The following is a 144,179-nucleotide window of genomic DNA, read 5'->3' on the forward strand; positions in this document are numbered from 1 at the left end:
TCTTCTGATTGTGGCTAACCTGATCAAAATAATTTATACATGCACTTCTATTTGAACCATGTTTTCAATAATAATCTTTAATGAATACATACCCCCCAAAAATGTGGATTTAAAATACTCAATTGGGTAATTGCACATAACTAGGTATTAGTTTTTGTAATAACATGGGATTACTAATTTATAGAATCCTCTTGTTTTAAAATAATAATTTTTTTAATTAATAGCTTTTTTTAAAATTAAGTTTTCTACATATACATTTTCTATAGCAGTTTTCTTTTATGTTGTTGGAATAGGATGTTTTTTTATGTCACACGTGTTAATTTTCTCAGCTTAGTAGTGACATACATGATTTTTTACTAGTATGTACAGGGGCATAGATAGGGGGTTTAGGGGCATTGATCAATTTCACAGCAGTTAATCTAGTGTAGCCTATCAGTTGCGGGAGCCGCACTGCCACTGGGAAAACCACCTGTGTCAGCGACGAGGTTGTCAGGCGTTGTGCCTGCATTGTAACACAACATGTCAGTACTCGGGAGATCTGGTATGAGGTCGGTACTTGGGAGGGAGGGAGGAAGGCACTTCCCATGAGCTTTAGCTACCTATTGGCTGAGAAGGCAGCAGGGGGCGGTGCTGCTGTCTCCACAGCCAATAGGTACACAAAATGCATTGTCCTTCCCTTCAAATTCATCCCACGGGCTTCCTGTCTTGGTGTAGGAAGAAGCAACTCTGATGTGGTGAGACCCATGAACAGAAGCTGCAGAACTGCATGCAATGAATGAACTTCCTGTAGTGATTGAGGAGAGGGAGGAGAAAAGTCACTTTCCCTTTCTCCTTCTACATCAGCATCTTTCACCCCCAGCTTTACTTCCCTTCCCTCTTTGTACTACATGGCTCCACATGTTGTTGGTAAGACCATGCTATAATCAGACACTCACATACCGATCCTCAACCCCCTTTCCAGTTAACTTTCTCCTGTTACTTTCTGCTCTCCAAACACATAAATCTGCACTGAACAAGTCCTGCAGCCTCCAGTCTCAGATGTGGGCATTACACACTAGGAGTCTACACACTGACTGTCTGCCTGGCACCCTTTCCATCCCAGCCTACTTCCAACTGTTCTTCATCATACATACATACAGTGGGGATCGAAAGTTTGGGCACCCTAGGTAAAAATTTGTATTAATGTGCATAAAGAATCCAAGAAAAGATGGAAAATTCTCCAAAAGGCATCCAATTACAGATTAGACATTCTTATAATATGGCAACAAAAGTTAGATTTTATTTCTATTATTTACACTTTCAAAATAACAGAAAACAAAAAAAATGGCCTCTGCAAAAGTTTGGGCACCCTGCAGAGTTAATATCTTGTACTGCCCCCTTTGGCAAGTATCACAGCTTGTAAACGCTTTTTGTAGCCAGCCAAGAGTCTTTCAATTCTTGTTTGAGGTACTTTGCCCATTCTTCCTTACAAAAGTCTTCCAGTTCTTTGAGATTTCTAGGCTGTCTGTCACGCACTGCTCTTTTAAGGTCTATCCATAGATTTTCAATTATGTTGAGGTCAGGAGATTGTGAAGGCCATGGCAAAACCTTCAGTTTACGCCTCTTGATGTAATCCCCCGTGGATTTTGAGGTGTGCTTAGGATCATTATTCATTTGTAGAAGCCATCCTCTCTTTAACTTCAGCTTTTTCACAGATGGCATCAAGTTACCATCCAAACTTTGCTGAAAATTTATTGAATCGATTGTTCCTTCTACTCGCGAGATGTTCCCTGTGCCACTGGCTGCAATACAACCCCAAAGCATGATTGATCCACCCCCATGCTTAACAGTTGGACAGAGGTTTTTTTCATTAAATTCTGTGCCCCTTCTTCTCCAAACGTACCTTTGCTCATTCCGGCTAAAAAGTTTGATTTTTAACCTCATCGGTCCACAGAACTTGTTTCCAAAATGCATCAGGCTTGTCTATATGTTCATTTGCAAAGTTCAAACGCTGATTTTTGTGGTGAGGACGTAGAAGAGGTTTTCTTCTGATGACTCTTCCATGAAGACCATATTTGTACAAGTATCTCTTTATAGTGGAATAGTGTACCACAACTCCAGTGTCTGCCAGATCTTTCTGCAGGGATCGTGCAGTCACACATGGGTTTTGAATTGTTTTTCTCACAATCCTGCGAGCTGTTCTGTCTGATATTTTTCTTGGTCTTCCAGATCTTGCTTTAACTTCCACTGTTCCTGATGACTGACATTTCTTAATTACATTCCAAACAGAGGATATTGACATCTGAAAACGATTTGCTGTCTTCTTATAGCCTTCTCCAGCTTTGTGAGCGTCAACTATTTTCAGTTTCAGTTTTCTAGAGTAGACAACTGCTTAGAAGATTCCATGGTGATGATTGTTGGGGCAAGGTCAGATGAGTCTGGGCATTTAAAACCTTTGAAATTGACATCACCTGGTCTTCCCAGACGATGATTCAGAACAATCCATGATACTGGCAGGTCTCAGCCTTGCAAAGTGCATGCTATAAATTCTGCACGGTGCCCAAACTTTGGCAGACACCATTTTTTTGTTTTCTGTAATTTTGAAAGTGTCAATAATGGAAATAAAATCTAACTTTTGTTGAAATATTATAAGAATGTCTAATCTGTAATTTGATGCCTTTTGGAGATGTTTCCATCTTTCCTTGGCTTCTTTATGCACATTAATACAAATTTTTACCTGGGGTGCCCAAACTTTCGATCCCCACTGTACATCATACTGATAGACTCTTTGCAGTCCTTTAAGGTTCTTTTTTTTTTTCTTCCAGCCAGCAGGCTAGTATAGTACTACAATGAGACACGGGCTGCAGTGTTCGCTATGCTGTTACTACTTTTGACAGCAGTAGTTAAACACTGTCTGCAGCCATGAATGATACAACCACAGATTGAAGCGGGGTGTTATATATACTTTCATAATAGTGCATTTGGGTACTGCAGAATTTTTTTTTCTGTTTTGCTGTGTTCCCTCTGCTGCACACAGTGACAAATGTTACTGGAAAAAAAGTATTATAATTGATGTGATATACCAGTGGCCCCCCAAAACGACAGATTGAAGCGGGGTGTTATATAACAATATACTTTCATAATAGTGTATTTGGGTACTGCAGAAATTTTGCCTCTTTCGCTGCGTTACCTCTGCTACACACAGTGACAAAAGTTACTGGAATTTTTTTTTATAACTGGTGTAATAGACCAGTGGCCCCCCAAAAATGACAGATTGAAGCGGGGTGTTATATACCTTCTTCCACATATACTGCGCTTCTCTAGAGACTTTTGTCACAGGGTCATTTAAAAAATGACAGGCAGAGGAAGAGGCAGGCCCTTCCGCAGGGGTTGTAGGGGTAGGGCAGGAGCACCAGGCCGGAACCAAAGTGGGAAGTTGCAGAAGGTGCGTTCGATTACGTCAAAGGATGCACCAGACTTGGATGAGTGGCTCACTCAGCCTTCCTCTTCTGCACCCTCCTCATCCTCTCTATCTGCACCCTCTTCACTCTCTGCTGTGTGCACCCCCAAAGACACCACCACCAACACCACCACCACCATATACCCTCCGCTTGAGTCACTGGAATTATTTTACAATCCATTACAAGACATTTCCAATGCGCAGCCATTCTTGGCATCGGATCAGGAAGAGGAGGTAGCAACAGCCGCCACTCAGCAGTTTGACAACAGTACCCAGATCAGCCCAAGGAGGTTGGTCCCCGCTGTAGCTGCCTACTCCGAGATCTCTAATGTTAGTGGTGGGGAAGGTGACGTCGATGATGACGTGTCTATGGACGTCAAGTGGGTGCCCACATGAGAGGAAGAGGAGGGGAGTTCAGAGGGAGAGATGGACCAGCAGATAGGGAGGAGAAGCAGGCCGAACTTACATTGCACAGGAGGGACAAACCAGACTGCTAATGTATCAGGAGAGAGCCATCAACCATGTATGGTCACATCTGGCGCTCCCAGGACGCCAGCACATGGCTCTGCAGTGTGGGCTTTTTTTAACGTGTCCGCTGCTGACAATAGTGTTGCCATCTGCAGCCTTTCCAGTCAACGCATAAGTTGCAGTAAGCCCAACACTCACCTAGGGACGACCGCCTTAAGAAGGCACCTGGACTCCTATCACCGTGCCCAGTGGGAGCAACACCGTCAGAACCCACAAAGCCACACTCCAGGCTCTCACCATCCAGCCTCTTCTCCTTCTCCTGTCTCCTCACAATTGTCCTCAACTCCACCTTCCATCATGCTGTCCTAACGTTTTTCTGGAAAAAGGCAGGCTTCCGTGGCCCAAATGTTCGAGCGTAAAAAAATGATGACGCCGGATAACCCTCTTGCCCAACGGTTGACCAATGGCTTGTTGGAACTGATAGCCCGCCAACTACTGCCATATAAACTGGTGGACTCGGAGGCCTTTCGAAAATTTGTGGCCATTGGAACACCACAATGGAAGGTCCCAGGAAGGAAATATTTCTCGCAGAAGAGCATCCCAGAGCGATATGGCCATGTTCAGCGGCAAGTGAATGTGTCTCTGGCACACAGTGTCGGTGCCAAGATACATCTGACCACAGACACGTGGTCTAGCAAACACGGGCAGGGAAGGTATATAACTTTTAATGCCCACTGGGCGAACCTTCTGATGGCCATCAAGCATGTAACCCGTGGCACCCGTGTAGATTTGGTTTTACCGCCACGGATTGCATGCAGGCCTGCCTCTTCTTCTCCTCCTCCTACTCCATCCTCCCTCTCCTCCTCAGCTGACTCCTCCTTTTCCACTGCTACCGTCTCTTCCGCTGCGCTGCCCAAAATCCCCAGAACCTATTCGACATGCCAGGTGAGATGTTGCCATGCTGTGCTGCGTCTGTTGTGCCTGGAAGCCAAGAGCCACACTGGTCCTGCCCTCATATCAGCTTTGTGTTCACAGGCAGATCAGTTGCTAACACCACTCAATTTGACAGTTGGTAAAGTGGTGTGCGACAACGGTGCCAATCTGCTGAGCGCGCTGAAACAGGGCAAAATTACACATGTGCCATGCATGGCACACGTCCTGAACTTGATCATGCAGCGATTCATTGTCAAATACCCTGGGGTCCAGGACATCTTGCAACAGGCCAGGAAAATCTCGGGCCATTTCAGAAGATCTTAGATATCCATCCATATTACTACTAACACCAATAGCGATATTACCGATGATGTTAACATGCAGATTTGCACCTATATACACATAAAAATTAATTATCTAAAAAATGTGTCAATGATGTCACTATCAAAAGACCGCTATCAAAATGCTAGTCAAATGCCACAGATCCCATACTCCAATAGATAAAGTCTAATAATAGCTTAGAAAACAGTTGAGATCAAAATCTATATTGAGTCCATTAGGCGTATGAGCATTAGTCATATAGATCTACTGGGTCTCTTTTTTCGATAGATCCCTAACCCTATTGGATCCTCTCCAGGATGGATATGACATAATCAACGATTTGTCTGTGTTTAAAAAAGGTTCATCTCGGGGGGGCGTGTCCGGCAGCCGTCTGAAGCGGACGTGTGAGAGAAGAGCTCCGCCATACAACTATAGCATCGGCCCCCGTCCTCCGACTACAACCCTCCTGCAGACTCCACAATGCCACTGGGTGCTTCATCTGACCCCCACGAACTGGCCAGACCCTTTTTGGACCGGATAGGACACCGATCGGTGGAGCGCTGCACTTGCGGCCTAGTTGCCGCCTGAAGCTGCGGACTTTCCTGACGGGGAGCGCGATCGTGCATACGGGACCCGGTAATGCCGACGCATCCTGCTGGGGAAGTAAGGCCTACGGTCAATCTCCGGGCATCCCTCACAATTACAGTCGCCCCCTGTTCCCCTCAGGCACTCCACCTACAACCCTGCAATTCCCTATAGGCCGCACCATCCGCCATATTACCAGTACAAGGGGACACAACCCTGCTGCAGGCAGCTCTCTAATCTCTCCCAGGCGCAGCCTCTCCTCCTAAAAGTTATGCTGGACTTACAATCCACACATTATTACAATTACTCAAGTCCTCTAACTAATACTTTTTAATGGACAAATACTCCTTTACTGAAGTGATGCAGCGTTAACTCTTCACTCTCTGGCTCACCAATCAAGCTGCACATAGCAGGATCTTCACATTTACTGTTTGCAACCTACCCTTATTTTCCTCAATATGCCATCTACAAAAAGGAAGGGCCCATCCAAACCGGGTAAAATGACAGACTTTTTCCACAAGCCCCAAAAGTTCCATTTACATGATGATCTTGCAGTCAATCCGGACTCCACGCCCGGCCCCTCCAGAAGCCACAATAATAATGCTTCCTCCAGCAACAACCACTCTCGTTCTCCTCACCCTTCGATGATACTAGATCAAGCGCATCTTCCTCCTCATCCAGCCCAGCTAAATCCAAACCCAAACTTTCTGAGGACACTCACCCGCGATCTTGCGCGAAACTCAGTGCTTCACTGGATCTTACCAGGGAACTGCAAGATTCAATACTGGAATTCCCAACTTCAAATAAACCAGTTATGGATACCATATTGAAGGATATGCTGGTTTCATTGCACACCACAATGCATGCTAACATCCTTTCTTTAGCGCAACAATTTAAATCGGAAGTGGCGGAAATTGATCACAGAGTATCCCGAATTGAGAACAAAATGGGCAAATTCGCTACTACCTTTAATGAGATGGTTGACTCTCACAACGAAAGGGACGACGAAATACACAAAATAAAACTGAAGTTGGCGGATTTGGAAGACAGGTCCAGGCGTAATAATGTCAAGATACGCGGCATACCTGAAATGTGTAAAACCACAGCATTTCAAAGATTTTATGTTCAACATACTGAAAGACGCCGTTCCTGATGCCCCACTGGAGGAATTCGTGGTGGACCGCATCCAACGCCTCCCGAAACCTAACCATGTCCCATAGGAAGCCCCTTGAGATACCATTGCACGCATTCATTTTTACCACATTAAGGAGCCACTCCTGACAGTAGCCAGGAATAAAGATACTATTCCGGACAGTATGGCTGATCTCTCCTTCTTTGCCGATTTATCGGCTTACACCATGCAACAACGCCGCCAATTGGCGACCATTACCAAACCCCTTCTCAATCACCGTATTCCCTACAGGTGGCTCTACCCTGCGAAGCTACTGATAACCTACAATAGTTCTCCTCCTTTTGTGATCTCTACACTGAAAGGAGGTCTCTGCCTGCTCAGGGAGTGGAAAATCCTGGACCCACAGCTGAGATCTCCACCCCAAGCGGCAAGTACTCCTCATTTGCCTCAACGCAACTCTGATGAAGATTCGGGGTTGATCCTGCTGCTCGCATCTTACCTACCTTCTTTTTTCATGTATAGGGCTGGTGAGCCCTGTTTATATGACTCTCTGTAGTCTTATTGCCCCCAGATACAGTAGCGGTTATTGCATCTGACCGCCTGGATTCATTCAGAATCGCCTTTTTTTATGGTACTGGTGACTTACCAGTACGAAATTACCCTTGACCGGGCTATTTGGTTACCTCTCAGGTTGATACTGTTGCCATTCTACTTGTTTTGTGTTGTTTTCATTTTTCTTTCCTACGTTTCTCTAGTGTACCAGATTGCCTACGGACTCTTGGACATCTTCGACATTCGGAGTGCCTGTACATCCAAAGTCGTTGGACTGTTTGATCTATTGGACAATTCCCTCTACATTCCTTTAGTTAGCAACGCTGTACCACTATGTCTTTCCAGGTAACATCTTTCAACGTCAAAGGGCTGAATAGCCCCCACAAGCTTAGCATGACATGGCGTGAGGAAAGGCGCCTTCATTCAGATGTCCTCTGCTTACAGGAGACCCATTTTTCCTCTCTAAACCCTCCTTCCTTTTCTAACCAACATTTTCCACATTTTTTTTCCAACTCAACAAAGAAAAGGAACGGGGTAGCAATTGCAATTAAAGATACGGTCTCCTTTGAACAGAAGGGGGTAATTTGCGATGAAAACGGAAGATATATCATACTCACATGTGTAATCAATAACGTGCTATACACTGTAGTCAATGCATACCTCCCTAATACCCACCAGTTGCGCTTCATACAAAAAATGTGGAAAAAAATATCTAAAGTCCGTTAGGGCCTTTTACTATTATGTGGTGATTTCAACAGTGGTGGCTGGTGCGTGCCCCCTTCAATGCAGTGACCAGCATACATGCCCCCTTCAATGCAGTGACCAGCATACATGCCCCCTTCAATGCAGTGACCAGCGTACATGCCCCCTTCAATGCAGTGACCAGCGTACATGCCCCCTTCAATGCAGAGATCAGCGTGCGTGCCCCCTTACTTACCTGGAGCAGCAGCGGCGCCGGGTGGCTTCTGCTCAGTCCCGGCGGCAGCTTCTCCTCAGTCCTGGCGGCGCGTCTCCTCGAGTCCTTCCGCCTCCTCCTTGGCCAATGGCATGGGGTTTGCCTTGCGGTCAATCAGGAATCAGGTATTAGACCCGCTCCCTGATTGGCCAGGAGGAGGATCCGTGTGACAATAGCGAATTTTCATTCGCTATTGTCACACAATGGGTGGAGTCCACCCTTTGCTGCAACCTATTAGAGCCTCTGGCTCTAATCAGGTGATGCAAAAAAAAAAAAGCCCCATTGAACTACATGCATCTGGCGCCCCTGCATGCAGATTAGGGGGCCAGACGCATGGATAGGGGGGGCGGCGCCCTTGTACCCCCAACACACCGGCCGCCACTGGATTTCAACATTATCCATGATACAGAACTTGACTGTACCACGGCCCATAGTTCAAAGACATCTAGACCTATCCTTCGTACATTTATTTCCCGATCTGACGTATTCGACGTTTGGCGATGTCAGCATGCCTTACAGAGGGATTTCTCTTTCTACTCCCATGTCCATGGAACATATTCCAGAATAGATCTGTTCTTGGTTGACAAATTTTTGCTCCAAAAAATTACTAAATCAGTCATACATGCGATAACCTGGTTAGATCATGCCCCTATCTCAGTGGTGGTGGGGGGGGGGGGTCCAGGGTGGAGACCAGGGCTAACAGATGGAAGAATGATATACATATCTTATCCCACCCGAAATATAAACAGGATATTTCTAATGCCTTACGGAAATTCTTTTACCTCACTTCCCCCTCGGTCTCGGACCCCTTCACTTTATGGAACGCACGTAAGGCTTATATGAGAGGGGTCCTTATACAGCTCAGCTCTCGTGCTAAAAAGCAGCTCCAAATACCTATGGATGACCTCCTTCGGAAAATCACTGATTTAGACGGATGACATTATCCTATCGCTCTCTGACCCTCTCTGCTCCCTAAACCATGTCCAACATATTCTATCTAAATTCCAAGCGATTTCGTTCTATAAAATAAACGAGTCTAAATCCCAAATGATAAGCCTAGGCATTCCCAAGAATGTCAAACACAAAATATCCCAGCAATTTCTGTTTCAATGGGCTCCTGACTATATCGACTATTTAGGGATTTGTCTGACCTCTAACATTACAGACTTATACCGATGCAATTACCACCCCTTGCTCCATGACACTAAACTAGAACTCACAAAATTAAAGACCTACTATCTCTCCTGGTCGGGCCGCTTGGCAGCATTTAAAATGATAATCCTTACCAAAATTCTTTATCTCTTTAGAACTATTCCTATCTCACTACCTAAATAATTTTTCTCTAACATGCAATCTTTACTTTCTAACTTTGTTTGGGTGGGTAAGAAACCTAGGTGTCAAGCTGCCCTACTGATTAAAAGGAAACAGGTGGGAGGAATGTGCCTTCCTTGTTTGAAAGACTATCAAACAGCATCCCCAATAGATCAACTACAGTACTGGTTCCATCCTTCTCAAGACAGACCATGGTTATCCTTGGAAAGGGACGTGATATATCTTAGTTCCCTAAGGAACCTTTTGCTGATTGCTCCACATCTACCCTCACATAAATTTAAAGGCCATCCAACCCTTTCTGCTTCGTTGGAGGCTTGGAGGTCTCTTATCTCCCAACCTACCTCCCCAACAGACTTCCTTTCTATTGCTATTCCCCTCTTATCATTGTCGTACCTCACAGAGGATCTTGAGGTGTCCATTTGGGCCCGCTCTGGGGTTCTGCATGTTAATTAACTGTACCACAGGGGCAAGCTCCTTTCATTTGAAGAATTGTCCCTCTCCTACCCAAAATTGCACAATGAGAAGTTTACATATCTAAGACTTAGTTATCTAGTCCAACATTATCAACCTACCACTTTGGTCGTTGCCTCCCGAATTTGGACCTTTCTGACCACTGACAAGCCCAAACGTAAAGGGTATTTCCTCGATTTATGACTTACTGCAGTCCAAGTCGACTTTCACCAAAGTTCACTACATGGTAAAATGGGAAAGGGACTTGGGCACATCCTTCACGGATGAGCAATGGACCAAAGCTATCTATTGTAACTTCAAATACACTAAATGCGTTACCCATGGGGAAATTGCCCTAAAATTCCGCCAGCGATGGTATTATACCCCTTACTTGCTGGCCAAATTCCCTAATCCGAATGGAACGACATCAGACTGATGTTGGAGAGGCTGTAGCCATGTTGGCACCTTGCTCCACATGGTCTGGTCTTGTCTCCACCTTCGTAGCTTCTGGGCGGCAGTATTTCGCCTGAACTTCAATGTTACAGGTCATCTTTTGAAATCTGATCCAACGTTAGCCATTCTAAGCATAGGAGCCACTACCCTACACTCCTCCCTTGGGCCGACTTGTATGTATATCTTACATGCCTCCAGACTTACCATGATGAGGAATTGGAAAACCACTGAACCCCCCGAGGTTAGAGACGTAATCAGACTTGTACACAAGATACATGCCTTTGAAAAACTGTTGGCGGTCAAGGATGGCCGTGTTTCCCAGTTTTCCCGAGACTGGACACCTTGGAGCTCATATTTTCAACTTGACAAAAAGTTATTGTAAACCCTATCACTTTTTTTGATAATTCTGGTACACTATGTAGGACCTTTTTACTGCTGCCCAGGTCTATTATGTTATATAGACTACTCTTGTTTTGCTTTTGTTTACTCATGTGTTCTGCTTTAGCTTTAATCTTTGTCAGCCTACAACATCCTCTTGCACGCTGTAACGGGGTTGTGTGGGGCTGTTGCCTCCCCGGGCACAGGTTGTTCCCAGTGGGGGTGCTGGGGGAGGTTGTGCAGCTCCTCCGCCTCTATGTATTTCCGCACTTGAGGCCTTCTTTCAGTTCTATATTACTGCAATGATACTCTGTGTATCTGTTATTGGTGTTTTATTATTATTGACAGTATACATTTTTGGTTGTCACTTCCTGTTCATTATCTGTATTTTTCTTGAAAAAATTTCAATAAAAAGAATTAAAAAAAAAAAAAAAAAAGGTTCATCTCCAGCATTGTTAGTATGATGAATAAAGTTCAGGTTGGCACATTGAAGTGTAATTTTTAAATGTAATAGTTTTTTTAATATAAGTCTAACTGCATGTTTTGGTTATGTTTTACCACTAACTGATGTTAGGAATATTTATAATGTAATCTGTTTTGTGTTTCACAGACCAGACATATCTTGTTTGGCCTGTGAGCCAGTTGAACAATTCCGTGCCCTTTGTCTTAGGGAATTAGCATAATATATGTGTATAGATAACACATCCGAATAAATTCTAAGATTGCTGTCTAAAGTGAAGACAAAATAAGTCACAGGGTCCTGATGAGATACACCCAAAATTATTAAAAGAGCTTAGTGGTGAGCTGGCAAAACCATTAACAGATTTATTTAACCAATCATTAGTAACAGGAGTCGTCCCGGAAGATTGGAAATTGGCAAATGTCGTGCCCATTCACAAAAAAGGTAGTAGGGAGGAATCAAGCAACTATAGACCAGTGAGTCTGACATCAATAGTAGGCAAATTAATGGAAACCCTATTAAAGGATAGAATTGTGGAACATCTTAAATCCCATGGATTGCAAGATGAAAAACAACATGGGTTTACTTCAGGGAGATCATGTCAAACAAATCTTATAGATTTTTTTGACTGGGTGACTAAAATAATAGACGGTGGAGGTGCAGTAGACATTGCATATCTAGATTTTAGTAAGGCTTTTGACACTGTCCCACATAGAAGACTTATCAATAAACTACAGTCATTGAACATGGACTCCCATATTGTTGAGTGGATTAGGCAGTGGCTGAGTGACAGACAACAGAGGGTTGTAGTCAATAGAGAACATTCAGAACAAGGTCATGTTACCAGTGGGGTACCTCAGGGATCTGTACTGGGACCAATTTTGTTTAATATCTTCATAAGTGATATTGCAAAAGGCCTCGATGGTAAGGTTTGTCTTTTTGCTGATGACACAAAGATATGTAACAGGGTTGATGTTCCTGGAGGGAAATGCCAAATGGAAAAGGATTTAGGAAAACTAGAAGAATGGTCAGAACTCTGGCAACTGAAATTTAATGTGGATAAGTGCAAGATAATGCACCTGGGGCGTAAAAACCCAAGGGCAGAATATAGAATATTTGACACAGTCCTGACCTCAGTATCTGAGGAAAGGGATTTAGGAGTAATTATTTCAGAAGACTTAAAGGTGGGAGGACAATGTAATAGAGCAGCACGAAATGCCAGCAGAATGCTTGGATGTATAGGGAGAGGTATAAGCAGTAGAAAGAGGGAAGTGCTTATGCCGCTGTACAGAACACTGGTGAGACCTCACTTGGAGTATTGTGCGCAGTACTGGAGGCCATATCTCCAGAAGGATATAGATACTCTAGAGAGAGTTCAGAGAAGAGCTACTAAACTAGTACATGGATTACAGGAAAAAACTTACCAGGAAAGGTTAAAGGACCTTAACATGTATAGCTTGGAAGAAAGAAGAGACAGAGGGGATATGATAGAAACCTTTAAATACATAAAGGGAATCAACTCGGTAAAGGAGGAGAGCATATTTAAAAGAAGAAATACTACCACAAGAGGACACCGTTTTAAACTAGAGGGGCAAAGGTTTAAAAGTAATATGAGGAAGTATTACTTTACTGAGAGAGTAGTGGATGCATGGAATAACCTTCCTGCAGAAGTGGTAGCTGCAAATACAGTGAAGGAGTTTAAGCATGCATGGGATAGGCATAAGGCTATCCTTCATATAAGATAGGGCCAAGGACTATTCATAGGATTCAGATATATTGGGCAGACTAGATGGGCCAAATGGTTCTTATCTGCCGACACATTCTATGTTTCTATGTTTCTATGTTTCTAAATTAAGTAAATCATTCTGGGAAGCCCCATTGTTAACACATATAGGTGCATCGATGCCATAAAGCATATGTCCTGTTTCCAGTAAATGGGAGGGCAAAGGGGCGGACCAGGATGGTTGAGATCTTATTTATGAGTGAGCTTGAAACGCGTGTTCACGCCCTCCGTTGAAGTCCATTGATGAAACGTACGTCAGGGTGTGTGTACACCTCACGATTCAATTCGATTACGATTATTAGGGCAGCGATTCGATACGATTCGATTCCGCGATGCATCACGATTACTGCCCAATGCCCATGCCCAGCCCATAGTGCACTGCAAACATATAGGAGGTCTCCTAATGGATGTGATAAATACATGGTGGTGTATAGAGGTGTCCTCGGGGTTGTGATAAATACATGGCGGTGTATGGAGGTCTCCTCAGGGATATCCGGGATGTGATATATACATGGCGGTGTATGGGGGTCTCCTCAGGGATATCCGGGATGTGATATATACATGGCGGTGTATGGGGGTCTCCTCATGGATATCCGGGATGTGATATATACATGGCGGTGTATGGGGGTCTCCTCAGGGATATTCAGGATGTGATATATACATGACGGTGTATGGGGGTCTCCTCAGGGATGTGATATATACATGGTGGTGTTACACCACCATGTATCGCATCCCTGAGGAGACCTTCATACACCACCATGTATATATCACATCCCTGTGGAGACCCCCATACACAACCATGTATATATCACATTCCTGAGGAGACCCCCATGCACCACCATGTATATATCACATCCCTGATATCCCTGAGGAGACCCCCATACACCGCCATGTATATATCACATCCCTGAGGAGACCTTCATACACCACCATGTATATATCACATCCCTGTGGAGACCCCCATACACAACCATGTATATATCACATCCCTGAGGAGACCCCCATGCACCACCATGTATATATCACATCCCTGATATCCCTGAGGAGACCTCCATACACTGCCATGTATATATCACATCCCTGAGGAGACCTCCATACACTGCCATGTATTTATCACATCCCTGAGGAGACCCCCATACACTGCCATGTATATATCACATCCCTGATATCCCTGAGGAGACCCCCATACACTGGTGTATGGAGGTCTCCTCAGGGATATCAGGGATGTGATGTATATTATATACATGGCATTGGATAGGGGTCTCCTCAGGGATATCCGGGTTGGAGAATCTGCGGTGCTGTGACCTAAACGGACAGTACGGCTCCCCCTCTCCCTCAGTGTGCTCCCCTCACCTGGCTCTGCCACTCCCCCTGGCAGTGTCCTGTTAACAACATTTGTAATAGTATGAAGACTTAGATTAGTACCTGATCACTGATGATGAGAGTCACTGCAGACGCCTGAGCCAAGGAGGACTGGGAGTTGGGGTCCAGGACGCTGACTCGGGGTCTCCCTCTGCCCACAGAGGCCTGTGTGAGGAGGATGGACATGGACACTTGCTGGACGGTCAGGAGTCAGGACAGACACTCGCTGGAGAAGGAGGACGACCAGCACGCATGTGGGAGCGGGGGATGTTTGCTCTGATAGACACTCAAGTCTCCCGCAGCAGACTGAGTGTCAGAGTAGAGATGACTGTCCTCACGTGCCCGATCCCGCCAGGAAGCCGACACTGCACTCCGGTAATCACAGGCAGTGAGACATTTTCCAATCTGTGCAGCTGCTGATCGGGAAGTGTCTCACTGCATGTGATAAGCGGAGTGCAGTGTCAGCTTACTGGAGGGATCAGGCATGTGTAAAGTGTAAACGTGAACACTGCACACCGTAGTCCATCTCATTCTCTCCTCTCCAACAGTCAGGGACACTCGCTCCTCGTGTCTCCTCTTGCAGCGACGCCGGGCGACTGGGGATGATGTCAGTGGGAGGCGGGAAAAGAGGGCGCGGCTACGAATTTTAAAGAGCCATTGCTGTGCGGAGAGGGAGGGGGCGGCACTTCATGACGTCATTAGAACATCGATTAAAGCCGGTCGCAGCATCGATGCAGAATCGCGAAGGGACGAATCGCGATGCATCGATCTTTCGATTATATTCAGCAGCCCTAATATATACATACACATTTATGTTGCTATTCAGCAATTAGGGTGTTAAATTCATAAACTGAGATGAAATCTTCATACAGTGATTCACCTACAGGTATGCCAGAACCCCAAGCACTGACAACTGAGAAGGGCTGTGTATTTAGGAGAAAAGAGTAAATCAGAGCATTGGCAATGTGTTCAAAGAGAATTCCTATGTCCTTATAAACAGAACACAAAGATGTCTTATTTAGGAACGGCTGTACAGAATAGAAAGGTGTTTCCACCTGTCATCACTACAGTGGCCAAGAAATAGACAGCTTGGGTTTATTGTGATTTCAAACAGTTACATAATGAAACAGCTACTTTAGAAACAATGCAACAATGTAGTATTAGTTGATATGGGCATACCATTCATACAAAGGGAAAAGTATTAGCGGGAGTAGTTTAGAAAGCAATCTATTTTATTTTATGTTAGCTATAGTCCCACAGGCACCTAAGCCAATCCAGGTTTTTGACCATATATTCCCTGAGCGTATGTGGCCAAGTCCATCTCTTGCTAGAAAGGACAAACGCTGATTCAAAGCCTTGACTCGTTCTAGCTTAAAGAGTAACTCCACATCTGTTGAGAAAAACCATTCCCCTCTGGGTGATCTCTGTACATGCAAGGATTTTAACAAACTTTGTTTCAGATTCCTACTGTTTGTTATTCTGAAGTAATCCCTGTGTGTTTTCTCTGTGTCCATGTGGTAAGTAAATCTAATGGGAGTGGTTACATAATTATCAATCAGCTGCTGCACCTGCAGGGCTCTAATTTAGAAAATTGTATCCCTTTAGACGTGATTTCCTATTGGGAGTATCTCACCAAAAATGGCATTTTTGTTGCAGAGGATGTCTGATATCTGATTTGTATCTTAGTGCAGACTTCTGGGAAAATCAGTGAGCCAGTCACACAAGCAGGAAATTATATTTCTGGGGGCATTCTGTACACATTCTGTGTACAGAACATCTCCAGGTACCCTTTTTAAAGAAAAAAAAAACAGAGCTGCAGATTAAAAAGGAAAGGTCATTTTTAAAAACATTCAATTACAATATGACTTAAGGTTTTGGGTGATGTCCCTTGGTTTATTTGCAGAGAAAAGAATGCAATTGAGAAGCAGCTCTTATTTAATTGCCCTGCATTCACTGCAGCCAGGGACAATTTCAGGGACCTTTCAAAATAGTAACCATATGTTAAAGCTTAACTCCATCCTTAATTTTACAGTTGTACAGGAATTTGCTTATTCTAATTCCACAGCACACTTTAACCACTTAAGCCCTGGAAGATTTTACCCCCTTCCTGACCAGGGCCTATTTTTCGTTTCGGCACTGCGTGACTTTAACGGACAATTGCGTGGTCGTGCGACGCTGTACCTAAACGAATTTGATGTCCTTTTTTTCCCACAAACAGGGCTTTCTTTTGGTGGTATTTGATCACCTGTTCGATTTTTACTTTTTGCGCTATAAACAAAAAACAGAGTAAATTTTGCAAAAATAACAATATTTTTCAATTTTTTTTTATATGAAATCCCCCCCCCCCCCCCAAAAAGTAAGAATCTAAATTTTTTAACATTTTGGGCCAATTTTATTTTTTTTACTATATGTTTGGTAAAAAAAAAAAAAAAAAAAATCGCAAAAAGCGTATTTTGATTGGTTTGCGCAAAAGTTATTGCGTTTACTAACAAAGGGAAAGATTTTTGTCATTTTTGTTGTTTTTTTTTAACGCGTAATGGCGGCGATCTGCGATTTTTTTTGCGGTACTGCGACATTGCGGTGGACAGATCGGACCCTTGACTGACATTTTTGACACTTTTGGGGTTACCAGTGACATTTCTACAGTAATCAGTGCTATACATATGCACTGTTACTGTAAACTTACACTGGCAGTGAAGGGGTTACATTTTTTTTAGAGGGAGGGGTTATGTGTGTCCCTAGGGGCGTGATTCTAACTGTGATTGGCTGTGGCTTGAGGTGTAGGAACAGTGATCAACGGTCCTCCATAGTAGAACCGTATGATCACCATTCCTACACAGGGGAGAATGACAGGCGGCTTGTTTACATCAGCCGCCTGCCTTTCTCCCTCTCCACCCGACGATCAGGAGTGACTGGCAGACATCGGGTCCGCCGGTCACACGCGCGGGGGGGGGGCCGTGACCACGCGGGAGCGTGCCTCCGGCGGCTCGCACTCGCTCCCTAGACCCTCACAGGCTAGCGACATAGCACTACGTTACTCTGCCTGTGAGGGGCTGACCGCCGACGTAAATAGTCGTGCGGCGGTCGGCAAGTGGTTAAGCATCTCACAGTGTGCCTTGGAAGCTGCAACAAGTCAAAAAGACCTGGCCTTATTTCATGTCTGAAGGAAGCACAGGATTATCTTGCTCTCCACACCAGTTTCATTCATTGGAATTTAAATTCCTCTTTCCAATATTTTTTATTAATATTATTAGAAATTAACAAAAAGGTACAATAAGTACAACATCCATTTCTTGGTCAATAGTGACACATAGTGATGGTTGACGATACGTTTCAGAGAATAAGAAACAGCCTTTAAAAGAGATGTATGGGTTTCTTTTATGGGTTTCTCTCTGCTCTGCCCCCTCCTCACTTACTGGAGCGCTGGGCTGTGGAGGGGGCAGAGTGGCCGGGTCAGGCTCTCAGTGGCTCGCTGAGAGGCTAAGCCGTGTGTTGGTCCAGGTACCTGGCGGATCCCGACTTCTGTGACTTCAGCCCTCTCTCTGCTTAAAATGGGTCACAGGAGTGTAGAACCAACTGCACTTCTGTGATCCATAGGAGATGTACAGCCAAATGAGCTTTGGCTGTAGATCTCATTTAAAGAGTTCCGGGCACAAAAACATTTTTTCAATGAACATACCCCCGGGACAGTCAGGACTAGTACATTCCACAATGGCTAGCCTCTGATCTGTCCCGGTTCGCACTTACCTGCAAGAAGAAATACTCACTTATAAAATTTCTTCTCCAGCGTTGCCATCTCTGTTGTAGGCAGCTGAAGCCAGAGCAATCCTCCTCTGCGTCCTCTTCAGCGTCTTCTTCTCCCAGAATGCACCTTCACCGGCCCCTCTCGTCACTTCTGGTGCGGCGCCGCATTCCTACACAGCTTCTGGGCATGCCCAGAAGCTGTTTAGCAGGGGATGCGGCGTCGCACCGGAAGTGACGAGCGGGGCCGGTGCCGTCGCATTGATTCCTGGGAGCGATGATGTTCAGCTCCCAGGAATCATTGCAAACCAGAAGTGACGGCGCGGGCTGCGGCCACAGAGGGAGGAAGTGGAAAATAGGTGAGTATGTCTTTCTACAATTACAAGGTAAGTAAAAAAAAAATAATAATCCTAACTATCCAATTCCTTTTCAGGTGAAGAAGAGCAAGCGGATGGCCACAAAATCGATTAGGTCCATTTTGTGCCCGGAATTTCGCTTTAAGTAACCTTCTATTGTTTGGTCAGGTAACAGGGCTGTAATCAGCAAAAAACCTGAACACACTGGAAACAACAATACCATATTCACCAAGAAAACAATGCTATGATAATTAAAGTTGTATTATATAGTTAACTACAACCCAGGTGATTCTGTGGACATCCACTGGCACTTTTCAGGTTCACATGAAAGAGAAGTCTTACAGGACTAACAATGGCATAAGAGTTAAAACAACATGTGGAAAGAAGTGGAGAAAAAAAAGGGGAAAAATGAAAAGAAAAAAGAAAAGAAAAGATACAAGACGTGCACCCTCAAGCAACTGTACAAGTGTCTCTATGTCCAGATCAAGATCCCAAGTATTCTCAAAAAATGTTTCTCAATAGCCTGTCATGGAAAATAGCCGCCTACGTTCATTAATCATAATCCATGTCAATTTGGCCTTTAGGAGTTCAAAGGGGACCGTAGCGGATTTCCAGAACTGTGCAATGGAAATCCTGGCTGCTGTGAGGATAAATGTGATTAGGTGTCTCACATATCCCAGTATTCCCTCCATCTGCCCTGCTCTAAAAGGGCCTGCTGTGGGGTTGTCACGTACCCGGTAGAAGAGACTTATATGCAGAGGAAGGCCTCTCTTACACCTCTGACTCTGAGACCCTGAAAGAGTAGACAGGTAGTGCAGCAGTGCAGAGTGGCACGAGTGCCTATTGGTCTTGCTAGCTGCTGGGATGGATGGGATCTTCTGGTAGACAGAGGTAGAACGTCAGCAGGCAGGGAGAGATGACAGACGATGACTTGTGAACTGGAACAGGCTGGCACTTGGATGCAGCAGACAGAAGAACAGGCTTCAGTAGTTAATGGATAGATGCCTGCAGCTAGGAAGTCCTGTGAGGACTGGACACAGACTGGGTCAGACAGGCCGGGTCATACACAGGTGGGCAGATCAGGTACAGATGCGGAGGCGGGAGTGGAGTTATAGGACAAGCCAGGGTTGACGCAGGCAGACAGCAAGAGTAGTTAGAACAAGGCGGGTCAATACTTGGAAACAGATGCAGAGGAACAGGTAACAGGTAGGGTTGAGCGGACACCTAGATGTCCGTGTTCGACGGGTTCGGCCGAACTTTAAAAAAAAGTCCGGGTCCGTGTCCCGGACTTTTACCGAACTTTTCCCGGACACCGAACCCCATTGAAGTCAATGGGGACCCGAATTTTAAGGCACTAAAATGGCTCTAAAACACCAATGGAAAGGGCTAGAGTGCTGCAAATGGCAGCAAAATGTAGTTAAGAGCATGGCAAGTGCTCTGCAAACAAATGTGGATAGGGAAATAACTTAAAACAACAAAAAAAAAAACAGAAAAATAAAACAATGTTCTTCATCTCTGAAGGACGAGGCCCATATGGAGTAGGAGGGAGGTTGAGGTGGTGGTGGATGTGGCGGTGTCATAGGCGTGCGCACAGGGTGTGCCTGGTGTACCTGGGCACACCCTAATCACCTAGGGCACATAGCATTATCGCTCTGTTTGCCAGTGAGGAGATGGGAAAGATCTCCCTCGCATCTGCTCTGCTCTATTTCTCTTTGCCAGCAGGGAGAGTAATGTATCGGGGCCATGTACATGTAGGCAAACACATGCATGTGTATTTCAACTTTGGGGTGCACACCCTAATGCAATAGGCTGCGCACACCTATGGGCGGTGTAGGTGGAAGCGGCGGTGGAGGAGGACCAGGGCCGGATTAAGAGCATCATGGTCTTGGTGCTGAGGATTTTGAAGGGCCTTAAGGGCCGTGCCTTGCCATGCACCCAGAGGAGGAAGGGTGCAGCCATGCATGCCTAATTCAACATGGGATGCTGTCTCTGAAGCCCATAAACACATCCATGCATCGGCAACTGTCCCTCCTTGTCCGGCCTTCGCGCTGTGTGGGGAGGTTCTGAGGGTGCTGCCTGGGGAAGCGAGCATAGAAGCCAGACTTCTGTGTTTACAAGTGACAGAAGAGCGGTCACAGTGAATATGGCCAACCCGGCGCCTATATAAAAGGTAGGGGCCTGAGGAGGAGGACGAGGTAGCCAACACTGCTTCTTTTCACAAATTTTAAATGAGGGTACACCCCAAAAGAGTGAGAAAGAGCAAAAATGGAACAATGGCTGGGTAAGGTCGGTATCCATTGCTATTCTGCACAAGGTACGGAAAAGTCCCGTGGGATCCATGCCTGGTTCATTTTAATAAACGTGAGCTTGTCCACATTGTCTCTGGACAGGCGGCTGCGCTTGTCTGTTATAACACCCCCAGCCGTGCTAAATACCCGTTCAGATAATACACTGGCTGCAGGGCACGCCAGCACCTCCAAGGCGTAAAGGGCAAGCTCAGGCCATGTGCCCAATTTGGAGACCCAGAAGTTGAAGGGGGCAGACCCCTAATTCACTACATGTAGGCGTGTGCACACATACTGCTCCACCATGTTGGTAAAATGCTGCCTCCTGCTAAGACGTTCCATCTGAGCTGCTGGTGCTGCTGTTTGTTGTGGCGTGCTGACAAAGCTTTTACACATTTCGGCCATGCTAACCCTGCCTTCTGAGTTGGCGACCTCCTCCTCCTCCTCCTCTGCCTTGTGCTTCCACTGTGGCCCCGCTGTCAGATGGGAATGCCAGCAGCATCGCGTCTACCAGCGTGCGCTTGTACTCGCGCATCTTGCGATCGCGCTCCAGTGAGTGAATTAAGGACGGTACGTTGTCCTTGTAACGGGGATCCAGCAGCGTGGCCACCCAGTAATCAGCACAAGTTAGAATGTGGGCAACTCGGCGGTCGTTGTGGAGACACTGCAGCATGTAATCGCTCATGTGTGCCAGGCTGCCCAGAGGCGACGAAAGGCTGTCCTCTGTGGGAGGTGTATCGTCCGTGTCCTCTGTATCCCCCCAGCCACGCACCAGTGATGGCCATGAGCTGGCCTGGGTGCCACCCTGCTGTGAACATGGTTCCATCTCCTCCTCCAGCTCCTCCTCCTCCTCATCCTCCTCATCCTCCAGAACTGTGCCCCTGCTGGACAATTGTGTCCCTGGCGTTTGTGTGTGCAGGAACCCACCCTCGGAGCCCCTTGCGAATGACTGCCCTGAAAGCCTTTGAAATGTTACCTCTTCATCCTCCTCCTCATCCTGTGCCACATCCTCTTCCATCATCGCCCGAATTGTTTTTTCAAGGAGGCATAGAAGTGGGATAGTTAAGCTGAGAACGGCGTCATTGCCACTGGCCATGTTGGTGGAGTACTCAAAACAGCGCAACAAGGCACACAGGTCTCGCATGGAGGCCCAGTTATTGGTGGTGAAGTGGTGCTGTTCCGCAGAGCGACTCACGCGTGCGTGCTGCAGCTGAAACTCCACTATGGCCTGCTGCTGCTCGCACAGTCTTTGCAGCATGTGCAAGGTGGAGTTCCACCTTGTGGGCACGTCACATATGAGGCGGTGAGCGGGAAGGCCGAAGTTACGCTGCAGCCCTGCCAGGCGAGCAGCAGCAGGGTGAGAACGCCGAAAGTGCGCACAGACGGCCCGCACTTTCTGCAGCAGCTCTGACATATCGGGGTAGTTTTTAAGGAACCTCTGCACCACCAAATTCAGCACATGCGCCAGGCAAGGGATGTGCGTCAAACCGGCTAGGCCCAGAGCTGCTATGAGATTTCGCCCGTTATCGCACACCACCAGGCCGGGCTTGAGGCTCGCTGGCAGCAACCACTCATTTGTCTGCTGTTCCATGCTCCTCCACAACTCCTGCGCGGTGTGTGGTTTGTCCCCCAAACAGGCAAGTTGTAAAACTGCCTGCTGTCGTTTAGCCCTGGCCGTGCTGAAGTTGGTGGTGAAGGTATTACGCTGTCCGGATGAGGAGGCGGTAGAGGATGAGGTAGCGGAGTAGGATGAGTTAGGAACAGGAGGCAAACTGAAGCGCTCTGCAATCCTCGGTGGTGGAAGGACATGTGCCAAATTGCTATCCGCCTCAGGCCCATCCGCCACTGCATTTACCCAGTGTGCCGTTAGGGAGATATAACGCCCCTGACCGTGCTTACTGGTCCACGTATCGGTAGTTAGGTGGACCTTGGCACAGATGGCGTTGCGCAGTGCACACCTGATTTTTTCCCCCACTTGGTTGTGCAGGGAAGGGATGGCTTGCCTGGAAAAGTAGTGGCGGCTGGGCACGACGTACTGTGGGACAGCCACCGACATAAGCTTTTTAAAACTGGGCATCTCCACCAGACAGAATGACAGCATTTCAAAGGCCAATAATTGTGAAATGCTGGCATTCAGGGCCAGGGATCGCGATTGGGTAGGGGGGTACTTCCTCTTCCTCTCAAGTGTTTGGGAGATGGAAAGCTGAACGCTTCCACGGGACATTGTGGAGATGGTTGTTGGTGACCCAGGTGGTGGGGTTGCTGACAGATCGTCTGTTTGCGGGGTGGCAGGTGCCGGTATGACTACAGAGGTGGCTGGAGCGGCCGAGACTGCAGCAGAAGAGGAAGCAGGATGAGCCAGAGACGTTTCTTGGTTTTGAAGGTGTGTACTCCACTGCAGCTCGTGCTTTGCACTTAGATGCCTGATCATGCAGGTTGTGCTCAGGTTGAGAAGGTTTATGCCTCGCTTCAGGCTCTGATTGCACAGGGTGCAAACCACTCGTGTCCTGTCATCAGCACATTTTCTAAAGAACTTCCACGCTAGAGAACTCTTTTGAGCTGACTTTGGTGCGCTCGTTCCCTTGCTGCGTTGGGCAGTAGCAGGCGTAGTGTCTAGGGCACGGCCGCTCCGCTTCTGCACCCTGCTCCCTCTTCTGCTGTGCTGGTGGCTTTGTGCGACCACCGCCTCTTCCTCCAAACTACTCAGGTCACCTGCATGACCTTCATTCCATGTGGGGTCGAGGACCTCATCGTCCTCCACATCATCTTCCACCCAGTCTTCACCCCTGCCCTCCCTGTCGGTCTCCACAATGCTGAACGCCGCAGCAGTTGGCACCTGCGTTTTGTCATCATCGGAGACGTGCTGTGATGGTCCTTCCATGTACTCATCTTGAGAAATAAGTGGTTGGGCATCGCTGCACTCAATCTCTTCCACTTCTGGGGCAGGGCTAGGTGGATGGCCCTGGGAAACCCTGCTGACAGAGTCCTCAAAAAGAATAAGAGACTGCTCTATGGCTTGGGGCTCAGACTGCTTGCCTGATTTGCAAGGGGGTGAGGTGAAAGACGGTTGGACATTGGCTGCAGGTGCCAACTCTGACCTTTCTGCAGTAGACTGGGTGGGAGACAATGTGAAGGAACTGGAGGCACTGTCAGCAGCAAACCAATCTACTATCGCCTCTCTGTGTTCTGGCCTCATCACTTCTAGAGGCGTATGATGCCCTACCAAATACTGATGCAGGTTCTGTCGCCTACTCACACTTGAGGAAGGTGTTTCACTTGTGCGTGTAGCTGGCACAGATCGACCACGTCCTCTCCTTGCAACAGGAGCTCTAGCAGCAGCACCACCACGACCCAGGCCACGGCCCCTATTTGACGCTCTCCTCATATTTCTGAAATTTAAGATCTTGCCCTAGAAAGGTCTTTATTGAATAGCGGAACAAAAGAACAACAGTATCGCACGGGTGTATCTCACAGTCAAATATGCAAACTATGCCGCAATTTAATGTTTTTTTACACCAAAAGGGTGTGTATTGAATAGCGGAATAGGATAAAAAAACTGTGTATCTCACACGTACAAACACAGACTAGGCCCGATTAAATTTTTTCCTACCCTAAAGGGAGGATGAGGAAGAGGAGTATGGAACAGGCAGCACCCTCAAATCTTCAGAAGTATGAGATGAACCCCAAAAACTTGGATAGGTGGATCTCACACGTACCGACACAGACTATTCCGCAATTTAATTGAGCCACAAAGGTTTTTATTGAATAGCGGAATAGGAAATATGATCAAAAAAAAGTGTGTTTTTCACACGTACAGAAGCACACTAGGCCCCAATTACTATTGTTTGTACACCTAAAAGGATGGATGAGGAGGAGGAGGAGGAGTATAGAACAGGCAGCACCCTCAAAGCTTCAGAAGTATGAGATGAACCCCAAAAACTTGGAAAGGTGGATCTCACACGTACCGACACAGACTATTCCGCAATTTAATTGAGCCCCAAAGGTTTTTATTGAATAGCGGAATAGGAAATATGATCAAAAAAAAGTGTATGTTTTTCACACGTACAGAAGCACACTAGGCCCCAATTATTATTGTTTGTACACCTAAAAGGATGGATGAGGAAGAGGAGGAGGAGGAGTATAGAACAGGCAGCACCTTCAAAGCTTCAGAAGTATGAGATGAACCCCAAAAACTTGGAAAGATGGATCTCACACGTACCGACACAGACTATTCCGCAATTTAATTGAGCCCCAAAGGTTTTTATTGAATAGCGGAATAGGAAATATGATCAAAAAAAAGTGTATGTTTTTCACACGTACAGAAGCACACTAGGCCCCAATTACTATTGTTTGTACACCTAAAAGGATGGATGAGGAAGAGGAGGAGGAGGAGGAGGAGGAGTATAGAACAGGCAGCACCCTCAAAGCTTCAGAAGTATGAGATGAACCCCAAAAACTTGGAAAGGTGGATCTCACACGTACCGACACAGACTATTCCGCAATTTAATTGAGCCCCAAAGGTTTTTTATTGAATAACGGAATAGGAAATATGATCAAAAAAAGTGTATGTTTTTCACACGTACAGAAGCACACTAGGCCCCAATTACTATTGTTTGTACACCTAAAAGGATGGATGAGGAAGAGGAGGAGGAGGAGTATAGAACAAGCAGCACCCTCAAAGCTTCAGAAGTATGAGATGAACCCCAAAAACTTGGAAAGGTGGATCTCACACGTACCGACACAGACTATTCCGCAATTTAATTGAGCCCCAAAGGTTTTTTATTGAATAACGGAATAGGAAATATGATCAAAAAAAGTGTATGTTTTTCACACGTACAGAAGCACACTAGGCCCCAATTACTATTGTTTGTACACCTAAAAGGATGGATGAGGAGGAGGAGGAGGAAGAGTATAGAACAGGCAGCACCCTCAAAGCTTCAGAAGTATGAGATGAACCCCAAAAACTTGGAAAGGTTGATTTCTCACACGTACCGACACAGACTATTCCGCAATTTAATTGAGCCCCAAAGGTTTTTATTGAATAGCGGAATAGGAAATATGATCAAAAAAAAAGTGTATGTTTTTCACACGTACAGAAGCACACTAGGCCCCAATTACTATTGTTTGTACACCTAAAAGGATGGATGAGGAAGAGGAGTATAGAACAGGCAGCACCCTCAAAGCTTCAGAAGTATGAGATGAACCCCAAAAACTTGGAAAGGTGGATCTCACACGTACCGACACAGACTATTCCGCAATTTAATTGAGCCCCAAAGGTTTTTATTGAATAACGGAATAGGAAATATGATCAAAAAAAGTGTATGTTTTTCACACGTACAGAAGCACACTAGGCCCCAATTACTATTGTTTGTACACCTAAAAGGATGGATGAGGAAGAGGAGGAGGAGGAGTATAGAACAGGCAGCACCCTCAAAGCTTCAGAAGTATGAGATGAACCCCAAAAACTTGGAAAGGTGGATCTCACACGTACCGACACAGACTATTCCGCAATTTAATTGAGCCCCAAAGGTTTTTATTGAATAGCGGAATAGGAAATATGATCAAAAAAAAGTGTATGTTTTTCACACGTACAGAAGCACACTAGGCCCCAATTACTATTGTTTGTACACCTAAAAGGATGGATGAGGAGGAGGAGGAGTATAGAACAGGCAGCACCCTCAAAGCTTCAGAAGTATGAGATGAACCCCAAAAACTTGGAAAGGTGGATCTCACACGTACCGACACAGACTATTCCGCAATTTAATTGAGCCCCAAAGGTTTTTATTGAATAGCGGAATAGGAAATATGATCAAAAAAAAGTGTATGTTTTTCACACGTACAGAAGCACACTAGGCCCCAATTACTATTGTTTGTACACCTAAAAGGATGGATGAGGAAGAGGAGGAGGAGGAGGAGTATAGAACAGGCAGCACCCTCAAAGCTTCAGAAGTATGAGATGAACCCCAAAAACTTGGAAAGGTGGATCTCACACGTACCGACACAGACTATTCCGCAATTTAATTGAGCCCCAAAGGTTTTTATTGAATAACGGAATAGGAAATATGATCAAAAAAAGTGTATGTTTTTCACACGTACAGAAGCACACTAGGCCCCAATTACTATTGTTTGTACACCTAAAAGGATGGATGAGGAGGAGGAGGAGGAGGAGGAGGAGGAGGAGGAGGAGGAGGAGTATAGAACAGGCAGCACCCTCAAAGCTTCAGAAGTATGAGATTGTGTTCACTGTACCCCACAAAGATTGTGTTCACTGTACCCCACAAAGGTTTTGTTCACTGCACCCCACAAAGATTGTGTTCACTGTACCCCACAAAGGTTTTGTTCACTGCACCCCACAAAGATTGTGTTCACTGTACCCCACAAAGATTGTGTTCACTGCACTCCAAAAGGATTGTCTTCACTGCACCCCACAAAGATTGTGTTCACTGTACCCCACAAAGGTTTTGTTCACTGCACCCCACAAAGATTGTGTTCACTGTACCCCCCAAAGATTTTATTCACTGCACCCCACAAGGATTGTCTTCACTGCACCCCACAAAGATTGTGTTCACTGTACCCCACAAAGATTGTGTTCACTGCACTCCAAAAGGATTGTGTTCACTGCACCCTACAAAGATTGTGTTCACTGCACCCCACAAAGATTGTGTTCACTGTACCCCTCAAAGATTTTGTTCACTGCACCCCACAAGGATTGTCTTCACTGCACCCCACAAGGATTGTCTTCACTGCACCCCACAAGGATTGTCTTCACTGCACCCCACAAGGATTGTCTTCACTGCACCCCACAAAGATTGTGTTCACTGTACCCCACAAAGATTTTGTTCACTGCACCCCACAAAGATTGTGTTCACTGTACCCCACAAAGATTTTGTTCACTGCACTCCAAAAGGATTGTCTTCACTGCACCCCACAAAGATTGTGTTCACTGTACCCCACAAAGGTTTTGTTCACTGCACCCCACAAAGATTGTGTTCACTGTACCCCACAAAGATTGTGTTCACTGCACCCCACAAAGATTGTGTTCACTGTACCCCACAAAGATTGTGTTAACTGTACCCCACAAAGGTTGTGTTCACTGCACCCCACAAAGGTTTTTTTCACTGCACCCCACAAAGATTGTGTTCACTGCACCCCACAAAGATTGTGTTCACTGTACCCCACAAAGGTTTTGTTCACTGCACCCCACAAAGATTGTGTTCACTGTACCCCACAAAGATTGTGTTCACTGCACTCCAAAAGGATTGTCTTCACTGCACCCCCCAAAGATTGTGTTCACTGTACCCCACAAAGGTTTTGTTCACTGCACCCCACAAAGATTGTGTTCACTGTACCCCACAAAGGTTGTGTTCACTGCACCCCACAAAGGTTTTGTTCACTGCACCCCACAAAGATTGTGTTCACTGCACCCCACAAATATTGTGTTCACTGTACCCCACAAAGGTTTTGTTCACTGTACCCCACAAAGATTTTGTTCACTGCACCCCACAAGGATTGTCTTCACTGCACCCCACAAGGATTGTCTTCACTGCACCCCACAAAGATTGTGTTCACTGTACCCCACAAAGATTTTGTTCACTGCACCCCACAAAGATTGTGTTCACTGTACCCCACAAAGATTTTGTTCACTGCACTCCAAAAGGATTGTGTTCACTGTACCCCACAAAGGTTTTGTTCACTGCACCCCACAAAGATTGTGTTCACTGTACCCCACAAAGATTGTGTTCACTGTACCCCACAAAGGTTTTGTTCACTGCACCCCACAAAGATTGTGTTCACTGCACCCCACAAAGATTGTGTTCACTGTACCCCCCAAAGATTTTGTTCACTGCACCCCACAAGGATTGTCTTCACTGCACCCCACAAGGATTGTCTTCACTGCACCCCACAAAGATTGTGTTCACTGTACCCCACAAAGATTTTGTTCACTGCACTCCAAAAGGATTTGGTTCACTGCACCCCACAAAGATTGTGTTCACTGTACCCCACAAAGGTTTTGTTCACTGCACCCCACAAAGATTGTGTTCACTGTACCCCACAAAGGTTTTGTTCACTGCACCCCACAAAGGTTTTGTTCACTGCACCCCACAAAGATTGTGTTCACTGTACCCCACAAAGGTTGTGTTCACTGCACCCCACAAAGGTTTTGTTCACTGCACCCCACAAAGATTGTGTTCACTGCACCCCACAAAGATTGTGTTCACTGTACCCCCCCAAAGATTTTGTTCACTGCACCCCACAAGGATTGTCTTCTCTGCACCCCACAAAGATTGTGTTCACTGTACCCCCCAAAGATTTTGTTCACTGCACCCCACAAGGATTGTCTTCACTGCACCCCACAAGGATTGTCTTCACTGCACCCCACAAAGATTGTGTTCACTGTACCCCCACAAAGGTTTTGTTCACTGCACCCCACAAAGATTTTGTTCACTGCACTCCAAAAGGATTGTGTTCACTGCACCCCAAAAAGATTGTGTTCACTGCAGCCCACACACAGAAAAATGGATGTGGATCACTGACACCTGCCTATCTCCTATCCCACACCACACAGCAATATCGATTGTAGTTTGTAGAACACACTTTCCCTAAAATTCAGCAGACTCTGTCCCTAACAGGATTGAGAAGAGATCGTAGATCAGGAGAACTAAGTGCAGACCCCACCCCACACAGCAATATCGATTGTAGTTTGTAGAACACACTGACCCTATAATTCAGCAGACTCTATCCCTAAAATGCCTACAACTCGCCCTGCCTAAACACTCCGACCTGTCCCTCAATTCTATCCGGACACAAATGGTTTTTTCCTGCCTATCTTTCCCTAATCAGCAGCCAGCACGTTGATGTGTGCTCTGTCCCTGATCTAAGCAGCATAATGACGCCGCTGCGGCTGCCTCGAACTTATAAAGACTTGGTCACATGCTTCAGACGGCCAATCACAGCTACTGAGACATTTGCAGGCATGGCTGGGATGGCTTAAGGCACACCAGTTAAACGATTGTTGATTGGCTGTTGAAAGCCCGCCATGAAAAGAGCGCCAAAGCATGCAAAACCCGGAAATAAAACGACCGAACACGGATTTTTACCCGAATATACAGTAAAGTGTCCGTGTTCGTGTTCGGGTAACAAAAATCCAATTATTCGGTACGAACACGAATAATACAGTCCGTGTTCGCTCAACACTAGTAACAGGACAATTAGGGGAACGCTGCAGACAGGACAGCACTGATCCTAGGTACTGACCCAGTTTAAATAGTCCCTTTGGCACCATCATCTGTCACGGGAAGCATGTGTGTGCGTGCGTATGCCAATGCGTATACCTTCGTATTCCGGTGCACAATCAAAGATGTACAGGCACGTTAGCGCGCACCCATGCACCTTTCCTATGTGAAATCCGGAGAACAGGAAATTGCCTAAATGACCCATCTTGTCTGCTGGCAAGCACTTCCTGACAGGGGTTTTGGTTAAATTCACCTGAGTGAGGGAATAGATAAAATTATGTTTGTGAATTCAAACCACTTTACTTTAAAAGTCCACCAAGTGTGAAGAACTGACTAGAGCTGCAGAAACACCTGGAGGAGGTCCCCAGGATAGAGAACGCCAAACAGACTGGTACTAAATACCACCGTAAAAAAACGTAATTAATTTTCACCGTTCCACTGCTTCCAATGCTTCCCCCAAGCCCTGTTCCTATCTTTCCATATAGGGTAATTTAGTGGAATTCTCATGTAGTATGGTATATACAGTGGATACAAAAAGTCTACACATACCTGTTAAAATGTCAGGTTTCTGTAAAGTAAAAAAATGAGACAAAGATAAATAATTTCAGAACTTTTTCCACCTCTAATGTGACCTATAAACTGTACAACTCAGTTGAACATCAAAATGAAATCTTCTAGGTGGAGGGAAGAAAAAAATAAAAAAAAAATGAAAATAATATGGTTGCATAAGTGTGCACACCCTTAAACTAATACTTTGTTGAAGCACCTTTTTATTTTTATTGCAGCACTCAGTCTTTTTGGGTATGAGCCTCTTGACGAGGCTCAGCATGGCACCTCTTGACTTGGAAAAATTTGCCCACTCTTCTTTGCAAAAACACTCCAAATCTGTCAGATAGCACTCCTGTGCACAGGCCTCTTCAGATCACCCCACAGATTTTCAATCAGATTCAGGTCTGGGCTCTGGCTAGGCCATTCCAAAACTTTAATCTTCTTCTGGTGAAGCCATTTCTTTGTATACTTGAATGTATGCTTTGGGTCGTTATCATGCTGAAAGATGAAGTTCCTTTTCATTTTCAGCTTTCTAGCAGAAGCCTGAAGGTTTTGTGTGTGTCAATATTGACTGGTATTTGGAAGTTCATAATTCCCTCTACTTTGACTAAGGCTCCTGTTCCAGCTGAAGAAAAAGAGCCCAAAGTATGATGTTGTCACCACCATAATTCACTGTGGGTATGGTGTTCTTTTGGTGATGTGCAGTGTTGTTTTTGTGCCAAACATACTGTATCTTTTGGAATTATGGCCAAAAAGTTGCATTTTCAATTTTGGGGTGATGTCCAGTTCTTGGTATTGTCACTGTTGTGCCATATTTTTTCCACTTGATGATGACTGTCTTTACTGTGTTCCATGGTATATCTAATGCATTGGAAATTCTTTTATACCCTTCCCCTGACTGAACTTTTTAACAATGAGATCCCTCTGATGCTTTGGAAGCTCTCTGCAGACCATGGCTTTTCCTGTAGAATGCGACTAAGAAAATGTCAGGAAAGACCTAGAACAGCTAAACTTTATTTGTGGTTAATCAGAGGGACTTTAACCACCCACCACATATCTACTGCGCGGCATATATATATATATATACACAGTGTATATATATATATATATATATATATATATATATACACACACACACACACACACACACACACACACTACGGCCCGGCGGCACAAAATCACGTATAGGTACATGATGAGCGATCGCGGTCGGGGGTGCGCGTGCCGTTCCCGCGGTGACCTGATTCAGTTCAGAACTCAGAATCAGTCATCGGGTCCAGGCCAATAAATAAGGGGTATACAAAAAGAGGTGGGTTTTGCCGCTGCTCTAGACGTTCCTAAGTGTGTATTTAAATATAGAAACAAATACTGTGCTTATAAAATATGAATATAAAAATGTGTATCATCCTAACATAATATATCACCATAAGAACACATTATCATAAAATATGTGCAGATAAGCAATCCAGTAGCTGTGCAAATTAATTAGTGGTGCATTAGACGCAAAAAAGTGCCGTCCTTAAATCACTAAGTGAATAAAGTTAATGAATTGATTAATAGATAAATAATGAAAAATCACAGATAATTAAAAAATCACAGATAATTAAAAAAGTTCATACAGTGGTAAAAAATTAGTTCATAGGTGGTGCATAAATTAGTGAAGTCTTGTGAAAAAAAAAAAAGGTGCATTGTGTCCTTAAATTCCACTCTTAGACTTGCTGCTCCTTCTGGTGCCACCACTGGGGCGCCTTGAGTAATATAATTAAATTCAGATATGTATCATAGCACGCAGTGATCCCAGTTTCTTCACTCATGTCCCCCACCTGGTCGCTCACTCACCAGATATCCTGCCCCTTTCAACAGAGATATCTCGCTGTGTATGTATACATCAGGTAGATGTATGCCTCCTCTGCCTCTTCATGCGCCCCCTCGTATGTACTGGTATCAAGTTTATCAATAGAATGAAAAAGAGACAGCCCCCATATTGTAAAAATGTTTGGGCAATATTTATTGATGAAAGTAATGCACTAATGAAGCAAACAGACAATCACATATGAATGCAGGAAATCTGGGATGTCGTGCGTTCCATGGACTCAAACCACGAAGCCGGAAGTTGCGCAATGACGTTAGGTACCACCCTATGATTTATGGCCTAGACATGCTGATCAGTTTCCACCAATGGAAGAGCCTCCTGTGCCTGTGTAATGTGAACACAGGCACAGGAAATTATGCAATCTCCTCTCCTGGAGCCCTTTTCGGTTCCAGCGTGAGAGTAGAGAACATCTACCGTGAGTACGCAAGCACTACACTGACACCAGTACACATAGGCACACATTTAACCCCCTAATCCCTCCCAGATCACCCCCGGTTAACCTTTCACTCCCTGTCACAGTATCACCATATTACAGTATCCAGTAATTTACTGATCACTGTATTAGTGTCACTTGTGATGCAAGTTAGCGTTAGTGGAAGTCCCAGATAGGTTTAGCTTATATACCCCCCCATATATCCCCTCTTAAGGTTTAACCCCTTGATTACCCCCCAGTTAACCCCTTCACAGCCATGTCACAGTGTCACTATATTACAGTACACAGATAAGTTACTGATCACTGTATTAGTGTCACTTTTGACACAAGTTATCGCTAGCGGAAGTCCTAGATCGGTTTAGGGTACCCGCCATATATCGCCTATAAAGGTTTAACCCCTTGAGCACCCCCAGTTAACCCCTTCACTGCCCTGTCACAGTGTCACTATATTACAGTACACAGGTAAGTTACTGATCACTGCATTAGTGTCACTTGTGATGCAAGTTAGCGCTATTGGAAGTCCCGTATCGGTTTAGGGTACCCACCATATATCCCCTATAAAGGTTTAACCTCTGAATCACCCCCAGTTAACCCCTTCACTGCCCTGTCACAGTATCACTATATAGGGTGTCAGAATATTTATACTGCTCTGAATATAACAGTGTCTATTTATGTCAATAAGCAAAGATCTGTGTGGAAGGAGAATCTCCACTTATTTCCACAAATCATTATGTAGCGAATTCTTTTTATTGATTAATTTCTTTTTAAAAGCATATACCAATCTTAGTGAAAACAGTCTATAGTATGGAATATATAAGAATATTTATTCACAAGACATGTAGTCACGATAAATGATCAAACTTGAGATGACACAAAAAGATAACTTTACATAACGATACAAACTTCAAACAATGAATGCAATGTGATTTGTAGCTCAATAATGAAAGTGAAAATAAAGCAAGATTACGTTTTCTCCAGGTATAGTTTAAACCATAAATTAATGTTCTATATAATCAGACCACAATTGTCTGCGCAATGCACAGCCTGATAGTCACTCCACTGCAGATGAAGCGAGAATAGGCTATGCAAAACGTGAGACTAATACGCCAATATGCGCTAAATCTGATATTAATAAAAAATGTTATAAAAAGCAAAAATCATCTCTTAGAGAAAAATCTATATATGGTTTATACGGCTGGGATTGTAAAACATTTAAGGAAGTACATAAACAATATTGAATAATAATCAAATAATTAGAAAGGCATATTTACCATATTTAAAATGGCTGCTAGCTTAAAATGGTCGTTACCAGAGTCTTTAAGATGGCTGCCTTTCCAAGATGGTGGCCAGGTAGGGAGGAGTTTCGTTTGGTGTCCCTCAAAGGTTCAGATACATGATGGAGCAAAATGGAGTCTGTATAGATGAGTCTATGCATAGCTGTAGTAGCGTGTGTATTGTATGTGTGATGTATGTTGGGCAAATGTCATGTGTCTCTCTCTCTCATCTGAGTTTTCCTTTTTATATGGTATAGAACAAAGAACTATTAAAATTACCATAAGTTAAACCCAGAAGGAGTAACATGATCCCCATTGGTTGGGACATCTTATTCATTAACTGGTGATGTCATTGGGTGACACCTCTTGGTTGACCAGAATATTAAAATTAATTCTATAGGATTTCTCCATTTAAGAATATAATAAAACAACATAAAATGTATCCATGCTCTCATCTATTACATGTCCATTTAATATCCATTATGTATCTAAATAAGGAATTAATCTTGGTAACACCATTCTAATATTTAGCATATCTTATTTAATATATATATCTATATATATTGGAAATGACTTTTTAGCTAAGACTTCAATTAGTAGTAGTCAGTCACCAGAGATGGCAGTATTGCTCTTAGGTTCAGTATGACAGCATTATTTGCCTACAAATAAACTTTGAACCTTATATTGACAAAGAGCTTACCATCTCAGACTTCCTAGAGCCTAGCAAGGTTAAACAAAATTTTATAATGCTTTCTACAACTTACAAAGGATTAACATGAAGTCTATCTTTCTTGACATGTAATGATGAGTCATCAAAATCAGTTTAACTTTCTTTTAGCAAGGATAAAACAATAATATATAACGGTTTTCTACATATCTATGTATGTTAGTTATATATATATTTCATTGTTATTTTATGTTACATATAAGATTATAACATATCTGTAAATCTCATTTTTAAATGGGTTTAAGCACAGAAAATACTGACTAATGTTTATTGTTATCACACAAACAAGATTATCTTGGTATAGCGTCTTAGACTTATATCTAAGGAAAGTCAACAGACTATTTATTTATTACCTTAGGTCAACACAGCATGTCTGTATAAACCTGTTGAATAGTCACTTTTTGTTAAAGAGATTTAACCATTCAATAAACTAACAAAAATGGATGTCATTGCTTCATATTTCTATATAGACAATTATAACATTTCATTTCTTTTTTTTTTTTTTATTTAACCTCCCCAAATAAGCCTGACAAGGGATGGGCCGATATTTTGTACATTTAAAATTTTAAAAAATAAAGACAATTTTTGACACAAATCTGGTACTGAACATGTTAATTTTTGTTTAATGCTTAATGGCTGGCAGCCTGTGGTGGGTGGCTGGCTGGCTGGCACCCTGTGGTGGGTGCCTGGCTGGCACCCTGTGTAGGGTGCCTGGCTGGCTGGCATCCTGTGGTGGATGGCTGGCACCCTGTGGTGGGTAGCTGGCTGCCTGACACCCTGTGGTGGGTGGCTGGCTGTCTGGCATCCTGTGGTGGGTGGCTGGCTGGCACCCTGTGGTGGGGGGCTGGCTGGCACCCTGTGGTAAGTGGGTGGCTGGCACAGGGCCTGTGGGTGGCTGGCTGGTACAGGGCCTGTGGGTGGCTGGCTGTCTGGCACCTTGTCTGTGGGTGGATGGCTGTCTGGCACCCTGTGGTGGGTGACTGGCTGGCTGGCACCCTGTGGTGGGTGGGTGGCTGGCATCCTGTGGTGGGTGGCTGGCTGGCACCCTGTGGTGGGTAGCTGGCTGCCTGACACCCTGTGGTGGTGGCTGGCATCCTGTGGTGGGTGTCTGGCTGGCACCTTGTGGTGGGGGGCTGGCTGGCACCCTGTGGTAGGTGGGTGGCTGGCACAGGGCCTGTGGGTGGCTGGCTGGTACAGGGCCTGTGGGTGGCTGGCTGTCTGGCACCTTGTCTGTGGGTGGATGGCTGTCTGGCACCCTGTGGTGGGTGGGTGGCTGGCACCCTGTGGTGAGTGGGTGGCTGGCACAGGGGCTGTGGGTGGGTGACTGGCTGGTACAGGGCCTGTGGGTGGCTGGCTGGCTGGTACAGGGCCTGTGGGTGGCTGGCTGGCTCACTGGTGCAGTGCCTGTGGCTAGCTGGTACAGGGTCTGTGGATGTGGGTGGCTGGCTGGCACCAGGCTGCTGTGGGTGGGTGTATGGCTGTTATGCACTCCTGAGAGACTAGTCCCGACTCCAGACGAGGCTGTCCAAGGCAAGGGAGGCGGCCTAAGAAGGCAGAATGACGTCACCAAAATATCGGCAATATCTGCCACTTCTGGTACCGATACCGATATATCGGGGAAAGTGCATATCGGCCCCGATATATGGACCTTGCCGATAATTGGTCTATCCCTACTATATACAGTATACAGATAAGTTACCGATCATTGTATAAGTGTCACGGGTGACGCTAGTTAGCATCAGTGTCAGTTTTAGTATAGCGTCAGGGTCCCGCCACATATTTTCTAATAACATTTTAACCCCCTGATCATCCCCCCCCCCAGTTAACAGTTAGCATCAGCATCAGTTAGGGTTAATCTCAGATAGCGTAAGATTTTAACCCTTTGATGGCCAGTAACACTAAAACACACTATATACCTCCATTACTAGTATAGTGTCTGAACGGATCAATATCTTTGATCTGATCAGAACTATACTAGCGCCCCCAATAGTTTAGTGTTCCCAAAAATGTGGCATTAGCAGGATCAGCCCTGACACCTGCCAGCACCTGTGTTTAGCCCCTCTGCCCAGCCCACCCAAACAAATGCAGTATCAATAGATCACTGTCACTGTCAGGGAAATGGCCATAGGAGAACAGGCAACATTGCCTGTAATAGCAATGGATGCTCCTGGCACATCCACGGCACGCCTGGCCATAGGATCAGACTCATTGCTGGATTATCTCTCAGCTTCCCTGTGTTCCTGTGCTTCCTATATTCTGCTTGGATTTCCTGTTGTGACCTCGGCTTGTTCCTGACTCCATTTGATCTCCTACCGCCTTGACCCTTGGCTTCCTCCACTAACCTTGCTTTTGTTACCAACCATGTATGACCCCAGCTTTCTTTAAGACCTTGGCTCCTGTGTATGACCTCGGCTTGTACCACAGTTCACGCTGCCTGCCCCAGTCCCAGACTTCGGCCAGTTCCTGTCTCCGCTACCAGAGATTATTCCACAGCACAAGGTAGCCCGCCTGCTCCAGAGCCCTTGAAGACTACTACCCTGCTGTGGTTCCAGTCTGTTCCAGTACACTCTAGGATTGCTCCTGGATCTACCTACCTGCCTGCAGCTGGTAACCCGTGCCACTTTGGGCATCTCACCCTCTGCATCATCCCCAGGAGTGTGCCGCACTGAGCCGCAAGGGGAGCCCTCTCAGCATCTCGGCCTCGGATCAGGTAACCCTGACAGTCACTTCCAATACACAGCACACAAAATCACAGCAGTAGCAGAATCAGGCCTGATCTCTGCTAGCACTAGCAGTTACAAACAGGTGCTTTTTTACCTGTGAGTCATACTAGGTACCTGTAAATTTATTGGCCACAATGTCAAACGAAAGGCACATTAGTGAAGAGGCCTACAGGATACTGAGCATGACAGATGAAAGTGATGGGGAGTCCTCACTGTCAGAATCAGGCTCAGTATTCAAACATGTATAGAGCAACTGCACCCTGACAGATAGCTCTGACGAGGGAGTAGAGGTCCCTGTTAAGGTCAGGCATTCCCAATTGCATTCTTCTGCTGAGGTGCAACAAACGCATGATTCCCATATGCAGCATAGTGTCGGTACTAGTGCCACTAAACCAGTGGGAGGGGATGACCCCCCCTCCCCCACAACTTCCATGGTTTTCTCTGGCTTTCCTGTCCCACTGGGGAACCCAAGAATGCAGCTGGTGGTTCCGCTAACTCCAATTATCTCTCATGCCTTCGATTTCCCTGGATATAAACAGCGCCATTAGGAAATTGGGAAAGCATCTTATCACACCGTTCTTGATGTGGTCAGATGCTTTAAGGGCAGAGGAGAGATCTAGAGTATAATAGACCCCATTTTTTTTTTTAAAAAAAGAGTACCTGTCACTACCTAATGCTATCATAGGGGTTGTTTACATTCCATGAGATAACAATGAAAACAATTAAAAAAACAAATATGAAAAAGGGACAGTGTAAAAATAAACTAAAAAGGCAAACAAAAAAAAAGAAGATTAATAAAAAAAAGCAAGCATCGGTCTGGTGTTATATGTAAATAGAAGTTGCACCATGCATGTGAGGGATCACCGCGAAAGTCAGATAGGGGGCAATAATTCTAGCAGTAAGTCGTGTTTGGTATCTATGTACTCGGCATAAGTCCATCTTTTATAATGTTAGTAAACATTTGGGTAATATAGGGCGTTTGTGCATTAAGATCCAAAAAAGTGTTTTTTTCCCATAAAAAATTGCGTTTGTAAAATCGCTGCGCAAATACTTTGTGGAAAAGAAAATTGCAACACCCACCATTTTAATCTGTAGGGCCTCTGCTTTAAAAAAAAATCTATATAATGTTTAGGGGTTCAGAGTAATTTTCTAGCAAGAAAATTACCCCTTTTTGGAGAGGCATGTTGAGTCCTTGGAATATTTTATATTTTGACACAAGTTTCGGAAAAATGACAAAATTTTTATTTTTTTTTGTTATTTTGTACAAAGTTGTTATTTGAATAATATATTGCTCACACTTGCCATGTCCTATATGTATCATGCTATATGTGAAATTACACCCCAAAATTCATTCTGCTGCTTCTCCTGAGCACAAGGGTTCCGCATTTGTGAGACTTTTTGGCAGTCTAGCCACGTACAGGACCCCAAAAACCAATCACTGCCTAAGGGCGTAAATTGTTAATTTCACCCCATGCTACCTATCAGTTTCAGAGGCCATAAAATGCCAAGATAGCACAACCCCCCCCCCAAATGACCCTTTTTCGGAAAGTAGACATCGCAAGGTATTTGTTAAGAGGCATGGTGAGAAAGGTTGAAGGCGGTTATTGGTTTTTCGGGGACCTGTACGTGGCTAGACTGCCAAAAAGTCTCACGCATGGGGTATCCCCATACTCAGGAGAAGCAGCAGAATGTATTTTGGGGTGCAAATCCACATATACCCATGGCATGTGTGAGCAATAAATAGATTTTTTAATACAGACCTACCTGAAAAATCAATTTCTTGAAGTACATCGCGAGACACGGAGCCATAAATCATAACATATGGGTTATATAGCAACCTTTAGGTGAAGGACACTGGCAACCATTCAGAATTGATGCCCCCATTGTAACCCCTCCCACACAGGAAGTACTTCAATTTTGTAGCACGCAATAAAGACCCCATAGAAGACCTCTGTGTCCCGTGATGTACTTCAAGAAATGGATTTTACAGGTAAGCCTGTATTAAAAAATCAATTTTTCTTTTCCTACGTCACGGGACACAGAGCCATAAATCATAACATATTGGACGTCCCAAAGCAATGCATTTGAGGGGAGGGGTACACCAAAAAATACCGCCATCTGACCCCAAAAAGGATTACACCGCTGCCTGCAGAACACTGCGGCCAAATGAATATTCCTCCTGGGTCCCAGCATCCACTCGATAGAAAATGAGTGAATGTATGCACCGACGACCAGGTAGCGGCCTTGCAAATCTGAGCCATAGAGGCTTGATGACGATGTGCCCAAGAGGCACCTACTCCTCTGGTAGAATGTGCATTTACAGAAAAAGCTGGAACCCAATAAGAAATCGTAGACTTAGATGCTGCCAACCTTTTTCTGGGCCCTTCTGGCAGCACAAACAAGCTCTCGGTCTTAGGAATCTGAGTAAATCTTAAGTGCACGTATTGCATCAAGAGAATGCAATAACTTTTCCTCCTCTGTGTGAGGAGTGAGGATCTGAAAAAAGGAAGGTAGTAAAATGTCCTGATTAGTGTTGAGCGAACACGGACTGTATTATTCAGGTTCGTACCGAATAATTGGATTTTTGTTACCCGAACACGGACCCGAAAACTTTACTGTATGTTCGGGTTTAAAATCCGTGTTCGGTCATTTTATTTCCTGTTTTGTATGTAATGGCGCGCTTTTAATGGCGGGCTTTCAACAGCCAATCAACAAGCATTTAACTGGTGTGCCTTAAGCCATCCCAGCCATGCCTACTTATGTATTAGTAGCTGTGATTGGCCATCTGAAGCATGTGACCATGTCTTTAGAAGTTCGAGACCCAGTGCGCTGCGTCATTCTGCTGTAGTATTAGGGAGAGAGCACACATCATACGTGCTGGCTGCTGATTAGCGACAGACAGTGAAAATTGTGTCCGAAAAGAATGCAGGGACAGGTCAGAGTGTAGGCAGGGAAAGTTATTTGAGCATTTTAGGGACAGGCTGGAGAGATTAGGCAGGGACACTCTACATCGATTTTGCTGTGTGGGGGGTGGTGCAGTAAACAATCTTTTTGCCCTCACTTGAGCCCACTGAGGAGGAGGAGGGAGAAAAAAAATCTATTTTTATCAGTCAGTTGTGTGCAGCGCTCATCAGCTATATTTTACTACAAGTTAAAGGGGAATTTTTTTTTTCCCCCCTTAATAGCCTGCTTGCTGCTGACTCTGAGCTGACTGTGACATAAGACACTGCTGTGTTCACATGTGCTATTGAGTGATTTTCAATTTTATACACTTTTTTCTATTCCACTATTCAATATACACCCTTTTGGGTTAAAAAAAAATTAAATTGTGGCATAGTCTGTACTAATCTATTTAAAAATTACAAACTTAAAGGGGAATTTTCTTTTTTTTTTCCCTTCATGGCCTGCTGCAGAGCTGACCGTGACATAAAACACTGCTGTGTTCACATGTGCTATTGAAAAATCACCAATTTTATATCATATTTTCTATTCCGCTATTCAATCTACACCCTTTGGGACAAAAAGAATTAAATTGCGGCATAGTCTGTATCGGTACGTGTGAGATACACCTTCCAAATTTTTGGGGCGCATATTCCACCGCCGAGGATTGCAGGGTGCTTCAGTTTGCCTCCTGTTCCGAACTCCTCCTACTCCTCATCCTGCCTTTAGGGTACAAAAAATAGTAATCGGGGCCTAGTCTGGGTCTGTACATGTGAGATACACCATTTTATATCCTTTTTTCTATTCCGCTATTTAATAAACACCCTTTTGGGGTAAAAAAAATTTAATTGTGGCATTGTTTGCATATTTGACTGTGAGATACACCCGTGCGATACGGTTGTTGTTTTGTTCCGCTATTCAATAAACACCTTTCTAGGGCAAGATCATAAATTACAGAAATATGAGGAGACCGTCAAATAGGGGCCGTGGCCTGGGTCGTGGTGCTGCTGGTAGAGCTCCTGTTGCAAGGAGAGGATGTGGTCGATCTGTGCCAGCTACACGCACAAGTGAAACACCTTCCTCAAGTGTGAGTAGGCGACAGAACCTGCAGCAGTATTTGGTAGGGCATCATGCGCCTCTACAAGTGTTGAGGCCAGAACAAGTAGAGGCGATAGTAAATTGGTTTGCTGCTAACAGTGCCTCCAGTTCCTTCACATTGTCTCCCACCCAGTCTACTGCAGAAAGGTCAGAGTTGGCACCTGCAGCCGATGTCCAACCGTCTTTCACCTCACCCCCTTGCAAATCAGGCAAGCAGTCTGAGCCCCAAGTCACGCAGCAGTCTCTTCTTTTTGATGACTCTGTCAGCAGGGTTTCCCAGGGCCATCAACCTAGCCCTGCCCCAGAAGTGGAAGAGATTGAGTGCAGCGATGCCCAACCACTTATTTCTCAAGATGAGTACATGGAAGGACCATCGAAAGCACGTCTCCGATGATGACGAAACGCAGGTGCCAACTTCTGCGGCACTCAGAATTGTGGAGACCAACAAGGAGGGCAGGGGTGAAGACTGGGTGGAAGATGATGTGGAGGACAATGAGGTCCTCGACCCCACATGGAATGAAGGTCATGCAGGTGACCTGAGGAAGAGGCGGTGGTCGCACAGAGCCATCAGCACAGCAGAAGAGGGAGCAGGGTGCAGAAGCGGAGCGGCCGTGCCCTAGACACTACGCCTGCTACTGCCCAATGCAGCAAGGGACCGAGCGCACCAAAGCCAGCTCAAAAGGAGTTCTCTAGCATGGAAGTTCTTCAGAAAATGTGCTGATGACAGGACACTAGTGGTTTGCACCCTGTGCAATCAGAGCCTGAAGCGAGGCATAAACATTCTCAACCTGAGCACAACCTGCATGATCAGGCATCTAAGTGCAAAGCACGAGCTGCAGTGGAGTAGACACCTTCAAAACCAAGAAAGGTCTCTGGCTCCTCCTGCTTCCTCTTCTGCTGCAGTCTCGGCCTCTTCATCCACCTCTATAGTGATACCGGCACCTGCCCCCCCGCAAACAGACGATCTGTCAGCAACACCACCACCTGGGTCACCAACCATCTCCACAATGTCCCGTGGAAGCGTTCAGCTTTCCATCTCCCAAACACTTTAGAGGAAGAAGAAGTGCCCCCCTACCCACCCGCGATCCCTGGCCCTGAATGCCAGCATTTCAAAATTCTTGGCCTTTGAAATGCTGTCATTCCGTCTGGTGGAGACGCACAGTTTTAAAAGCCTTATGTCGGTGGCTGTCCCACAGTACGTCGTGCCCAGCCGCCACCACTTTTCCAGGCAAGCCATCCCTTCCCTGCACAACCAAGTGGGGGAAAAAATCAGGTGAGCACTGTGCAACGCCATCTGTGCCAAGGTCCACCTAACTACCGATACGTGGACCAGTAAGCACGGTCAGGGGCGTTATATCTCCCTAACGGCATACTGGGTAAATGCAGTGGCGGATGGGCCTGAGGCAGATAGCAATTTGGCGCATTTCCTTCCACCATCGAGGATTGCAGGGCGCTTCAGTTTGCCTCCTGTTCCTAACTCCTCCTACTCCGCTTCCTCATCCTCTACCGCCTCCTCATCCGGTCAGCGTAACACCTTCACCACCAACTTCAGCACAGCCAGGGGTAAACGACAGCAGGCAGTTTTAAAACTTGCCTGTTTGGGGGAAAAAACCACACACCGCGCAGGAGTTGTGGAGGAGCATGGAACAGCCGACAAATGAGTGGTTGCTGCCAGCGAACCTCAAGCCCGGCCTGGTGGTGTGCGATAACGGGCGAAATCTCATAGCAGCTCTGGGCCTAGCCGGTTTGACGCACATCCCTTGCCTGGCGCTTGTGCTGAATTTGGTGGTGCAGAGGTTCCTTAAAAATTACCCTGATATGTCAGAGCTGCTGCAGAAAGTGCGGGCCCTCTGTGCGCACTTTCGGCATTCTCACCCTGCTGCTGCTCGCCTGTCAGCGCTGCAGCGTAACTTCGGCCTTCCCGCTCACCGCCTTATATGTGACGTGTCCACAAGGTGGAACTCCACCTTGCACATGCTGGAAAGACTTGCGAGCAGCAGCAGGCCATAGTGGAGTTTCAGCTGCAGCAAACACGCGTGAGTCGCTCTGCGGAACAGCACCACTTCACCACCAATAACTGGGCCTCCATGCGAGATCTGTGTGCCTTGTTGCGCTGTTTTGAGTACTCCACCAACATGGCCAGTGCCGATGACGCTGTTGTCAGCTTAACTATCCCACTTCTATGCCTCCTTCAAAAAAACGATTCGGGCGATGATGGAAGAGGATGTGGCACAGAATGAGGAGGAGGAGGAGGATGAAGAGGTAACATTTCCAAGGCTTTCAGGGCAGTCATTCGCAAGTGGCTCCGAGGGTGGGTTCCTGCACACACAAACGCCAGGTACACAATTGTCCAGCAGGGGCACAGTTCTGGAGGATGAGGAGGATGAGGAGGAGGAGATGGAACCATGTTCATAGCAGGGTGGCACCCAGGCCAGCTCATGGCTATCACTGGTGCGTGGCTGGGGGGATACAGAGGACACAGACGATACACCTCCCACAGAGGACAGCCTTTTGTTGCCTCTGGGCAGCCTGGCACACATGAGCGATTACATGCTGCAGTGTCTCCACAATGACCGCCGAGTTTCCCACATTCTAACTTGTGCTGATTACTGGGTGGCCACGCTGCTGGATCCCCGTTACAAGGACAAGGACAACGTACCGTCCTTAATTTACTCACTGGAGCGCGATCGCAAGATGCGCGAGTACAAGCGCACGCTGGTAGACGCAATGCTGCTGGCATTCCCACCTGACAGCGGGGCCACAGTGGAAGCACAAGGCCAAGGAAGAGGAGGAGGAGGAAGAGGTCGCCAACGCAACCAGGGCACCGCCAGCACCTCAGAAGGCAGGGTTAGCATGGCCGAAATGTGGAAAAGCTTTGTCAGCACGCCACAACAAACAGCAGGACCAGCAGCTCATATGGAACGTCTTAGCAAGAGGCAGCATTTCACCAACATGGTGGAGCAGTATGTGTGCACACGCCTACATGTAGTGAATGACGGGTCTGCCCCATTCAACTTCTGGGTCTCCAAATTGGGCACATGGCCTGAGCTTGCCCTTCACGCCTTGGAGGTGCTGGCGTGCCCTGCAGCCAGTGTATTATCTGAACGTGTATTTAGCACGGCTGGGGGCGTTATCACAGACAAGCCGTCTGTCCAGAGACAATGTGGACAAGCTCACGTTCATTAAAATTAACCAGGCATGGATCCCACAGGACTTTTCCGTACCTTGTGCAGAATAGAGATGGATACCGACCTTACCCAGCCATTGTTATATTTTTGATCTTTCTCACTCTTTTGGGGTGTACCCTAATTTAAAATGACTGAAAAAAAGCAGCTTCCAACTACACCGCCATATCCACTGCCACCTCAACCCCCCTCCTACTCCATATGGGCCTCGTCCTTCACAGATGAAGAAAATTGTTTTATTTTTCTGTTTTTTTTTTTTTTTTTTTTTAAGTTATTTCCCTATCCACATTTGTTTGCAGAGCACTTGCCATGCTCTTAACTATGTTTTGCTGCTATTTGCAGCACTCTAGCCCTTTCCATTGGTGTTTTAGAGCCATTTTAGTGCCTGAAAGTTCGGGTCCCCGTTGACTTCAATGGGGTTCGGTGTCCGGGTAAAGTTCGGAAAAAGTCCGGGACCCGTACTTTTTTTTCAAGTTCGGCCAAACCCGCTGAACACGGACATCCAGGTGTCCGCTCATCTCTAGTCCTGATTTAAATGAAAGGCGGACACCACCGTGGGCAAAAAAACCTGGGTGTGGAATCACCCTATCTTGATGAAATTTCAAGAATGGCTCTTTACAAGAAAGAGCTGCTAGTTCCCATACCCTTCTATCCAAAGTAATCGCAATCAAAAAGACCAGTTTTCTGGTCAAAAGAACCAGAGGAACTTGCCCTAGAGGCACGAAAGCATGTTTTTGCAAAACTGCCAATACCAAATTCAAGTGCCAGGGACACAATGGTGGCTTCACAGGCAGAAGCAAACGTTAACATTCCCCAGACGAAGGTCTGAACCAACGAATGGGAAGCGATCAGTTCCTGGAAGAAAACTGATAAGGCTGAAATCTGCCCCTTGATAGTGCTCAAGGCTAACTTCAAATCTACTCCTGCTTGAAGGAAAGCTAGAATTCTCCCGATGATATATTTGCGGGGATGCCATTTTCTGGCTTCACACTGAAGGATTTCCAGACCCTGTAATAAATGTTTCTAGAGACTGGTTTCCTAGCATTTATAAGTGTTTGAACTGCAGGGCCAGATACACCCCGCTCCTTCAAGACTAAGGATTCATTAGCCAAGCCGTCAAATTTAGAGACCGTACAGCAGGGTGGAATATCGGACCTTGAGAGAATAGTTCTGGAGGCAGTGGAAGGGCCCAAGGCCTCGTGCAAACCAAACCATCCTCAGCCATCCCAGAGCTACCAGAATTACTGGTTTCCCTTCTAGCTGGATTCTGTGCAACAGACGCAGTATCAGCTGCACCGGAGGAAAGACATACATCAGAGAATACTCCTCCCAAAGAGTTATCAAAGCATCCACTCTGATTGCGAGTGGAGCCTTGGTCCTGGACACAAATCTCTTCAACTTGTTGTTGAACCTGGATGCCAACAGATTCACATCTGGGACCCCCCAGCATAGGCAGATTGATTGAAAAATTGCGGGGTGTAAGGACCACTCCCCCGGAAACATCTGTTGAGGACTCAAAATGTCTGCCTGCCAATTCTCTATTCCTGGAATAAAAACTGCTGTCAGGCATGGCACAAACTTCTCTGCCCAAGACAGGATGAAATCCACCTCTTTCTGGGCTGACCGACTCTTTGCGCCTCCTTGATTCTTGATATAAACCACAGCAGTGGCATTGTACCGTGACAGGGTGACCCCGAAGCCTGGACGTTCAGAATTCCAAAGCCTGACTGGCTGCTAATATTTCCAAAACATTGATGGGGAGACCTCTCTCTACCCAAGACCATTTACCCTGGACAGTGGCTTCCTCCAGAGCCACTTCCTAGCCACAGAAACTGGCATCTGTAGACACTATTTTCCAGGTCACTTGATGAAAGGATTTCCCCTTCTCCAGATTTCTGGTGAACAACCACCAATTTAGACTCTGACGAACTCTTGGTAACAGAGACATGGACTGGTCCAGAGACTGAACCTTTCTGGTCCAGGTAAACTTAATTTTGTTCTGTAAGGGTCTGGCATGGAATTGAGCACAGGGAATTGCCTCAAATACGGACACCATCTTCCCCAATAACTTCATAAAAATCTTTGCCTGTGCTGTGTCCACAATAAGATCCAGGTATTCCAGAAGCTAGGCCGGCTGTAATGCTGACTTTACCAAGTTCAGTATCCAACCCAGATGTTCTAGGAACTGCACTGTCTGGTGGAAATTTTGGCTTAGAGCCAAAGCCGGTTTATCTATTAGTAATAGATCGTCCAAATATCCTATTCTAGATATCCATCGGGACCCTAGAACAGCCAATACTGGAGCTAGGATCTTTGTGAAAACTCTTGGAGCTGTGGCTAACCCGAAGGGCAGAGCCACGCCACTAACTAAAAAATGACGGTTCTCTATTGCAAAGAGTCGGAACCTTTGATGAGCCTGGAATATAGGCATGTGAAGATATGCATCCTAGATGGCATCCTGCCTTTATCCACATCCATCCTCCACGGATTGGGGCGGCTTTGCCCTTCATAGGCTCGGGGAGATGTGGAGAACAGATGCTGGTCAAAAAAATCCAGAATCCCAGCTCAGGCCTCACAGCCCCAGAGGACTGCCCAGCTGCGAGGCACGTGCGTGGCCGTCACCATATTGTCTGCATCGGCGGCATCCTCTCCCCCTTCCTCTCCGGCTGTCTCGGCTGCCAAGTCACCTGGGGGGGTGCACGGTGAGTCGGGCTCCTCTGGTCCCACACTGGACCCTGCTGAGTCGTCGGTGGGGCCCGCTCCAGGAGGGTACATAACGACTCCTATACTTGCCACCATTGACAGCTGTAAAAGTGCTTTAATGCTCCGTATAGACCACCTGGCATCTAAGTGTACTTTAATAAGACATGACCTAGACAAGATAAGGGGGCGTCTGACAGGAGCGGAGGAGCGCATTTCGTAGGTGGAGGATGTTTCTACAGCCAACTATGCACAGCTTATTGCCTTACAAAGCCAGGCGAATGTCATGGCGGACAAGAAGATGGAGGATGCTGAAAATAGACAACAATATCAGAGTGGTGGGTCTTCCTGAAAAGGCGGAAGGGCTCTAATCCTTGCCAGTTTGCTGAGAAATTCTTCTGTGACCTGTTGAATCTGCCTGCTCCACCGCCTACCTATGTGGTGGAGAGGGCTCACAGGGTACCGATGGGGGCAAACCCCACGTCCATTTTTGGTGCGGTTTCTAAACTGCCATGACCGTGATAGAATACTCACTGAGGCCCGACAGAGAGGGGAGCTGCAGTATGTAAATGGGAGAATTATGTTGTTTCCTGACTTTTCTGTGGAAACGCAGAAAAAACACAGATCCTACACTGAGGCCTGCAAGCGCCTGAGGGCCAAGGGCCTGAAATATGGAATGATGTACCCAAGCAAGTTGAGAGTGAACTACAAGGGCTCTTCCATGTTTTTTTGAATCGGCAAGAGAGGCTGCGGACTGGCTGGACTCCATTTAAAGTACCAGAATGTTTCTCTTGGTTCTCTACGTAGAGACTCCTGTTCTGAGGTGAAACATGTAACTATGGATCTGGCACGTGTTTGTCCTTCCCTCTTCCCTCTGTCTTGGAGGACTGCATTGTGACTGTCTATGCTGATATTCTTTGCTGCATTCTGGATCTGCACTGCTTTATCCATGGGCCCTGTGCTGACAGCCGTCAGAATGGATCTTATCCATGGGAGCTCCAGGACTTGGACACTGTTAGAAAGTTGATTTTTGTGACTGTTTTATGCTTTTTTCTACCTTTTTTCATTTTTTTTGGGGGGGGGGGGGATTTTTCTTCCCCCTCTCGCCTATTGCATATAATTTTCCGCCTTTTGCAGTCTGTGCCTTTAATTTTCCTCTATTTTTTTGTGGAGGACTTGAACTGGCTGTCTGCTTGTTGGGCAGTCTTTCTGGACGGTGCTTTATGTTGGCAGTCACTTTTTGACCTTGCCATAAGCCTACAAATAAGGGTTTTGGGAATAGGCTGAATACCGGGTTTTATGTTTTTGTTCTAATTGTTTTGGGTATTGCAGCAGGGTTAGTTTTCACAGGCTCCAGTCTCCATCTAGTGGTAACACCATGTATATTCACCTCAATGTTTTACTTTCAGTTGTGGCCCCTTGCTGGAGGGTGGTGACCGTGCCTCATGGCGGTCACTGCTTTCCTGCTCACCTGACTGTTTTACCCTGCCGCTGATTCATGGCTGGGTTCATAAATATATCTTGGAATGTACGGGGTCTTAATGATAAAGTGAAGAGAACGGCAGTGCTTAATTATTTTAAAAACGTCAGGCCTCGCATTGTCTTCCTCCAGGAGACTCATTTGGATGGGGCAGGGTACTCTCTTTGAAAAGGCCGTGGATTTAGCGTATATTCCATGCTACATATTCCACTTATGCCATTATGCCAGGGGGGTGTCGATTCTGCTTTGTAAGGCTGTGCCCTGCTCCATTCAGAAAGTGATTACAGATCCTGGAGGACAATATGCTATTGTAGTTTTGGATGTTCATCAACACACGATGGTAATAGTAAGTGTCTAGTGAGTGTCTACCTGCCACCACCCTTTCAGCCGCAGTTTTTGTCTGACCTCCTGGTGACCTTGGCTCCTTATATGCACATCCCCCTACTCATGGCGGGAGATTTCAATGCTATCCTTGATGGCGGACTGGATACTTCTAATCCGTGGAGACTGGCTACTCCGGAATTTGTATCTTGGGTCAACGTGGCACAGCTTACGGAGCTCTGGCGATGGAAGAACCCTGGGGTACGGAGTTACTCCTGCTGGTCTGGGGTCCACAGGATGGCATCCATGATTGATCTGGCTTTCGCAAATGTGAGTTGGCTGCGTCAGGTGCAGACTGCTGCATATTTGGTGGGTGATCTGTCGGACCACAACCCCTTAATGGTGACCCTTTCGTTAACGAACAGGGGTGGGAGGGGTGCATGACGCCTGTCTCCGGGCTGGTTGCAGGTTGAGTGGGTGATGCAACAGGTGGAGCCTCAAGTGTTTTTAAAGCGGTCATGTGAGGGCATTACAGTTCTGCCATCAAGGCGGTCCATAAAGAAGCAAATGCAGAGAGGGAGGCGTTACAACTTGAGGTGCGCAGGTTGAAAGAGGGGTATGCGGCTGCTTCCAGGGCTGAGGCTTACGCCGCTCTGGAGGTGGCCAGACGTCAATTAGCTTTATTGGACACCGATTTTGCACACACCAGCATACGACATAGAGCAGAGTCGCTCTTTGAAAAAGGAGACAAGAATGGTAGGCTGCTGGCTTTTCTAGTAGCAGACCAGTGGGCGCTGGTCAGTGTCCCTTGTATTAGATCACGTACTGGGGATCTGATCAGGGACCCTGAGGCGATAATGCAGATCTTTGTAGATTATTATTCTGAGATATACTCACCCTTGCCGGCTTATGATCAGGAGCAGTTGGTGCAGCTCCTCTCTGCTCTTCCTGTACCGGTTTTGGAGGAGGATGATGGGGCTTGGCTGGAGAATGACATTACTCTGCGGGAGATTGAGGCTGCTTTTCTCTCCTTCCCCTCCCTCACAAGTCCCCTGATCCGGATGGGTTTTCCGGTGGAATGTTATCGGCAAATACTCAGACTCACTGGCCCCCAGGCTCCAATCCTTGTATGCCGAGTGTTTTGAGAGGGGGGCATTGCCGGGGTCCATGTTGGAGGCGTATGTGGTTCTCCTGCCTAAACCAGGCAAGGACTGTACTCTCTGCTCCTCTTACCGACCCATAGCCCTGCTCAATGCAGATTTGAAGATACTGACAAAGGTCTTGGCTACCAGGCTGGCTGTGGTGCTCCCCTCACTTGTGGATATAAATCAGACAGGCTTTATGCCTGGCAAGTCCACAGATACGAATCTCCACCGCCTGTTTACTAATTTGCAAATTAACCATACTTAGCTGGGGACTAGAGCGGTGGTGTCGCTGGACATAGCCAAGGCCTTTGATTCGGTGGACTGGACATATATGGGGCTGGTGTTGAGGTGCATGGGGTTTGGTCCGAAGTTTTGGAAATGGATTTCTCTTCTCTATTCTGCGCCCCAAATGGCATTGAAGATTGGGTTCTCGATTTCCTCTGCTTTACGGTGGGTAAGGGGACCAGGCAGGGCTGCCCTCTGTCGCCCTTTTTGTTCTACTTAATGATAGAACCGTTGGCCATAGCGCTGCGCAAGTCCCCGGAGGTTGGTTCAATTAGGGAATACCTAGCACTCTACGCTGATGATATGTTATTGTTTCTGAGCGACCCTTGTCGATCACTACAGGCAGTCTTTAAAATTTTGGATACATTTGCTAAATTCTCGGGACTCAGGGTGAACTGGGACAAGTCCACAATTCTCCCACTTGACCCTGGCACCCAGCCTGCGGCTGATGTGACGCTGCCGCTTCAGTGGGTTACCAGTTGTATGTATCTGAGAGTCCAGGTCTCTGCTAGAGGGGCAGACTACCTTAATTTAAATTTACTGCCCCTACTGGAGGAACTACTGTGGAGGAATCTGCCGCTGTCAGTTTTAGGGCGTATAAACCTTATTAAAATGAAAATACTTCCGGTCTTTTTGTATTTTCTCTGGAATTCCCCCGTGTGGGTCCCCCGTTCATTTTTCCATAGGGTGAATGGCCTGATAGGCTCCTTTGCCTGGGGTAGCTCTCCTCCTAGAATAGGCCTAAAAGTGCTTCAGGAACCATGGGGACAGGGGGGGGACTCGCTTTACCTGATTTGTATAAGTATTTTTTGGCGGGACAAGGAGTTTTCGCACGCAGGTGGCTTCGTGGTGATGATGGGGATTCTGCCACAGTGTTGGAGGCGGCTGTTTTGGGCTTGTATGAGAGTGTCCATATCCTTCTACATCGTAGCCCTGTGGCCAATTTTCCCCTGACAGGGACGATGCGTGCCACTATCAAGGCCTGGGACCAGATGCGGGCGCTGCTGGAGCCCGGAGTGTCTGGGTTTTCTCCGGCCTCCCCCCTGTGGTGGAATCCTCGGTTTCCCCATCTCCACTCTATACCTGACCCTGTCATATGGGCATCTAAAGGGATCAAAACGCTGGGTGATGTTACATCCAACGGAGAACTGTGTCCCTTTAACGCTTCAAAAAACAGATTTAATCTACCCAATCCTTACTTGTTTAGGTACCTTCAGCTGCATCACGCCTTTCTTGCACAGTTTGGCTCCTTTCGCCTTGAGATCAAAACGTCCGTGTTGGAGACTATTGTACAAGCTGGGGACATGAAGAAGCCGCTATCGGAGCTATACAAGGAACTGTTTGTCACCACCCCCTGTTGGCAGTGCGTAGGTGCAGGGAAAAATGGGTGGAGGAGGTACCAGACTTGGGTGGTGAAGACAGGGATGATGTGTGGAGTTCTCCGTTTACTCACCTGGTTTCAGCTAGGGATCAATTGATCCACTTTAAATTCTTGCACAGAATCTACTATACGCCTGCCAGGCTTGCTCGCATTTACCCGGTATCTTCAGCTGAATGATGGCGATGCTCTCATACTCCGGCAGATTTTGGGCATATTTTCTGGCAATGCCCGGTGGTTCGGGTTTTCTGGACGACTGTGCTGAGCTGTATTGAGGAGGTGACAACTGTAGATGTCCCTAGAACTGTGGCCATTTGCCTTCTGGGATTAGTTGACACTGTAAGAGACCGGTGGCTCCGACCGTCCTCTTTTGAAAGGGTCTGGTGAACAAGGTGACTCCGCTCTATAAGTCTACATATCTAAGCAGAGGTTGTCCGAACAAGTTCGATAAGGTCTGGAAGATGTGGCTGGACAGCCCGGCCTCAACCGCCTGCTGAACGGAGACGGGTATCCCTTTTTTGCTGTGTTCATAGGTTGCTGATAAGAGTGTGCTGCTGACTGATTTTCTGCATCCTAGTAATAATATTGTGAAGCTGTAAGTGTGTTGGGAATCTCCTGAGGTGTTTATAGCCTCTTCAGAGGCTCATCCGTCCATTGTGATGGGCCTGAAAGGCCGAGCTTGGGTTGTTGGGTGGAGTGGGTGGGTTCTACTGGCTTGTTGCTAGTTTTCTTCTTTTCGTGTGTAGTTGTACTCGCCCTGCGTGGCAACCGAGTTTTTGTTTGTCTTTTTCTTGTTTAAATCAATAAAAAGAAATTTATTAAAAAAAAAAAAAATATATAAAAAATATTCCATAGACTCAACATGCTTTTCAGCAAATAGCTTGGAGTGTCTACTTTCCAAAATGGGGTAATTTGTAGGGATGCACCGAAATGAAAATTTTGGGCCGAAACCGAAAATGCAGGATGCCCTTGGCCGAAAACCGAAACCGAAAATTACTTTTTCCCCCAAATAATTTTAAAATAGATAGAAGAGGGGCATACACCAAAGACCTGCATACAGCGAGTGTCCAAGACAGTTCCTTCTCAAGGAGAGTCTGTGAAAGATCTGTCAGATCTACCTCACACTTTGTGTTTCGCAGTAGATGCTCTTATGGACTCCATAAAGGCAACTGTCATTGTTTGCTCTGATGACAGTGCATATGCACAGAATGCTTAAGTTAAAGAGCTGGTCTGCGGAATTACCATGTAATAGATTATTGGCTAGCTTTCCTTTTCAGGGAGAACGCCTTTTTGGTGATGATCTGGATAAGGATATCCAAAAGATCTGGGGGGGGGGGGGGAGTATGTTTCTACCTGTAAAGAGGAAGAGCAGGTGTCCTTCCTTTAAGATGAATGCTGGGTGGCATGCAGTGTACCGCATAAAACTGCTATGGCTGGGCTGATGCATTTCGAGGGTGAGCCCCCTTACTCAGAGCAAAGAGCAGACTTTCTTGGCTCTGAGGAAGGGGCTTGCCCTCCAAACGCGTCAGCCCAGCCATAGCAGTTTCATGCGGTACACTGCATGCCATCAAGCATTGCGCAGTGTTACCTTGGAGATTCCATGTCGATTATGCTGATGTGTGTAATAGTCACACCTGCTTTGTGAGTATAATATATACGTTTTACTATTTTAATAAATGTTTTTAGTGGTAATACACTAGGTTGGTGCGCCCCTTTCTTTGTTGTTGTTTTCCAGTATGGGTGTAGTCCAACTGGGTTGTCTCCACCATTTCACAGGGATACGAGCTGGAATTTCGGGTGTTCCCGCATTCTTGGTTCGTAAGGTCAAGTATACCATCAGATCACCTAAAAAGAAAGTCTCTCTTTCAGGCATTGGACCAGCTGAGAGCTCAAAGGGTGATAAGGCTCAAGGGTTTTTACTCAAACCTGTTCATAATCCTGTTAATCCCCAAACCAAACAGGGATGCAAGACCTATTCTGGATCTCAAAGCTTTAAACCAGTTTCTGAACATTCGTTCTTTCCACATGGAGTCAATTCGTTCAGTCATAGCCTCCCTACAGGGAAAGGAATTTCTAGCATCCATAGACATCAAGTATGCATATCTTAATGTGCCTATATTTCAGGCCCATCAAAGGTTTCTTCATTTTGCGATAGAAAACCATTATTTTCAGTTTGTGGCCCTGTCCTTCGGGTTAGCCACAGCGCCAAGAGTGTTCACAAAGATCCTAGCTCCAGTATTGGCTGTTCTAAGGTTATCTGTAATAGGATATATGGACGTTCTATTACTAATAGATCGATCGGTGTTGGCTCTGAGCCGAAATGTCCTTCAGACAGTGCAATTTCTAGAACGTCTGCTTTGGATGCTGAACTTAGCAAGGTCAGCATTACAGCCGGTCCAGCATCTGGAATACCTGGGGTTTCTTCTCGACACGGTACAGGCAAAGATATTCTTGCCAGCAAAAAGGGTCTCAGACCTGAAGGATCAGGTTCGGTTCATAGTAAGGCTAAGATATCCTATAAGTCTTTGCATGCTGTTACTGAGGAAGATGGTGTCCATTCAAGGCCATTTCCTATGCTCAATTCCATGCCAGACCCTTGCAGACAACACTCTGTCTGCGTGGCTCGGGAAAATTTAGTCACTGGACTGGTCCATGTCTCTGTTGCCAAGGGTACGGCACAGTCTGAATTGGTGGTTGTTGACCAGAAATCTGGAGAAAGGGAAATCTTTTCTTCCAGTAACCTGGAAGATAGTGACTACAGATGCTAGTCTCTCCGGCTGCTGAGCAGTTCTGAAGGAAGCTACTGTCCAGGGGAAATGGTCTAGAGAGTTGTCTCCCCCATCAACGTCTTGGAAATTTGTGCGGTCAGTCAGGCTCTGAAATTCTGGACGCCCAGACTTTGGGGTCCCCCTGTCAGGGTGTAATCCGACAATGCCACGGCCGCGGCTTAGATCAACTATCAAGTAGGCACAGTGAGTCAGTCAGCCCAGAAAGAGGAGGAGATTATCCTGTCCTGGGCAGAGAAGTTTGTGCTATGCCTGACAGCAGTGTTTATTCCAGGAGTAGAGAACTGGCAGGCAGATTTTTTGAGCCGTCAACAGATGTTTCCCGGGGGGAATGGTCCTTACATCCCGAGATTTTTCAATCGATCTGCCTATGCTGGGGGGGTCCCAGACGTAGATCTGTTGGCATCCAGGTTCAACAACAAGTTAGAGAGATTTGTGTCCAGGACCAGGGATCCACTCACAGTCGGGTGGATTCTTTGGTGACTCTTTGAGAGGAGTATTCCCTGATGTATGCCTTTCCTCCAGTGCAGCTGATACCGCTTTTGTTGCGCAGGATCCAGCTAGAGGGGAACCAGTAATTCTGGTAGCTCCGGCATGGCCGAGGAGGATTTGGTATGCACAAATCCAAAGGTTAGCAGTGAGGAGGCCTTGGGCCCTTCCACAGCATCCAGACTTGCTCTCTCAAGGTCCGATGTTCCACCCTGCTGTTCAGTCTCTAAATTTGACGGCTTGGCTATTGAAGCCTTAATCTTGGAGGAGCGGGGTGTATCTGGCCCTTCCGTTTTATTCGCTGATAAGCGCTAGATAACCAATCTCTTTTCCTGTAAAGGCACATTCTACCAGAGGAGTAGGTACCTCTTGGGCACATTGTCATCAAGCCTCTATGGCTCCGATTTGCAAGGCCAAAACCTGGTCATCGGTGCATACGTTCACTTGTTTCTATAGAGTGGATGTTGGGACCCAGGAGGAGTCTGCATTTGGCCGCAGTGTTCTGCAGGCGGTGGTGTAATCCTTCTTTTAGAGTCAGATGGCGGTATTTTTTGGTGTCCCCCTCGCCTCAGATGCATTGCTTTGGGACATCCCATATGTTATGATTTATGGCTCTGTGTCCCATGGTGTAGGAAAAAAAAAATGGATTTTAATTCATACTTACCTGTAAAATCCATTTCTTGAAGTACATCACGGGACACAGAGATCCCTCCCCTCTTCTATTGGGTCATTTTATTACTTGCTACAAAACTGAGGTACGTCCTGTATGGGAGGGGTTATATGGGGTCATCAGTAGTGTTGAGCGAACACGGACTGTATTATTCGTGTTCGTACCGAATAATTGGATTTTTTGTACCCGACGGACACGGACACTTTACTGTATGTTCGGGTAAAAATCCGTGTTCTGTCGTTTTATTTCCGGTTTTGCATGCTTTGGCGCTCTTTTCATGGCGGGCTTTCAACAGCCAATCAACAATCGTTTAACTGGTGTGCCTTAAGCCATCCCAGCCATGCCTGCAAATGTCTCAGTAGCTGTGATTGGCCGTCTGAAGCATGTGACCAAGTCTTTATAAGTTCCAGGCAGCCGCAGCGTCTTCATTCTGCTGCTTAGATCAGGGACAGAGCACACATCAACGTGCTGGCTGCTGATTAGGGAAAGACAGGCAGGAAAAAAACATTTGTGTCCGGATAGAATTGAGGGACAGGTCGGAGTGTTTAGGCAGGGCGAGTTGTAGGCATTTTAGGGATAGAGTCTGCTGAATTATAGGGTCAGTGTCTTCTACAAAGTACAATCGATATTGCTGTGTGGGGGGTGGGGTGACTCTGCACTCAATCCTGATCTACGATCTCTTCTCAATCCTGTTAGGGAGAGGCTGCTGCTGCTGAATTTTAGGGAAACTGTGTTCTACAAACTACAATCGATATTGCTGTGTGGTGTGGGATAGGAGATAGGCAGGTGTCAGTGATCCACATCCATTTTTCTGTGTGTGAGCTGCAGTGAACACAATCTTTTTGGGCTGCAGTGAACACAATCTTTTTGGGGTGCAGTGAACAACGTCCTTTTTGGGGTGCAGTGAACAAAATCTTTTTGGGGTGCAGTGAACAAAATCTTTTTGGGGTGCAGTGAACAAAATCTTTTTGGGGTGCAGTGAACAACATCCTTTTTGGGGTGCAGTCAACACAATCTTTTTGGGGTGCAGTGAACAAAATCCTTTGTGGGGTGCAGTGAACACAATCTTTGTGGGGTGCAGTGAACACAATCTTTTTGGGGTGCAGTGAACAAAATCCTTTTAGGGTGCAGTGAACACAATCTTTGTGGGGTGCAGTGAACAAAATCCTTTTTGAGGTGCAGTGAACACAATCTTTGTGGGGTGCAGTGAACACAATCTTTGTGGGGTGCAGTGAACACAATCTCATACTTCTGAACATTTGAGGGTGCTGCCTGTTCCATACTCCTCCTCCTATTGCTCAACCATCCTTTTAGGGGCACAAACAATAGTAACTGGGGCCTAGTGTGGTGGTGTACGTGTGAGATACATACACTTTCTTTTTGATCATATTTTCTATTCCGCTATTCAATTAAATCCTTTGGGGATCAATTAAATTGCGTGATAGTCTGTGTCGGTACGTGTGAGATCCACCTTTCCAAGTTTTTGGGGTTCATCTCATACTTCTGAAGATTTGAGGGTGCTGCCTGTTCCATACTCCTCCTCCTACTGCTCAACCATCCTTTTAGGGGTACAAACAATAGTAATTGGGGCCTAGTGTGGTGGTGTACGTGTGAGATACATACACTTTCTTTTTGATCATATTTTCTATTCCGCTATTCAATTAAAACTTTTGGGGATCAATTAAATTGCGTGATAGTCTGTGTCGGTACGTGTGAGATCCACCTTTCCAAGTTTTTGGGGTTCATCGCATACTTCTGAAGATTTGAGGGTGCTGCCTGTTCCATACTCCTCCTCCTACTCCTCAACCATCCTTTTAGGGGTACAAACAATAGTAATTGGGGCCTAGTGTGGTGGTGTACGTGTGAGATACATACACTTTCTTTTTGATCATATTTTCTATTCCGCTATTCAATTAAAACCTTTGGGGATCAATTAAATTGCGTGATAGTCTGTGTCAGTACGTGTGAGATCCACCTTTCCAAGTTTTTGGGGTTCATCTCATACTTCTGAAGATTTGAGGGTGCTGCCTGTTCCATACTCCTCCTCCTACTGCTCAACCATCCTTTTAGGGGTACAAACAATAGTAATTGGGGCCTAGTGTGGTGGTGTACGTGTGAGATACATACACTTTCTTTTTGATCATATTTTCTATTCCGCTATTCAATTAAAACCTTTGGGGATCAATTAAATTGCGTGATAGTCTGTGTCGGTACGTGTGAGATCCACCTTTCCAAGTTTTTGGGGTTCATCTCATACTTCTGAAGATTTGAGGGTGCTGCCTGTTCCATACTCCTCCTCCTACTCCTCAACCATCCTTTTAGGGGTACAAACAATAGTAATTGGGGCCTAGTGTGGTTTTGTACGTGCGAGATACATACACTTTTTTGGATCATATTTCTTATTCCGCTATTCAATAAAAACCTTTCTAGGGCAAGATCTTAAATTACAGAAATATGAGGAGACCGTCAAATAAGGGCCGTGGCCTGGGTCGTGGTGCTGCTGGTAGAGCTCCTGTTGCAAGGAGAGGACGTGGTCGATCTGTGCCAGCTACACGCACAAGTGAAACACCTTCCTCAAGTGTGAGTAGGCGACAGAACCTGCATCAGTATTTGGTAGGGCATCATACGCCCCTAGAAGTGATGAGGCCAGAACAAGTGGAGGCGATAGTAGATTGGTTTGCTGCTGACAGTGCCTCCAGTTCCTTCACATTGTCTCCCACCCAGTCTACTGCAGAAAGGTCACAGTTGGCACCTGTAGCCGATGTCCAACCGTCTTTCACCTCACCCCCTTGCAAATCAGGCAAGCAGTCTGAGCCCCAAGCCATACAGCAGTCTCTTCTTCTTTTTGATGACTCTGTCAGCAGGGTTTCCCAGGGCCATCCACCTAGCCCTGCCCCAGAAGTGGAAGAGATTGAGTGCAGCGATGCCCAACCACTTATTTCTCAAGATGAGTACATGCAAGGATCATCGCAGCACGTCTCCGATGATGACGAAACGCAGGTGCCAACTGCTGCGGCGTTCAGCATTGTGGAGACCGACAAGGAGGGCAGGGGTGAAGACTGGGTGGAAGATGATGTGGAGGACGATGAGGTCCTCGACCCCACATGGAATGAACGTCATGCAGGTGACCTGAGTAGTTTGGAGGAAGAGGTGGTGGTCGCACAGAGCCACCAGCACAGCAGAAGAGGGAGCAGGGTGCAGAAGCGGAGCAGCCGTGCCCTAGACACTACGCCCGCTACTGCCCAACGCAGCAAGGGAACGAGCGCACCAAAGTCAGCTCAAAGGAGTTCTCTAGCGTGGAAGTTCTTTAGAAAATGTGCTGATGACAGGACACGAGTGGTTTGCACCCTGTGCAATCAGAGCTTGAAGCGAGGCATAAACCTTCTCAACCTGAGCACAACCTGCATGATCAGGCATCTAAGTGCAAAGCACGAGCTGCAGTGGGGAACACACCTTCAAAACCAAGAAACGTCTCTGGCTCATCCTGCTTCCTCTTCTGCTGCAGTCTCGGCCGCTCCAGCCACATCTGTAGTGATACCGGCACCTGCCACCCCGCAAACAGACGATCTGTCAGCAACACCACCTCCTGGGTCACCAACAACCATCTTCACAATGTCCCGTGGAAGCGTTCAGCTTTCCATCTCCCAAACACTTGAGAGGAAGAGGAAGTACCCCCCTACCCACCCGCGATCCCTGGCCCTGAATGCCAGCATTTCAAAATTATTGGCCTTTGAAATGCTGTCATTCCGTCTGGTGGAGACGCACAGTTTTAAAAACCTTATGTCGGTGGCTGTCCCACAGTACGTCGTGCCCAGCCGCCACTACTTTTCCAGGCAAGCCATCCCTTCCCTGCACAACCAAGTGGGGGAAAAAATCAGGTGTGCACTGCGCAACGCCATCTGTGCCAAGGTCCACCTAACTACCGATACGTGGACCAGTAAGCACGTTCAGGGGCGTTATATCTCCCTAACGGCACACTGGGTAAATGCAGTGGCGGATGGGCCTGAGGCGGATAGCAATTTGGCGCATGTCCTTCCACCACCGAGGATTGCAGGGCGCTTCAGTTTGCCTCCTGTTCCTAACTCCTCCTACTCCGCTTCCTCATCCTCTACCGCCTCCTCATCCGGACAGCGTAACACCTTCACCACCAACTTCAGCACGGCCAGGGGTAAACGACAGCAGGCAGTTTTACAACTTGCCTGTTTGGGGGACAAACCACACACCGCACAGGAGTTGTGGAGGAGCATGGAACAGCAGACAAATGAGTGGTTGCTGCCAGCGAGCCTCAAGCCCGGCCTGGGCGAAATCTCATAGCAGCTCTTGGCCTAGCCGGTTTGACGCACATCCCTTGCCTGGCGCATGTGCTGAATTTGGTGGTGCAGAGGTTCCTTAAAAACTACCCCGATATGTCAGAGCTGCTGCAGAAAGTGCGGGCCGTTTGTGCGCACTTTCGGCGTTCTCACCCTGCTGCTGCTCGCCTGGCAGCGCTGCAGCGTAACTTCGGCCTTCCCGCTCACCGCCTCATATGTGACGTGCCCACAAGGTGGAACTCCACCTTGCACATGCTGGAAAGACTGTGCGAGCAGCAGCAGGCCATAGTGGAGTTTCAGCTGCAGCACGCACGCGTGAGTCGCTCTGCGGAACAGCACCACTTCACCACCAATAACTGGGCCTCCATGCGAGACCTGTGTGCCTTGTTGCGCTGTTTTGAGTACTCCACCAACATGGCCAGTGGCAATGACGCCGTTCTCAGGTTAACTATCCCACTTCTATGCCTCCTTGAAAAAACAATTCGGGCGATGATGGAAGAGGATGTGGCACAGGATGAGGAGGAGGAGGAGGATGAAGAGGTAACATTTCCAAGGCTTTCAGGGCAGTCATTCGCAAGGGGCTCCGAGGGTGGGTTCCTGCACACACAAACGCCAGGGACACAATTGTCCAGCAGGGGCACAGTTCTGGAGGATGAGGAGGATGAGGAGTAGGAGGAGCTGGAGGAGGAGATGGAACCATGTTCACAGCAGGGTGGCACCCAGGCCAGCTCATGGCCATCACTGGTGCGTGGCTGGGGGGATACAGAGGACACGGACGATACACCTCCCACAGAGGACAGCCTTTCGTTGCCTCTGGGCAGCCTGGCACACATGAGCGATTACATGCTGCAGTGTCTCCACAACGACCGCCGAGTTGCCCACATTCTAACTTGTGCTGATTACTGGGTGGCCACGCTGCTGGATCCCCGTTACAAGGACAACGTACCGTCCTTAATTCACTCACTGGAGCGCGATCGCAAGATGCGCGAGTACAAGCGCACGCTGGTAGACGCCATGCTGCTGGCATTCCCATCTGACAGCGGGGCCGCAGTGGAAGCACAAGGCAGAGGAGGAGGAGGAGGAGGAGGAGGTTGCCAACGCAACCAGGGCACCGCCAGCACCTCAGAAGGCAGGGTTAGCATGGCCGAAATGTGGAAAAGCTTTGTCAGCACGCCACAACAAACAGCAGCACCAGCAGCTCAGATGGAACATCTTAGCAGGAGGCAGCATTTTACCAACATGGTGGAGCAGTATGTGTGCACACGCCTACATGTAGTGAATTAGGGGTCTGCCCCCTTCAACTTCTGGGTCTCCAAATTGGGCACATGGCCTGAGCTTGCCCTTTACGCCTTGGAGGTGCTGGCGTGCCCTGCAGCCAGTGTATTATCTGAACGGGTATTTAGCACGGCTGGGGGCGTTATAACAGACAAACGCAGCCGCCTGTCCAGAGACAATGTGGACAAGCTCACGTTCATTAAAATGAACCTTGCATGGATCCCACGGGACTTTTCCGTACCTTATGCAGAATAGCAATGGATACCGACCTTACCCACCCATTGTTCCATTTTTGCTCTTTCTCACTCATTTGGGGTGTACCCTCATTTAAAATTTGTGAAAAGAAGCAGTGTTGGCTACCTCGTCCTCCTCCTCAGGGCCAGATTAACGTAGGGGCTATTGGAGCTGCAGCTCCAGGCCCCTACCTTTTATATAGGCCCCGGGTTGGCCATATTCACTGTTACCGCTCTTCTGTCACTTGTAAACACAGAAGTCTGGCTTCTATGCTCGCTTCCCCAGGCAGCACCCTCAGAACCTCCCCACACAGCGCAAAGGCCGGACAAGGAGGGACAGTTGCCGATGCATGGATGTGTTTATGGGCTTCAGAGACAGCATCCCATGTTGAATTAGGCATGCATGGCTGCACCCTTCCTCCTCTGGGTGCATGGCAAGGCACGGCCCTTAAGGCCCTTCAAAATCCTCAGCACCAAGCCCATGATGCTCTTAATCCGGCCCTGGTCCTCCTCCACCGCCGCTTCCACCTACACCGCCCATAGGTGTGCGCAGCCTATTGCATTAAGGTGTGCACCCCAAAGTTGAAATACACATGCATGTGTTTGCCAGCAGGGAGACTAATGTATCGGGGCCATGTACCTGTAGGCAAAGAGAAATAGAGCAGAGCAGGTCCGAGGGAGATCTTTCCCATCTCCTCACTGGCAATGCTATGTGCCCTAGGTGATTAGGGTGTGCCCAGGCACACCCGGCACACCCTGTGCGCATGCCTATGTCACCGCCACATCCACCACCACCTCAACCTCCCTCCTACTCCATATGGGCCTCGTCCTTCAGAGATGAAGAAGAACATTGTTTTATTTTTCTGTTTTTTTTTGTTGTTTTAAGTTATTTCCCTATCCACATTTGTTTGCAGAGCACTTCCCATGCTCTTAATTACGTTTTGCTGCCATTTGCAGCACTCTAGCCCTTTCCTTTGGTGTTTTAGAGCCATTTTAGTGCCTTAAAGTTCGGGTCCCCATTGACTTCAATGGGGTTCGGTGTCCAGGAAAAGTTCGGTAAAAGTCCGGGACACGGACCCGGACTTTTTTTTTAAAGTTCGGCCGAACCCGTCGAACACGGACATCTAGGTGTCCGCTCAACCCTAGTCATCAGTTCTGATTGGTTGCCAGTGTTCCTCACCTTTAAGTGGCTATATAACCCATATGTTATGATTTATGGCTCTGTGTCCGTGATGTACTTCAAGAAATGGATTTTACAGGTAAGTATGAATTAAAAATCCATTTATTCAATGGGCTCAGCATGCCTCAACAAATTCTTTGGGGTGTCTAATTTCCAAAAAGGGGTAATTTGGGGGGAGGGGGGTTTATACTGCCTTGTCATTTTTGCACCTGAAGAAATGTGATAAGCAGTCAAACTAAAAGCTGCGTAAATTCAAGTAAATGAATCAAAGTTTTTAGACGCTATAACTTTTGCGCAAAACAATTAATATACGCATTTTGAATTTTGTTTTACCTGAGACATGTGGCTGAATACATTTTTGGCCTAAATGTATGACAAAAATGTAGTTTATTGGATTTTTTTATAACAAAATGTAGAAAATATCATTTTTTAAAAAAAAAACATTTTGGTATTTTTTCATTTATATTGCAAAACATAAAAATCCCAGTGGTGATCAAATACCACCAAAAGAAAGCTCTACTTGTGGGAAAAAAACAACTAAAATTTTGTTTGGGTACAGCATTGCAATTACCAGTTAAAGCAGCGCAGTGCCAAAATTGCAAAAAGTGCTCTAGTCAAGAAAGGGGTAAAACCTTCCGCAGCTGAAGTGGTTAAATGATAGCAGGTTTGTACTGACTCCTATTTAACATGAGTTTGAATGCGATTGCCTAATTCTGAACACAGCTACATCACCAGATATAAGAGGGCATGCACTTATGCAACCACATTATTTTAGTTTTTTATTTTTACCCCCCCCCCCCAAAAAAAAAAAAGATTTCAGTTTTTTTCTTCAATTGAGTTGTACAGTGTATAGGTCACATTAAAGGTGGAAAAAGTTCTGAAATTATTTATCCTTGTCTAATTTTTTTACATCACAGAAACCTGACATTTTAACAGGGGTGTGTAGACTTTTTATATCCACTGTATCTTAGATATGTGACCAGTATGCTTGTCCAAAGTAGAGATCGACCGATTATCGGCAAAGCTGATATATCGAGGGCCGATCTGCACCAAGGTGGCCGATATTACCGATATTACGGAAAGTGCTTGTACCGGAGTGATGCCTGCAGCTAGAGGCATCACCCCGGTACCAGCGTCCATAGCCGACGGTCGGCTGTCTTGTAATGACAACCGATGCCGCAGAGAAGTCATTACAAGGAGTGGGAGGGGATGTCCCCCCCCCCTCCCGCCGCCTTCCATGGCTCGCCAGCCTGGAGACCTGGGCAACCAGCCTGCACGGCCGCCGAAGACCCGATCAAAGCTGCATTCTGCATGACATCACCTCCGGGTACTGGTGCAAGATTAAAAAAAATCACAGCATTCAAAACAGCCAAACTTGGCGTTTTGAATGCTTTTAAGTGCACAGGAGGGGTTTGGGGTCTTTTAGACCCCCAGATCCCTCTACAAGAGTACCTGTTAAAAAAAATAAAAAATTTTAAATGTACGAAAATATTGGCGCATATCGGCCATACCGATATGCATTGGCCAAAATATCGGTATTGGCAACGAAAAACCGATATCAGTCTATCACTAGTCTAGAGTCCTACATAAATACTCCATTGGAGTTGAGGAAGTCAGATCACTAGTACACTTAAAAAGTACTCAGGAAATGCCCAACAAAGGGGCTAAAGGGGTGTGGGGGACCAGGTCTTTTCGCCAATCTATCCCGTAAAATAAGGGAAAAAGATAGCGTCGGGCATAGAATACCCGGTGCCAAATTGGCATCTGTATAGAATTAGCATGCTGAGAATAGAAACAAATCAATTGTGCTAATTCTGCGGCGTAAAAATATTTAGTCAAATATGGGACTCCCAATACTCCCTTTAATTTTGGGGTGAAAAGTTTACATCTGGTCACTTTGGGTCTCTTTTCTCCCCAGAAAAATTTAAACACTTTCTGTTGGAAGAGTCGAAGATCTGACATGTCTATTGATACTGGTAAAGTGCAGAACAGGTATAAGATGCTAGGCAAGATATTCATCTTTATGAAGCACATCCTACTGAACCACTGGGGGGGGGGGGGGGCAGAATACACCCCCCTGTAAGAGATGGGGATTATGTTAAAAAAAATCTTACAGGTTGAAGCAAGATGGATTTTTAACCTTCAGACGACTCAGTCCCTGGAGCTCAATGACACCATTAGCTTTGCTCCCTTTCTCTTAGAAATGTGGACAAGCATCCACATTTAGGTCAAACATAGACATTGTTTATTAAAAGCAAGTTATATGGTGTAATGTTATATACTTTTTAGACTGTACGCCCCCTAGGTAAAAAGGGAACAAATTGTTAACTCACTAGATGCTCGCCACTGCAAACGTGGTGGTTTATTTTTTCGTGCATTGAACAGGGGGTGTTCTGCTTCGCGTTATTGAACTGTTGTATAACACTTAACAATAATTCAGAAGTCAAGAAATTTGAGACATCAGATCTGTATGCATTCTTTTTTCTGAATAACTTTGTAAAACTACAACATAAGCATAAACAAAACATATGTGTCAGTACATTAAACATTATACAGCAGCCTCACTCCATCAGTGAAAGTACTCACAGACAATTCCATCATTAGTCCAGGAATAGATCAAGAGTTCCTCTGCATGCATCCAGGAGCAGTTATGAAATGGAGGAAATACAGTTCCAGGTTAAAGGTTACTGCCTCTTCCTCTGAGGAGAATACTTCTTCCTGTCAAGCTCAGGCAAATAATAACCAACTCTGCCCACTAGATGGCAGCAACGTCAAACAACATTGCAGACATTTACTATGACCAATATGGGCAGAACAGGGGGGTAATTGCTGTCTCTGGTGGTATGTTCCCTCCCTGGTGCATAATGGGATGCCCAGAATCCCATGTGCTCCTTTTGCCATCTTACATAGTTACATAGTTTGCGAGGTTGAAAAAAGACATCAGTCCATCCAGTTCAACCTATGATGTGTGTGTGTGTTTGCTGTTAACCGTACATTGTATACCCCTGTATGTTGTGGTCTTTAAGGTGCCCATCTAGTAGTTTTTTTAAACTATCAATGCTCCCTGCTGATATGACTGCTTGTGGAAGAGAATTCCACATCCTTACTGCTCTGACAGTGAAGAACCCCTTACTTAATTTAAGGTTAAACCGTTTTTCCTCTAGTTTTAGTGGGTGGCCACGTGTCTTATTGTATTCCCTTTCTCTAAAAAGTTTGTTCCTTATGCTAGGGTCGCCAGTACAGTATTTGTACATTGATATCATATCCCCCCTCAATCGTCTCTTCTCCAGAGAGAATAAGTGCAATGCTTGTAGTCCTTCCTCATAGCTGCTGTTCTCCATTCCCCTAATTATTTTTGTTGCCCTTCTCTGTACTCTCTCCAGTTCCAGCACATCCTTCCTGAAGACCGGTGCCCAGAACTGGACAGCATACTCCAGATGTGGCCGGACCAGAGTCCTGTAGAGCGGGAGAATAATCTCTTTATTTCTGGAGTGAATCCCCTTTTTTATACATCCCAGTATTCTGTTGGCTTTGCTTGCAGCGGCTTGGCATTGCATGCCACTGCCAAGCCTGTTGTCCACCAGTACCCCCAGGTCCTTTTCCATCCTAGACTCAACCAGAGGTTTCCCCCTTAGTGAGTAGCTTGCTTTCGTCTTTCTGACACCCAAGTGCATTACTTTACATTTTTCAACATTAAACCTCATCTGCCATGTAGTTGCCCACCCCATTATTTTGTTCAGGTCCGCTTGTAAGGTTTCCACATCCTGCATAGAAGATATTGGCATGCTGAGTTTAGTATCATCCGCAAATACTGACATTGTACTAGATATCCCCTCATTGTACTAGATATCCCTATCTCTCATCTCCCCGGGCCTCCATCCCACAGCCTGTATGTGAAGCTGGAGTGGCACTTCTGGGTGTGCTCCAGGCTGGAACACAGGCAGACAGGAATCGGAAGTGATGTTGCCAATCCAACTGCGTCAATTCCAGGTCGCCACACCTCAATTGGCGTGTCAGGAGATTTTAAAGGAATAGGTGGGGGTGGAATGAGGTTCCCCCCCCCCCCCATACCATCACCAACCCTTGGATGGAGGAGATGCCCTCCCACAATAAAGAAAAATAGAAAAAATGTTTTGCGCTTTGGTGAAAGTTGTTTGGAATGTGTTCAAGCTGCTGCCCCTATCGCAACAGTCTGCAATGTTTATTATGGGAAGAAATAGGTGTGGAGCTGCTTGTTTAGTATGTGCCCTAAATATTGTTGTGTATAAGCCAAAATGATTACCAATAAAAAATTATATATAAATAGTGATATTGTGCCTAAACTCATATCTAAAATTAAAAACATACAGTCAGGTCCATAAATATTGGGATATAGACACAATTCAAATCTTTTTTGCTCTATACACCAACACAATGGATTTGTAATGAAACAAACAAGATGTGCTTTAACTGCAGACTTTCAGCTTTAATTTGAGGGTATTTACATCCAAATCAGGTGAATGGTGTAGGAATTACAACAGTTTGTATATGTGCCTCCCATTTTTTAAGGGACCAAAAGTAATGGGACAGATAAACAATCATAAATCAAACTTTCACTTTTTAATACTTGGTTGCAAATCCTTTGCAGTCAATTACACCCTTAAGTCTGGAACGCATAGACCTCACCAGACACTGGGTTTCATCCCTGGTGATGCTCTGCCAGGCCTCTACTGCAACTGTCTTCAGTTCCTGCTTGTTCTTGGGGCATTTTCCCTTCAGTTTTGTCTTCAGCAAGTGAAACGCATGCTCTATCGGATTCAGGTCAGGTGATTGACTTGGCCATTGCATAACATTCCACTTCTTTCCCTTAAAAAAACTCTTTGGTTGCTTTTGCAGTATGCTTTGGGTCATTGTCCATCTGCACTGTGAAGCGCTGTCCAATGAGTTCTGAAGCATTTGGCTGAATATGAGCAGATAATATCGCTCGAAACACTTCAGAATTCATCCTGCTGCTTTTGTCAGCAGTCACATCATCAATAAATACAAGAGAACCAGTTCCATTGGCAGCCATACATGCCCACGCCATGACACTACCACCACCATGCTTCACTGATGAGGTGGTATGCTTTGGATCATGAGCAGTTCCTTTCCTTCTCCATACTCTTCTCTTCCCCTCACTCTGGTACAAGTTGATTTTGGTCTCATCTGTCCATAGGATGTTGTTCCAGAACTGTGAAGGCTTTTTGAGATGTTGTTTGGCAATCTCTAATCTGGCCTTCCTGTTTTTGAGGCTCACCAATGGTTTACATCTAGTGGTGAACTTTCTGTATTCACTCTGGTGAAGTCTTCTCTTGATTGTTGACTTTGACACACATACACCTACCTCCTGGGTGTTTTCTTCACCAGGGAAAGAATTCTTCGGTCATCCACTACAGCTGTTTTCCGTGGTCTTCCGGGTCTTTTGGTGTTGCTGAGCTCACCGGTGTGTTCTTTCTTTTTAAGGATGTTCCAAACAGTTGATTTGGCCACACCTAATGTTTTTGCTATCTCTCTGATGGGTTTGTTTTGTTTTTTTCAGCCTAATGATGGCTTGCTTCACTGATAGTGACAGCTCTTTGGATCTCATATTTAGAGTTGACAGCAACAGATTCCAAATGCAAATAGCACACTTGAAATTAACTCTGGACCTTGTATCTGCTCATTGTAAATGGGATAATGAGGGAATAACACACACCTGGCCATGGAACCCCTGAGCAGTGAATTGTCCCATTACTTTTGGTCCCTTAAAAAGTGGGAGGCACATATACAAACTGTTGTAATTCCTACACCTTTCACCTGATTTGGATGTAAATACCCTCAAATTAAAGCTGAAAGTCTGCAGTTAAAGCACACCTTGTTTGTTTCATTTAAAATCCATTGTGGTGGTGTATAGAGCCAAAATGATTAGAATTGTGTCCATGTCCCAATATTTATGGACCTAACTGTATATTAAAGTGACTTTGCTATATTGATAAATAATAGTGAGTAAAGTGACATGTGCTGAGATTCACAAAAATCAAAAAATACAGTCCACAAAATGAATCCAAAAATGAAATATAAGTCCATAAAATGATATGTGCCTTTAAGAGAAATCCATATCCAGTGACAGTAGAATATAGGGTGTTAGTGGTGTTCACACGTGCTCCCCTTTTTCCACCTCACTCACCAGAGTTTCTCCCCTTGCTAGGGGCAAACCAGCATTCACAGCTCTATGTGGCTGTACACAACCTCCAAGTTTATTCCACTCCTCCAATGGGTTTGTATACCTCCAGATCCCTCACATGCAGAGACATAACATCAAACAAGCCCTATAGTGTAAATCTGTATGTAAACTTTAATTAAAATTATGCTGAAATGCACTTACATCTTACAGCAGAAAAAAAAGCATGTAAAATCAGAAAGCTCTGGGATGCCGATTCATTCCACGGACCCAGAAGCAGAAGTGATGCACTGACCCTACAAGCTCTACCCTACCCGTTTCGTCACACTGACATCAGGTGCAGCACCATGTTGCTGAACCTCCGGGTTTATAAATACACCCGTATCCTAGCAACCCAGGGAAATGTGACCAGGGACCATCTTTATATTCAATCATTGTATCGCCAGGAATCTTAACCCTTTTCTATTGTGGGTTTTTTGTATTGCCTTTGTAAACCTTATTTGGATCCTGTGTCATTGGGGTGCAGGAAAACATTTAGAATAACACATTGATATTTAAGAGAAATATAAAAACCTATGCTGTTGTATCACAAAAATATTGATATAAACAGCGGTGTTACATACCTAACTAAAGCTATAAAATATGAAAACATTTGGATAAAATAAAAATAAAAAAAATATGTGCACACGTACAAATATGCTATTATGAATTTGATGTTAATTTTATGGGGAATTTTCATGTCCATTAGGCCTATATTTTGTTAATGAGTACAATTAATATTAGTATTGCTACTTGCTTATACAATCAAAATAAAACAGTTTAGATCTATATCTATATTAAGACCTTCAGGTTGGGGAGTATTTAATAAATAAATTAATTTAATTTCATTCTGTGAAACTTTTATCCTTTTATTATCCCCCCTCTAGTGCCTTTTTATCTTATCATTCCGCAGAAGGTCATCTGTGAGGGATCTCTTTGGTGCCATTCCATAAAATGTCTTGACAAGCTGTGTTTGATAAAGTCTTTTTTAATATTATTAATATATTCACGTATCCTGACATACAGTGGTCTAGTGGTTCTACCCACATATTGTAGCTGACAAGTGCATTCCATAACATATGTCACATGTGTACTGGTAAATGTGATCAATTATTTTATCTTGTATTCTCTACCTGTTGCCGTGGATTTGAATGATTCTTGTTTCTTACATTGTTTTTTACTACCTTTACATGGAAGGCATTTTTTACATCTGTGAAAGCCTTTTAAATTCTCAAAACCTTTAACTATTTTTGGTGGGTCCAGTGCACTATGGATAAGCCTGTTCCGAAGTGTGGGAGCCCTTCAGTATACACATTTTGGTCTTAATGGAAGTATTTTGCCTAATATTTTATCTGATTTTAAAATGGGCCAGTGTTTTTTTATTATTCTTTCTACCCACGTACAGTATATTGTCTGTAAAACCCTGTAAGAAAAGCCGTGTCTAAATTTTTATTTTTAGATGTTTTAATGTCTTCCAGGAGTGTCTCTCTGTTTATGTTCTTGATTTATTTCTTTTTTGACTAATCTTTGTATTAGGATTTCTGATTGGGTCTCATAATCCTTGTCATCACTACAATTTCTACAGATCCTCAGTAGTTGTCCTTTTGGAATATGTCCCACCCATTCTGGGTGATGGCAGCTTTTTTGGGGATGTACCCATTACTATCTGTCTGTTTGAAATAGTTCCTTGTTCCAAGTTTTCTGCTTTCTTTATAAATCTGTAGATTCAGGTAATCTATACTTTGATAGTTCCAACTTCCTGTAAAAGAGACATTTAGAGACATGGAAAGTCTATTTATGAGTTTGCCTGCTTTTCCAATTATCTTGCTTTATCTTTAGATACTTTTTTTCCTACATTATACTGGAATTTATAGTACGACTGATATATGACCCCTTTCCTCTTCTTGGTTTTAGTGCTGTGAATAATATATAGGAGACCAGTGAGGATCCCTTGGATAAATATACAAGTTCATGTACAGTATATATGGTCCTAAATCTGGTTATGGACATCTAGGTTTCATCTGTCCTACTTTCTTGACTGTAAAAGTAGGATGCACATCCTCCTATAAAGCACAAAGGCATCTCTCCTTTTTTGCCTTCTGTGAGGTAAGCATTGGGTGTGTAGCCTACCACGTCAAGTACCTGCTCAGAGGCTGGAGTGCTGAGAGGGCTCCCCTTGCAGCTAAGTGAATAATACCCATGGAGGTAGTACAGGGAATGCCATGCCCAAAGAAGCACATAGTTATATAGTTAGTCAGGTTGAAGAAAGACATCTGGCTCAACCAATAAAAAACTAAAAACAGTAAAGAAAACACAACCATACAATACCATATACACAATCCTATACCCGCAGTTGATCCAGAGGAAGGCGAAAAACCCCAGCAAAGCACAAGTTGCCAGTTGTTATAGTCTGCAAAGCTTAGCACAAGGTGTCCTTAGCAGTTTCGTGCGTACTTGGCAGCAGGGCAAGCAGGAAGCAGAACCAGAAGCTGGGCCAAGGGTCATACACGGTGGATCAGCCAGGAGCATAGGCAGGAAGCAGATCTGGAACAAGCCGGGGTCATACATGGGTAAACTGGTAATAGCAGAGTCAGTGAGCCAAGCCAAGGTCAAACACAGTGGATCAAGCAGAAGCAAGTCAGAAGTTTAAGCCAAGGGTCAGAGCCAGGAATCAAGGTGAATCGGGTCAAAGGCAATCCGGGTCGGTAACAGGAGGTCCAAGATCAGGATACACAAGGCATTCTGACATGACCTCATATGCCGTCGCCCCAGTCTCACCACACTGGTGCAACCCAGATCTCGGTAAAGAGCGGATGACGCAGCTCTTTACCCATGTGATCCGCTGTGTCCAATTTCACAGCCGATGACATGTAAACACGGAAGTGCTGTTTATCGGCTCTCCTCGCCTCATCCTGACAGAGTGTGAGGAGAGGAGAGGCGATCAGCGGCATTTCCTCACAGGGGAGAATTGTACAGATAATCAGGGCCCTGATCATCAGTACCCTGTTTATCTCTGAAGCCCCAACAATGCCCAGCAGTGATGCCAGTCAGTGCCCATCAGTGTTGCCAAACTGTGCTCATCAGTAATGCCAATCTGTGCCCATCAGTGATACCAATCTGTACCCATCAGTGATGCCAATCAGTGCCCATCAGAAATGCCAGTCACTGATGCCTTTCAGGGCCCATCAATGCCTGCTCATCAGTGCCGCCTATCTTTGCCCATAAGGGCCCCCTACCAGTGCCACCTATCAGTGCCGCCTATCAGTGCTGCATATCAGTGTTGCCTATAAGTGCTGCATACTACTGACTCCTCATTAGTGCCCTTCAGTGCCGCATCATCAGTGCAGCCTATCAGTGCCCATCAGTGCAGCCTCATCAGCGCACTAAAACATAATTTGGGTACAGTGTTGCTTGACCGTGCAATTGCCACTCAAAGTGTGACAGCACTGAAAGCTGAAAATTGGCCTGGGCAGAGGGGGGTAAAAGTGCCCTGTATTGAAGCGGTAAAGTCCCATTACACATAATATTGTCCTTTTTTCAGAGTATCTAATCTTATCCTCCTATGACACTGTCTCCTGTCATTGTGCCAGCTCTGCTTTCTGTCGGTTCTAATAAAGCCATGGGGCGTGGCCATCTGGTGACATCACCATGAGACCCTGTACCCATGCCACGTCGCATAGAGCCCCTCTGCCCCAAAGCACCTACATCCATCATGTTGAGGGCGTGTGGCCTTGTGTGGTCCAAGAGGGGAGCCGCTTGCTCGCTCTCCTTTCCCGACCTGCTGGGCTGTATGCTCGAATAAGGGTCTGCTTTGGATTTTAAAGGGGACCCCACACTGTTTTTTATTTTTTTTGCTTGGGGTTTCCCCTTAAAATCCATACCAGACCGAAGGGTCTGATATGAACTTGGGGGGGGGGGGACCCCATGCAGTTTTTTTTTCCATTTTGGCGTGGGATTCCCTTTCAAGATCCATAAGAGATTCAAAGGGCCTGGTATGGATCTTGGGGGTACAAGATCCTCCGAGTACAAATTACACCACAAGTCGGATGCGACTGCTATTCAAATCAATGGGCTGAAAGTCGGATCAGTTAAGATGGCTATTATAAGGAACCATTGATTTTGAATAGAGGCAGAGAAACGCTGCTAAAAGCTAACGTGTCTAAATGTGCATTAACGCCAATGCAAAAAAATACTAAAACTGCGTTTTTAATGCCGCTTTTTCCTGGTGTTGCTAGTGGCTTTGCAGCTAGTTTTTTCCAACGCCCCGTGTGCATTAAGCCTTAAATGTTTTAAGAGTTTTTACATGCTTTATATGTTTCCCAAGTCCATTTGATTCTACACTCTCCTGAATTGATCCGGCCCCTGCCAGATGATTGGCTCAAACGTATCGGTCATAATTAAATCAATTTTCCCGCTTGTTTTACCAGCTTCCAGCCGCTGGTATAAAAGACACCTTTCATCTGCCATTGGGTATGCTTGACGTTCGCATTGCACACACCCGCTTTCACCCCTGTGGCTTGTCACTCTCGGTGGCTTCAGCAATCCTTGCATGACAGCCTGTTCTACCAGCCAGATGGCCACGCTGGCCATAGAAACTTTCGCACCTGACACATCCATCTGATCACCTAGATGTAAGTTTTTTTATTATTGTTTTAAATAATTGACATGCTTTCATTGATGTTTGTGCTGAGGCTCCTCTTCTGTTCTTCCACATCTGCTGATGTTCCCTGGTCTGACAAGCCCTGCTACACCATGAATGGAGCCTGATCTTATCCATCCACCCATCCCTGATCACATCTATCCCAGTGATCCATCCTGCTATTGTCTCACTACAAGGTTACTGTCCTTTACATCGCTTTTTGGTTTTCTTCACATGCATCCATACCCTAAGGAACACTGTGGGTAAATCTCGCCCTACAGACCAAAATACTTTTTTTTTATCTTCTTCTAACATTTATTGTGTATGAACAATTGAGCGCAATTATTATTGTCAATAACTATTATTAGCAACAATTATGCTTGGGTCTGCAACACAGCGAGTTTGATTATGTGTTTATAGTGATGGTAATGTATTATGCATTGGATGTATTTACATATGCTTATTTTATGCTTTATTTTATGTAGAATGATCTGAAGAGCTCCTGAGGAAGCGCTATGTCACGAAACATGTAGAGCTTGGACTTTGGTCCAATCAGTGCGACCATACCTGTAGTGTCTATCGTGGGGGAATTGCATCCTCACCCACCAGAATTAGACACAGGTCTGGTTAGGGTAATTACATTATCCAGCTTATGATTTTAACATTGATGATACGAATTTGTGTATGTATTGTATATTTTGGTATATGTCAATAATAAAGTTTTATGTAATTGTTTTACCAGTGCTGTAAAGTCCATTTTGTCCTAGTTTTTAATAATCCCTAGGATGTTATTTAAAAAAAAAAAAACAGTTTTTGCTTAGGTGCTTCCTTTCGCCAAATACTGCCTCCTGCCCTCCAAGCGTTCCGAGCAGACTGAGAGCTAATACTAGCCCTTTTTACCCTGAACATTGTACTCAGAAAGGATGTGAGGTAAAATTCAAAGAAATGACTATTTATTGAAACTCGTACACATACTTTATACCCCACAGGAGGACATTCCCCTCCTGCTGATATTACCCTAACAATACAAACTGTAAACAGGAACACAATAAACATAGACAGACAACAGCCAACATGTACTAAAAAAATTCAGTTACTGTATTTATCGGCGTATAACACGCACCGGCGTATAACACGCACCGACGTATAACATATACCTAAATTTTAGGAGAGAAATTTCAGGAAAAAAGCTGAAATTTAAAATAAACAGCTTTGAACACAGAACATTTTTTTAAATCAAATGCAGTCTCACCAGTGCCCACGAATGCAGCCTCATCAGCGCAGTGCCCATGAATGCAGCCTCGCCAGCTCAGTGTCCATACATGCAGCCTTGCCAGCTCAGTGCCCATACATGCAGCCTCGCCAGCGCAGTGCCCATTTATGCAGCCTCGCCAGCGCAGTGCCCATATATGCAGCCTCGCCAGCTCAGTGCCCATATATGCAGCCTCGGCAGCTCTGTGTCCATACATGCAGCCTCACCTGCGCAGTGCCCATACATGCAGCCTCGCCAGCGCAGTGCCCATATATGCAGCCTCGCCATCGCAGTGCCCATACATGCAGCCTCACCAGCGCAGTGCTCATACATGCAGCCTTGCCAGCGCAGTGCCCATATATGCAGCCTTGCCAGCGCATTGCCCATACATGCAGCCTCACCAGCGCAGTGTCCATAATTGCAGCCTCGCCAGCGCAGTGCCCATAATTGCAGCCTCACCAGTGCCATTGACACTATCCGAATCACTTTTAAAAAAGTCCAGGAAGCAGCGCCGAGAGGTAGAAGGGAGCGGACGAGGAGAAGGAAGGACACACTGTCATCAGAAGTCCCGGCATCTATGATAGACGTCGGCATAGGAGGCGGGACTTCCGATGGCAGCGTGTCCTTCCTTCTCCTCTGCACCGCCCGCCCCTTTCTACCTCTTGGCGCTGCTTCCTGGACTTTGTTTTTTATATCGGCATATAACACGCACTGTTACTTTTTTTGTGTGTGTTATACACCGATAAATATGGTAATTAAACAACTAGCCACCTGGGTGACTCAGTGCCTACCTAGACTATTTGGCACTAAGCCCCACCACCAGGAAATAAAGTACATTACACATTATCATAAGTATAAACATTCCACAATGGTTCAATAATAAGGTACAGTTGTCACAGTATTAATCATCTGTTCAAGAGATGAGCAGACTGACAGAAACAATAGGTGACTTAATTATCACAATTAACAATGAGAGAAAGACACCTACGAGGCACACTATGGGAGAGACCTACTTACAATAAACAAATTATTAGTGATGGGCTTAATGTTCGAGTTGAACGTAAGTTTGACTCGAACATCGGGTGTTTGCATGTTTGCTGAACACACAAACAAATGGGGCGCTCAGCGGGAAGTTCACCCGCCGATGAGCGCTTCATAATGCACTGCGTGATTGCAGTGCATTAAGTGCTTATGATTGGCCAAAACATGCACCTTACCTGTATGCTTCGGCCAATCACAACACAATGATCTGTCAGAGCCATGAATGGCCAAAGACAGGATGCATTTAGCCAATCATGGCTCAGGGGCTAAGTCCACGCCCAACACTATATAAGGCTGCTTACACGGCAGCCGTGTGTAGTGTGTTAGGAGTTAAAATTCGGCAGGGTATTTAGTGGATTGTGCTTTGATGTTTAATGCAGTCAATGCAATGTAGTGTATGGCTGATTCATCTTGTGTATCACAGTGTACTTCAGCCAGTGTAGTCTATTGCTGTGCTGATTCATCTTGTGTACTGCAGTCAGTTTAGTGTAGTACTATGCTCATTTATCTTGTGTAATACAGTGTACTGCAGTCAGTTTAGTGTAGTACTTTGCTGATTCGTGTGTAACACAGTGTATTGCAGTCAGTGTAGTGCTGTGCTGTGATTTTTGAGTAACACAGTGTAGTGCAGTCAGTGTAGTGCTGTGCTGTGATTCTTGTGTAACACAGTTTGGTGGGGCCACTGAAGTGTTGGTGTATACAACACGTCTGCGTCACCCCACTGATCCCATTTTTTTTACATTGATATTTTTTTTTTTTTGCAGCATCAGGTTCTATTGCTGCAATATTAGTACTCCCTCCTTCTGTGTTGCAGTGGTGTTTTTTTTTTCGTGGCACAGCAGGACTGATAATTAGGGTATAATAATATTTCACAAATAATATTTAGAGCATAATTGCTGTACCGCCTTCTGCATTGCAGGTGCTATTCCTTCTGCATCAGCAGTGTTTTTTTAAAACGTATAGTACCTAAGCACCATATTCCCTTCCCACACTCTGTAATAAAAAGTTATAAACACCCCCTCCCAAAAAAAAAAGAATAATAAAATGGTTTATAGTGTACCAAGCACAAAAGTATTGTACCCAAGCATCATATTTCCATCCCACATTTTATAATAAAAAGTTATAAAAAAAAACCAAAAATACCCATCATGTCCGAAAGGCCAACAAGAAGAGGCAGACACTCACAGGCCACTAAAAGAGTGCAAGCAGCCTCTGTGTCCACAGTGAAAATTGGTGGTCACGGACATGGTGCATCCTCTGCAGGCGGGGCACGCTTGTCCTTTTTTCCGGTGCTGGTTGTGTTATTGAGCCACAACATGCAGAAGAGTTGGTGAAGTGGATAACTAAGCCATTCTCATCCTTCTCATCCTCTGTCACCCAGGCTCATGCTACTTTGCATTCCACCGCAGCTGCCAAAGCTGCCTATTCCACAGGCTCCTTGTCCACAGCTACTCCTTCTATAGCCTCACCATCATGCATAGAGGAGTCACCTGAATTATTCCATCATAGTATGAGTTACATGATGCTGGAGGATGCGCAGCAATTTGAATGCTCTGATGTTGGTAGCCAGGTTGAGGAAGGGAATAACGTGAGCCTAGAGAGAGGGGGGTGACAATGATGGACAAGAAACTAGTAGTCATGTTCCCCCAGCTGCAGCATACTGCCAAGTTTGCGCCAGTGATGAGGAGGGAGGGGATCATGAGGTCACTGACTGTACTTGGGTGTCTGAGAGAATAGAGGAGGAAAGTGAGGAGGAGGCGGAACAACTCCAATGAGGCAGGATGTCTTCCAGGAGCCGACTTAAGGGCAGCCACCCTATTGCATTACACCACAGAGCTCCACAGGTGCAGGATGCTGCTAACTCTCCGCTGACTTCCAAAAGTTCACAGGTGTGGGCTTTCTTCAACACATGTGCAGCAAACTACAGCGTTGCTGTTTGTAATCAATGTCTGAAGCGAATCAAGCGTGGCCAGAACACCAGCTGCAGACTTCTCCTTGCTTCTCATCTGGGATCTCTACCTCTACTATATCTTAAGATGTCTCAAAAACCTGCACTGAGAGGGATGATGGTATAGCAATGGGTGCCACAGCTACTTGCACCCAATCTGCTAGCAATATAACACCTGTTGATTTGACCAGCAGGCAAATTTCGCTACCCCAGTTGCTGAACCGTAACAAAAAAAATACTGTCCCAGCCATCCACATGCTCAGCATCTAAATGCTAGCCTGGCCAAATTGCTAGCACTACAACTGCTACCTTTTAATCTGGTAGACTCCCCTTAATGAATTTGCAGAATGTGCTGTACCCCAATGGAAGGTTCAAAAAATATTTTTTTTTTCACGTAAGGCCATTCCAGCTCTGTAGGCAATGTTGTAGCCTCATTGGACAGGGTAGTCAGCAGAAAGGTTCACATTACTGCTGACTTATGGTCCAGTAGACATGGTCAGGGACGTTCCTTGATGGCGCACTGGGTAACTCTGCTGGCAACTGGGAAGGATGCAGGACAGGGTTCAGTGCTGGAGCTTATTCTGCCACCAGGCCTCCAAAACATTGGTGGTGATTCTGCTCCTTCTGTCTGTCTAACCCCCTCCTCTTCTTCTTCTTCATCTATGGCCTCTTCTGCTGAATTGTCCTCTGAACCAGCAGTGCTACGCAAGCAGTCAGGCTTAAAGATGTCATGCAGTGCTTCATTTGGTCTGTCTAGGGGACAGAAGCCACACCGGGGTCGAGATTCTGTCAGCTCTTCAGGGGCAGGCTCAGAGTTGGTTGGCGCCACGGCAGCTTGAGCCAGGAATGATTTTATGTGACAATAGCACCAACCTTCTCTCCGCCATCTGACAAGGACACTTGACACATATTCCATGCTTTGCAAATGTCCTGAATTTGGTGGTGCAGCGTTTCTTAAACAGGTACCCACGCTTATAAGATCTTCTGAGGCAGGCCACAAATGTTTGTGGCCATTTCCGGTGGTCCTACAATACCAGTGCTTGGCTGGCTGACATTCAACGGTAATTCAACCTGCTCACGAACTGCCTCATTTGTAACATGCCCAGCAGGTGGAACTTAACATTGGCAATGCTGCAATGGCTACACACGCAGCAAAGGGCTTCTTTTCGCCACACCAGTGGCTGCAGATAAAGGATGCATGCACTCTCCTGTCACCATTTGAGGAGGCTACAAGGATGGTAAGACGTGAGGATGAATGCCACAGTGACACTGTCTCTCTAGTCTTCCTGCTGGAGCACACACTTTGTGGAATCATGGACAGGGCATTTGTGGCAGAACAGCGGGAAAAAGCGGAGGACTTCCTTTCTTTACAAAGCCCCCTTTATGCATATAACATTCCTGCAGGGCCAAAAAACACACAGGAGGAAGAGGAGGAGGGGGAGGAGGATTGTGGCAGCATGGATGTAGAGGATAACATACAGCAGTCTTCAAGGGATGGTTTCCATTCCCCAGAAACCCCAGGAGTTGTATACGTGGCTGGGGAGAGGTTTCCCTTACTCAGAACCTCATGCCTCCTCAAAACTTAAGCCGCATGTGCTCCCTAATGCTGCAAAGCCTGCGAAAGGACCCAAGGATTCGTGGTATCAAGGAGAGGGATCATTACTGGTTGGCAACCCTTCTTGATCCACGTTACAATAGTAAAGTTGCAGAGCTTATCCTGCCTTCGCAGAGGGAGCAGAGGATGAAACATCTTGAGGATGCCTTGAAGAAAAATTTGTTTAACACCTTTCTAGACACTGGGAGAATAACATTTCCTGGATAACATGTTTCTGAGGCTTCGTTCGGTCAAAGGAGGAGCTGTGGAGAAGGCAGCCGGCTGACCGATGCCTTTAAACAATTCTTTAGTCCTCAATGCCCAGGGCTGTTAGGTTTAAGCAACCATCGGCAGCATATAGTGCAGGATAATCTAGGGGCAAGAGCAGACTTGGAGACCTTTCCAACTGAGCATCCACTGGGTTGCTGGATCTTGAAGATGGACCACTGGCTAGAACTTTTTCAATATGCAATCGAGCTACTGGCCTGTCCAGCTTCCAGCGTGCTTTCCAAATGGACATTCAGTGGCGCTGGAGGTTTTGTGACGGATAAAAGAGTGTGTCTGTCCACAGACTCCGTTGACCGGCTGACATTTATCAAAATGAATCAGTCCTGGATTAACAGCAGCTATTAAGCCCCTGATGCTGATGTAACTGATTTATTATGCTAGCTTCCAACAACATTTTTGATTTATGGCACCACCAACACCCAAGGCCCAATTTTTCTGCACCTGTATGACAAATACTTGTAATTTCAATTTCTGTTTCTAATTTTTAACAGCAGGGCCCATTCCTGCGCCCAGTAAGAGTAACTGTGAGGGGTTACAGTATTCAGGCACCACCAACACCCAAGGCCAATTGTTCTGCACCTGTATGACAAGTACATGTAATTTAATTTTTTTGTTTCTAATTTTTAACAGCAGAGCCTGTTCCTGCACCCAGCAAGAGTAACTGTGAGAGGTTACAGTATTCAGGCACCACTAGGGATGGGTGAACAGTTTTGGCAGAGCATAAGTTTGGTCTAAACATCGCCTATTCAGGTACTCGCCTAATACCTGAACTTACTCGGCACTTCGTAGGATGTTCGCCCGCTGAGCACACAGTCAATATGTTGTTAAGGCTTCCCTGCTGAGAGCTGAATTAATAAAAATAATTGTAAACAGAAAATGTAAATTAAAAAAAATTGGGGTAAAAAACAGCTTAGGGGACCCTTTGGGTCTTGTATAGCTTTTAAGGGTAGCCCCATGACAGAATTAAGAAAAAAAAACAGCTTGGGATCCCCCCTAAATCCATACAAGACCCTTATCAGAGCATGCAGACTGGAAGGCCAGGGAGGGGGGACAAGAGAGCACCCCCCCTGAACCATACCAGGCCACTTGCCCTCAACATGCGAGCAAGTTTTAATGACATTTTTTCCTTAGTTACATAGTTAGTGAGGTTGAAAAAAGACATCAGTCCATCCAGTTCAACCTATGATGTGTGTGTGTGTTTGCTTTTAACCGTACATTGTATACCCCTGTATGTTGTGGTCTTTAAGGTGTCCATCTAATAGTTTTTTGAAACTATCAATGCTCCCTGCTGATACGACTGCTTGTGGAAGAGAATTCCACATCCTTACCGCTCTTACAGTGAAGAACCCCTTACGCACTTTAAGGTTAAACCGCCTTTCCTCAAGTTTTAGTGAGTGGCCACGTGTCTTATTGTATCTCCTTTCTCTGAATAGTTTGTTCCTTATGCTAGGGTCGCCAGTACAGTATTTGTACATTGATATCATATCCCCCCTCAATCGTCTCTTCTCCAGAGAGAATAGGTTCAGTGCTTGTAGTCTTTCCTCATAGCTGATGTCCTCCATTCCCCTAATTATTTTTGTTGCCCTTCTCTGGACTTTCTCCAGTTCCAGCACATCCTTCCTGAGGACCGGTGCCCAGAACTGGACAGCATACTCCAAATGTGGCCTGACCAGAGTCTTGTAGAGTGGAAGAATAATCTCTTTATTTCTGGAGTGAATCCCCTTTTTTATACAACCCAGTATTCTGTTGGCTTTGCTTGCGGTGGCTTGGCACTGCATGCCACTGCCAAGCCTGTTGTCTATCAGTGCCCCCAGGTCCCTTTCCATCCTAGACTTACCCAGAGGTTCCCCCCCCCCCCTAGTGAGTAGCTTGCTTTCTGGTTTCTGGCCCCCAAGTGCATTACTTTACATTTTTCAACATTAAATCTCATCTGCCATGTAGTTGCCCACCCCGTTATTTTGTTCAGGTCTGCTTTCAAGATTTCCACATCCTGCATAGAAGATATTGGCAAGCCTAATTTAGTATCATCTGCAAATACTGAGATTGTACTAGATATCCCCTCCTCTAGATCATTTATGAATAAATTAAACAGGATTGGTCCCAGGACAGAACCCTGGGGGACCCCACTTTCCACACCCGCCCAATCCGAGTACTCCCCATTAATCACCACCCTCTGTACTCTCCCCTGGAGCCAGTTCTCTATCCAGGTACTCACCTTATGGTCCATACCTACCTTCCTTAGTTTGTACAGTAAGCATTTGTGGGGAACGGTGTCAAAGGCCTTTGCAAAGTCCAGATACACCACATCCACAGGCTTACCTTTATCTAAGTGGCAGCTCACTTCATCGTAGAAGGTTAATAGATTGGTTTGGCACGAACGATTTTTCATGAATCCATGCTGATTACTACTTATAATACCGTTTTCATTACTAAAGTCTTGTATGTGGTCCCTTATCATCCCCTCCAAAATTTTGCAGACTACTGATGTTAGGCTGACCGGCCTATAGTTACCCGGGATATATCTCGGCCCCTTTTTAAATATTGGTACCACGTTGGCTTTTTTCCAATCAGCTGGCACCATACCCGTCTGTAAACTATCCTTAAAGATCAAGAATAATGGTCTGGCAATCACCTGGCTGAGCTCATTAAGAACCCTTGGGTGCAAGCCATCCGGTCCCGGGGATTTATTTATGTTAAGTTTCTCTAGTTTAGCTCTAAGTCTATCCTCTGTTAGCCATGGCGGCACTTCCTGAGGTGTAATATTTAGTTCGGCCTTACAAGCTGGGTTCGTGTAGCCCCCCGATTCCTTTGTGAAGACTGAAGAAAAGAAATTATTTAACACTTCCGCCTTTTCTCTGTCCTCTGTGGCCATTTTTCCTTTATCATCTTTTATGGGGCCAATGTGCTCTGGCCTCGCTTTCCTACTGTTTATATACTTAAAGAACTTCTTGGGGTTCTTTTTACTCTCCTCCGCTATATGTCTCTCGTGTTCTATTTTAGCCGCCCTGATTTCGTCTTTACATTTCTTATTACACTCTTTGTAGTGCTTAAATGCTGCCAATGACCCCTTAGTCTTGTATTTTTTGAAGGCCTTTTCTTTAGCTCTAATATACATTTTTATGTTGGAGTTTAGCCACCCAGGGTTTAGTTTTGCTCTTTTAAATTTATTTCCCTGTGGAATGCACTGGCCCACCCCCTTGTTAAGTATGCTCTTGAAGCACTCCCATTTTTCCTCCGTGTTCTTTGTTCCCAGGGTTCTATCCCATTTGATATTTTCTAGCAGCGAGCGCAGTTTAGGGAAATTGGCTCTTTTGAAATTCAGTGTCCTTATATTACCCTTGTGTTTCCTATTACTGTAATTAATACTGAAACCAATTGACCTATGGTCACTGTTTCCTAAGTTGTCCTGTATTTCTATATCCGTGAGCAGGTCTGTATTGTTGGTAATCAGTAGGTCAAGTACCGCATTGTTTCTTGTCGGTGCATTCACCATCTGACCCATGAAATTGTCCTGCAAAACATTTAGGAACTGCCGAGCCTTGGCTGAATGCGCGGTTCCTTCTGCCCAGTCTATATCAGGATAATTAAAGTCCCCCATTATAATGACATTTCCCATCCTTGCTGCCAATCCTATCTGTAACATGAGGTCCGCCTCACCCTCCTCCCTCTGGTTGGGGGGCCTATAGCATACGCCCAATATTACCTTCCCCACTGTGCCTTTCCTTTGAAGCTCTACCCATAGGGATTCTGCCTCGTCCATAGCTCCATTATTAATATCATCCCTCATATTTACCTGGATACTGTTCTTAATATACAAACATACCCCTCTCCCTTTTTTACCTTCTCTATCTCTGCGATAAAGGGAATACCCCTGAATGGTCGCCATCCAGTCATGAGAGCTGTCAAACCAAGTCTCAGTTATCCCCACAAAATCTAAGTCCTCCTTAAACATCAGCAGCTCCAGCTCTCCCATCTTGTTGGCCAGGCTTCTGGCATTGGTATACAAGCCTCGTAATTTTGATCGGTTACATTTATCCTCATTTGATGTTTTTAGGCTGCTCTCTTGATTTTTCCCCGTACCCACCCTGGGTTTAGGAGCTCCGAACACCCTACCGCTAATGCCCCCATTTCTGCCCTCTGAAACTTGCTTTCCACTGGCTAATTCTACATCTGTACCCTCCCCCCCATTCCCTAGTTTAAAAGCCCCTCTAACTTTTTGGCCATCCTCTCACCCAGTACGGCTGCACCCACCCCATTTAGGTGCAATCCGTCCCTACCAAAGAGCCGGTGACCGACTGAGAAGTCGGCCCAGTTCTCCAGGAACCCAAAACCCTCCTTACTACACCAGCTCCTCAGCCACTCGTTAACTTCCCTAATCTCCCGCTGCCTCTCTGGTGTGGCTCGAGGTACAGGTAGTATTTCGGAAAATACTGCCTTGGAGGTCCTAGTCCTCAACTTAGCGCCTAAGTCCCTGAAATCGTTTAGGACTCTCCATCTTCCTCTGCCTATGTCATTGGTACCCACATGTACCATGACAGCTGGGTCTTCCCCAGCCCCACCCAATAATCTGTTCACCCGATCCGCGATGTGCCGAACCTGAGCGCCCGGCAAACAACAGACTGTTCGGCGCACACGGTCTTTGTCACAGATTACACTATCTGTCCTTCTAATAATTGAGTCCCCTACCACCAGCACCTGTCTTTCCTTTCCCTTTCTCCCGGCCTCACTGGAGGAGTTCTTCCCCTGGCAGCTAGGGGCGTCACTCTGCTCCAGCAATGCTGGTCCCTGACTGGTTTCCCCAACATCACACAACGGGGCGTATCTATTGGGGTGCTCCAGCCCAGGATCAGCCTCCTTGCCTTGTCCCCTTCTACCCCTCCTAACTGTCACCCCTCTACTCTGCTCTGATGCCTGCACCTCCAATACTCCGCCCACCTTTGTGCAGACCCCTGCCTGCACCTGACTGGTACGATCCTGGCTCTCCTCCGGTATGGACATTCGTCTCAGTGTTGCCAGCTGCTTCCCTAGATTCAGGACCTGAGCTTCCAGGGAAGCAACGTGCTTACATTTTGCGCATTTGTATTCGCCCTCAATCACATATCTGAGGAACGCATACATATCACAAGATGTACACCGAGTCGCACCTCCACACCCGCCAGGCATTGTACCTACTATCTAATCTAATGGGGATTCAGCGATTTAAGTCTATCCTATGTGGCTATTTCCTGGCTTCCTAACGCTACCTTCTCTCCCTCTGGTATTCCGCTACACTCACTTGACACTCAGTTGCACAACACTCACAATCTCACAGCCCGGTCAGACGCACAACACTCAGTCGCACAGCCCGGTCAGACGCACAACGTTGAGTCGCACAGCCCGGTCAGACGCACAACACTAAGTCGCACAGCCCGGTCAGACACACATCGCTGAGTCGCACAGCCCTTTCCTTTAGAAACTTCAGTATTGCTGCAGCAAGATCTATACATTGTACAATTGCGCCACTTTACAGGCAGACTAAGGGGACCCCCCCTCCCAGGCATGAGGGGGGAAATCAAGGAATTTTTATTTTTATTGTTTCACTTTAAGCATCATTAAAATCACTGCTCCTGTAAAACTGATCGTTTTAAAAACATTCTTTTGCATTGATGCATGTCCCCCAGGGCAGTACCCGGGTCCCCATACATTTTTTATGGCACTAACTTGCTTATAAGCCTTTAAAATTAGGACTTTTGATTTTTCATGTTCGTGTCGTCCCATAGACTTTAATAGAATTCAAATGTTTGCTAGAACTTTTCCCCTGTTCGAGATGTTCTGGTGCGAACCGAACAGGGGGTGTTTGGCCCGTCACTAAAAATTATATCAGGAGACCCCAGACAGGTTGCTTTGAGCTGATTAGATTAACATCTGCTCTGAGTCTCACAGTGTGAAGCAGTCATTGCTGTTTTGGGCCTAGAGACTCCAAATATGTACTGTATATGGGTCCTCCAGTTCCCAGAGTCTGTGTGTTTTGGGAAGACATGGATTTGAATCCAAAGTAACATTACTCCAAGGGTCCCCCAGGCACAAACCTCCAAAAGCCAGGTGCTCTCTTAAAAGCCAGGGCCCATAGTCAGTAGGCAAGAGACTAGCCTGCGGTCCCCTCCAAAAGCCTCTGTCCCAGGTGAGTCTGTCTCAGGGTGCACTGAAGGACTCGGTGGGACGGCCAGTGGACGGATTCCGTGGGGTTGCCAGTGGGTGGGCCCTAGGAAATGTTGGTGGTCATTACCAAGGGCTGAGGGGCTTGCAAAGGCCTAAAGATGTGTAAGGGGCCCCAACATTTCTGATGGCTGCCCTGCTCATGGTACATTAGCTTAATGGTCAGTGGGAAGTAAGCTCCTTACATTTATGGTCAGTGGAAATACTACCACCGATACAGTACACTACAGATAGCTTAGATTTAGCAACATCTGTAGGGGGCCTAGGGTTCCATAGAACCCTGACTGAGAAAATCTGCCCTAGAGAGTGCCTCCAAAAGCAAACTTCTCACCTTGAGAACTTTTTTAGTGTTAACAGAATCCCTGCTTGATTTTCACAATAAAATGGGTTTTCTATCTTTGGAACAGAGCGCAGCCTGAATACTATAACACATTAGTATATTAACAAAACTACAAAGAAGAATTGCAATTGTAAGAATCATATTAAATGTTAGAAAAGGAAATATAATGACAGATAATATGAATAAATTACAGGGACTGACTATATGTCATAGCAGAGTTTTAGTGCAGAGGAGGACGTGAGTTTGTCTATTTGTCCTTGCGGGGCAATCTGTTCAACCCTCTCATAAACTTTTCACTTGACTCAAGATCACACAGTTTCTTCTTGCTTAAGGCATCCACCTGGCTCTTGCAGTTATAGAGAAATTATTTTCTTGTAGGTTAGCAAGGATGTGACAGCATGAAGACTATAAATAAAATCTTCAAGCTTCAAAGACAAGCGTTGTGCTTGTCAGCATTTAAGTGTCTAGCAAGGGAGGGGTGATATGGTGGTTTAGGTGTAACAGCATACAAACAGTATAATTTTTGTTGCTGCTTCAAACCAACCCAAAAGTCTATTCCTCCCAGTTCTCATCCCATACATACAAACTTTCCCAGAGGCATAGGCAGATAAAGGGACTTTATATTTGATTGTAAGATTCCACTTCAAATCACAATATTTGACATGTTGCTTGTGGGGGCTTGTGTGAATGGGTTTTGTTAGTCAGCACTGACCGAACATGTGCTTTTGACCCAACAATTGTGTTTGGTACTTATTCATTAAATGCATTTATAGTGTATTTGGAATACATTTCACTAAGATGCTTTGGGGGCTTGTTTGTCCATGTAGTTTAAGATTAAAGCAAAAGACTGACAACCCAGCATTCCAGCATAGAGCATGTGTAAAGAATGTGTCTGACCTGCTTTTGCTGACATTAAAAAACACTTTGTAAAGCTGCTATATAACCTAATCGGGTTATTAAAAGGCATTCTCCACATAACAATTTAAAGTAGAATAAACGCAATCTTTCAGGTAATTTTTATTGAAAAATGAAAATGAATCAATAATTTCTGGCTTGAAGGACATACCAAATGCTATTCAAATGCAGTAAATGCATACCCATTAACACAATTCTTTAGTTTTCAAAATGAAATACCTGTGTCCCTTGGAGCCTTCTTTCTACAAGCCAAGGCTGTACACATTTACATAGAGAAAAAAAATCAAACACACACATTGAAAACCTCCATATACCCTATCCTATACCCACAGTTGATCCAGAGGATGGCAAAATAAAACTAATAAAGCATGATTCAGTTTGCTCCAGCATGGGAAAGAAATCCCTCCTGATCCCCCAAGAGGCAATTGGATATTTCCTGAATCATCTTTACCTATAAATATTAGTATCCCATTATATTATGTGCATTTAGGAAAGAATCCAGGCATTTTATAAAACAATCTACTGAGCTGGCCAGAACCAGCTCTTGAGGGAGTCCATTCCACATTTTCGCAACTCCTACTGTGAAGAAGCCTTTCCATATTGGGAGATTTAATCTGTTTTCCTCCAGATGTAAAGAGTGTCCCCTTGTCCTCTGTGATGAAGTAAATGTCCTTGTCCCTGAAGCAAATAACTCTACACCAAGTTCACTATATGGACCACTTGTTTATGCATTTATGTGTTAATACGTGTTGACCCCACTTATTGTCCTCTTCTTAAGAGAGAATACATTTAGTTCAGCTAATCTTTTCTCATAGCTGAGTTCCTCCATGCCTCTTCTAAGTTTGTATATATTGCTTGTGAACTGGTTCTCCACAACTAAATTGCAAATTTCAGACGAGGTCTTAATAATGATTCATACAGGGGCAAAATAATGTATCCCTCTCTCTCTGCCATCCATACCTCTTTTAATATAAGAGAGAATTTTGCTTGGTTTGGAAACGGTAGCTTGGCATTGAATGCAATTATTAATCTTATGATCTGGGGGAATGGCCAACTTCAGGCATGAGTGCAGCGTTCTACCGGAGCTCCGTCCTGCCCGATCGTATCCTTCAGTGATCCTGCCGACCCCACTGTTCCTAATCAGTTGTCTCTGTCTCTCTAGCCTGCTGGAACACTCAGAGCAGATCAGGAAATGGTGAAAATAGGGAATGCTTGTGCGGCCACGCCCAGCTTCAGGCCTCCTTTCTTCTCCTGCACAGGACAGCAAGATGGCGCTGATCCATCTCGTGGCTTGGGGGAAGTGCAGCCATTATCTGCTGCTGATTCTCGGGTTACATCTGCACTGGGTGAGTCCATGGAAATCCCCCCACCTGGGCTAGCTGATCTGCCACTATATTCTCCTGCTGAGAACACTGAACCGATATCCCCCAGCAGTATAGCCCCCACAGTAACCCCTGCTGAGCTGACTTTATTACAAATCATGGAGGCTATTTGGCTCTTCCAGGCCTCTCTGACCATGCAAATTGATTCAGTCCGGATGGACTTGTCATTCCTGAAGCAGGACGTCCATAATCTCAGATATAGGGTCACTAACGCTGAACAGCGCATTGGTGATTTAGAAGATGTCACATGTCCTTTACAGGCCTCTGTTGCTGATCTGCAAGGATGCCACTATAGATAAAATTACTGATTTGGAGAATCGCCTAAAGTGCAACAATCTCCACTTTTAGGGGCTTCCTGAAGGCTCTGACGGTAAAAATCCTGAATCTTTTATGGAACGCTGGTTAACTTCTACGTTTGGTGCTTCCGCATTTTATCCCATTATTCGCTATAGACTACCCTATAGTATGCTCTACCCTGCGCGGCTGTGCATCATCTACCAAGGGAAATCTCACTTCTTTACTGATCCAAGATGCGACACACTGGGTGGACACCTTGGGAATGCAAGAATTACCTTGCACCAACTGTCGTTCTCCACCCCGCTAAATGTGTCTTCCCAATCAGAGGTTTCGTGAGTATCCCTCTACATGGAGCTTATTATACCCTTCATCTTCTGGGAGCAAAAGAAAGAGGACAAAGTTTTGATCCTACAAATATTATGCTCTGCTGCTTTTGCCATTGCCAGCTTATATTCTGTAGTGTATATGTGCTCAGATGCACAGTATATGGCTGACACATCACTTTAGGCTACAATTTGGCTTAAACTCCTCCCCCTTATGATCTCTGAGCTGGTTGGGGATGTACTGTTTCCTGTTGACCCTTTTCTACATAGACATTATCACTAATTCAGGGACTGGCATGCTATTTCCTTGTCCACTAACGGGCACCAACGGAACTTTAATGCTATTGTTCTTCAGTCTCCTGACTTTAGTTTCAACACTGTTGAGTCTCCCCACCCCCTTGTTTTTTTTCTTTTTCCTCTATACAGACCGTGTCTGCAAGACTGAACCATGTTCCCTCTGCTATGCATTCTTCATTTTGGGAATGAAGCTCCACAGTGTTTGGGTTTGGGGGCCAGGAGGGTCAGGGTAGTTTTTGTTTTTTGGGACTTTTTTATTTTCTCTCAATTTTTTTGTTATTTCCATGTCTGGACATTTATTTGATTTAATTCTGCATTCTTTTTATTGGTATCTATGATACAAGTGATGGCTATACTTATGTATACCTTGGTTGTGTTACAGGTCCTCCAATTACGATTGCCTAATGCATTACTCTGGTACTGTATTATCCTTCAATGGAACTGTATAATGTCTACATTACGTTTGATCTCATGGAACGTCAGAGGGCTCAACTCTAAAGTGAAGTGATCTCTGATGTTCAACTACCTGGCCTGGCATTACCTGCAATTGATTCTTCTCCAGGAAACACACGCAAAAATGGATGTCAGCGGATGTCAGCGGATGTCATCCGCTAACGTCCGCTAGCCCATAGACATACATTATGTCCATTTTTCATCCGCAAACGGATGGATGAAAAATGGACATACTTAATGGACCCTACAAAAGTGACACCCGTATCCGTTCAAAAAAAAAAAAAAAAGTGACTGAATGAAAAAAGAAAAACGGAGCTGACCGTGTGAAAGGACCCATAAGCATTATTTCTGTGCTTGTTTTTCTGACACACTGTTTTCACCCTGTGCTGATAACCTGATAGGGATCAGCTGTGACAAACCAATGTGTGCATGAGACTATGGATGTTAAGCTATGCAAAATACATCTTGTTGAAAGCTCTGGCCTTTCCTTAGGGATTTGTGCCATTTACAGTGGGTACGGAAAGTATTCAGACCCCCTTAAATTTTTCACTCTTTGTTATATTGCAGCCATTTGCTAAAATCATTTAAGTTCATTCTTCTTCCTCATGAATGTACACATAGCACCCCATACTGACAGAAAAACACAGAATTGTTGACATTGTTGCAGATTTATTAAACTGAAATATCACATGGTCCTAAGTATTCAGACCCTTTGCTGTGACACTCATATATTTAACTCAGGTGCTTTCCATTTCTTCTGATCATCCTTAAGATGGTTCTACACCTTCATTTGAGTCCAGCTGTGCTTGATTATACTGATTGGACTTGATTAGGAAAGCCACACACCTGTCTATATAAGACCTTCCAGATCACAATGCATGTCAGAGCAAATGAGAATCATGAGGTCAAAGGAACTGCCTGAAGAGCTCAGAGACAGAATTGTGGCAAGGCACAGATCTGGCCAAGGTTACAAAAAGATTTCTGCTGCACTTAAGGTTCCTAAGAGCACAGTGGCCTCCATAATCCTCAAATGGAAGACGTTTGGGACGACCAGAACCCTTCCTAGAGCTGGCCATGCGGCCAAACTGAGCTATCGGGGGAGAAGAGCCTTGGTGAGAGAGGTAAAGAAGAACCCAAAGATCACTGTGGCTGAGCTCCAGAGATGCAGTCAGGAGATGGGAGAAAGTTGTAGAAAGTCAACCATCGCTGCAGCCCTCCACCAGTCGGGGCTTTATGGCAATGTGGCCCGACGGAAGCCTCTCCTCAGCGTAAGACACATGAAAGCCCGCATGGAGTTTGCTAAAAAACACCTGAAGGACTCCAAGATGGTGAGAAATAAGATTCTCTGGTCTGATGAGACCAAAATAGAACTTTTTGGCCTTAATTCTAAGCAGTATGTGTGGAGAAAACCAGGCACTGCTTATAACTTGTCCAATATAGTCCCAACAGTGAAGCATGGTGGTGGCAGCATCATGCTGTGGGGGTGTTTTTCAGCTGCAGGGACAGGACGACTGGTTGCAATCGAGGGAAAGATGAATGCGGCCAAGTACAGGGATGTCCTGGACAAAAGCCTTCTCCAGAGTGCTCTGGACCTCAGACTGGGCCGAAGGTTTACCTTCCAACAAGACAATGACCCTAAGCACACAGCTAAAATAATGAAGGAGTGGCTTCACAACAACTCCGTGACTGTTCTTGAATGGCCCAGCCAGAGCCCTGACTTAAACCCAATTGAGCATCTCTGGAGAGACCTAAAAATGGCTGTCCACCAACGTTTACCATCCAACCTGACAGAACTGGAGAGGATCTGCAAGGAGGAATGGCAGAGGATCCCCAAATCCAGGTGTGAAAGACTTGTTGCATCTTTCCCAAAAAGACTCCTGGCTGTATTAGATCAAAAGGGGGCTTCTACTAAATACTGAGCAAAGGGTCTGAATACTTAGGACCATGTGATATTTCAGTTTTTCTTTTTTAATAAATCTGCAACAATGTCAACAATTCTGTGTTTTTCTGTCAGTATGGGGTGCTATGTGTACATTCATGAGGAAGAAGAATGAACTTAAATGATTTTAGCAAATGGCTGCAATATAACAAAGAATGAAAATTTTAAGGGGGTCTGAATACTTTCCATACCCACTGTATATAGAGGCACCCGGCAGGGATGCCCTCTATCACCACTCTTATTTTCAGTAGCTATTGCATCTTTGGCACTTCGATTTCGGCAAACCCCTTCTGTACGGGGCATTACATTGGCAGAAAGGATAGATATAGTGGGATTATATGCTGATGATCTTGTTTTATATTTAAATGATGCACATGGATCATTGGAAGCAGCTATGCATATAATAGAACTATTTGGTTCTTATTCAGGCCTTAAAATGAATTGGCAAAATCCTCCCTTATGCCATTGCAACCACAACTACTCACACTAAGCAAGGATTCAAGTTTATTAAAGGTAGTGTCCTCTTTCAAATACCTGGGAATAAATATTACAAGATTACCACAAGCAGCTTTACAGGCTAACCTTAATCCACTCATGACAACAATTAAAACTAAATTAGCTACTTGGGCTAAATTACCACTTTCAGTTGCAGGGAGAATAAATTTAATCAAGATGGTCCTATTACCGAAATGTTTATACATTTTTTCACATATGTCGGTTATAGTCCCTAAAACTATTTTAAAAAAAAACAGATGCCCTATTTACCACATTTATTTGGGGAAAGGGTAGAAATAGAATAAAGTTAACCACACTTCAGAGAGCTAAAACAGAAGCAGGTATGGCACTTCCTAATATATACAGATACTATCTTGCTGGACAACTTAAACATCTCACAGGATGGATAGTACCAGTAACACTACAGATGGTAGAATCACACCTGGCTCATGTTTTACAAATCGATAATTTACTTATAGCCCCAGAAGCACCTTTGAATAAATTAAAATATAAGCAAATACCAATGTTAACATTAGCTCGCACAATATGGAGAGAGGCAAAACATATAGAGGGAAACACACAAATAAACATGGATCTCCCACTATGGCGAAACCCAATGTTTAATCAACTGAAACAATGCGCAGAATCCTTTGGTTGAAGAGCTGGTCTGCAGAATTACCATATAAAAAATGAATGGCTAGCTGCCCTTTTCAGGGAGAATGCCTTTCTGGTGATGATCTGGATAAGTATATCCAAAATATCTAGGGGGGGGAGTACATTGCTACTTGTGAAAAGGAAGCTCAAGCGTCCTTCTTTTAAGATCCTCAGCACTCGTACTACCGGTGCTTCTAATTCCAGACAGTGGCGATGACCTCAACCATCTGGGTCCGGAACCAAGCTTTCGGGGCAGAAAAAGCCCTAGGCCTAGAGATCAGCCAAGTCTTCCTCTAAGCCTACTCTTTGAAGGGGCGTCCCCACTCACTTGGGTGGGGGGAAGACTGCTGCAGTTCTCAAAGGTTTGGGTGGAATCGATCCAAGACAACTGGGTTATCTCCATCATTTCGCAGGGGTACAAACTGGAGAAATCTAGCAGTTCTTTCTTGTAAAGAGCCATTCTTGATTTTTTTTGCCCAAGTTGGTGTCTGCCTTTCATTTGAATCAGGACATTATACTACCTTCCTTTTTTTCAGATCCTCACTCAGAGGAGGAAAAGTTATTGCATTCTCGTGATGTAATGCGTGCACTTAAGTTTTACTTAGACAAATCAGCTTGGATTTGTAAGACCGAGAGCTTGTTTGTGCTGCCAGAAGGGCCCAGTAAGGGGTTGGCAGCATCTAAGTCTACGATTTCTCATTGGATTCGCCAGGTTATTACCCAGGCTTATGGTTTAGAAGGGAAGGTTCCCCCTTTTCTTGTAAAGGCACATTCTACCAGAGGAGTAGGTGCCTCTTGGGCACATCGCCATCAAGCCTCTATGGCTTAGATTTTCAAGACCGCGACCTGGTGGTCGGTGCATACGTTCACTCATTTCTATTGAGTGGAAGTTGGGACCCAGGAGGAATCTGCATTTGGCCGCAGTGTTCTATAATACTTTTTGTAGTCGGATGGTGGTATTTTTTGGTGTCCCCCTCCCCTCAGATGCATTGCTTTGGGACATCCCATATGTTATAATTTATGGCTCTGTGTCCCGTGATTTACGAAAAGAAAAATGGCTTTTTTAATACAGACTTACCTGTAAAATCCATTTCTTGAAGTGCATCACAGGAGACATAGGTCCCTCGCCTCTTCTATGGGGTCTTTATTGCTTGCTACAAAACTGAAGTACTTCCTGTGTGGGAGGGGTTATATAGGAAGCATCCTTTCTGATTGGTTGCCAGTGTCCTTCACCTGTAGGTGGCGATATAACCCATATGTTATGATTTATGGCTCTGTGTCCCATGATGTACTTCAAGAAATGGATTTTACAGGTAAGTCTGTATTAAAAGATCCATTTATTCCACTGCCATTTACAAAACTTTTATTTGACCCCATTATGAGAGTAGTGTTGGAACTCGCTGAAGGCCCCCTGATAATGGCCGTGGATTTCAACACAGTCCTCAATAATTCCCTTAATAGATTTGATGGATCTATGTTATCCCCTACTCCTTTAGGCTCATATTTGGACAAATTTGATCTGGTAGATGCCTGGAGATGGAAACATGCTTCGGTAAAAGAGTACTCCTGCTATTTTGATATCTATGGTACATTGTCATGTATTGATTTATGTTTGCTTTCTCAAGAAATGTTCAATATGGGGACTGCCATTAGATACCTCCCCAGAGCAGTACACACAAAACAATAAAGAAAAAGAGAAAAGTGGGGTTTTGTAGGCCAAGATGAGATGGTCAGAATATGGTACAACACAGCAGATTTGTTAAAAAAAAAGGCATATTTATTGATACTTTCTCATAAAAAAGGCATGTGCAAGCATGCTCTGAGGACATACATACATACATACAACTTATAGTAACATAAAAACAAGAACACAAATTGAGATAATCAAGTGGCGGGTCTCAACAAAAGAGATGGAAATGGTCCCTGCCCAGCCAACACGTTTTGCTTGGTTTTGCTTCTTCAGGGCTTAAGAGACCAAAAAAACAAATAGTGTTCCCTCATTTGTAAAATCATAGGGCAGACGGCAGTTCCATAGGTAGACTCAGGTAGTATAAAAAATGTGGATTTTATTTGGAGGTATAATGATGGTGAAATGGTGGATTGCACCCTCTTTATATTAAATATATGCAACCAAAGTATTGGGGTGCATGTGCATACATATATAGAGAGCACACGCCGTATTAGTATACGTTTGTAATACCCCAATATTATAACGGTAATAACATGAAATCATCATATCCACTTCCATAGGATAATATATTTCATCCTCATTCAAGATCTTATATGAATAGCCAGGCAGATAGTAATTTAAATGATATTTCCGGGCAAGTACTCATTCCCATGGACACAGTAGGGAAGGAAGAGGAAACCAGAGGATGCCATAGGGAGCAATGACAAGCTCCTCACAAAGGACAATCCTCTGTGCCCGTGCCGACCACTCTGCAGTACCCTACCATTCTCCTTTATTGGTGGATCTTGCCCTGGGTGTGTCTAGTTAATTCAGGATTTGGAGGCTGAGTCCCCTATGGTTAGCCAACTCAGCAGTGACAGATCAAGGGCTTGTTGAAATGAATTCATAATGGGCTAATAACAAAAATAGTGCCTCGATACCTATGAAAGTACAAGTGTGACCAGCTCTATGAAGTGTCTGAATGTAACCGTGTAACCGTCAGGTATAAGCTGCCACCAACCTACCCCTAGGGAATCCTGGGGTCCAATGCACAGATAAAAAGTAATGTTGATGTATGGCACTACCTGCTCAAGGGAAATATGAATAAAAGCACTTTTACCAATAATTAGTGTTGAGCGAACACGGACTGTATTATTCTGGTCCGTACCGGATAATTGGATTTTTGTTACCCGGACATGGACCCGAAAACTTTACTGTATATTCGAGTTTAAAATCCGTGTTCGGTAATTTTAATTCCTGTTTTGTATGTAATGGCGCACTTTTAATGGCGCGGTTTCAACAGCCAATCAACAAGCGTTTAACTGGTGTGCCATAGAAGCCATCACAGCCATGCCTACTAATGGCATGGCTGTGATTGGCCAGCTGAAGCATGTGACCCAGGTCTTTATAAGCTAGAGACACAGCGTGTTGTGCGTCAGTCTGTTCTAGTGTAGGGAGAGAGCACACACAATGGTGCTGGCTGCTGCTGATTAGGGACAGAGACAGGAAAAAAAAACATTGTGGCTGAAAAGAATGTAGGGAAAGGTCGGAGTATAGGCAGGGAAAGATAGAAAAGCATTTTAGGGACAGGCTGGAGAGAGTAGGCAGGGAGAGATTAGGAGACACAGGACAGAACAATCGTCGGTTAGCGATCTACATCGATTTTGCTGTGTGGGGGGTGGTGCAGTGAACAATCTTTTTGCCCTCACTTGAGCCCACTGAGGAGAAGGAGGAGGAGGGAGAAAAAAAATATTTTTATCAGTCTGTTGTGTGCAGCGTTCAGCTATATTTTACTACACAGTGCTGTTCTAATCTGCTATTTAAAAATTACAAATTTAAAGGGGAATTTTTTTTTTTCCCCTTCATAGCCTGCTGCTGACCGTGACATAAAACATATGACACTGCTGTGTTCACATCTGCTATTGAAAAATCACCAATTAAAGTGAAAAATAATTATTCATTTTTTCATTCATACGTTACTGTGACATACAGCCTTTACACACAGTGCTGTTCTAATCTGCTATTTAAAAATTACAAATTTAAAGGGGAGTCTGTGTTTGTACGTGTGAGATACACCATTTTGTATACTTTTTTCTATTCCGCTATTCAATATACACCCTTTTGGGGTGAAAAAAAGTTAAATTGGGGCATAGTCTGTATCGGTGAGATACACCTTTTAAATTTGTTTGGCGCATCTCCTTCCACCGCCGAGGATTGCAGGGCACTTCAGGTTGCCTCCTGTTCCAAACTCCTCCTACTCCTCTTCCTCATCCTCCCTTTAGGGTACAAAAAATTGTAATTGGGGCCTAGTCTGTGTTTGTACGTGTGAGATACACCGTTTTATATACTTTTTTCTATTCCGCTATTTAATATACACCCTTTTGGGGTGAAAAAAATAAAATTGCGGCATAGTCTGTATCGGTACGTATGAGATACACCTTTAAATTTGTTTGGCGCATCTCCTTCCACCGCCGAGGATTGCAGGGCGCTTCAGTTTGCCTCCTGTTCCGAACTCCTCCTACTCCTCTTCCTCATCCTCCCTTTAGGGTACAAAAAATTGTAATCGGGGCCTAGTCTGTGTTTGTACGTGTGAGATACACCGTTTTATATACTTTTTTCTATTCCGCTATTCAATATACACCCTTTTGGGGGTGAAAAAAATTAAATTGTGGCATAGTCTGTATCGGTACGTGTGAGATACACCTTTTAAATTTGTTTGGCGCATCTCCTTTCACCACCGAAGATTGCAGGGCACTTCAGTTTGCCTTCTGTTCCGAAGTCCTCCTACTCCTCTTCCTCATCCTCCCTTTAGGGTACAAAAAATTGTAATCGGGGCCTAGTCTGTGTTTGTACGTGTGAGATACACCGTTTTATATACTTTTTTCTATTCCGCTATTCAATATACAACCTTTTGGGGTGAAAAAAATTAAATTGCGGCATAGTCTGTATCGGTACGTGTGAGATACACCTTTTAAATTTGTTTGGCGTATCTCCGTCCACCGCCGAGGATTGTAGGGCGCTTCAGTTTGCCTCCTGTTCCGAACTCCTCCTACTCCTCTTCCTCATCCTCATCCTCCCTTTAGGGTACAAAAAATTGTAATTGGGGCCTAGTCTGTGTTTGTACGTGTGAGATACACTGTTTTATATACTTTTTTTCTATTCCGCTATTCAATATACACCCTTTTGGGGGTGAAAAAAAATAAATTGCGGCATAGTTTGCATATTTGACTGTGAGATACACTCGTGGGATACTGTTGTTGTTTTGTTCCGCTATTCAATAAACACCTTTCTAGGGCAAGATCATAAATTACAAAAATATGAGGAGAACGTCAAATAGGGGCCATGGCCTGAGTCGTGGTGCTGCTGGTTGAGCTCCTGTTGCAAGGAGAGGACGTGGTCGATCTGTGCCAGCTACACGCACAAGTGAAACACCTTCCTCAAGTGTGATTAGGCGACAGAACCTGCAGCAGTATTTGGTAGGGCATCATGCGCCTCTACAAGTGTTGAGGCAAGAACAAGTACAGGCGATAGTAGATTGGGTTGCTGACAGTGCCTCCAGTTCCTTCACATTGTCTCCCATCCAGTCTACTGCAGAAAGGTCAGAGTTGGCACCTGAGGCACCTGAGTCCAACCGTCTTTCACCTCACCCCCTTGCAAATCAGGCAAGCAGTCTGAGCCCCAAGTCATGCAGCAGTCTCTTCTTCTTTTTGATGACTCTGTCAGCAGGGTTTCCCAGGGCCATCCACCTAGCCCTGCCCCAGAAGTGGAAGAGATTGAGTGCAGCGATGCCCAACCACTTATTTCTCAAGATGAGTACATCGCAGCACGTCTCCGATGATGACGAAATGCAGGTGCCAACTGCTGCGGCACTCAGAATTGTGGAGACCGACAAGGAGGGCAGGGGTGAAGACTGGGTGGAAGATGATGTGGAGGACGATGAGGTCCTCGACCCCACATGGAATGAAGGAGGGTGCAGAAGCGGAGCGGCCGTGCCCTAGACACTACGCCTGCTACTGCCCAATGCAGCAAGGGACCGAGTGCACCAAAGCCAGGTCAAAGGAGTTCTCTAGCGTGGAAGTTCTTCAGACAATGTGTTGATGACAGGACACGAGTGGTTTGCACGCTGTGCAATCAGAGCCTGAAGCGAGGCATAAACCTTCTCAACCTGAGCACAACCTGCATGATCAGGCATCTAAGTGCAAAGCATGATCTGCAGTGGAGTAGACACCTTCAAAACCAAGAAAGGTCTCTGGCTCCTCCTGCTTCCTCTTCTGCTGCAGTCTCGGCCTCTTCATCCACCTCTGTAGTGATACCGGCACCTGCCACCCCGCAAACAGAGGATCTGTCAGCAACACCACCACCTGGGTCACCAACCATCTCCACAATGTCCCGTGGAAGCGTTCAGCTTTCCATCTCCCAAACACTTCAGAGGAAGGGGAAGTACCCCCCTACCCACCCGCGATCCCTGGCCCTGAATGCCAGCATTTCAAAATTCTTGGCCTTTGAAATGCTGTCATTCCGTCTGGTGGAGAAGCACATTTTAAAAGCCTTATGTTGGTGGCTGTCCCACAGTACGTCGTGCCCAGCCGCCACTACTTTTCCAGGCAAGCCATCCCTTCCCTGCACAACCGAGTGGGGGAAAAAATCAGGTGTGCACTGCGCAACGCCATCTGTGGCAAGGTCCACCTAACTACCGATACGTGGACCAGTAAGCACGGTCAGGGGCGTTATATCTCCCTAACGGCACACTGGGTAAATGCATGCAGTGGCGGCTGGGCCTGAGGCGGATAGCAATTTGGCGCATGTCCTTCCACCACCGAGGATTGCAGGGCGCTTCAGTTTGCCTCCTGTTCCGAACTCCTCCTACTCCGCTTCCTCATCTTCTACCGCCTCCTCATCCGGTCAGCGTAACACCTTTACCACCAACTTCAGCACAGCCAGGGGTAAATGACAGCAGGCAGTTTTAAAACTTGCCTGTTTGGGGGAAAAACCACACACCGCGCAGGAGTTGTGGAGGAGCATGAAACAGAAGACCGATGAGTGGTTGCTGCCAGTGAGCCTCAAGCCCGGCCTGGTGGTGTGCGATAATGTGCGAAATCTCATAGCAGCTCTGGGCCTAGCCAGTTTGACGCACATCCCTTGCCTGGCGCCTGTGCTGAATTTGGTGGTACAGAGGTCCCTAAAAATGACCCCGATATGTCAGAGCTGCTGCAGAAAGTGCGGGCCGTCTGTGCGTACTTTCGACGTTCTCACCCTGCTGCTGCTCGCCTGTCAGCGCTGCAGCGTAACTTCGGCCTTCCCGCTCACCGCCTCATATGTGACGTGCCCCCAAGGTGGAAATCCACCTTGCACATGCTGGAAAGACGAGCAGCAGCAGGCCATAGTGGAGTTTCAGCTGCAGCATGCACGCGTGAGTCGCTCTGCGGAACAGCACCACTTCACCACCAATAACTGGTTCTCCATGCGAGACCTGTGTGCCTTGTTGCGCTGTTTTGAGTACTCCACCAACATGGCCAGTGCCGATGACGCCGTTGTCAGCTTAACTATCCCACTTCTATGCCTCCTTCAAAAAACTATTCGGGCGATGATGGAAGAAGATGTGGCACAGGAGGAGGAGGAGGAGGAAGAGGGATCATTTCCAAGGCTTTCAGGGCAGTCATTAACAAGTGGCTCCAAAGGGTGGGTTCCTGCACCCACAAACGCCAGGTACACAATTGTCCAGCAGGGGCACAGTTCTGCAGGATGAGGAGGATGAGGAGGAGGAGATGGAACCATGTTCACAGCAGGGTGGCACCCAGGCCAGCTCATGGCCATCACTGGTGCGTGGCTGGGGGGATACAGAGGACACAGACGATACACCTCCCACAGAGGACAGCCTTTTGTTGCCTCTGGGCAGCCTGGCACACATGAGCGATTATATGCTGCAGTGTCTCCACAACGACCGCCGAGTTGCCCACATTCTAACTTGTGCTGATTACTGGGTGGCCACGCTGCTGGATCCCTGTTACAAGGACAACGTACTGTCCTTAATTCACTCACTGGAGCGTGATCGCAAGATGCGTGAGTACAAGCGCACGCTGGTAGACGCAATGCTGCTGGCTTTCCCACTTGACAGCGGGGCCACAGTGGAAGCATAAGGCCAAGGCAGAGGAGGAGGAAGAGGTCGCCAACGCAACCAGTGCACCGCCAGCACCTCAGAAGGCAGGGTTAGCATGGCCGAAATGTGGAAAAGCTTTGTCAGCACGCCACAACAAACAGCAGCACCAGCAGCTCATATGGAACGTCTTAGCAGGAGGCAGCATTTCACCAACATGGTGGAGCAGTGTGTGTGCACACGCCTACATGTAGTGAATGACGGGTCTGCCCCCTTCAGCTTCTGGGTCTCCAAATTGGGCACATGGCCTGAGCTTGCCATTTACGCCTTGGAGGTGCTGGCGTGCCCTGCAGCCAGTGTATTATCTGAACGTGTATTTAGCACAGCTGGGGGCGTTATCACAGACAAGCGCAGCCGCCTGTCCAAAGACAATGTGGACAAGCTCACATTCATTAAAATGAACCAGGCATGGATCCCACAGGACTTTTCCGTACCTTGTGCAGAATAGAGAGGGATACCGGCCTTACCCAGCCATGGATATATTTTTGATCTTTCTCACTCTTTTGGGGTGTACCCTAATTTAAAATGACTAAAAAAAAAGCAGTGTTGACTACCTCGTCCCCCTCCACCGCCGCTTTCACCTACACCGCCACATCCACCGCCACCTCAACCTTCCTCCTACTCCATATGGGCCTCGTCCTTCACAGATGAAGAAAATTGTTTTATTTTTCAGTTTTTTTTGTTGTTTTAAGTTATTTCCCTATCCACATTTGTTTGCAGAGCACTTGCCATGCTCTTAACTACAGTTTGCTGCCATTTGCAGCAATCTAGCCCTTTCCATTGTTTTTTTAGAGCCATTTTAGTGCCTGAAAGTTCGGGTCCCCATTGACTTCAATGGGGTTCGGTGTCCGGGTCAAGTTCGGAAAAAGTCCTGGTCACGGACCCGGACTTTTTTTTCATGTTCGGCCGGACCCACCGAACATGGACATCCAGGTGTCCGCTCAACCCTACCAATAATGTCTGTGAAATGCACACTAACTGAGCACCATTAACCATTTATTTATCAGCCACACAGTTGCACTTGCACTAGCATTTAGCACCCTGTAAGAGTATTGTCTTATGCATAGCAATTTTTTCTTTGTGTCACGGTGCACTTTATAATATAATTTATTTGTGGCGTTAATGATATATTAGGAATATGGTCATTTATTGATTTTATGTATTTATTGAGTTATCATTTTTTTGGTTCTTGGTGGATTACCAAGATTAGTCCATACTTACCCACACACCGTATATTACGGCATCATATTCATATTTCCCTTGAGCAGGTAGCGCCATACACCAACTTTACTTTTTACCTCCATACTTATAACCTGGGATGCCTTTAAGGCCATCAGGTGCGGCATGTTTTCAGCGTCTATTGGACAGGCCTGTAAGGCATCCCAGTCTAAATTGGTGGACACGGAGCATGAACTTCATGTTGCAGAGGCTCAACTTTCTACCACCTCTACTCCTGACACTTATGCTAACTGGAGACACAAAGCCAGAATGTTGGATTTAGTACTCCTAGAACGTACACAGAAAAAACTACTATATCAGAATTAAGCTTATTTGAATTCGGAGACAAGAACAGTCGCCTTCTGGCATATCTCTCTAGACCTGATTTTAGTCCCGTACTATTCCCAGAATCAAAAACTCTGGTGGAACAAACTAAAGACATAGTGGAAGCTTTTGTCACTTTTTATTCCACCTTATACACTACCAGAGCTCACTATGGTGTCCCTTTGTGAAACAGAGAAAGGCCGTAATCCTCAGGATCACAACTGATCTCTGGTGTGTACCGGTTTATGTAGCGGAGATGAAGAGCAGAGAACACGTTCTTCGCTTCTCATCACAGTACCTGACTGTTCTGTAACAAACGGGCAGTTTATGAAAGCGAGATCTGAAGATCTCACAGCTGTCACTCTGAAATATCCCCTTCCCAGATTCACCAGCTCAGAGGTGGAGAATCAGGGAAAGAAACTGGTGTGATTAAAGGAAGAAGACTTCTTTCTTCCTATATATCAGCAACAGTGGGTTAAAAATATATATATATATATATATATATATATACACCATATACAGTGGTGTTTGAAAGTTTGGGCACCCCAGGTAAAACTGTGTATTAATGTGCATAAAGAAGCCAAGGAAAGATGGAAAAATCTCCAAAAAGCATCAAATTACAGATTAGACATTCTTATAATATGTCAACAAAAGTTAAATTTTATTTCCATCATTTACACTTTCAAAATAACAGAAAACAAAAAAATGGCGTTTGCTAAGGTTTGGGCACCCTGCAGAGTTAATATCATGTACTGCCCCCTTTGGCAAGTATCACAGCTTGTAAATGCTTTTTGTAGCCAGCCAAGAGTCTTTCAATTCTTGTTTGAGGTATCTTTGCCCATTCTTCCTGACAAAAGTCTTCCAGTTCTTTGAGATTTCTGGGCTGTCTGTCACGCACTGCTCTTTTAAGGTCTATCCATAGATTTTCAATTATGTTGAGGTCAGGAGATTGTGAAGGCCATGGCAAAACCTTCAGTTTACGCCTCTTGATGTAATCCCCCGTGGATTTCGAGGTGTGTTTAGGATCACTATCCATCCTCTCTTTAACTTCAGCTTTTTTACAGATGGCATCAAGTTACCATCCAAAATTTGCTGAAATTTTATTGAATCCATTTTTCCTTCTACTCGTGAGATGTTCCCTGTGCCACTGGCTGCAATACAACCCCAAAGCATGATTGATCCACCCCCATGCTTAACAGTTGGACAGAGGTTATTTTCATTAAATTCTGTGCCCCTTCTTCTCCAAACGTACCTTTGCCCATTCCGGCCAAAAAGTTCAATTTGAACCTGTTTCCAAAATAAATCAGGCTTGTCTATATATTCATTTGCAAAGTTCAATAGCTGATTTTTGTGGTGAGGACGTAGAAGAGGTTTTCTTCTGATGACTCTTCCATGAAGAACATATTTGTACAAGTATCTCTTTATAGTGGAATAGTGTACCACAACTCCAGTGTCTGCCAGATCTTTCTGGGGGGATCGTGCAGTCAAACGTGGGTTTTGAATTGTTTTTCACACAATCCTCCGAGCTCTTCTGTCTGATATTTTTTTTGGTCTTCCAGATCTTGCTTTAACTTCCACTGTTCCTGATGACTGCCATTTCTTAATTACATTCTGAACAGAGGATATTGACATCTGAAAATGCTTTGCTATCTTCTTATAGCCTTCTCCAGCTTTGTGAGCGTCAACTATTTTCTGTTTCAGTTTTCTGGACAACTGCTTAGAAGATCCCATGGTGCTCATTGTTGGGGCAAGGTCAGATGAGTCTGGGCATTTAAAACCTTTGAGATTGACATCACCTGGTCTTCCCAGACAATGATTAAGAACAATCCATGACACTGGCAGGACGCCATTTTTTTTGTTTTCTGTAATTTTGAACGTGTCAATGATGGAAATAAAATCTAACTTTTGTTGACATATTATAAAAATGTCAAATCTGTAATTTGAGGCCTTTTGGAGATTTTTCCATCTTTCCTTAGCTTCTTTATGCACATTAATACAAATTTGTACCTGGGGTACCCAAACTTTCGATCACCACTGTATATATATATATGTGTGTGTGCGTGTGTATGTATATTATATATATATATATATATATATATATATATATATATATATATATATATATATTGTGGGGATTTAGCTCGGTGGCGGGTGTGGATGACCCCCTTTGGGGTTCGTTACACAGGGATATAACCGAGAAGTGGTTGCAAACAACAGTGTATGGTTTTATTCTTCCAATTTCTTCAAACAAGTGCACGCAGCAAAAACATCAAAAATAAAATAAAACACAAAATAAATCCTTGCCACTGTGGGCGGCTACCTTCTCACATACAGGAACCTACCTACGGAGTCTGTCCCCAACCTACTGTTGGGCCGACTTTGCTGATCCTACAGCAAACCATCAATAGTCCATGTATTTTTCTCTTCACATAGGAATAGTTCATTGTTTCTTCCCATAGAAAATGTTCATTGTTTTTCTCATAGAAAACAATCCAAGACCTGACCTTTAGAAGTCTTGAGTCTTTTTATCCTTCTCAGCGCACAGGGGTGATTCAAGCAACATGTCATCAAATTTCTGATGCTCACTCAGGACAGACCCCAAAACACTGATCCTTTTATAAACTGCATCAGGCACACTATCCCCTCTTTGGGACAGATCCTCTGTTGCCTGTAATTCCTCTTCAAGTTCCTGCAACGGAATCTTCATCTCTTCTACTTGCTGTTCTAAGGCTCGCTTAGACTTTTCGAGCTCTTGAACGCTTTTCCCAACATCATCCTTGGAGCTGACCAAATTTTCCATCTCTGTACACAGCTGTTGGTTAACTCTTTCTAGTTCAGCCTTACACTCTAGATCTTCCTCCAAGGAGCGAGCCAAGAACAGGGCTTTGCTCTCTTTATCACGCGCCTCCGCTTCTGCACGGTCGCGTTCTTCTGCATATTTTGCAGACACAGTCTTCTCCTCACCAAGCATCTGATCCAACTTCTTTTTCACATTTTCAACATTTTCTAATGAACCAACGCTTTCTTCCATGCGTTTTTTCATATCCGCTATCTGAGCTTGCAATGTTGCGACTTGCTCTGATAGGTTTTTCTTTGCTTCCTCCTCCTCTTTTAATTGTTCCAGGACACCATTTTTCTCATCTTCCATTTGTTTGAGCTTTGTGCTAAAACTCAGCCTTTGACACCTCTCTTCTTGTAAGAGTTCCTGAGTGTCTTGCAGCTGCGATTCCAAGATAGAGAAATCTTTGGCAATTTCTCTAGATTTGCTGTCTGCTTGAGAAAGCTGATTTGTGGCATTGTCCAACTCAACCTGCAGTCGGTTTGCCTTCTCTGACAGCTTGGCACACAATCGGTCACCTTCTGACACCTTGACTTGCGATTCCTGCAGCTGTGCCTCTACTTCCTCCCTCTTGTGTTCAGAATCTCCTTTTCCCTGCATAAGAGCCTTCACCTCATTGGCTAGTTTCTGGGAATGAGACTGTAATTCTGCCACACAGGCTTCTTTCTTCTTTAGCTGCTGCTGGACACGTTGGGCTTCCTCTTTCCAACTTTCACAGTCCGTACGTAATTCATCTACCACATTGCTCAAAGTGGTGAGCTCATACACAGTACTCAATAATTTAGCCTCTCTCTCATTTTTCTCCTTGTAGCTGAGAGACAAGGTATTTTTCAGAGAGACATTCTGTTCCTGCACCCCCTGCAGGTCTATTTTGGTAGCTTCCAAAGACTGAAGACTTTTTTCCAGCTGATTACGCAACTCCAGGCCTTGTTCCTTTTCTTCCATTTTCCGTTGCAAGGCATCCAACTCAGCCCTGCACACATACTCGGTTTCCTCCAAACCGATGGCCTCCATTGGCTGCTGGAGTCTCTGTTACCAGCCTGCCATGCTCTCTTGTTGAGCCTGTTGTTGAGCTGCAAAGCTCCGCTGAAAATCCGCATTTGCCTCAGTTTTGCTAGGGACAACAACCTTTCTCTTTAGCAGATTCTGTTCAGGCATGAATGGGGCTCGTTCAGGTGGTAGCATCCCCTCCATCCATAGAATCCAGTCTCTCATTTCAGGTAGCTTTGCATCTTTCAGGCGCTTTGATCGCCCCATCTTCAATAACTCCACAATAGATTTTTCCCAGTCCAGCAAAAAGTTTGAGACCACTGTCTCTTTAAAGCCAGTAGCTTTTCTCTCTCTTGCAGGATCTCCTTTCCTGTACACACAGTTTGTGCAGTCTCATGCACCAGACAAAGTTCATAGGACAGATGAACTTCTTTGCAGGGATCTCTGCTTCTGCCCAATGCATACCTCCACCATATGTGGGGATTTAGCTTGGTGGCGGGTGTGGATGACCCCCTTTGGGGTTCGTTACACAGGGATATAACCGAGAAGTGGTTGCAAACAACAGTGTATGGTTTTATTCTCCCAATTTCTTCAAACAAGTGCATGCAGCAAAAACATCAAAAATAAAATAAAAACACAAAATAAATCCTTGTCCCTGTGGGTGGCTACCTTCTCACATACAGGAACCTACCTACGGAGTCTGTCCCCAACCTACTGTTGGGCCGACTTTGCTGATCCTACAGCAAACCATCAATAGTCCATGTATTTTTCTCTTCACATAGGAATAGTTCATTGTTTCTTCCCATAGAAAATGTTCATTGTTTTTCTCATAGAAAACAATCCAAGACCTGACCTTTAGAAGTCTTGAGTCTTTTTATCCTTCTCAGCGCACATCGCTTCAGGATGCATTCATCTGACTGCTCTCCTATCCCCAGCTTCACACAGCGTCAGGAGGCAGCCCTCTGTAGACTTCCTCTGTACAAATTATAGAGGCCTTAACTTCCTCATTCTGAACAGATGAAGTCTGTTCAACGTCTTTAGACATTTCTGCTGGCTTCTGCAGCCGACACCCTATAGGAATTGGTGAATTGTCTAAACCAAGCCGAAGTGTATCTCCCATCTGTGACTACATCCACAGATTAACCTGACTTCCTGTCACAATATATATATATATATATATATATATATATATGTGTGTGTGTGTGTGTGTGTGTATGTATGTATATACATATATATATATATACAGTATGTATGCATGCATGCATGTATGTGTGTGTATATATATATATATATATATATATATATATTGTAAGGGATTAGCTTGGTGGTAGGCGTAGATGACCCCTTGGGGGGGTGCGTTTTCCCAGAGAGATAGCCCAAAAGTGCTTGCAGTTTGGTTTATTAATGGTGTTTTCTTCACCAGACTGCATGCAGCAAAAACATTCAAAATAAAATAAAACATAAAATAAATCCTTGCCTCTGTGGGCGGCTACCTTCTCACTCTGGAACCTGCCTAAGAGTCTGTCTCCAACCTACTGTTGGGCAGACTTTCTTGTCCTACAGCGGACACTCAATAGTCCATTTATAATATCTTCACAGGGCAAAACAGTCCTTTATTTCTTTCACACAGAAACAGTTTGTCTTCTCACCTTTGAGACGTCTTCACACTTGGTTACCCTCCCTGGCACACATTACTCCGGGGGGTCTTCTCCCAGGCCCACACATCCTGTCGGGAGGCACACGTCTGACTGTCCTCCTTCTCCCAGCCCACATGGCTTCAGGAGACAGCTTCCGGAGGCAGAAATCCTCAGACTTCCTTTGGACAATTATAGAAGCCTTAACTCCCTCATTCTGAACAGCTGAAGGTCTGTTCAGCGTCTTTAGACATTTCTTCTGGCTTCTGCAGCCGACACCCTATAGTAATTGGTGAATTGTATCTCCGATCTGTGACAACACTCACAGATTTACCTGACTTCCTGTTACATATCCCCCCCCCCCCCCCTTGTCTCAAGCCTGGGGTTGGGACACAGTTTTCCAGGCACGCATGTGTCTTGCATTGCTCTTAACTCTCACTGATAAACCTCTCAGTATCTTCCCAAGTAATGTTCAGTCCATTCAATTCTTTGTCTGCTTCAGCTGCCAGAGATACATCCTTCTGAGCAATCCGCTCGGCTCTCTCCATCAGCCATTGTCCTCCATGCCGACATGAATTTACAACTGCCAACCTCTGTTGAAAGGCCTGCAGGGGTGGCTCTCTCTCCAAGTCCGTCAGCTTGTCCACATACACTTGTTTTGGCTGATCCTCTCCATCTTCATATAGCCAATTCTCTGTATTTTCAAGCTTCAGGATGAAACTGTTTCTGTCATCTTCATTGACAGATTTCTCATATACATATTCCTCAACTGCATTTTTGGCATCATTTAGCTCCTTCTCAAGTTTGTCCTGCATACAAGTTTGTCCTATCCGCCATGGGGGACCGTGATCCATAGGCAACTCAATTGTGCTAGTCTTAATGTCTTCAACATTCTTGAGCCGCCTCTCTCTGCAATCCATAAAGGTTTTCCACAAAACTTTGAGAACCTCTGCTTCACTAAGCTTTATTCCAAGTAGGCGACTCTTGGTCTTCCTTTCCTGGGGCGGTCCGCATGTGAGCCAGTTTCTTTGTAGCGCTTGATGGTTTTTGTGACTGCACTTGGGGACACTTTCAAAGTTTTCCCAATTTTTCAGACTGACTGACCTTCATTTCTTAAAGTAATGATGGCCCCTCGTTTTCCTGTACTTAGCTGCTTTTTTCTTGCCATAATACAAATTCTAACAGTCTATTCAGTAGGACTATCAGCTGTGTATCCACCTGACTTCTGCACAACACAACTGATGGTCCCAACCCCATTTATAAGGCAAGAAATCACACTTATTAAACCTGACAGGGCACACCTGTGAAGTGAAAACCATTTCAGGTGACTACCTCTTGAAGTGTGACTACAATTTTCATAGTCATGAAAATAAAGAAAACTCTTTGAATGAGAAGGTGTGTCCAAACTTTTGGTCTGTACTGGATAGATAGATAGATAGATAGATAGATAGATAGATAGATAGATAGATAGATAGATAGATAGATAGATAGATAGATAGATAGATAGATAGATAGATAGATAGATAGATAGATAGATAGATAGATAGATAGATAGATAGATAGATAGATAGATAGATAGATAGATAGATAGATATTTAGTTAGTTATCACGTGCGTCATTACATGTTCTTTTAAACTTTGGTTTCACTTTTTAAACTGGGCGGCACTGTAATCTCATAATATCTCGTGAGATTACAGGCAGTCCACCCAGTTTTACATGGATCTCGGCCGTTTTCAGAGGAAAAACTTCTCTGTTCTGCCTGTGAGAAGTGAAGTTCTCCGCTTTATAAACAGGGTCCCAGAGGAGATAATTTTCCTCTGAGAACTGCCGAGAAGTGAACTGAGAGAAAAATTCCCCGTTTAATGAACGTACACCTATACCATAGTAGGATTAGATGACTATTTATTTGATATTCACCTCCCTAAATTGCCAGAAAGCCAAACTTCGCTGTTGGATGCTCCTTTAACATATGAAGAATTTTTTAAAGCTATACAATCTTTCGCACACAATAAAACGCCTGGTCTGGACGATATCTTAATAGAGTGGTATACACACTATAGGGCGATTCTAATTCCAAACCTGCTTCGAGTCTATAATTATTCACTTGAAGTAGGCCATTTACCACCCTCTGGTGGTCCAAAGCATTGATTGTGCTTATTCCAAAACCCCATAAAGATCATCTCTATTGTGAATCGTACCTTCCTATTGCACTAATTAATTTGGATGTAAACATTTTAGTTACAGTTCTAGCCCACAGTTTGAATGACATAATTTCTACTATTATAGGTTCAGACCAAACAGGATTAATCCTGGGTCGCTCTACCTCCACCAATTTGCGTAGGCTTTTTACTAATTTGCAGGCCACACATGACAATATCGGATCTAGGGCTGTTTGGCACTGGACACTCACAAGGCCTTTGACTCGGTCGAATTGCCGTACTTACAGGAAGTGCTAGCAAAGTTTGGCTTTGGTGATGTTTTCCTCAAATGGATTAATTTACTATACAAAAAACCTAGGGCCAGAATCAAAGTGAATAATTTTATTTCTGAATCTTTCCCTATGAGAGGCACTAGGCAGTGGTGTCTTCAGTCTCCACTGCTTTTTGCACTGGCGATAGAGCCCCTGGCTAAGCTGATAAGATCATGTTCCTTTGTTACTGGCCTAGTGATTGGTGGCCTGGAGGAAAAGGTGTCCCTCTACGCGGATGACATGCTCATATATCCAGCCGACCCTCAATCCTCCTTCGCTCATTTACTAAGTGTCATACGGGGTTTTGGTCACTACTCACACTTATTCTGAGTCAACTGGGAAAAATCCCTCTTGTTTTAGTTAGACCAAGATGCCTCAATCTCTCTACCACCAATATGCCCATTAAAAGTTGTTACAGCCTGATCCACCTCTGGGGCGTGGTTTGCCAGCAAGATGGCTGGCTGCATGTGATCGAAGCTCTGCAGGCCTCCACTCGAGCTCCATGCGGTGCACCTTGATACCCACCTTGATCCGGACCTCCATGCGAGTATTGCGGCAGTTTGCGATACATACCGGGCAATATGAGTAAGGAGACAAGTAAGGAACGTCCCGCTACGGCAACAGAACGTTTGAAGGAGTTTGTGTGGACTGAGAAGCAGGAAGTAGGTCGGAGCCCACCAAACACACGGAGTGGAGGAAGCAGCAGCAATACACAGAGCAACATGCCGGCGGAGAAACCAGCAAAACTCTCACTTGAACGGGTACATTCTCAACTTATGGCTGCTATAACTGCAAGTAATACTATGTTGACTGGTAAAATGGAGGAAATTAGAATGGATATTGGTTTAATACACCATGATCTGCAGGCTGGGAGAGAGCGGATGGCAGAGGCTGAAAAAAGGATATCCTCATTAGAGGATAATTACACTCCAGTGCCAAATCGTATATTTGCAGCTGAAAAGCAAGTAACATACCTTAATCAAAAAGTTGATGACTTAGAAAACAGATTAATACGCAATAATATCAGATTTGTGGACTTACCAGAGAGGGCTGAGGGGAAGAATCCTGGAGATTTTGTGGAGACATGGATTAAAACCCTATTTCCTGATACTACTTTTTTTTTTTTTTTTTCGGGTTCCTCTTCCTCTCCCTCCCTCCTCCCACCACTGGTAATTCTTTGAGCCATTTTTTTTTTTTTTTTTGATGGCTTAGCAAAATTCCTTTTTTATTTCTTAGAGGAAAACATGACATTTTTCTGAGAGTAAGGTGGGAGCTTGAGTGGAGGCCGCAGCTATATTGTCCTTGCATACAAATGATTGTATGCTCGGGCAATGTCCCATTGTTTTTTTTTGGAGTAAGACCTATTGGTCAAAATTTTGCTATATGTGCATGATGATTTTTCTTTTAAAAAAAAAATATTTTTTTTTTTTGGTAATTTTGTTTGTGATTTTTTTTCTTTTACTCTTTTTTTCTTTTTCATATTTTTTCTTGTTACTTTTGAAGATCGCTGTGTCCTGGTGTGCCCAACTGACCTCAATAATTATATTGGTATAAAATATAAGGAGTACATTGCTATGGGGTATTATCATGATAAATGTCATAGATAGACGGTTAGATATATGGGATCCCTTTTGGGAAGTGAACCTACAGCTATATATAGAAAAAAACCTCTAAGATGACTACAAAATATGGGTTCCTATCATGGAATGTTAGGGGTCTAGGGACCCCCCAGAAGAGATCCCAGGTAATTACAAATATATTACAAACTAAAGCACAAATTATATGCCTGCAAGAGACACATATGATCCCAGATACAACAAACCAATTGTGTAAACCCTTGATCCAATGGTCAATACACTCGAGCTATTCAACATATGCAAGGGGGGTTTCATTGCTTGTCCATAGGTCGGTACCATGGAAGTGCTTTCAAAAAAAGGTAGACCCTGAAGGGCAATATGTATTTGTACGAGCTAAAGTGTATGATATACCATTTGTTATTTTAGGTATATATAATCCACCACCTGCTACATTAAGTGTAATTAAAGAAGCTATGCTATTTGCAAGTTTATACCCAGAGGCATTAGTTCTATGCCTGGGAGACTTTAATCTTCTGTGGGACCCGCTGGTGGACAGGCACGGACCCCCCCTAAAAAGAACTTGAAAACCACTTATGTTTCGTGAGTTAGGGGAAGAATTTGGATAGAGAGATTTGTGGTGAATGCTTAATCCCCAGACCAGGGCTTATTCCTGGGCCATCCCAGGAAGGGGATGTCTGTCAAGAATAGATCTGGCGCTGGGAAATGATAAAATTATTTCTAGGGTTGTCTCTGTTGAATATTTGATTAGAGGAGTGTCTGATCACTCACCACTCCTGGTAAATATACTGTAGCAATAGGAATTGAGGGAATGAAGCAAAACTGGAAATTTCAGCCATATTGGTTATCACAGATTGGAATGCACAATCGTATACCTGAACAATTGCAGATATTTTTAGAAATACATGGATACCAAAGAGATTTGATCTTTTGGGATACCTTGAAAGCATATCTACAGGGGGCACTTAGATCAACAATATCATATATTAAAAGAGCCACCAGGCAGGAAACGGAAGATGTAGAAGAGCAATGTAGAGATACAGAAGCTGCGTTTTTGAAAACACCAACTGAAATAAATAGGGAAAAATGGGAAATGACAGTAAGAAAATATACTACACATATAGCAGCAATAGCTAAATACAAACAATTTGAATATCAACAGAAGTACTTTGAACAAGGGAATACTTCAAGTCGTCTTTTAGCACATATGGCTAAGCAACAAAGTACAAGTTTAGTTATAACTAATATACAGCGCCCCAATGGGGAATGCGTAAGGGATGTGGCTGGTATTATGTCATGCTTTCACTTGTTTTATACTGATATGTATGCCACCTCTCTTACGTATAATGCATATGAAATTTCAACTTATCTGAGTGAAATACACTTTCCAGCCTTAACGACCAAGCAGGTTAAATCATTAGAGGAAAATCCAAGCAAGGAAGAAGTAAGAAGAGCAATAACAAGTCTAGCAATAGGAAAGGCTTCAGGACCAGACGGACTTCCGTTAGAAGTATATAGTAAATACGTGGATATTCTTGCCCCAGTGCTAGTTCAAGTATTTGATGCAGCTTTCAGGGTAAAAAGACTTCCTGAATCCATGTATTTAGCTACAGCAGTACTAATTCCAAAACCAGATAATAATTTAACAGATTGTGCTTCATACCGACCCATATCATTATTAAATACAGACTACAAAATTCTTGCAAAAATTTTGGCCCGTAGATTAAACAATGTAATACTTAATATTATACACCCAGATCAAACTGGATTTATGCCAGGAAAATCCACATCTATAAATCTTCGAAGAACACAACTTATAGCTCAGCTTAGAGATCAACTACCAGACTCAAGTGTCTTGGCCTCTCTTGATACAGCAAAGGCTTTTGATTCTATTGAATGGCCCTTTTTGCAGGCAGTGCTTAGGGCATTTGGATTTGGGGAGAAATTCTGTACTTGGGTGGAAATAATGTATCTAAATCCAACTTCTCAGCTGTTGGTAAATGGCTTTTTAACCAAGGCCATACAATTACAGTATATAGAGGCACCCGGCAGGGATGCCCTCTATCACCACTCTTATTTTCAGTAGCTATTGAATCTTTGGCACTTCGACTTTGGCAAACCCCTTCTGTACGGGGCATTACATTGGCAGAAAGGATAGATATAGTGGGATTATATGCTGATGATCTTGTTTTATATTTAAATGATGCACATGGATCATTGGAAGCAGCTATGCATATAATAGAACTATTTGGTTCTTATTCAGGCCTTAAAATGAATTGGCAAAATCCTCCCTTATGCCATTGCAACCACAACTACTCACACTAAGCAAGGATTCAAGTTTTTTAAAGGTAGTTTCCTCTTTCAAATACCTGGGAATAAATATTACAAGATTACCACAAGCAGCTTTACAGGCTAACCTTAATCCACTCATGACAACAATTAAAACTAAATTAGCTACTTGGGCTAAATTACCACTTTCAGTTGCAGGGAGAATAAATTTAATCAAGATGGTCCTATTACCGAAATGTTTATACATTTTTTCACATATGTCGGTTATAGTCCCTAAAACTATTTTAAAAAAAATAGATGCCCTATTTACCACATTTATTTGGGGAAAGGGTAGAAATAGAATAAAGTTAACCACACTTCAGAGAGCTAAAACAGAAGCAGGTATGGCACTTCCTAATATATACAGATACTATCTTGCTGGACAACTTAAACATCTCACAGGATGGATAGTACCAGTAACACTACAGATTGTAGAATCACACCTGGCTCATGTTTTACAAATCGATAATTTACTTATAGCCCTAGAAGCACCTTTGAATAAATTAAAATATAAGCAAATACCAATGTTAACATTAGCTCGCACAATATGGAGAGAGGCAAAACATATAGAGGGAAACACACAAATAAACATGGATCTCCCACTATGGCGAAACCCAATGTTTAATCAACTGAAACAATTGGTAGAGTATCAGTTCTGGGGACAAAAAGGGATATCCGTCCTTGCAGACGTATATGACATAACACATATGTACTCTTTTTCAGATATACAAATGAAATATGATATACCACATACCTCATTATATAGATACCTACAGTTGCAACATGCGTTACAAGCGCAATTTGGAGTTTTGGGACCTGGGATCTCTAGATATCCAATGATTGGTATCCTTGGGTCCCAGGGCCCTAAAGGATTAATCTCTAAAATATATGCACATTTAACCAGGGTTAATTCAGGAATGAATCCCTTGGCAATAAGAACAAAATGGCAGGAAATAATTCCCAATTTAACTGACGAAGATTGGAAAGAAGCCTGTTCATCCCATTTATATGTATTGCCAGCAGCAAACAATAGGTTAATACAATTATATATGCTACATCAATCATATCTCTCTCCAAGTAGACTTTATGCAATGCAAAGCATTGCATCTCCTAAATGTTTGAGATGCAGTGCTAAGCAGGCAGACTTTATACATATTATGTGGTTTTGTCCAGTGATATCAAGATTCTGGCAGGAAATAATTCAAATATTATCCTCTGTCCTGAATATGCCTGTACCTTTGACCCCAGAAACCTGTTTGCTGGGTATATCAGATGAAATAGCATGGTTTAGATATCACAAGATAATGCTTAGAGAAACGCTGTTTATGGCAAGGAAAACAATCACAGTTAAGTGGATTCAAGTGAAGCCCCCTGCTGTTAAGAACTGGATAAGAGCGGTAAATCAGATTTTACCATTTGAAAAAGTATTGTATATGCATAGAGGATGCTCAACGAAATATAATAAAATTTGGGATAATTGGTGTCAATCAACATTAACCAATGGTTGAATATAAGGAGATAACCAAGAGGATATAGAGAGATGCACATAGTATGATGAGGAAATAAATCTATGATTGCGATGGGGTTGGGGCACACCAGGACAACGGCGATCAATTAAGCTAAATGGATATACCTTGGCATAAAGAGATTATGAATACTAAGTAAACAGATAATTATTTGGATATTGTATCATTTTTTTATTTTATATTGTTTTGTCCCTTTCTTGAAAGGACGTTTGGAATGTTCGTTTTATGCACATATTGAAATAAAAAGAATTAAAAAAAAAAAAAAAAGTTGTTACAACCTTACATTATTTAGCAGTGGCGGCTGGTGCTCAAAATTTTTGGGGTAAAAAAATGTAATAGGTATTGCTTCGCGGCAAAAAACGCTGTAAAAAATTGCGTGACTTAACAAACAATCATTAGGTTGGTTCAAGATTGACCAGTGTGTCCCCATTCAATGCACAGTGACCAGCATGTCCCCCATCAATGCACAGTGACCTGACCAGCATGTCTCCATTAATGCATAGTGACCTGACCAGCATGTCCCCCATCAATGCACAGTGACCTGACCAGCATGTCCCCCATCAATGCACAGTGACCACCTGACCAGCATGTTCCCATCAATGAAGTGACCACCTGACCAGCATGTCCCCATCAATGAACAGTGACCTGACCAGCATGTCCCCATTAATGCACAGTGACCTGACCAGCATGTCCCCATTAATGCACAGTGACCTGACCAGCATGTCCCCATTATTGCACAGTGACCTGACCAGCATGTCCCCATTAATGCACAGTGACCTGACCAGCATGTCCCCATTAATACACAGTGACCACCTGACCAGCATTTCCCCATTAATGCACAGTGACCCGACCAGCATGTCCCCATTAATGCACAGTGACCTGACCAGCATGTCCCCATCAATGCACAGTGACCTGACCAGCATGTCCCCATCAATGCACAGTGGCCTGACCAGCATGTCCCCATCAATGCACAGGGACCTGACCAGCATGTCCCCATCAATGCACAGTGACCCGACCAGCATGTCCCCATTTAATGCACAGTGACCTGTCACCTGACCAGCATGTCCCCATCCATGCACAGTGACCCGACCAGCATGTCCCCATTAATACACAGTGACCTGTCACCTGACCAGCATGTCCCCATCCATGCACAGTGACCCGACCAGCATGTCCCCATTAATGCACAGTGACCTGTCACCTGACCAGCATGTCCCCATCCATGCACAGTGACCCGACCAGCATGTCCCCATTAATGTACTGTGACCTGTCACCTTACCAGCATGTCCCCATCCATGCACAGTGACCCGACCAGCATGTCCCCATTAATGCACAGTGACCTGTCACCTGACCAGCATGCCCCCATTCAATGCGTGCCCCAAGGCCCAACTTTGCTCTCCTGATCTGATAGGCATGCACTATGCACCTCCCGCCCGCCGCTCCCATACAGTCCCGGTCGCCTTGCCTTCTCTTACCGTCGGGCGTACGTTCTGGTCCTCCAAGTGTCACTCCAGTCAGCTTCTTCTGACAGTGACAGACGACTCCGAGCCGATGTAAGATGAATTCGGGCAGACATCCGGATGAATCGATCCTCCCGGCCAGTGCAGTGAAGTCAGTCCGACTGACTCAGAGTCCTCACGCGGCTCGCTCTCCAACTCCAATCTGAGCGCCGCCTGCACTATGCACCTCCTGCCCACCGCTCCCATACAGTCCTGGTCGCCTTGCCTTCTCTTACCTGACATCCGGATGAATCGATCCTCCCGGCCAGTGCAGTGAAGTCCGTCCCACTCCCTGACTCCTCACGCGGCTGAGGCTCGCTCTTTAAGTCCAATCTCTGCGCCAGCGGGCGGGGCGGGCGGGAAGGACGTGACGCCGGGGCGGTGCACCGCCCCCACACGCTCACGTCACCAAAGGCCCATCCCGGGATGTCCTCCTGTGATTGGTCCAGGCTGGAGTCTGGACCAATCACAGCCAAGAGTCCAGTAAAGTGGGGAGTGTTGGGGCGCATTGCTCTGTGCCCCGATGACCCCCCAGAAGGCCACCAATCAGTGCCTCTGTTTTGCTCACGTGGGGTCAAAAACCCCATCCCCCCCCATACCCACCACTAGGTCCGGCGCCCCTAGTGGCTGAAAATTTACAATTTTTTTTTTAATCTTTTTTCCTTCTTTTTTTTTGGGGGGGGGGGCGGCGCCCCCTATCGGCCGGCCGCCACTGTTATTTAGGTATTATAGTTCAAGCAATTGCTGTATTCACCCCTAATGCTCCATTATAGAATAACCAGTGTCTGCAGGAGTTCTATCAGAGTAAAGACGGAGCATTTTGGTTCAAAAAGGGAGTGAAACGAATCTCCCACTCGTTTGTCGAAAATGCCTTCCACTCCTTTGCGGAAATTTGTAGAGACTTTAATCTCCCTCCCACAGCTTACTTTCGATATCTTCAACTACGACATACCGCTTAAGCGCAATTTGGTCTCCGTGACATTTCTATACAAGTCTCCCTCATAGAGCGACTGTTGACTGACCCCTCTCATTCCAAACTAGTATCTACATATTATACATTTCTGTTACATTCCACAACTGACAGACTTAATCGCATGGAACTTAAATGACGCTCAGATATACCGAATCTCACAGAGGACATCCGGCAGGAAATTCTCCTGATACAGGTCTCTGCGGTTTTTTGAGCTAGAGATAAAGTTAGAGACTAAATTCTTATATAGATCTTACTATACTCCAGGTTTTCCTTTTCCACCTGCACAGAATGCCCTCCCCCATGTGTTCTAGATGTTCTTTAGCAGAGGGCACATTCTACCACATGATGTGGGAATGTCAAACAATAAAAACATTCTGGTCGGAAGTCGCTGCTTTTATTAGCTCTGTTACCCAAATACCCAATATCTGTAATCCTTTAAGGCAGGGGTGTCCAAACTATGGCCCTGCAGCTGTTTTAGGAACTACAATTCCCATCATGCCTAGTTATGGCTGTGATATACAATGCCTCATGGGAATTGTAGTTCCTGAACAGCTGGAGGGCCATAGTTTGGACACCCCTGCTTTAAGGTGTCTCTTTGGATATTTATTCATAAACAGCATTGAGGACGGGATCAGTAGTTCGATATCAGTTTTTGCAGATGACACAAAATTGGGCAGGGCAATAACTGAAGCAGATATCCTACAGAATGACCTGGACAAAATAACGGAGTGGGCAACGTCATGGCAAATGAGGTTTAATGTGGAGAAGTGTAAGGTTTTGCACTTGGGGACTAAAAACATAAAAGCACAATACACATTAGGGGGGGAACCCTTGGGGGAATCAAAAATAGAGAAAGATCTGGGAGTCTTGGTTGATGATAGATTAGGCAATAGCATGGAATGTCAAGTGGCAGCTACCAAGCCAGCAGAATATTAGCATGCATAAAGAAAGGGATGTATTCCAGAGATAAGACTATAATTCTTCCACTTTATAAAACTCTGGTCCGACCACATCTGGAGTATTCTGTCCAGTTCTGGTCGCCAGTCCTCAGGAGGGATGTGTTGGAGCTGGAGAGAGTCCAGAGAAGGGCAACTAAACTGATTAGGGGATTGGAGGACCTTAATTATGAAGAGCGTCTTCAATGGCTTGATTTATTCTCCCTGGAGAAGAGACGCCTGAGGGGGGACATGATAGCAATTTATAAATATCTCAATGGGGATCTCGGCATAGAAAAACAGCTATTTAGTCGAAGGGATTGCATGAGGACTCGAGGGCATACAATGCGATTAGAGGAGAAGCGTTTTAACCTTAGGCAACGTGGGGGGTTCTTTACTGTTAGGGCTACAAGATTGTGGAATTCTCTACCACAAAAGGTGGTTTCTGCGGGAAGTATGGTGGCTTTCAAAAGACTCTTAGACGTACATCTCAAGGATCAGAACATTCAGGGCTATGTGAGATGATTACAGCCACACACACCTACACAGGTTGAACTGGATGGACTATTGTCTTTATTCAACCTCACCTACTATGTAACTATGTAACTATGATATATTGATAATGAATCTTTTTCCTAAAAACACACAACTGCTTATACATTTAATTATGTTTTATGCGTAAAAAAGTCCATTATTACGCAATGGAAATCCACAACCCCCCCCCACCCCCACACACACACACTATAACGTTTTGGCTTTACTCTTTTTACTCAAGCTCTCCCATTGTACAAATTAACGTATGAGGTTAGAGGTTGCCCCCATACATTTTTGAATCTATGGGTGAGTTTGGACTGCACTATACCAGCTAATACTTAAGTCATTAACCAAAGAGGAGAACCAATAATAACTCTTTTTCACCATCCTCTGACTAAATGTATTTCAATATACTAATGTTTTGATACCTTGATCCCTCCCCCCTCTTTTTCATCTTTGATTGAATGTAAGATGTATGTTTATCACTTCCTTATTGATTCATTTACAATGAATGGACATAATGTATACTACATACAGTGATATTTGAGTGTTGTTTGCTCCATTTTCCTGTTTGTTATTTTGTTCTATAAAGTTAACCTTTAAAAAAAAAATCCTGTGATCTAGCAGAGCACCCAGGTCCTTCTCCACCATTGATTCCCCCAGTTGTACTCCCCCAAGTATGTATGTATGTATGTATGATGTCTGCATATTTTTAGTCCCTAAATGCATAACATTTATCAACATTAAACCTCATTTGCCACATAGTCTCCCATTTAAACACTGCATTGAGGTAGGCTTGTTGGAGACATCCTGTAAGGATGTTATTCCATTGCATATCATTAACCACTACTGTCTGAATACAGTCTTTCAGCCAGTTTTTTATCCGTTTACAAACTGATTTTTCCAAGCCTGTAGACTTTACCTCACACATTAGCTGTGTTTTGGGAACTGTGTCAAACATTTTTGCTAAATCCAAGTGTACTTTATCCACAGCCACTCCTTTTTCTAAGGTTTTGCTTACCTCCTCATTAAAAGAAATCAGATTTTTTTGACAACTTCTGGCTGTTGCTGGCTATAGCTTAAAAAAATTTTTCCAGGGGGGGTGTGGTGTCCGAGCTCTGAGATGACGGCTTAGAGAGAGAGCTCCGCCAGACCGCCCGGGGAAATGCCGACACCGAAGCACTCTTGTCCCACACACACAACCAGCAACAGGAGTAATGCTACTCCTTCTGCCTCAACATATTAATTCCCCAGGGCAGGTCAATAAGGACATATATCCTTACCCCCTAAAAATTGGAACGTTACCTAATGTTCACAAATCCCATAGAGGATTCTCTTTCTACCAGTTAATCAAGTTTGTTCTTAACTTAGTTTATGTTATTATTTTTTCCTTTACACTTGATCGGTACACTAATACAAATCGAAGGGTACCACTGACCCTATGCCTATGCAACAGATCCCGCCTGAGTACACCAAAGGAAGCATGCCTTCGACATCAAAGAATCTACTCAGCTAACCTGAGGAGACGAAGAGCAGCAAGACAGGAACAGCAATGAGAGTCCTACGACGCCTCAAAAACTGTAAGTGTACCTTCCCGTCTGCACACCTCTCTTAAAGAGACACCATGACTATAAACTGCCTATCTCTCAATGCTAAATAATTGAACCATCCAGCAAAGAGACATTCCATGTTAAAATATGCCTTGAGAAACAAGGCCGACATCTTGTGCATCCAGGAAACACATTTTCTGGCCTCTATTATTCCAAAATGCTCGCACAAACGTTACCCGCACATCTTCCTCTCATGCTTTGCCCTAAAAAACAAAACAAAAGGTGTACTCCTAGCTGTATGGGACACAATAGCTTTCCAACTGAAACACTCAGTACTGGATAGCGAAGGAAAGTACATTATAATTACGTGTGATATAAACGCGCGGCCATATACCCTTGTAGCTCTTTATGCTCCCAATACACGTCAAGCGAGGTTCCTACGCAAAGTGCTCAAAAAAATAGCTCCAATTAAACATGGACATCTTCTAATTTGCGGGACTTCAACACAGTAACTGATCCCCATTTGGACTCATCCTCTAGCACCACAAAAGTGAGACCCTCTCTGAGCAAGCTGCTGCACGTGGAAGAGTTGTTTGATGTCTGGAGGTGCCAGAACTCCAATGAAAGGGACTATATTACTTTTCCCCCAGACATCAGAATGCACACAAAGCATACGTAATTGAAATTATCCTACAGCAGGGAGCTAAATGGAAAAGACGCTACGATCTACACCTAAATAAACTCACAGAAATCCACAAATTGGAAACAATCAATAAATCTTCACACTCTGCCCTCAGTGTCCGCCACCCTTCATAAGTTAAGAGATAAACTATGGAGCCTACTCTTACAAAGATATGACAAATAATTGAGGAATCTAAAACTCAACAATTATGCCAATGCTAAGCGAGCCGGGAAATTCCTGGCCAGTAGGGTGAAAGGAGCACGCTCGAAAGCAAGAATCCCATACCTAATTCACCCCACTAGCAAACATAAAATTACTAATCCCCAATAAATTACAGATCAATTTGCAGAATACTATGGGGCACTCTATAATCTTCAATGAGATCCCCAAACACCCCAGCCTTTCGCAACAGAAATGTAAACCTTTCTAGAGAAATTTAACTTACCTCACTTATCGGAATCTCAACTATTACAACTAAACTCCCCTATCACTCCGAGCGAAATAGGGAAGATCATAGCGTCACAGAGAATTCCACATCCTTACTGCTCTTACAGTGAAGAACCCCTTACGCACTTTAAGGTTAAACCGCCTTTCCTCTAGTTTTAGTGAGTGGCCACGTGTCTTATTGTATCTCCTTTCTCTGAATAGTTTGTTCCTTATGCTCGGGTCACCAGTACAGTATTTGTACATTGATATCATATCCCCCCTCAATCGTCTTTTCTCCAGAGAGAAAAGGTTCAGTGCTTGTAGTCTTTCCTCATAGCGGATGTCCTCCATTCCCCTAATTATTTTTGTTGCCCTTCTCTGGACTTTCTCCAATTCCAGCACATCCTTCCTGAGGACCGGTGCCCAGAACTGGACAGCATACTCCAGATGTGGCCGGACCAGAGTCTTGTAGAGTGGGAGAATAATCTCTTTATTTCTGGAGTGAATCCCCTTTTTTATACATCCCAGTATTCTGTTGGCTTTGCTTGCGGCGGCTTGGCATTGCATGCCACTGCCAAGCTTGTTGTCTACCAGTACCCCCAAGTCCTTTTCCATCCTAGACTCACCCAGAGGTTCCCCCCCTAGTGAGTAGCTTGCTTTCTGGTTTCTGGCCCCCAAGTGCATTACTTTACATTTATCAACATTAAACCTCATCTGCCATGTAGTTGCCCACCCCGTTATTTTGTTCAGGTCTGCTTGCAAGGTTTCCACATCCTGCATAGAAGATATTGGCATGCCTAGTTTAGTATCATCTGCAAATACTGAGATTGTACTAGATATCCCCTCCTCTAGATAATTTATGAACAAATTAAACAGGATTGGTCCAAGGACAGAACCCTGGGGGACCCCACTTTCCACACCCGCCCAATCCGAGTACTCCCCATTAATCACCACCCTCTGTACTCTCCCCTGGAGCCAGTTCTCTATCCAGGTACTCACCTTATGATCCATACCTACCTTCCTTAGTTTGAACAGTAATCGTTTGTGGGGAACGGTGTCAAAGGCCTTTGCAAAGTCCAGATATACCACATCCACAGGCTTCCCTTTATCTAGGTGGCTGCTCACTTCATCGTAGAAGGTTAATAGATTGGTTTGGCAGGAACGATTTTTCATAAATCCATGCTGATTACTACTTATAATACCATTTTCAATACTAAAGTCTTGTATGTGGTCCCTTAACATCCCCTCCAAAATTTTGCAGACTACAGATGTTAGGCTGACTGGCCTATAGTTACCCGGGATATATCTAGGCCCCTTCTTAAATATTGGTACCACGTTGGCTTTTTTCCAATCAGCTGGCACCATACCCGTCTGTAAACTATCCTTAAAGATCAAGAATAATGGTCTGGCAATCACCTGGCTGAGCTCATTAAGAACCCTCGGGTGCAAGCCATCCGGTCCCGGGGATTTATTTATGTTAAGCTTCTCTAGTTTAGCTCTAAGTCTATCCTCTGTTAGCCATGGCGGCACTTCCTGAGGTGTATTATTTAGTTCGGCCTTACAAGCTGGGTTCGTGTAGCCCCCCGATTCTTTTGTGAAGACTGAAGAGAAGAAATTATTTAACGCTTCCGCCTTTTCTTTGTCCTCAGTGGCCATATTTCCTTTATCATCTTTTATGGGGCCAATGTGTTCTGGCCTCGCTTTCTTACTGTTTATATACTTAAAGAACTTCTTGGGGTTCTTTTTACTCTCCTCCGCTATATGTCTCTCGTGTTCTATTTTAGCCGCCCTGATTTCATCTTTACATTTCTTATTACATTCTTTGTAATGCTTAAATGCTGCCAATGACCCCTCAGTCTTGTATTTTTTGAAGGCCTTTTCTTTAGCACTAATATACATTTTTATGTTGGAGTTTAGCCATCCAGGGTTTATTTTTGCTCTTTTAAATTTATTTCCCTTTGGAATGCACTGGCCAATCCCCCTGTTTAGTATGCTCTTGAAGCGCTCCCATTTTTCCTCCGTGTTCTTTGTTCCCAGGGTTCTATCCCAATTGATATTTTCTAGCAGCAAGCGCAGTTTAGGGAAATAGGCTCTTTTGAAATTCAGTGTTCTTATATTACCCCTCTGCTTCCTATAACTGTAATTAATACTGAAACTTATTGACCTATGGTCACTGTTTCCTAAGTTGTCCCGTATTTCTATATCCGTGATCAGGTCTGTATCGTTGGTAATCAGTAGGTCAAGTACCGCATTGTTTCTTGTCGGTGCATTCACCATCTGACCCATAAAATTGTCCTGCAAAACATTTAGGAACTGCCTAGCCTTGGCTGAGTGCGCGGTTCCTTCTGCCCAGTCTATATCTGGATAATTAAAGTCCTCCATTATAATGACATTTCCCATCCTTGCTGCCAATCCTATCTGTAAAAGGAGGTCCGCCTCACCCTCCTCCCTCTGGTTGGGGGGCCTATAGCATACGCCCAATATTACCTTCCCTGCCGTGCCATCCCTTTGAAGCTCTACCCATAGGGATTCTGCCTCATCCATAGCTCCATTATTAATATCATCCCTCATATTTACCTGTATGCTGTTCTTAATATACAGACATACCCCTCCCCCTTTTTTACCTTCTCTATCTCTGCGATAAAGGGAATATCCCTGAATGGTCGCCATCCAAACATGAGAGCTGTCAAACCAAGTCTCAGTTATCCCCACAAAATCTAAGTCCTCCTCAAACATCAGCAGCTCCAGCTCTCCCATCTTGTTGGCCAGGCTTCTGGCATTGGTATACAAACCTCTTAATTTTGATCGGTTACATTTATCCTCATTTGATGTTTTTAGGCTGCTCTCTTGATTTTTCCCCATACCCACCCTGGGTATAGGAGCTCCGAACACCCTACCGCTAATGCCCCCATTTCTGCCCTCTGAAACTTGCTTTCCACTGTCTAATTCTACATCTGTACCCTCCCCCCCATTCCCTAGTTTAAAAGCCCCTCTAACTTTTTGGCCATCCTTGCACCCAGTACGGCTGCACCCACCCCATTTAGGTGCAATCCGTCCCTACCAAAGAGCCGGTGACCGACTGAGAAGTCAGCCCAGTTCTCCAGGAACCTGAAACCCTCCTTACTACACCAGCTCCTCAGCCACTCGTTAACTTCCCTAATCTCCCGCTGCCTCTCTGGTGTGGCTCGAGGTACAGGTAGTATTTCGGAAAATACTACCTTGGAGGTCCTAGTCCTCAACTTAGCGCCTAAGTCCCTGAAATCATTTAGGACTCTCCGTCTTCCTCTGCCTATGTCATTGGTACCCACGTGTACCATGACAGCTGGGTCTTCCCCAGCCTCACCCAATAATCTGTCCACCCGATCCGCTATGTGCCGAACCCGAGCGCCCGGCAAACAGCGTCGCTTCCCAATGGCAAATCTCCAGGGCCCGACGGCCTCTCAAACGAATATTACAAAACTTTCCAGATGACATTAACCCCCCATTTGGCTGAGGTTTATACCGCGGCTAGGGACACCGCTTCATTTCCACAGGAGATGCTCAAAGCGTATGTAGAAATCCTGCTCAAACCGAGACTCTATTACCCCAGCAAATTTTAGACCCATATCCCTTCTTAATACCAATATAAAAATTTATGCAAAAATATTTGCCCAACGTATCTCCACTGTACCACCTTTCTTAGTACAGAAAGACCAGATGGGTTTTGTGAGAGGCAGGTGTTGTGGAATATTTTCCTTTCAGGTACAGCTATCTGTTTTACCTATTAGTCAGTGATACCAAATCAGATATGTAGCGCTACAGAGATCAGACAAGATTCAATGATTGAATTAAAGTGATCTGGATTTTATTATTCTGTGTTTGAGTTTAATTATACCATATGACGTATAAAAAGTAGGTTGTATTAAGATATTATTGTCCAATCGGGATTAGTAATTTGTTATAGTAAGCATAGGGTTAAAAGTCTATATTGCGACGTCTGTGATTTTCATCAGGGAATTTTGCAGGGACTTTTGAGAAGATATATATATGTCCTGTGGTCAAGATATCCAGACAGGATTCCTCAAAGGGGGGAGATTGAGAATTTTCATTGTTGCAGAAAATCTCAGCTCATCATATATTTTTAGCTTTTTGAAAGTTGCATGAAACATGAAAGAAATCAAATAAAGAGAGAAGAGATTAATACTTTGCAGCCATTTTGTACAAGCAGCCATCTATGCCACCTCATTTTCCCCCTCTTGAGAATTTACTGATCACCCTAACTACCTATCCACTCATCAGATCCCTCCAAGGGAGCAGCCCCTTACGCTTGGAACACTGGCCCAGAGGGCAAACCTCAGTGGGGGGTGTCCGAGTCTTGGTAAGGTTCTGAGGCGGAAATTGCTTCTTCATACATAGGGGGTTGAGGTGACAGACGTCTCATTACAGTATACTCAGCTTCATCAATCTCTTCTGGTCTTTGTGAGGAGGAAAAATAAGTGGCCGTCTCGGCCTTGGTAATTCTATTAGTCGAACACATAATCATTTTTTTTTTTTTTTTTAAATCTTTTTATTGTTTTAAACAAGTCAACAACATATAGACAAACACTGGTACAATAGGTCCGCCAACCAGCCTCGCCACACACGGCATGCGCTGGAAACAGAAATACATTCAGAGGGGAGTGCCCACGCAGGGGCGAAGCAATCACCGAAACAGCAGTCATAACGTAATAAAAACACGTTAAGGTACAAAAAATTATACACCAATACAGGGGACCCACCAGGCTCCAAACGAGGGGACCCCGCCGTGTCCCCCTGGCAACTACCCATCGGCCGGGGCATCCCCACCCAGGCATTCAGCAAGGATCGGGATTGCGGAGTCCGCCAGCCACTTGGCCCAGACCCTATCGTGCTTCTTGGGGCAACCTCTGTGAGCATACGTATCCTTATACAATGGTATAACTGAATCCACCAGCGCCCTCCACCGCCGAAGCGGGGGGGGGGACCGCTGTCTCCAGTGAAGAACAACATTTTTCCTGGCGTAGAATAGAATGAGACCCAGGAGAGTGCGGTCCGCCACCCGGGGCAGCAGATTATCCAGCAGGCCCAGGAGGGCCAACCACGGAGTGGGGTTGATCGATATCTGCAATATACCTCTGGCCGCTGCGAACACCCGCGACCAATAGTCCGCCAGGGCCGGGCATGTCCAAAAGATGTGAATAAAGTCCCCAGGAGTGCTTCCACAGCGCCAGCACTCCGGGGAGTTAGAGCCATGAATCTTATGCAGGCGATGAGGGGTAAGATACGCCCGATGTGCAATCTTATATTGTACCATACGGTCCCTGAGCGAGATCAAGATCTTGAACGGGGAATCCCACATCTGCTGCCAGTCCTCCGCATCCAGCTCCGGAACATCCCGGGTCCACCGCTCCCGGAGACCCGTGAGCTCCGGAGAGAACACCCGAAGGAGGTGAGCATGCAGAACGGAAGCCGCTCGGTCAGAACAGTCAAACCGGAGAACCCGCTCCAAGTCCGACTGCACTGCCCCCCCCTGCGGAAATTGGGCCCTGAAGGCATGGGACAACTGCAGGTAGCGAAACAAGTGGGATGAGGGCAACCTGTGAGATTCAAGGAGGCGTGAGAATGTGGGAAGGGAGAGGTCTGAGGATAGGTCCGAGACCCTTTTAATACCAAACTTGGTCCAGGCGGCCGGATCCGGCAGAGAGTAGAGGTGAGGCAAGGTAGGATTGATCCACAGTGGTGCATTGGGGGAGACTGCGGTGTCGGGGTAGGCCTCCAGGGCCAGGCCCTGGCGCCAGGCTCTAATCGTCGTCCGCATGGAGGAAGTCAAAGGATATGGAGCCCGGAGACCCCTGAAAAGCAAGTGTGTCAACGCCTCCACTGACCCCAGCACTGCAGCCTCCGTCACCACCGCGGAGTTGGAAGCGTCTGGAGACAACCACCACACCGCAGAGACCAGTTGGGAAGCCAAAAAATATTTATGGCAATCTGGGAAGGCGAGACCCCCCTGAGACTGAGGTCTCATAAGCGTGGAGAATTTGTACCTGGGAGGGCGGGAGCCCCACAAGAAGGAGGAAAAGAGCTTATTGAGATTAGCAAAAAAAGCTTTGGGGATCCACTGTGGTGAGTGGCGGAAGAGATACGTCAGTTTGGGGAGGATTTTCATTTTCACCAGGTTCACCCGCCCTAGCAGGGATAGAGGGAGGTTCTCCCATGCCTTCAGTTTAGCCCTGATATCCCGCACCACAGGGTCAAGATTCAATGAGATAAAGGCCGTGGGATCTTTGGAAACTCTCACCCCCAAATACACAAAACTATCAACCCACTGAAGCTCGAGACCCGACGGGGCGGCAGCACGTGCAGCCCCATCGATCGCCAGCAGCTGAGACTTGGTCCAGTTCACCCGCAGGCCCGTGACCCTGGAAAAACCATCCAGGTTACCCAGGGCCCCCCGGAGGGAGGGACCAGCGTCCTGCAGGAACAACAGAAGGTCATCTGCGTACAGAGCCACCCTCTCCTCCAGCCACGCCACACGCAACCCCCGAACCTCCGGAGAGGTCCGAAGTGCCTCAGCCACAGGTTCCATGGCAATGGCGAACAAGGCCGGAGAGAGCGGGCAGCCCTGCCGCGTGCCTCTGCACAGTGAAAAGGGGGCAGACAACCGGTCCCCAAGACGGATCGCCGCCCTGGGGGAACGGTATATAATTTGTAGCCACCGGATGAACAAAAGGGGAATCCCATTCTCCTCAGCACTTCCCACAGAAAGGGCCATTCCACCGAGTCGAATGCCTTCTCTATATCTAGAGACGCCACCACCCTCGTGCCAGCGTTCAGATGCTGCGTCTGTAGATTCGTAAACAACCTGCGCAGATTAATATCCGTAGACCTGCGGGCCATAAACCCAGTCTGGTCCTGGTCGATCACGGAGGGGAGGATAGGCCGAAGCCTGGAGGCTAGGATTTTGGTGAGGATTTTTAGATCGCAATTAAGTAAGGCGATCGCTCGGTAAGAAGCACATAATTTAGGATCTTTAGGGGTTTTGTGAATTAAGATGACATGGGCTTCTGCCATAGAGGGTGGCAAAGAGCCCATCTCCAGACAGTCATTATATAATGCTGCCAAGAGAGGGGCCAGAACCCCCACGTGAGTCCCATAAAATTCAATAGGTAACCCGTCAGGGCCCGAGGCTTTGCCCCTAGGAATGGACCTAATCACCACCTCCACCTCCTCCGCCGTGACCGGCCGAACCAGACCCACACGCTCCGAGTCAGACAGCCAGCCCAGAGCCACGGGGTCCAGGAGCCCCTGCAGGACCTTCGGGCCGAGGTCAGCCGGGAGGGTAGTATCATAACCGTGAGTAGAAAGTCCGGAACGTCTCCAGTATCCCCGTCGGAGAGGTGATTGCTTCCCCCGTAGGGGAGGTAAGTTCAGGCACCAATGTGAGGGGGGTATCATGATGAGACATGGTGGCCAGCAGCCTCCCATTTCGGTCCCCGTGCTCAAAGAACCTCTGCCTAGCATGATACATGGACAGCCTGGCGACCTCAGACAAGTGGAGATGCAGGTCCCGTTTGGCTGCCTGCAACCCCTCAAAGTTGACCGCCGAGGGGTCCCGAACGTAACGGTCAGAGGCCTCCTCAGCCGCCGACTCCAGGGTCGTCACCGTAAGTGCCTGGCGCACCTTGACAGCTTTGATGGTCGACATGTAATGACCTCTCGTAACCGCTTTGAAGGCATCCCACACCATCCCGGGAGAGGACGTATCCGCATTGATGTCCCAATACTCACGAATCACGGACGGGGTCTGAGTCACAATATCAGGGTGCTCGACCCAATGGGCGCCGAGACGCCACATGGAGCCGTCACGATCACACCCCGTTCGCAGGACGACCTGCAGGGGACTATGGTCCGACAAGCCGCTGGGGAGGTAAGAGACCCCCTCCACATCCAGCAACATCGACGGATTGGCGAAACCATAGTCAATCCTGGACGCCGTTTTGTAAGTGGCCGAAAAACAGGAGTAGGCTCGCTCCTGAGGGTACTTCCAACGCCAAACCTCCTGAAGCCCCGCGGCCTCAGCCCAACGGAGAAGGTCCCCCGAGAAGGTCTTGGGTGGCACAGGTCTATCCAGGTCCGGGGAGAGGATGGCATTGAAATCCCCCAGGAGAAGCACATTGGCCGGACAGTACTTGGAGACTCTCTCCAGGATGGTGTAGAGGACCTCAGCTTTAAACGGCGGGGGCACATAGATACCCGCCACCACGTACCTCTGTCGCCACATCGTAAACACCAGTACCACATACCTACCAGAGGGGTCAGTATGTACCGCCTCCACCTCGCAGGGCAAGGATTTCTGAATCAGAATGGTGACCCCTCTGGCATACGTAGAATAAGAGGCATGAAAGGACTTTTGTACCCAAGGCCTTTTTAGTGAGAGAAGCTTGCTGCCCACCAGATGAGTCTCCTGCAGAATCAGAATGGAGGGGCTATAACGTTGCAGGTATTGAAATAGGAGAGCCCTCTTGAATTTGGAATTAAGGCCCCTAACATTCCACGAAATCACAGAGAAAGTGGACAATTTAGAAGACGCCATCATGTAACATGTGGAATGCGAGCACCCCCGAGGGACCCCAATCAGGATAGGCACCCAGGGAGCAGCAAGGCCTAGCAGACCATGTACCAGATAAACACATACAAAACAGAAAGAAAAAAAAAGAATAAAAGACAAAAACAAGTAGTTCTCCAGGGGGGAGAACAAAACACCCCAACATAGTATCTTTACCCTACTGTACCCCAGCCCCCTCCTAACAGTGGGGGGGACAGGGGACAGTTTGAACCCCGAACAAGAAAAAACGGTGCGAGCAGGCTCAGCCATCAACCAGCCGAGCCCCTTGTGGGAGCAGGAGCGGGAGCAGAGGCCCGGGCCAGAGTTCTGAGGGGGTCAGTCCGCGACAGTCCGCCAAGGGGACCCCCAACAATGTCAGTTCAAAAAGATCCCAGGAGGGAAGCGGCACTCTCGGTGAGTCTTCCCGACGTCAGTCCTGGGCATGGCTCCGATCCGTAGCAAGACAGGATCCCGTGCTATAGGGCAAAAACGTCCGGCACCGACCAACAGGGGAGGGGAAGTGGGAAAGGGGGGGGGGGACCGTGCCAGTTCAAGGAGACTTGCGGATGTAGGAGCAATCGACAACCAGACTCAGTCCGGGACAAGGGGAAGGATCAAGGGGGGGGGGGGGGACAGTCACAAGCCCGGGCAAACAAAAAGGAGAAAGGTGGTCAAACCTGCAGGTGTAGGCATCCAGGGGATCAGGAGCACCGCGACCGGGCACAGGAGGACAGGAGATCAAGCAGGGAGGTTAACGGACGTCAAGCCAGGCAGCCGCCGCCTCCGGATCCTCAAAAAAGCGCGTGCGATCTCCATCTATCACCCGCAATCGGCTAGGGTAAAGCAGGCTAAACTTGATCCCCTTCTCACGCAGCCGCCTGCGGATGTCCGTAAACATACGCCGTCTTCGCTGGACCTCCGGGGAATAGTCGGGAAACAACATGACCTTGGCATTTTCAAAGCGGAGATCCGGCTTCGTCCTGGCAGCGGAGAGGATGCTGTCTCGGTCCCGGTAATTCAGAAGTCGGAGCAGAAACGGGCGGGGGGGGGGTCCCGGGATCGGGGGCGCCGGGGGAACCCGATGTGCACGTTCCACCATGAACGTCGGAGGCATATCCCCCAAATCCAGCAAGGAGGTGAGAAACTGCTCAGCGAACTCCGCAGGGCGGGAGCCTTCTGCCCGCTCTGGTAGGCCCAGGATCCGAATATTATTCCTCCGCAGCCGATTTTCGGTGTCCTCCGCCTGATCTTGCAATGCCCGGACCTGCAGTTGGAGGGCATGGAGATCCCTGGAGTCCGCCCGGGTTGAATCCTCTAGCTGGGAGATACGGTCCTCCGCCTCCGACATTCTGGACCGAAATTTATCTAAGTCGTGGCGGATCAAGCTGATATCTGTCGCCATGTAGTCCATCTTAACCGTAAGTGTGTCTTTGCAGACTTTAATGGCCTCCAGAATGTCGGATGGGGATGGATCCTTGCTCGCCCCTGGGCTAGGAGCCTGCTGAGAGCCAGCTGCCATCCTGGAGTTGGAAGGCCTCGTGGGCAAGATGGCCGCGCTGGAGACAGGACCCGAAGCACCGGACTTCTAACCGGAGCGGAGCTTCCCCGGAGACAGCGGAGGGAGCCGCGTGGATGTCCCCCGTCTTCTGGAACCCAGGGTGCAGGTAAGTGGGGTGCCGGAGCTGAAAAAAGAGGCTGGAAGAAGATAATGATCACTGAGGACCGGAGCTCAAGCACTGTGCGACCGCTCCGCTTCACATCCCGGCCACGCCCCGAACACATAATTATTTTAATCAATATGTAACCAGAGATTAGAATTATCATTAGCATCAACAGGAACACCCCCAGTCTCTGAACCCACTGAAAGATAGAGCCGAACCAAGACCCAAACTCCCCCATCATTGTGAATGGATTCCAACCATCCTGGCTGATGGAGCGAGCCCGGGCCTGTAATTCCTCTACCTTTGCATTATGTCGTTCAATGATATCAGAAAAAATCCGGTATTGCCTCGGATGTATTATGAATCCAGGTGCAGCATTCATAATGATGTGTTTGTTCACAGAGACCATTTAGGGCAGCAGTTGGGGATTCTATGGTCATTTGTTGCTCAAGGGTAACCCATCTGATTTGTTTCTGCTCTTCTGCTAATAAGCGTATATCTGCCTGATAGGTTTAATACTTCGTCTATGATGGTGGAATAATTGTTTAACCTGGTCATGAGTTCTATTCCCCAACCTGTCCAGGTTGGGAACCAAGACCATGCCTTGTCATAAGTGGAAAAAAGCTCTCTTTTTTCCCTGCTTCTGTACTTTAGGAGATATTTGAGATACGGTAGGACCTCTAGAGGATTTTCCTCATCAGGGTGGGCAGACACCATTTGGATCAGTGAAACTATGGTACAAACTCCCGGAGCACGCTGAGGAAGCCAACTGTAGGCTTTATTGCCACAGGCATAATAATTTCCTGGCCCCAGTGTGACCACCCAAGGGCGGAGGTTGGTTTTCATCAGTCTCCCCACGTGATATCCTAGTTGTTGTCGCAACAACAGGAACCTAAGGGCTTCACCTAGGGGAGAAGTGTCCATATTATTGTTCAATATGGCCTGTATTTTATGTTTTACGGTTCTATTTTTGTAATGTATGCAAGTTTCATTTTTGGGCTGTTTGGGGTCAGTTATGTACAGGCTATGTTTGTCAGTGCATGTGAGCAGTCAATACTCCCTATATCGGTTTTATTTCCATAGAACGTTATACACACTGTGGGGTTTTTAATTAGACCTGCAACTTTCAAGAAAACTAACATGTCTTTCCGTGCGTTGGTAATGTTCTTATAGGATTTTGAAAACTCTGTTTGATTTAGATCCTCTAATGTGAGTGGGTTTACTAGTACAGGTATAGTCTGGGACTCTGGGTGTAATTTTGAATATACCCAGCACTGTGGGTATCCTGATTTTCTGGCTAGCTGATATTTTAATCTTAACAGTGCATTAGGCCTTGGGTTGTCTGTCCCTTTATTGTCCTGCCTCCTTATTGTACCTAACATTTCTATACATATCAAAAATTGGAAGAAAATCATTGTACCACCTTTTTGCAATGACTGGCGTGGATCCATGTATCTTTCCCTTCTACTTTGAGGGATGTTGGTGTAACCAATTGTACTCTTAGTGGCCCGTCAAACCGAGGTTCGAGACTCCTTCTGACATGTCTCCTGATTACTACCCAATCACCAGGCCTTACTTTATGGCTCTTAGCATCCTCATTTGGATCAGGTAGGGATGAGAACACACGATTATGTATTTTTACCAATTGCTTTTGAAGTGCTGCAACATATACTGTTAGATCCGAGTGTATTGCTTGCAATTGTTGTGGAAGATATAGACCTGTTTTAGGAGCACACCCAAAAAGTATCTCATATGGTGTAAGACCCAGTCCTCTTTTGGGAGTGTTCCTAATAGAATGTAACACAATGGGCAGGCACTCTGGCCAGGGTTTACCGGTTTCTGCCATTATCTTGCTTAGTCTGTTTTTTATTGTGCTGTTCAACCTTTCTACCTTCCCACTACTCTGTGGGTGATATGGAGTATGGAAGGCCTGTTCATTATTTAGTGCAGATAGGATCTCTTGTAAGACTTTTCCTGTAAAGTGAGTACCCCTGTCACTTTCTATAGTTTCTGGAATTCCATACTTGCACACTACCTCGGACAAGAGTTTTTTTGCTGTGGTTTGTGGTTTGTTTCAGGCCATCCTGAAAAAATGTCTACACAGACCAAAGCATGTGCATAAGGACCTGACTGTGGGAGATCAATGTAAACTATTTGAATTCTCTGAAAAGGATAGTCTGGCTTTGGGGTGTGCTTTTGTGGGGTGTTTACAGTTCTACCAGCATTGTACCTAGCACAGGTAAGACAAGAAGTAGTATGTTTTGCAGCTACTCCAGAAAAACCTGGTGCTAACCAGTGTTCCAATACCAAGGTGGCCATTACAGTTTTTGAGTTATGACACGGTCCGTGAGCTGCGGCTGCCATCATCGGGTATAGGGCCTGAGGTAGACAGAGATGCTCCTCCATTCTCCAGCAACCGGTTTCATCCTGTGTTGCACCTTTTTCCTGCCACTTCCCACGTTACTGTGAGGAGGCCTGTTTCTGCAATGATATCAAGATTTCCATACTTACCGGGGCTGGTTGCTTTCCTACAAGTGTTAGTACCCGTATAGGGACCTGTTCCAGTGCAGCCTTCTTTGCTGTCCTGTCGGCCCTTGCGTTTCCTGCAGCTTCTTCTGTGTCTTCTCTTGCATGTGCCTTGGTTTTTAGAATGGCCACCTCGGTTGGACACTGGAATGCTAAGAACAGCCTCTTTATTAAATCTGCATGCTTTATTGGCTTACCTGCTGAGGTTAAGAAGTTACGAGCTTTCCAAATAGGACCAAAGTCATGAGCAATGCCGTGTGCATATTGGCTGTCAGTATAAATGTTAACGTTTTGTCCTTTAGAAATTTTACAGGCCTTAGCCAAAGCTACCGGTTCGGCTGCTTGTGCTGAAAACTTTGGGTTTAATGCTTCTGCATATTTTGTTTTGGCTGCTGTTACTATTGCATACCCTGTTACTGGCTTACCCTCTTCTGTGTAGAAGCTTGATCCATCTATATAGAGAGTCTCATCAGGGTTTAGGAGAGGAATCTTTTGGGCAGGGCTCAAAGATTCAGATTCTGCCATCATTAGCTCAAAGCAATCATGGGGGGTATCAAACCCTCCCTCCTCCCCCTCTGGATGCTGCTCTTGCGTTGGAAGCCAGCTGGCAGGATTTGGCACATTGCATCGTTTGATTGTGATATGGTCACTACTCAACAGGGCACACTCATACACTGATATCCGTGCTGAAGAGATGTGTCTGGTTTGTGCCCTGTGGAGTATTTCCTGTAGGGCATGTGGGACCATTATAGTTAATGGATGTCCCAAAACTATATCAGTTGTTTTATCCAGCAGCTCCTTGCAGGCTGCTACAGTCTGCACACAGCTGGGGGATCCTTTTATTACTGGGTCAAGCTGGCAAGAAATATATGCTAGTGGCCTTTGTTTGCCCCCATGTTCCTGTGTGAGAACCCCGGATGTGTGTCCATTCAACTCGTGACAAAACAAAGTAAAAGGTTTCACATAGTTTGGGAGAGAAAGGGCGGGGGCAACCTGTAATCCCTCCTTCAGTTCACCCAGACAGTCTATCTCTTCCTGATCTAGAGAGTAAGGCTGTCTGGTTGTGGCTTTGTACAGGGGAGCCATTTTCTGGGAAGCATTTGGTATCCAGTCCCTGCAGTAACCTACTAGTTCTAAGAAAGCCCTTAACTGCCTCTCATTCCTAGGGATTTGATATTCCCTTATGACCTTGACTCTGTCAGTTGTCAGATGTTTGGTGTCATGGGAAATACAGTGCCCCAGGAACACCACCTTTTTTTCAGAGCAGACTTATTGTGTCCTGTTCACATGTTTCCAGGCTACAAGAGCAGACAAGTAAATCATCCACATATTGGATTAGTGCCGTCTCTGCGTCTGTGGGGGCCCACTCGTCTAGCACTTCCTTCAGTTTGTTACCATACTCGGAGGGGGAGATTGCACAGCCCTGCGGGAGATGGGTCCAGGTGTACTGCTCCTGCAGGACAGTAAAACTGAACATGTACCAACAATCTAGGTGTAGGGGCACTGAGAAGAACGCGTTCGAGATATCAACCACTAAAAAGTACTTTGCCTTGGGTGGTATCCCTCCCAGGAAGGTATGCAGGTTTGGTACAATCGGAGCAGCAATTTCTATGACACAATTTATTGCTCTCAGATCATGTACCATCCGATACACAGGGGGCTTTAACTTTTCTGTTTTTTTCTTCACTGGGAACAGTGGTGTGTTGACACTTGATCTAAACTTTACTACAACCCCTGCTTTCTCAAGTTTGCCTAACTGCATTTGGATACCATCCATTTATGACATGTTCAAGGGGTATTGTGGTAGGCATGGGGGCACCGCCCTCGGCTTCAACTTGACCAACTCTGGCTGCACATTCAGTAATCCTACATCATACTTATCTATTGCCCATAACCTGTCAGGCACTGGTAATTGGAGTGTACTCTCATCTACCTGAGAGGAATTCTGTTCAGTGTAGTCATGTGCAAACACGATGTTCAGAATTTTAGGTGATGTTTGTCCTGTCACTGTAACCTGTCCATCATGATATTTAATGTTGGCTCCTATTGGAGTCAGAATGTCAGCTCCAAGCAAGTTAACGGGCACGGTATCTGAGACTAGCAGCAATGTCACTAACTGTGTGTGTTTCCCTATCTGTAAAATCACTTCCTCCGTTTCTTGGAGTGGGCAGATAGTTCCTCCCAGCCCCACCCCTGCTACTCTTTTCTTACTGATTAACCCCTTAGGCACCTCTTTTTTCCTAATAATGCTTCTAGCCACCCCCGTGTCACATAAGAATGTTCTTCCTGGATCAAATGGTAGCTGCTTAAACATCAGCTTAATCTGCGCTTCTGATCCAGTGTTCGGTGCCCTGATCGGATACGCGGACACAGGTTGGCTGGATCCCTATTCATTGTCTATTTTCTGGGGGGTTGATCCCCTTGACCTCTGAGGGGCTCTGCAATTCCTTGCAAAATGTCCTGTCTTCCACAATTATAGCAGGTGACCTTCTTCCTTTTCATCTTTAACTCCCCTTCGTTTCCCCTCTGCTCCCAATGCTTAGCTACATACATAATCCTTTGCATTAATAGATTCTTTTCTGCACCTGAAATAACAGAAATCAATGTATCTTCCTCCAACTCTAGACATTCTGGTCTGGCCATCTCTACTGTCTTTCTTAACTGAGGTCTGAGCCCTTTTATAAACTGCATTCTGACTGCATTCTTTACAGCGTCATTTGTCAAATCTAAGCTCCCCTCCGTTAGGATGTCCTTAAGCCATTTTAAAAATGCCCGGGCTTCCTCCTTGGGACCTTGCTCGCATTGCTGCATCTGGCTCCAAGGATTTATGCCATATATTTTAGGTAGCTCACTCTTCACCCTCTTCACTAATTCAGTGCCAGGAAACAAACTTGGATTAGCCCCTGCATTCATTAATCCAACTTTGTCTTCTTCACGTATTTTACAGTCAACTTTAATCATTTCCGCTTGCTGTGTACTGTTACAGCTTTTGTCAATGATTCGCACTAAGTCATCCCACAAAGCTTCATAAGCTGTGTGGACAAAGTCTAGTTACTTAGCAAACTCAAAAGGTTTCTTTAGGGGATCTCGCATGTCCTGCAGAATTGCCCCTTAAATCTGAAGGAGTGAACGGGGCATGCCAAATCACCTTCCCAGACACTGTACCGTCTTTGTCAAAAGTCTGTTGAGTTCTAACTGGGTACGTTTTAATTGGCTCTACAACGAGGGCAGTGACTTCCCCTTCTGTCATTTCCCTGGCACTCGTCATATGCTTCTAAAAGACTTATAATTTTTCTCTTATTAGCTTTATTTTCAACTGTGATCCCTCGACTCTGTAAAAGTACAAGTAAGTCATCCTTCATAAGACCCTCATACTGTCCCTTGGTCACAGAGCTCACCTTTTTTCCCATCTCTGTCTGTGAAGTAGTTACCATGCTAACTGATTCTGGTGAGGTCATCAGAACTCTCTCTTTCTCCCCTCCTCCAGACTGAGAGACAGACAGAGAGCAAGGCTGCTCTTGCTATATGGGAGAAAAGGAAGTTGCTGCAGACCTCTGCACGCCCCCCCCCCCCCCCCTCAGCAGTTGGTGCCGAGGGGATAAATCGATCTCTCAACAAAAACCAATGGACAGTTCTCCTCCTCAGCTTCCACCCATGAATAAAAAACCCGCTGTGTCTTCCCATGAAACAATTCAACGCACCCCAACTTATTAAGCCTCATACTCTCCTCTCTCCATTTTAGAGCAGCTGATTTCAAGTTAGTTCTAAACAAATCTGATTCATACATTTTACAGAAAATCTGCCATATTCTAGTATCAAAGGTGCCTTCTTGTCTTATCTTACAACTAAGGTTGTTAGCCGTCCATCTACAAAAGACCTCAATTGGCTCTGTTATCCCCGAGCCATGCTTCCGCAGCATATAATCTAAGGCAGTGGTCCTAATGACTTTTGGTGCCAACCCCTGGTCTGCCGCATTGCTGGTAACCCAGTTACCCATTATCTCACTATTACCCTGTAATAGAAACTGCCTTAGATTTTTTCCCAAGCCACCTGACCTAGGCCTCTCTTTTGTATTTGGATAGCCAACACGATTGCCGAGCAATTAATTATGACAGTAGTAGTTCCCTTACTTGAAATGAAACTATCACAAAATCACAAATAACCTAGACGTCATTGAGAAGACTGAAAAACATTGTAAGCAGACAATGGGCTTACCTGGCCAGTTTTTTTTCAGTGTTCCCAGCGCAGTCCAGATGTCTCACTCCGTTGCAGATGACGTCACCTCTCCGGGCTGGCTCGCCAAGATGTTGTGGAATCTTTTCCTTTCAGGTACAGCTACCTGTTTTACCTATTAGTCAGTGATATCAAATCAGATATATAGCGCTACAGAGATCAGACAAAACTCAATGGTTGAATCAAAGTGATCTGGATTTTATTATTCAGTTTTCTGAGTTTAACCACTTTAATACAGGGAACTTTCCTCCCTTCCTGCCCAGGCCAATTTTCCCCTATTAGCACTGTTGCATTTTGAATGACAATTGCGCGGTCATGCAACACTGTACCTACACCAAATTTATGTCATTTTCCCCCCACAAATAGAGCTTTCTTTTGGTGGTATTTGATCACCTGTGGGTTTTTTCCTTTTTGCTAAACAAATAAAAAAATACCAAAAAGTTTGAAAAAAAAAAAAAAGTTTTTTTGTTTATGTTATACAATTTTGTAAATAAATACGTTTTTTCCTGCACCGATGAGCACTGATGAGACTGCACTGACAGGCACTGATAAGGAGGCACTGATGGGTTGGCACTGATGGGGTGGCACTGATAGGTGGCACTGATAGGCGGCACTGATATGCGGCACTGATAGGTAGCACAGATATGCAGCATTGGTGGGCACTGATAGGCGGCATTGATGGGCACTGATAGGTGGCATTGATGGGCACTGATAGGTGGTACTGACGGGCACTAATGGGCACTGATAGGCGGCGCTGGTGGGCACTGGTGGGCACTGATGGGCGGCACTGATCGGCACTGACGGGCGGCACTGATGGGCACTAATGGGCACTGATAGGCGGCACTGGTGATCAATAATGGGCATTGGTGGGCAACACTAAAAGATGGCAATGATGGGCACTTGTGGGCAGCACTGTTAGGGAGGGTACTGGCAGGCAGCACTGATGGGGAGGGCAATGGGGGGCTCCCTGAGCCCTGACCGCCATCCCTGGTGGCCATAGTGGGCATCCCTGGGGTCATAGTGGGCATCCCTGGGGTCATAGTGAGCATCCCTGGTGGTTCTAGTGGCATCCCCCCCCCGAGGGTCTGCACTGGTAATCAATGATCTGATTACCAGTGCCGACCCCCCCCCCCTGTCAGGGGAGCCACCTATCGGCGCTCCTTTACTCGTGCCTGTCAGGCACGAACTAAGGAAAGCAGATCAACGGCTGTTCCTGTTTACTATGTGACCAGCCGTGATTGGACACGGCTGATCACATGGTAAAGAGCTACGTCAGTAGTCTCTTTACGGAGATCGGAGATGCAGGGTGTCAGGCGGGGGGCGCCCAGAGCTGTATTATCCTGCCGCTGTCATATGACGTCCGGTCAGGATAATACAACCACATTCCCGCCGTCAATTGCCTATAGGGCGGGCGGGAAGTGGTTAAATATACCATATTAGGTATAAAAATAGGTTGCATTAAGATATTATTGTCCAATCGGAATTAGTAATTTGTTATAGTAAGCAAAGGGTTAAAAGTCTATATGGCGACATCTGTGATTTTAATCAGGGAATTTTGCAGGGACTTTTGAGAAGATATATATATGTCCTGTGGTCAAGATATCCAGACAGGGTTCCTCAAAGTGGGGAGATTGAGAATTTTCATTGTTGCAGAATATCTCAGCTCATCAGATATATTTTTAGCTTTTTGAAAGTTGCATGAAACATGAAAGAAATCAAATAAAAAGATTAATACTTTGCAGCCATTTTGTACAAGCAGCCATCTTTGCCACCTCACAGGCAACCTTCAGATGCGACTAGAAGGATCCTCAATGTTATACATTCTGCTGGAAAAAATTGAACGCCTTCTCTGTTCCTGTCAATCGATGCGGAGAAGGTGTTTGATAGAGTTGGCTGGTCATATATGTCTAGAGTTCTAACGAAGTTTGGCTTTTTTGGGATCTATCAAATCAGCTATGCTTGCTCTTTATTCACACCCTTCTGCCCAGGTGTACACATCTGGCCTCCTTTCGAAACAGTTTACTATTTCCAATGGTGCTCGTCAGGGGTGCCCAATGTCGCCAGACATATGCAACCTTATGATAGAATCACTGGCAGAATCCATGTGCTCAAATCCATTAGTCACAGGATTCCAATTTCAGGGGAAAACACACGTTATAAATCTATTTGCGGATTATGTCATCCTCCTTTTAACAGACCCCTTAATATCACTTCCTCAAGCCTATCGGATCTTAACTCAATTTAGTGGTATATCCTTCTATAAGGTACATTTTTCCATGTCACCTACACCAGATCTCATCCTGTTCCTAGTATTTGATATGTGGAGACAGTGGGATATTACCTTGCTCTCGTCACCCATGGCAGCATCGCTGCGAGTGTGAAGATACATATTGAGACACTCTCCACCAACTGAACCTAAAGAAATACCTCTCATTCCCATTCAATCGATAAAAGCTATAATACCCTTTCTATACACTAGAAGTCTGTTTCTGATTGTTTGGTCAGAGACATTCACACCAGTGGCCTGCTGGAGGTCATTTTGTAGGGCTCTGGCAATGCTCATCCTGTTCCTCCTTACACAAAGGACCAGATACCATACTGATGGGTTAAGGACCTTCTATGACCATGTCCAGCTCTTCTAGAGTAACTCCCTTTCTCTTGGAATATCCTCCATGCTCTTGAGAATGTACTGGGGACACAGCAAACCTTGCAATGGCACATATTGATGTGCCATCCTGGAGGAGTTGGACTGCCTGTGCAACTTCTGTAGGGTCCAGGTATCGCCTCATGCTACCAGTAGTGACACTGACACTGACCTGTAAAACCATTCTTGTTTTGGAGGATTTGCATTGTTGCCCATCTAGTGCAGCTGTTCATTTCATTAACACCAAAGCAGCTGAAACTGATTAACAACCCCTATTGATTCTTACCTGACTAGATCAATATCCCATGAGTTTAATTGACTTGATACTATACTCTGAGTAAAGAGCGTTTCTTTCATTTTTTTGAGCAGTGTATTTGAAGAATTTTTGGAGTTTTTCCTACTCTCTTTTGCAATCTGTCCTTCGCTTTCAATTTTTGCAGCCTTGATTTCCTTTTTACATATACTTTTGTTAAATGATGATAGTGTTACTTAATATTTTTACCCACTTTCTGCCCTCCCGCCACAGATATACTGCAGCAGTCTGGCTCGGCTGCATGAACTAACGTATGGGTAAGTTGGTTTGCGGGAGCAGTCCTGGGGGCACTATGCAGCAGGGATGCCAATCCATGGGGCCGGTGGCCGTGATTGCTGCCAGGTACCTGCGATGGCTCCCGCTGAAAAAAAACAACGATGGTCAGCTGTTGTAAACACAGCAGACCATTGTTCTCTCTGAAATGATCACAGAGTGCGTGTGATCTTCCTATTTAGGATCACAGGTCTCTGTGTTCATTTCACAAGTCCCTCCCCCATGCAGTTAGAAAACACTCCCCTAGGCTCACACTTAACCCTTTGTTCACCCCTGGGTAAGTCCCTTCCCTGCCAGTGTCATTGTTACAGTAACAGTGCATATTTTTAGCACTGATTACTGTAGTAATGTCACTGGTTCCCCCAAAAGTGTCAAAAATGCCAGTTAGGGGTCCAATATGTCTGCCGCAATGTCGCAGTCCTGCTAAAAATCACAGATCGCTGCCATTACTAGTAAAAAAAAATTAAATAAATAAAAATGACATAAATCTTTCCCCTAGTTTGTGGATGCGTTAACTTTTGCGCGAACCAATCAAAATACGCTTATTGGGATTTTTACCAAAAATATGCAGCAGAATACAAATTGGACTAAAATGATGACAAAATTAGATTTTTTAAATTTTTTGGGGAATGTTATATGGCAGAAAACGAAAAATATTGGTTTTTTTTCCCCAAAATTGTCGCTCTTTTTTTGTTTATAGTGCAACAAATAAAAATTGCACAAGTGATCAAATACCACCAGAAGAAAGCTCTATTTGTGTGAAAAAAAGGACATTCTTTTTATTTAGGTACAGCGTCGCACGACCGTGCAATTGTCTGTTAAAGTAACACAGTGCCGAATCCCAAAAAATGGTCTGGACATTAAGGGGGCAAAACCCTCCGGTCCATATAGGCTGCTCGCACAGCAGCCACGTGTAGTGTAGTGTAGTGTGACTGTGCGGGCGAGATAGCAAGTAGTTGAGGCAGGGAGAGGATATTGTTTGAGGAAGGAAGAGGACAGTCATTTGCAGTTTATCAGACAGTGCATTGTAGTCTAATTGGAGA

Source organism: Pelophylax lessonae (assembly GCF_965119305.1).
Source record: "Pelophylax lessonae genome assembly, chromosome: 7".
Lineage (NCBI taxonomy): Eukaryota > Metazoa > Chordata > Amphibia > Anura > Ranidae > Pelophylax > Pelophylax lessonae.